Genomic DNA, 144,179 nt, shown 5'->3' on the forward strand with positions numbered 1-144,179 from the left:
GATTCTATTGGACAATTTCAATTGTGAATTAGGATCACTTATTACCAGCGGAATTTTTTTTTCGTATGTTAATACGAGCCAAAACTTAACGTTTGCGGTGACAGCTATAAGTAGTATCAATGAGAAAGCTTAGAAATTTAGCTAAGAAACTGAAATGACTGCCGATGGTACATTTAAATTGTTCTATATTTTTCCTCTTCGAACAGGTCAATCAAAAGCAAATAAAAAAGGCAACAATTCGACAATCCTTAAAAAATAAATTGTCGGTTGAGGAGGCACGTTGAATTTCTAACTTTTTTTGGAAAAAAAAGGTTATAGTTTTTTTCCGAGGTTTCGATTTTCCAAGTTTTCTCGCAACAAAGTCATTGTTAAATCTACAATTAGAGGTTTTTGAGTTAAATTGTTTAAAAAAATGTTTCATCATTTCCATGAAAAACTCTTAAAATTTTTTTGGCAAGCGTGTTTGATAATCAAAATCTATTTATCAGCTATTGATTCAATCCGAAAACCCAGAATACCAAACTCAAAATGGCAACATAATTTTTCATAACAATGAAAAATTTTTTGGAGGCAATTTTTAAATCTTCGAAACAAGGCAAATATGTCCAAGAAACCAGGGTAAACATTTATACATTTTCGTTACATGGTGACATGAAAAAAAAATAATTGAAGATGTATGAGTTGCTTTTATTAAAAAAATTATTAAGTTAAAATATATTAAACTTTCTTAATTTCTTCTAAAAATATAACTTTTTCTTCGATCAAGCAAAACTGTCTACCAGTTTATGACGCATAAAAAGAAAAAAAGTGCGATTGACATTTGATTCTTATATTTTTTCAAGTCCTGAAATAAAGTTGTCGCTGAAACGTTAATTTGCTCGTACTTTTTTTCAAATTGATTGGGAATATTTGAGAGGAACAAGATATATATGTGGTTTTATTGAGAGAGTTAGGGCTACAGTCAATGTCTTGGCTATGAGATTAAAAGAACACCATTGATTTAGTAATGTTGTTTGGAAATTCAAAATAAAACCAAATGCGAAATTATTTTTTCAAGTTTACCCCAAAATGGAAAAGTACTTGTTTGAAACAAAAATTTTTTTCAATGTTTTTCGCATAAAAAACGGATGATCTCTTTTTCTTAAAAACTTTCTCCTTAGCATAGAAGTCTATTTTAATTTTGCATTTTTTCTCTAAACATTATATTTGTTTACTAATGACAGAGTAAGCAAGTTTTTAATTGATTTTGTTTTTTTTCTCCCTGTACTGAGTCATAATTTTTGAGATTAAATAATTGTTTAACATTGCTAAGGTTTCTGAAACCAATTGATAGCCCTTAAATTATCCCAAGTGATTAAAATAAAGTCAGAAGTTGTGTCCTATTTACTTCCGTTATTCAAAAAATATTGATCTTGCAGAGAGCAACCCCATGAGTTAGATTAAAAAAAAACTCCTGAGTATTAATCTGTGGTATAGGTTCTATAATTATTTGAAAAGAAAAACATTTTACAATTATAGGCTTTTGATTCAATATATAAGGTAAATTTGGTATTTCCTAGCTTTTATAAGTTTTCTTTTGCTTTATGCATTGTAATTTTTGATTACAGAAATTTTTTAGGAGCCTGCGTCATTACATCCCGGAAACAACTAGAGACGAATGGTTCAAAAGAAAAACAATGAGAAAATATGTGTTTCACATTCTAAAAACAGAAACTTTTAAAACTGCTTTCGCATTCCAGTACGTGTTTGAGCACTTGAAACTGTTAAAGGCTCATTTTTGTGAAATTGTTTTGGTCTAAACCAATGCGCTTTCCCAGGGATAGGAAACACTTTCACTTATCTCCTTCAGTTTTTATTTGGCTAATTGAGCGCAAAAGTGGATTATAGAACTAAAGCATTCGAAAATGTACACTCTACTGACTTTTTACAACGTCCGCCCACTACCCAAAGAATTCACCAGTTATTGACATTACGTGGCCAATGTCCGAAAAATCTAGTATCTGTATGTATATATATATATATATATATATATATATGTGTGTGTGTGTGTGTGTGTTCTCTATTTTGTCGGGCTTTTCACGACCCACTTTTTATCATTAGATTTCTAAGGATCTGTGGAAACGCGTGACACTGGGTTAAATTTTCTCAAATTTCATTGAAATTTGGTTATATGTGTCACCACATTTCACAAAGCGCTATCCTGGAGACCTGGGGCAATCTTTTGTCCCTTTTTTCCACGCTATAGGTTACTAGTTTTCACACTTTAAGTTTCCACGTCATCAATTCCCTCGATCCCAATTGTAATGACCGAAATGAGTTAAATTGGTGATTAATTTCAGAGTTTTATCTCTCGATATTGTTAGTGTAAAATAGATCGCTTTACAATTATAATGCGACCCCCGCCTCCGCCTCCGAACTCCGCTTCCGCCTCCGAACTCCGCTTCCGCCTCCGACCCCCGCCTCCGCCTCCGCCTCCGAACTCCGCTTCCGCCTCCGACCCCCGCCTCCGCCTCCGACCCCCGCCTCCGCCTCCGAACTCCGCTTCCACCGCACAGATGTAAATGCACCAATATATGGTATAGTTCGAGCTAGAATAGCTTTTGAGGGTATCGCCATTTTAATAGTTTTAAGCATGATATCAGCTATTCGAAATTTTCAAAACTTGCTATGTTCGTTGTATGTACAGTCTGATGATGTGAAACGTTCTGTGCAGTGTTCACCAATAATGTAAATTAGGCTGCGAAGAAAAGGGACAGACTGGGATGTCTCTTAATCGACTCTGGGCAGACTAGCAGAAGTATATACACTTCAATTCGACTGGTTCAGTAATGGTTACAATTGAGAGTCAATGGTACAGCGCTGAAACTCACTGTGAGCAAGGTCCGGGTACCTATATAACTTTTCACGCAAACACTTAATTACTAATGAAATTTAAATTAGTTTTACACTAATTACAGTTTTAAAGTTGTAGAAATGAGTCAAACTTATACGTGACAAAATGCTCGAATACTCGTGACAAAATTCCATAGCCGTAGCCTTTTCCACGATATATCTAACTTAATTGCACGTTTTGAGTATCTATCTAAATCGTTGAAAATATATATTTGATCGTTGAAAATATATACGAGTCGTTAAAACTGAGGACATGTTATGGCCACTCAATATCAGAAAAAGTCAAATTAAAAAAACTCGGGACAAAATTCCATAGCCGTAGCCTTTTCCACGATATATCCAACTTATTTGCACGTTTTGAGTATCTATCTAAATCGTTGAAAATATATATTTGATCGTTGAAAATATATATGGGTCGTTAAAACTGAGGACATGTTATGGCCACTCAATTCCACAAAACGCTGAGTTTTTTTAAATTGGCTTTTTCTGACATTGACCAGATAATTGAAAAATAAATAGAGTGCAGAAGCGTAACTGGAATTTGTTAACAACAAACGCAACAATTTTGTTGTAATGGCTTTTTCAATCGGTAATTGTGCTGGTCAGTAACGACCTTTTCTGGCTGGGTGCCTCACTTTATTAAGGCAGTACCTAAAATTGAAGAGAACCGCCCTTTACACCTTTCAAACTTTAATAGGAGGGAATTTCTTAGGTTTCCTGTTTTTACCATGCATTTAGTAGAACATAAAAATCTCATTCTGTGATTGTGTTAAAAACCACAAGTCCATTTGTTTTTAGAAATGGCCAGGATCACTTGATTCTGTCATTCTCGTATGAGACAACTTAGGAACAATTTATTGGAAAAATGCAAAACTGCAGATATTGCTAAATAATATTGCATTAGTATCATTAGCTTCAACTTTGAGGGCAAAATGACGTTTGAGATAAAAACTGAAAAAGCGCATACAAATTGTCCACTGAGAACTGCTCCATCGAGTCTCTTAAATTAAACGGTTTTTAAGGGACAATTTGGCTAAACTTCACGTGCGTGTGCACAGACAACTTCACGACCACAAGGACCAAAAAAATTGCCATTTTATGTTCAGAAAATTATTAAAAGCCATCGGTTTTCTGTATAATAAATTTCTTGCCTTTATGCGCAGAAGTTCTCTCTAAAATACGTCATTCGACTTTTAATTAAGCAAACCAAAAAACGTCCAACAAATTACAACATGCACGCTTAGCTTTTAATAACTAAGTATATGAAAATTACCACACACTTTATGGTGTAAATCAAATTATCTGAGAGCCAAGAGATTTTTTGAAGAGCTGCAGCTGTTTCACATTTTGTTATTTTTGTTTTTTTTTCAATCAAAAAGAACGAGAAAAGTTTTCTGTGTTTTGCTCTGGTCCAATTTTGCGTTCTAAAGCTAGCAGTTTATTTTAAAAATTCGAACTTTGTACGTTAACTATTAGCTATATGAGAATAATCTTTGATCAAATTGTAATTAGAAGAGTTTTCAGCTCTGCTAACTAAGTATTCACAAAAATTGTTGTGGTCGAAGTGCATTCAAATTTATGTTTTTAAAATAAATCGTCGTTACTATATACAACTATTTTTAAGTGAATTTTATTGTTTGTGTGGGAGTTTGTTCACAATGGACGAAGACGAGAGGGAAGAGATCTTGAGCACCAAGTCCAAAGTCCTGTCTGCACTTCTACTCTTGACAGTTCTTAGTCTTGCTCAGAGTTTTACTGTCTACTCCACCAAGTCAGTAAAACTTTCGTCAAAATTAATTAATTTCATAGATTTCAATTCATAATGGCATTGTGTAAGTTGTCAGGTATCCATTCATTCTCATTGGAAGACGCATTATTGCCAAAACGGTGCTAATCATAGGCGCCATTCTCATAACATAAATGCGCAGCTGGTTAAAAGTCAAGTTCGGTTTTTTCAGTGGTTTTTTTTCCCGAAACCCTTTAAGATCATCGACATTGATCCAGACACACGCTTTGCTACACCCTGGTTGCAAGGAACACCTTTTCACTGTGGCTAGGCTAACCTTAAAATCGTAAAAGCTTTCAAGTGGAACTTAAGTTCTGTTCCTCAATCGTTCACAAGCAATCAGGGTCTAAATCGTATTACCCGTACTTACACCCATAGAGATGATCCTGGCAATTATAATCTCCCACTGGTCCTACTATCTCTGAAAAATTTCGTATAATTGTCCAGATACATTTGTGAGATGAAATTCTTTTCCAGACTGTGAAATTGGATCGAAAGATGCGCAGCTTTCCGTCTAAAAATGGTCTGCAGGTCACTCAGATCCAGAAGCACAGACCTCAACTTCGGAAGCATTAAATGGAGAAGGGTTGCAAATAAGTCACCAAAAAAGTGCAATTCTGCTCATAAAAAGATCAGTCTGAAATGTGGAGAATAATAAGAAAAATGACAGCTGAGAACAGGCCGCTGTGGCCTAATGCTGTTCCGCTGCGAATACGCAGGAACCAAAATTATTATTATTATTAAATTAGTTCGATACCAGATCAAGCCTAGCTTTATGCCAATGCTCGTAGGTGACAAAGATCACATATGAAAAAAACAGGATGTGTTACTTTGTATTAAAAAACATGCACACAACTTCTTCGACTCCGGCTCCACCGGTCAGCCAACTATTTAGGAATTATCAAGCATCTGTATTTCAGCATAGAATAAAAAAGAGGAAAATGTAAAAGATTTGAGCTGTACTGCCAGTGGTGATTACACCTTTTAGTCGGCATTATTAGAACCTAAAGGAAAAATTGATGAAAATGGTTTGGTCGCTATCAATTTTTCGAAAGGTTTCCTTCATCAACTTTTCGTCACGGAGAAGCAAATAAAAAGTCGGACTAAGCAACTGCTGAAACACAGCGAATTAGGCGTAGCAAACTAGAATCACAGATAAAAATTCAATTATTTTCAGCTTCCATACTATTTAGATGAACAGAAGCAACTTCCAGTTAGTTTTTTTCTCCTTTTTCTCGACCTCAGTCTTTGAACTGCAATAAAACTATAAACTCAGTTGTGGTTTTGTTGATTAACTTCTGGTGGGTTACACTGAGCAGTGGGTCCAGTTAATGCAGTTCTTAATTACAAATTTTCAATCAACAGTATGCTTGTACAGGAACTTTTAAGTCATACATGTACGCATAATTTTTCAAACTCTGCCCTCTGTCTGAGAAAAGGTACTAATGACCTCCAACTGCGCATGGCTCATTGCGATTGTTCACTCAGCATGAATAGACTGATTATCTTAAGCGCACACGGTACGATGTAATTAAAAATCACTTAAAATTTAACACACCCGCATTGAAACAATTGAGTTAAAAATCGTTTCTTTAAAAATCGATTTTGAAAATCGAAATCATTAATAAAATGTTATCAACAAAATCCTTTCTACGGCATCAATCGGTGACCATTATAACGATTTAGAGCCGCTTAAATCCATTTAATTATGTTGAAAAAATAAATTATGGTCGTTCAAAGAACGTTTGAAATGGATTTAAATTGAGCTACGAAAATTCCATTAAATAGTTTATTATTTTTTTTACTATTGTTTCTCCGCTCACTGAAAACCATTCTATATTTTAAATTTTAAATTAACATTTCATTTATTTTGAAAGTTCTAAATTAAAATTTCAAGTCCATCAGTTTTTCATCAGTTTCAGTCCTTCCGCTCTATTTGATACCTTCGCAACAGCAAGTCCATCGGCTCAACAGGTGCCCAGATGAAAAAACCAAAGATCTGCATCTGAAATAGAGAACAAAATGCTGTTAAACCTTGAAAAATTTCAAATAGTGTCAAATTAGCAAAATTTTTGAATAAAATAATGGATTGCACCTGCATAGAAGATGTCAAAGGTTGATTGAATGTCAAAGTCAGATTGAGGAATCCGAAGATCTGCATCTAAAATAGAGAACAAAATGCTGTAAAACCTTGAAAATTTTTCAAATAGTGTAAAATTAGCAAAATTTTTGAATAAAACAATGGACTATACCTGCATAGAAGATGTCAAAGGTAGATGGAATGTACTCATTCTTTGAAATAGGTTTTTGACTCTAAACAAGGTCTCATATTAAAAGTTGGCCAAACCAAAAAAAATTGAATTGATAATGAACTCACCGAACTGCAGAACAACTATTTAAACTCGAAAGCTCAGATCAAATGAAGAGTCATGTATCTTTCAAAATTTTTAAGGTTGACTTACTGTTGTTCAGGTGTTTTTGGAGATGGTGTGACTGAAATCAAAGGATGACTGAATTAGTTGAACTGAAACTTAAAAAATCAAATTAAACTAACCGATTTTTGGCTGCTTTCTGGTGTTATTGAATTTTAATCTGGAAAGAAAAATTTGTGCTCAAGGTGTACTTTTTTAAATTTGAATTAAAATTACAAACCTCAAATTTGAAAGAATCTGGAATGTATAAGTAATCTGGAATGAAATCTGAAACAATAAATCTCAATATGAATGCATGTGGAAAGAAAATTTTAAAGCCAAAATTTGTTGAAACGAAATTATGCAAACCTTTAAACGACAAAAATCATGCTTAATTGTGTTTTCGCAGTCAACAGTTGTGTTTTCGCACAAATTTTGCTGAATTCTGATTGGCTAAAAATCGGTGGCGAGAAAACAAGACAACTCTTATTTCTTTTTAAATTGATTTAAATACGTTTAAATGTGTGTTTTCTAAATATTCCCCACATATTGTCAAAATGTAGTCTTAACCTAAGAAAATATCTATAAAATCGATTGCTTGCTTGAGTTTTACGACCTGGGCAAGTAAATCACTTCAACTCTAAAACTTTATCGTCTTATTATTTTTATTTTCACAAGAGCAGGCTCTTTTGAGCATAAGAAAAAATATCAAGTCTATAAGCATTGAATCAAAAGAAAAAAATCACCACAAGTAAATAAATCCACGAAATCTTTATACCTTTAATTAATTGTATCCTTTAAATCAAAGATTTTTGCACAAAGATTATCAATCAATGAATAAATTCACAAAAATTTCCCCCAACCCCACCACCACCTCCACCCAAATCTCACCTCCATCTCACCTGGACCTCAAAGCCCATAGGTTAGAAGACATTTGTGAGATAAAGGATTGACGCCAAATAAATTAAAAGTCTAATATAGTCTCCATATCCTAGTTCAAGTTCTATACTGGAAGCCAATTTGTCATGTTCAGTTACAGGTCAGAAGTTGAATAGTTTCTCTCACTTTTAGTTCTAACGTTAGTCTTAGAAAACAACTTTTTTCTTATTTTTGAATGGTTCAGTACTATTTAAAATTGATAACTGATGAATCATTGCTAATATAGTCTGACACTCAGCTCCGGGCAATATATTAATCAAGAAGATTGTAAATCGTGTACCCAGAAAGTGCATGCATCCACGATTATTTTAATTGGTGGTGGTTAAAAACAGAAACATATAAAATTTTGTTTTTGAATTCCGAATATAGACAAACAGCCTATAGAATTTCGGGCAAAAAGTCTTCTGTATTTTGTTTCAAAGAAAACCTAGTCTTTTCGAAATTCTTGGACATACTTTCTTAAACAACTTTTCCTGAAAAGCAAATGCTTTATTTGTTCTAACAATTATTTATTGTGGATGTACAATTCCTATAAGGCACGCTCGGTTGAGTTCTTCAGCCAAAAAGGTCTTTTTTGTAAAAACCAACAAAGAATTCGTCAAGTATGAACCTAACAGCAACTTTTTGATTTCGTCAGTAAAGAATTCACAATGCAGCAAATCAATCACCATGGTGACATCCTTCATTTGCATTAAAAATGTTCGAATACTTTTCATAATCTGCGTAAATTTTTTGTTTAGATGTGAACTCTGTGAACTCTATATAAGCAAACAAGGCGGCTCGGTAATGTGCGATGGCACATAAAGTTCCGACCCCGCCCATCCACAATTTTGGCATAATTGTCTACCAAATGAGGAACAGATAGAAAAACACAAAAATTATTTTTTTGGGAATCACAAAAAACTCAAAAAAGCACAAGTATTTTTCAAAAAAAAAAATTGTGTATGAACGATAAGATAGCCTTCAAAGCAAATAACTCAGAGGAGCAAAAATTGATGCAATTGATTGCTGTGATATGCCAATATTAAGAAAGCGAGTCAAGTTGAACAGCAAAATCAAACAACAACAACAACAACAAACATTAATTACATCAAAAAATTTATGTCCGTTTCGAAAAAAAGAAATTTAATGAAAAAGTTAACATACCATCAGATAAAGTTAAAACTAAACAAAATAACTTATAAATCACCAGAAAATACATGGGACCAGTCCATAAAAAGTTTTGGTAACAATTAGACAAAAAAGAACAAAAACAAAAAAGCTAAAAAATTCGCTTTTTTTAAACAATTAAATTCAAATTAATAAAAAAACATTAGAAACCAAAAAAATATCCCAAAGGTTTACGATTACCAATTCTACTATAGAAGGGCATTAGGAACTGTCCTTATTCTTTTTTTTTCAGCGGCTAAAAAGAACAAAAACAAACAAAAATTCAATTGAAACTTAACAGAAAACGCTGTCCAAACCGTCAAGCCATATTTTGGCCCTCAAAAATTTTTCGATTGCGCCTTCTTCAAACAGCGACAAAGTAGTATATGGCCATTCATTAGTAAGACTAGGTAACCAGTTGACAAAAAAGCGAAACGTAAAAGTATGTAATATTTTTTTTTTTTCGATGCAAAGTTACATCCAAAGTCATGAAAAACATTAGTTACAAAAAGAACTATTTAAAAAGGGGCACTTATTCATCCACAGAAAACCATGAGACCTGCAAATATCCAGATTTTTTCTTGCGTGTACAAAAACAACGTCAAGTATGACAAAAACCAAATTAATTTACTTTTTTTGTGAAAAACCGGTGTCGAAGCCAGTAAGGTCATAACGAATACGAAAAAAACAGTTTTGGGACATCAATCTCCTTTGACATTTTCAGTTGTCACCCATAATGTCATATTTAACCTGTATTTAACTAACAAGATCAGGTAACAAAAAGAAATTTAAAAAGAACAAAATTGCGAAGTTAAAAAGTTTTTTTTTTTTAGTTTTGTTAAACAATTTTTTTAAAGTCATGGAAGCCATCAGCTACCTACTGATATCAGAAGATCTACTCATCAATGAAAAACCGATGAAACCTATCCATTTACAGAAAATTTCATTCGACCCAAACGACAAAGTAAAAATGACAGTTAAAGACAAAATTTCAATTAATTTCTTCAAGAAAGAGGTGTCGGTGCTGTCAAAACGGTAATATATGTTGTTCAGAATTTTAATAAGTGCAATTATGATATATTTTGAACGCTTATAACGTGATATGAGAACTATAATAATGTGATAAGGGGACAAAACTAGAAAACGTGAAAAACTGGCAAATATCTTAAAACAAAAAAACTGAAATCTAATAGTATCAAAGCCAGAAAAGAATAACTTCAGGCTTAAAACCACAACCGAGACTAAACTTCAAATCGGTAGAATGAAAAAGTTTTCTTTCTTTGCTGACACTAAGCTAGAAGTTGAACAAATTAAGAGAAAAATAGAGGAAAAGTTAATTAAGCCATTATTTATTTGAAAATCAATTATTTTTAAAGGTCGAAATGACCATAAACCTTCAAGTAAAAATTTAAATGGATTAGCTTGGAGCTCCTTAGAAAGCCAAATAGACCTACCACTCCTGCGCTTTGATTTGATATGTTCTGTTCCTTTTTATTTAAAAAAAACGTCTTTTTTTTAAAAAAAAAGACCGACTGATTGCATTCCGACTTCTTTTTGGATTGTAACAGTCCAAGATTGGCCCAAAACTAACCCTGCTAATGCTTATTGTCCCTTAGGAACAATTGATTTTCGAATGTTGTAGATATAGACAATTTGTTCGTTGAAAACTCAAAAATAAATTCTGCATTTCTGAAAACCAACGAGTAAAGTTAGCAAAAAACGGCGAAGTTTTAAATACAGAGCACCCTCAACGGACGCCGAAGTAGGAATAGTCCCTTTCCGAGTCTACAAAGATTGTATGAGTATTGTTTGGGGCTGTACTGCAGGCAAATTCAACCAAAGTGGACTAAAGTAGCTTATTTCGTGCCGTTTTTAGATGAAAAAGGCTGAATTTTGTAATATTTATCCAGAATTTTTTTCCCAAAAATTAAATCAAAACAATCAACAATGCTTATTTGTCTTTAAAAATAACCAACGACACTATTCTCAAAAATTTTATTAAGTTTTAGCAACATTGACGAAAATTTAGGCGAAAATTCCGGAAAAAGTGAATAAAAACAACGTGAATTCACTCTACTTTTCTCATAATTTTAAACCTCGATAACTCCCTGTAGAAAACGACAATTTAAAAAATCTTTTTAATTCCATATTCTGCGCTGGACGAGCTTTCTAATGATACCAGTCTCAACTCTCTACGATGAATATATCGATCGGCGAAAATTCACGGAACAAAAAAAACCCGTTGAGCATATAGTTCCTCCCCCCTCAAGAGGGTCGGAACAACAAGTAAAATACTGTAATATCTTAATACAGGACTAGCATAATTTAAAGCACAATTTCATTTTATGAAAACGTCAATATCTGTCTGCTTAATAAAGATAAAAGAAAACTCTTAACAGTTCCAACATAGATTTTTTCATGCTGGTCAATACAAAAATCTCCGCGTTTTCCCTAAGATTCTCACTAACGGAATATTTTTTGACAATTGATTTCTTTTTTGTGTAGACTGACGAACAATTGATTTCATATCAAAGCTGGTTTTGCTATTTTGTCTAATTTTGGACTGTTTAGTTCGAAAGTTTTGCTGACTGCTTGAAACGCCGTGAAATTGTTCATAGTTGCCATGCTGAATCATCATATATCGCAATTCTATAAGATATATCTTTGTTATATCTCGTTGTCTCCGGGACCAGATCTCTTGCCGTGTCGTACATTTTTCCAAGAAAACATACTTTAAACGATGCAATTTGTTTTCTATGTAAAATTGTTGGAGAACATCGCTACAAGTGCGATAGCACTACCTACTTTGATAAAAATCCATTGCTCAAAAAGTTTAATTTTGGATGAGTTAGATGGGCTCAAATTAAACAGCAACGTTCCCCAAAAACAACATTTTGTTTTGAACAATTTGAACAAAATTTTGTTCAAATTGTATATACAGATATCTACATCAATTTAGTATGAGATTATTAGATCTAATTTTTATGACTATAATGTAATTGTAATACTGACTATAAATGCGTGGCCCAGCAATGCATTTAAGGTCTTTTCATGGATGGAGCACGATCTTTTTATAGTCTGATAGTCTTTGTTTGATGCTTCCACATGTCAACCCACTATAATATAATTGACAAATTTCTAATATCAAACTAATCAGAAATTTCTGTTTTTATTGTGTTTTTCAGTTTGCACTGAAACTTACAAATTACAGTTCCGACTTACAACTTGCAAGTTTTTACAAGTTAGCCATTCGGTCTCGGCCCTCGAGCACTTTTTGGACGAGTCTGGTCTTCTCATAAAGCAAGGTCTTAACTGGGGGGGGGGGGGATTGTATGAGTATTGTTTGGGGCTGTACTGCAGGCAAATTTAATCAAAGTGGACTAAAGTAGCTTATTTCGTGCCGTTTTTTGATGAAAAAGGCTGAATTTTGTAATATTTATCCAGAATTTTTTTCCAAAAAATTAAATCAAAACAATCAACAATGCTTATTTATCTTTAAAAATAACCAACGACACTATTCTCAAAAATTTTATTAAGTTTTAGCAACATTGACGAAAATTTAGGCGAAAATTCCGGAAAAAGTGAATAAAAACAACGTGAATTCACTCTACTTTCCTCATAAGTTTAAACCTCGATAACTCCCTGTAGAAAACGAAAATTTAAAAAATCTTTTTAATTCCATATTCTGCGCTGGACGAGCTTTCTAATGATACCAGTCTCAACTCTCTACGATGAATATATCGATCGGCGAAAATTCACGGAACCAAAAAAAAACCAAGTTGAGCATATAGTTCCTCCCCCCTCAAGAGGGTCGGAACAACAAGTAAAATACTGTAATATCTTAATACAGGACTAGCATAATTTAAAGCACAATTTCATATTATGAAAACGTCAATATCTGTCTGCTTAATAAAGATAAAAGAAAACTATTAACAGTTCCAACATAGATTTTTTCATGCTGGTCAATACAAAAATCTCCGCGTTTTCCCTAAGATTCTCACTAACGGAATATCTTTTGACAATTGATTTCTTTTTTGTGTAGAATGACGAACAATTGATTTCATATCAAAGCTGGTTTTGCTATTTTGTCTAATTTTGGACTGTTTAGTTCGAAAGTTTTGCTGACTGCTTGAAACGCCGTGAAATTGTTCATAGTTGCCATGCTGAATCATCATATATCGCAATTCTATAAGATATATCATTGTTATATCTCGTTGTCTCCGGGACCAGATCTCTTGCCGTGTCGTACATTTTTCCAAGAAAACATACTTTAAACGATGCAATTTGTTTTCTATGTAAAATTGTTGGAGAACATCGCTACAAGTGCGATAGCACTACCTATTTTGATAAAAATCCAATGCTCAAAAATTTTAATCTTGGATGAGTTAGATGGGCCCAAATTTAACAGGAACGTTCCCCAAAAACAATGTTTTGTTCAAATTGTATATACAGATATCTACATCAATTCAATATGAGATTAGTAGATCTAATTTTTATGACTATAATGTAACTGTAATACTGACTATAAATGCTTGGCCCAGCAATGCATTTAAAGTCTTTTCATGGATGGAGCATGATCTTTTCATAGTCTGATAGTCTTTGTTTGATGCTTCCACATGTCAACCCACTTTAATATAAATGACAAATTTCTAATATCAAACTAATCAGAAATTTTCTGTTTTCATTGCGTTTTTCAGTTTGCACTGAAACTTACAAATTACAGTTTCGACTTACAACTTGCAAGTTTTTACATGTTAGCCATTCGGTCTCGGCCCTCGAGCACTTTTTGGACGAGTATGGTCTTCTCATAAGTCAAGGTCTTAACTTGGGTGGGGGTAAAATGGGAGAAACCACAAAAGTCCACAAAATTACGCTTTATTATTTCTGAACAGATTATACACGATCACGGCTAAGAAAGACGATGGACAGGGTGAGAAGGATGTGGATCTGTACAACGGAGGTCTTTTCTCAACATGCAACATCACATACTTCCAGGATCCAAGGGATGCACTCAAATCAGACGCAGGAAACCACGCTGACAAGTTTTATTGTTAGTCAGAACACAGGACAGAAAAAACACTGCAGGCACAACTAGTTTTCTATTTTCTGATTAAGAATTCGAAGACTGAATTGTGCAAATAAGGCTCTCTACAAAAAGCAATGTACAAAACTTACATAGCAACACGGTACCTTATATCGCCTGGAGCAAATAAATATGATGCCACCTTGATGTCCTCTAACTGTTGGTCTACTTTTAGTTGACAGACCAATTAAAACTTCAAATTCAATGACGCAGTTCAATGTAAGATTGTCAAGTAATCATTGACGATGGAAGTGAATCATTTCAAAAACTTTTCTTCGAAAACTGCCTAATTTTGATAGTATCTGTCTGTAGTATTTGCGCGACAACGCAGAGCAACGTTTTTGTCAAACAATGCATATTTTCTCCCAACTGTTAATTTTTATAAAGGATTATTCGGCGCCCATTGATTTTTACAACTCAGCTAAAAGTTTTCAGCCTGCAAATGTTTTTTTATGTGTCGCGCGATGTGGCGAAGAAAAACACTAATCACAAAACACATTCTCGGGAGCATAAAGTGTAAAGGTGTAAAACCACTCTTTCGTTTAGGATTCAATTCAAAACGATATAAGTATAGCAACGTCTATGCAAGCAAAGTACAATCCAATAACGTATTAACATTGGTAAGATAATAGCAACAAGTGAGAGTTTAGACGGCAAGGTTTTTTTGATGCTCTTTTACTGGTTTTTTGTCTGATGTCATTGACGTCAGAATCAGTTCATAATCGATCAACAATCGTCTAGAGAACCTAAAAATATTAAGCCTAAAACCGCCTTATTCGATACATATCATGGTATTATTTACTTAAAATTAGGTTATACGAACTTTTCCGGAACTTTTTATGTATATTAGACGCAATTCTATACGTAATTGAAATACTCGATTCTGATTGGTTAATAATCTCGCTTAGATTTATTTAGTTACTAACATCCTCCGGCCCAGAAGAAGATGCTGGGAGAATGGGTACTAATTTTACAAGCGGGCGAACGAGCGATCCGGAGGACGTGCGCAATACGGCGGAGCGTGCGACGCTGTCAGAACCGTAACGGAGTTCAGTGATCCGAGCAGTGGGGTAGTAACCCCTCGGGTTGGTCTCTTCAACTACCCAAACCAAGTCACCGGTCTTAAGGTGATGGTCGGCAGGCGTCTGCCATTTGGAACGTCGGTTCAGCGCCGGTACATATTCTTTGATCCAACGAGACCAAATAGCGTTAGCGTGGGACTGCCCGCGGGCGTAACGTTTACGGTGATCAAACTCATCTACGCCCATGATGGAAGGAAGACTACGTGCTTGGTTACCGAGGAGAAAGTGATTAGGTGTTAATGCGCCTAGGTCGGACGGGTCGGCGCTTACGGGCGTTAGCGGACGTGAATTAAGTGCATGTTCGACCAGACAAAAAGTGGTATTTAAAACCTCATCTGTGAGGCGACGTGTTCCAGGGATTGTGTAAAATACGCGCTTGAAACTACGTACCAGCCTCTCCCAGATGCCACCCTGGTGTGGCGCACTGGGCGGGTTGAACCTCCACTTGATGCCTTTGTGGGCAAGTTGCACAGCGATGTTGATGGTGTTCCACTTTTCGATGTTCTCGCGTAGTTCTTTTTCCGCGCCAACAAAGTTAGTGCCATTGTCTGACCAAATAATTGCTGGTGTACCCCGACGGGAGACGAACCGCTCCACTCCCATTACACACGAACTGGCGTCCATGGACGGAACGATTTCAACATGAACGGCACGAGTAGTTAAGCATGTGAAGAGGAAACCCCACCTCTTCTCGGTAGTCCTACGTACAGTAACGTAAAACGGGCCGAAGTAGTCGACCCCGGTGTTCGTGAAGGGAGGAGACTGGTATGCGAGTCTTTCTACTGGGAGGTCAGCCATGATGGGTTGAATAGTGGCAGCGCGGAACATCCTACATGTAAGGCAGTTAGATTTAATGGAACGTAGTGAGGAGCGTAATTTAAGGATGGTATAACGTTCTTGTACTTTTGCCCGCAGGTAATCAATACCCTGATGATGATGTTTAACGTGGGTGTGCCTGAGGAACAACTTTACAAATGCATGGCGTGCGTCCAGAACTATAGGATGTTTTACATCAAAGTCAACTTCGACCAACCGCTTGATGCGGCCTGCCGATCGGATTAGACGGTTTGGCCCAATAAAGGGAGAAAACGGGGCAATACGGCTACTACGTTTAACGGGTTTGTTTTCGAGAAGATCTTTTCTCTCTGCATTGAATGACTCCCCTTGCACAAGATACTGGAGATGACGCTCGGCTTCGTCAAGCTCCGTGGGGTCTATGATGCTACCATCGACGTTACGGTAACATTCGTGAGAAGGTAGCAAGCGGAGTGCGTACGCTGTTATCCGTAGCAACTTCTGATAAGAACTGTACTTATCGAAGGGAATTAGTTGCGGGGGCGGTTCCTTGGTTGACTTGGTTACGGATGCGGCCAATGATGTATTGGTTTCGTCAGTTTCCTTAGTTACTATACCAAGTTTGATGTTTTTAACTACTTCGATGCTTGGTTCGAACGGGAATTCCTTGGTTCTTAAGAAATCTGGACCCCTCACCCAGCTACTTGATTGCAAAACCTCAGCGGACATACCACGAGTACCGGCATCTGCTGGATTATCGCTTGAGGCAACGTGGTTCCATTCGTCAACGCTAGTGTGTTCTAAAATCTCGCATACGCGGTTTGCAACAAATATTGGCTGCTTGCTTGTGGAGTTGAGCCACTGCAAGACAGTAGTGCTGTCGGTCCACATATAAACTTTGTTGACATGCACAGTAAGGGCTCGACAGATATCTTGTTTCAACCGAGCGGACAGTAAAGCAGCTTGCAGCTCTAGCTTTGGAATTGTCATCACCTTCATAGGTGCTACACGAGCTTTACCCAGGACAAATGCAAGCTCTGTTTTTGGCCCACTAGAAGTGTCTACTTGAGCTCGGAGAAATGCAACAGCGCTGAAGACCTCTTGGGAACTATCGCCAAACATGTGTAGTTCCAGGTGTTTAAAATTTCCCGAAAAGTAGCTCCTCGGTATAGTGATTTCTGCAAGCTTGGGTAGTTCTACACTCCATTCGAGGAACCTTTCAACAGTGTCTTTTGGTAATTCTTCATCCCAGTGTTGCCCGCTGACACGCCAGATGTCCTTCAGTAACAATCGGGCACCAACAGTAAATGGTGCCACTAGGCCGATGGGATCAAACACCTTAGACACTAGGCTCAATACCAAGCGTTGTGTTAAAGACTTAGTTACGGTACTGGAGGTACCCCGACTCACAACTAGAGTATCATTGTTGTGATCCCATTTCAACCCAAGCACGTGCGAAGAATCCTCCTTAGATGAGGCAATTACTTTTGGTTCGGTAGACTGAGTTGACCCATCAATTCGATCAGCCAGATTTGGTACATTGCTTACAAACTTAGTAAGCTTGAACCCACCTAGATGGAGAAGATGTACCAACTCCTTCGATCTTTTGAGAGCCCTCTCAGGTGACTCCACCGAATCCAAGTAATCGTCCATGTAGAAGTTTTCTAGGACGGCTTTGGTTGCTTCCGGGTACTGATTAACATTGTCTCGGGCCGTGCGTTTCAGTGCATAGTTAGCGCATGTGGGCGAGTCTTTAGCCCCGAATATATGGCGCGTGTATTGATACACTACAACATTTGTTGTGGGTTCCTCCCGCCACAAAAAACGCAGTGATGGCTGGTCCCAATCAGGGACACCAACTTGGAGGAACATACCCTCGATGTCTGCGGACACGGCAAATTGATGTTGACGGAACCTAAGTAGTACATGGATTAGGTTTTGGAGCAGGTCGGGGCCAGTGAGCAAAGAATTATTCAAAGAAGTACCGTGAAATTTTGCTGCACCGTTTAATACCCTACGCACTTTCCCCGGTTTGTTCGGGTTGATTACGGGATGATGTGGTAGGTACCACTCTTTATCCGACCGCTGCTCAACCTTCTGAGCATCAGGGACTGTAACCAAGTAACCTTTTTCCAAGTCTTCACGGATGGTATTAGCATAATTTTCTTTCAATGATGTATCCCTCGAGAGCCGCTTTTCGAGAGACTTGAGCTGTACCAGTGATGAAAAGTAGTTATTCGGGAGCTGGACGTTGTCATCAGCCCATAACATACCGACATCGTATCTTTGGCCGTTATGGAAAGTTGTTATTTCAAGTATTTCCTGCGCGCGAGCATCCGCTGCGGATCGTGAGTCAACTTGCTTGAGCGCGCCGTACGATTCCATATCATACCAAGATTTAACCTGACAAGCTAATTCAAAATCCTGTTCAATATTGGCTTTGAAACACGTCGAGACTAAACTTGAACTTGACGGGAGTGGGCCACTTAAAACCCAACCTATGGGTAAGCGGACAGCGAACGGTGAGCACTTTTCGTCGGCTGAAAAATACTCTAACGGGTGGATGGCATGGTAGACATCCTGTCCAAGTATCATCTCAATTTCTCCATAGCTATATCTTACTGGATCTAGAACTGCCAAATGTGGGTAAGTTTCTTGCATGGACTTGACGTCAATGATGTCGGAGCCTACGTTTAATGTTTCCCTCACGTAGGGACGCACAGTGAATGCTTCGAAGTCTTGGTCTTTATGAGGTGTCACAATCAATTGAACCACCTTTGTGTCTATGAGTTCTTCCGTGTTTATACCCTTGACGGTCAGTTTTAATGCGGTACCCTGCAAACCGAGTCTAGCTGCGAGACTATCGGACACCCAAGAGTTACTGCAAGCGGTATCGCATAAAACCAACGCCGTAGTACTAGTGCCAGAAGAATTAGTAAGTTTCAGTTCCGTGACCTGAAGGAGGCCTTTGACATCCGTCACGGAAGACAAAGTGGTTGTTTTGCTTGGTTGCTGTTGACCAGTAGATGGCCTACTTGTACCTGCGTTCGACTTCGAAGTATCGATATTGTTGTTTTTTGAGGGTTTAGCTGGAAAAACCCTTTCAGCTCCATGAAGTAAAGTGTTATGGGAGCTGTTGAAACCATCTTTTCTACATTTACGGGGACTTGGGCATTGCCTAAACATGTGTTTATCACGCAAACAAGAGAAACAGAGCTTTGCCTCAGCCACGACCTTGGCTCTCTGCGTGGGGGTCTTTTCCTTAAAGACACGGCATTCCCACAACCAGTGGCTGCCTTTGCATACAATGCAACTAGAGATTGATGTTAACGGAGATCTCTGTTGTGGCTTAAGGTTACTTTTGTGTTGCGTATTTGCAGCAAATGCCTTCGAAGCAACTTTTGATCTTGTTACTGAATTGATGGTGTCTTCAGTCCTTGCTTTAGTTGCGGTATTCTTCATTAAATCGTGCGCTTCGGCCTTCTCTTTTAACCAATCGTTGAAATCAAGAAGAGTAGGTTTCACACAATGCTTTTTGACCGTGAAGAGTGACCATGACTCCTTCATATTGGGTGGTAGCTTCTGTACGGCAGTGTTGAGAAGCGCAGCACTCTTTAAATCCGAATCATATGACAGCGATTTAAATACCCCGACGAGACTTGAAATGCACCCCGAGTAGTTAATGATGTTATCGCTATTGTGCATCTTCAATGGTGGAAAGCTGTTGAGTTTGTCCAAATGTGCACTTACGACCGCCTGTGGTTGGCCAAATTTACCTTCTAGGGTCCTCAGTGCGTCTTTGTACATTGCGCCGCAGTAGGCGAACTCAGCTATAGCTGTTTTAGCTTTACCTGTTACGAGGGTCTTAAGGTATGTCAATTTTACATCATCAGTTAAGGACTGAGAGTCAATTGCGCTTTTAAACTGACCATACCATTCGTGCCACTGTAGAGGATCCCCATTGTATTGTGACAATTTCCATTCGGGTAGTGGGTCATTCCTCTTGCTAGATAAGGCGTCAGTGAATGCCTTAATCAAGCTTGCATTTTCAGATGCTGGCGCTGGAGGCGTGGGATGCGGTGGACCACCCCAGCACAATGGTATCGGAGCAGTATGCCCGTATGTTGGATGTATAACCGGCGTGACGAAAGGTGGCACGACGTTAGTAGTTGTACTAAAGGGGTTAACAGGGATGCTACAGTTTGCTGCGTGGTTGCTATTAGGATTTTGTAGTGCATTCAATTGCAAGATGGGATGGCTGATGGTGGGGTTAGCTGTGCTTGGGGGTAGGTTAGATTGAACGTTGCTATAGACGGTTGCATTATTTTTCGCCTGGTTTACGTTTGGGAGAATATTCTGAGGGAAACGCCACAAATTTAAATCGGGGTTACGGTTAAGGAGAAGTTTGGGTGCGGTAGGGCATGGTAACAGGCGGGCTTGAGGTGAATGGACAATGTTTTGTTGTGGAATGTTGGGGACGGGTAAGTATGCTGTTGCGCTCGCTGGAATGGGCGACGGAACCATGGGAGGCTGAGGATTATATAATTGTTGAGGCGGGAATACAGGAGGCGGGTTCACGAGTGGGTTCAGAAGTGGGGGTACATTATGCGAGGTATGGGCAATAGGGACTTGTGTTTGGTGTGGAATATTACTTTGAGGTGGATTCTGTTGTTGCGGAACATTAGGCATCGACATATGTAATTGACAAGGCACACTGGAGCTTTTTGGACCCAAGAATTGATTTACTTGTGGGTTGGTTGAAAGATCAGGCACAAAAATGGAGTTCGTTGGTGCCATAACGGGTGTTGGTGGCCGGGGAGGTTGCATAGGTGGTTGAGTTTGTGGAAGTGCAACATTTTGTACGTCGACTGATACTTGGTTCACCTTACCACTGCCTGAGGGACTATGTGCCTGCTCGACTCTTTGATCAGTGAGTGGTTGCTGCAGTTGAGCCTGGAGGTATTCCCGATACAACGCTTCTTGCTGAGCAACAGAAATCGCAACTCCTGGCCGTGTGTACTGAGAAAGCATTTCAAGGTGATTCAAGTTACCGGCAACATTATTTGTGTTTTCAGGAGGATTAGTGGCAGTATCTTGAAAAGGAGGGTCAGCGCTTGCTGAACCAGGACGAGAAAAAATTAACTCACTTGCAGCAGTCAATGAATTACCTGCTGGAAAAGAATTTACCCAATCCTGAACAAGTCTCTGACTTCTATCTGATCCCCTATCTTTAAGCAAATTCAGTTCACTTGAGTGGTGACTAAACAATGAATGGTTATCCATTAATTCAGCCTCATCTAATTTAGCTGCGGCAACACGCTGGCGGTGGTCTTCTTCTAATTCTTGAAGTGCCATCTGCTCCATTTGTATTTCAAGCTCCTTTTTCCTCATGGCAATTTCGTGTTTTTGCTTAGCGAGTCGCTTGGCAGCTTGTTCTTGTTTCTCGGCCTCTTCGCGTTTTAGTTTTGCCATTAGAAATTCATGTTTACGCTGGCTAGACATTGATGATGTTGTTCGGCGTGAACTTCTCTTGGATTGCCCTTGAGGATTAACGCCCTCACATACGGTGTCTCGGTCAGCAACTGAGTCAATAAAACTTCTAGCCGCAAGCAAGAATTTATCATTGTTCTAGGTTAAATCATCCAACCATTGCTCAAGGACAGGGTAAATTGAATCTGGGTTCTCCGCTTTACTGGCTAAGTCAAATAGTTCTTCATTCTTCTGCACTAGTTTACTGAAAACATCCTTCAACTTAGAAACCAAGCGTTCAACTTTAACTCTCCTGTCTTGACGATCTGTGGCATCTGTGATGTCCTTATGGATGTTACATAACTCAGATTCTAGATTAGATCTTGCACTAAAGAGCTTTTTCAATTTTTCTTGCTGTTCGGCCATGATATTGAAATGGCTAATTTATCAATGTAGAGTAACTTTCAACCAAACACGTGGAATGAGGGTTATACCGAACCCAAATGACGATGACTTGATAATCAAGACGTCGAAGAGCAGAAAAGAAGTTACCGAGTGATGAATTACTCGGCGAAAGTGAGTAACAAAGTGGAGAGGGCGTCTAACGTGCTTGAAAGCAACGTGAGACAAAACAGGAATACAGGCAACCGGGGAAAGAGGACTGGTTGGAAGAAGCACGAAGAAACGGGAAACGAAGCGGACGGGGCGGGAAGGACGGGCGAACAGCGCGCAACGCAACAGGGAACGGAGCGGAACTGGCGAAAACGCGGGTAGTAAACGGGCGACGCAACGGACGGGACGGAAACGCTGAACGAGCGACGCACGAAGAAACGAGACAGGCAGAACGGAGGCGTTGAGCGAGTAGCGCGCAACGAAACGGAAAAGCGGGTCGGAACGGGCGGGATACGATTACGCAGCGAGCGGGGAGGTCGAGAACCACTATGCTAGCAGACCACAGCAACAAACTCAACCAAACAAACTAGCCGTAACTCCAGAACAAACTTAAGTCACACCCTAGGGAGAAGGAGAGATGCTACTGCAAGAGACAAACTAGCACAAGTCATTATGAGGCTTAACATATGAAAATAACAAACTAAATTACGGCAAATAGTAGTATACTAAAAGGATGAAAAGAGCAAGGAAATTACTAGCCGTAACTCCAGAACAAACTTAAGTCACACGCTAGCAATAATCAAACCTAAACAACCGATCAGCATACCAACAATATTAAACAAACTACAGCAAATATTAATTAATATGCAGCGCTTTTGTGGTCTATGAAAGCTGGAAAAGTGAAGAAACAATCTAGCCGTAACTCCAGAATAAACTTAAGTCACACCCTAGAAGGCAACAAACCAAACCAACTAACAATCATACAGTTACACGCAAACATACAGCAGCAAAAACTAATATACTACAACAGGTGGGCTAGTAAATAAGTAAAGTTGAAAAAGTCCAGGACAATCCAGCTGTAACTCGAGAATAAACTTAAGTCACACCCTAGAAAGCTATAAGACCTAAACAACAAACCAGCATACTAGCATACTCAACATACTACAGCAAAAGCAACAACATACTTCATCACATATGACATACTACATCGAAAATCGGAAAAATAGCGAAGAAAACGAAAAGCGAAGTATTGGGAGAGCGACGTTATTGGAAAAAAACGGAACACGGAGAATTGGAAAGTTAAAGAACGAAAAGAACGCGGACGAAAAACGGTATATAAACGATTGACGAGAGAAATTATGGGAATTCGATAATTTTTTTTAGGCCGGAGGTTGTGAAAATTTTCACAACTTTTTCTCTGTAATAAGTTTCACTCAATTAACGAACCTTCTTGCTGGAATTTTTTTTTTTGACAAATTTGTCAAAATTTCATGCATTTGTCCAATTTTTTCAAATTTTGGTCAATTTTTTGCAAATTCTTGATTACGGAACGGTAATCCAGTAAAATGGACGGTTTTAAGCTTGAATATATGGTTTATCAATATTCGGTATTGATTTTCTTAAGTTTTTTGATTTGCATCAAAGTTGACCAAAAATTTTCAAAATTGGACATTTAAGCATCATGTTCTCCCAATTTTCTCTCTATCAGGGGTTATTTTTTGATATACAAATCGACTATATCAATTTTCTCCAACTTTCGGTAAACCTACCAAAAATTTTCAAAATCAAAGTTTTTTGACTCTTAAAATTTCAACTGTGGGGATTATTGGTGGCCGATTGCTATATTAATCCATTAACTTATATGCTATATAACTTAATTGGAAAATTCGACCTGTTTAAAGGGATGTTTTTTTTGCCGTCTAAAATTATCGATATTATTTCACTGCAAAAAGAAGACTAACAAAGAGTTTTAGTTCTGTCTTACAGTCTTTTGTGAGACCATCTGTTGGCGTGATTCCAGAAACAGGCCAAAAACGTTCAAGATCTTTCATCCTCCAAGGCAGCTGCATTTGGTTCTTGCCACAGTCAAACTGAATAGGTGATTGGAGCTGCTCGAATCCCAGACGAGGAAACAGCCGTTCGGTCTCTCCTTCAATGGAATGGAGCTATAGGGTCCCGTCTCTTCAGAGGAGCCCAGTACAACGGTACCTTCTTTTGGAACAACTCGGAGATGATGGCAAAGAGGTTGGGGCTTCGAACGTGAAATCCTTAGCCTTTAGTCTGAACTCATCATCTGCACTTGTGATTCGTCTTTTGCATCTCCATCAACTCCCAGCGCTCTATACGCATGTATTGTTTTCCCAGCACTCGTCACGTATATCGTCTTAATTAGATTGCTGGAGATGAAAGGGTGTCCCGGGTCGCGGCAACAATGTAAAGGTGTAAAACCACTCTTTCGTTTAGGATTCAATTCAAAACGATATTAGTATAGCAACGTCTATGCCAGCAAAGTACAATCCAATAACGTATTAACATTGGTACGATAATAGCAACAAGTGAGAGTTTAGACGGCAAGGTTTTTTTGATGCTCTTTTACTGGTTTTTTGTCTGATGTCATTGACGTCAGAATCAGTTCATAATCGATCAACAATCGTCTAGAGAACCTAAAAATATTAAGCCTAAAACCGCCTTATTCGATACATATCATGGTATTATTTACTTAAAATTAGGTTATACGAACTTTTCCGGAACTTTTTATGTATATTAGACGCAATTCTATACGTAATTTAAATACTCGATTCTGATTGGTCAATAATCTCGCTTAGATTTATTTAGTTACTAACATAAAGCAAGGCAAAAGGGTGATTTTGGCAAATTATGGAAAGAAGCATCCAAAGTATGAAATAAATACGCCGAGTTCCAATGCCAACGGGTTTTGGCATTTAATTACGAAAGTCCGATGAGAAAAAGTATAACAGCGTATTATTATCAAGAGAAAATATTTGTTGCTCAAAATTCGGTTTTTCCGACGAAAATTTTGAGGTGAAGCTAATTAGTGATTTTTAAGCTACCTCGGGAAATTGGTCGTGATATCGTGTCGTCAATGTACTGTGCACCTTGTTCATAAAAATGAGGTGTTAGTGCCAGTGTTACTAGAGAGAAGTTCAAATTTCAGGTTCTGATTTCAGGTTCTGATTTTCAAGTTTCTAATTTTCAAGTTAGCGCAGAGAAATAGTTGGAGCAAACCAAAAACATTTTCCTTGCCTTCAGCCCGGGGTCGCATATAACTGCTACACTGACGCAGTGATTAATACGGCCGATTAATGACCGAACATAATTTTTTCAGCAGCAATTATTGCATGCAAGACTTCAAGATTAGACCGAGGTGAAATGACAGAGCAAGCGCGCAAAAGATAGTTTATCGTTTTCTTCTCAAGACACGTTTTCTTTTGCTCTTCAAGTTGCTATTAAGCGCGGCTCGGACACAATGATTGCAGCCTCCTTTTTTAATCACTGAGTAGGTTTTTCCTTACAATAAATTTCCGTACTAGATAATTGCTTAAAATTTATCAAGCTGACGCAATCGAAGAAGCATGGTAGACTTCATTTGAGAATAATTATTTCGAATTATTTCTTTTGTGGAAATATCTTTTCCAATGTTTTTTCTTCAAGTGATCAATGTAGACCGAAAGCATGAGTTAACTACGGAGATACAATGGAATTTTTACTTTTTGAACTTGTGCGGCGCACTATTGATGCAAAACCAGTAAACATGTTCAAACTGACAAGTCGTTTTCTGTTACTTGCACGGATTTTTCTACCGCACAAAAAGCAACCTATGGTGCTTTCTTTTATCCTTGGCAGAAGAAGAAAGTTTTATCTTGCAACAGAAAACTCCCTTCAGACATGAAACACAATGCTGCATGTCGACTTTTATTTACAACAGAAATCAACAATGATGGCATTAAGGTTGTTGGCGCCACGATTAGATCGAGTGATATTAAAAATAGAATGTTCAAAAAAACTTTAAAGCGACGTAAAAAATTTTTTCAAAGTAACTGCTGCTACGTCAATAAGCGGCAAAAAGCGTTAAAAAGCGCAGTTCCAATACAAAGCTGCTAAGACAATATAGTATGAGTCGAATGCTGATGTCATTAGTTTATCAGTTTTGACAATTTTAGCCGATCGATATATTCGCCGTAGAAAAATGTGAGTGGTGTCATTAAAAAGCTCGTCCAGCGTAAAATTCGAAAGGAAAAATATTTTTTTGAATTTCGTTTTTTTTTCTTCGCTGAGTTATCGAGGATTGAAGTTTTGTGTAAACACGGGATATTTGGCAAGATTTTGTTCACTTTCAGTGTAATTTGACCTCAAATTACGATTTTTTAATGAAAACTATTAATTCAAAATTACATTTCCGCCAAAAAATGAATCAGTTTTGCGTGTCTAATAGAAGAAAGGCGATTAAAAAACTAGTTCTGGTCTCTTGGGAAGTTTCCTATAAAAAAATTGATTTCATTTGAGAGCTTTTCAGAAAACTTTTCATATTTTTTTGCTATATTTAAGTTACCTAGAAACTAGTCACTTTTAATATCGAGGTTTCGTTAATGACAAACCTTATTTACAGTCAAAGGCAAAATGAAGCCAAAGCTCATGTTTCTTTTGGCTTCGACTCTCAGTTTTCGTAATTTTAAATAAAACTTTGATTTTCTTTTTGAGGTTTCAAAAAAGTTTTGGAGTCCTATGGCCGAACCATTAGGTACATCTATCTAATGCTTTGAGTGGACATCTAATGGCTGTTAAGACTTTAAAATTGATTTTTCCACAAAAAAAAAATTAACACTAACCAATCAAAACCCTATTTTTGTGACCTGTAAGTCAGTCTCAGCAAGGACCGGACCCCCCTAATTTCTTCTGCAGCCAAAATTATTCTGGTTAGCGATTTTAATTTAAAACTATTGGATATATGACTTCAAAGCCACAAAATTTCAAAAATATAATTTGAAAATATTTGGATATTCGAATTATTGGTTCCTCTTGAAATATTATCGCACTATCCTTATATTGATAGCTTCATTGGATTAGAGAAGGCGTTCAATGAATTGTGGATAAATTAATCAGAGAAAAGCTTATGGTTTCAATGGCTTCGACACTTTCTTCTCGCAATTTTCTTGTGATTTTTTGGATTTTGCATGTATTTGTTGCTGTTTTCATAGTCAAATAATTACTAATAATCATAGTGATGTCTTATTGATTAACTATCAAAGAAAATAATTTTTCTTCTCCCATCGAGTCATAATTGAGCGTTCGTATAGACTTCCGTTGAAGGCTACTGAATTTAATGGATGTCAAGACATTAAAAATATTTTTCCAAAAAAATTTTCTGACATATACCAATCTTAAAATTATTTTCGTTCACTGTAAGTCATTCTCAGTGAAAACCGCATATCCTTCATTTCTACTTTAACCTAGATTAGTGTAGTCAGCGGTTTATCTCTTAACTATTGGTTATATGACTTCAACGCCTTAAGATTTCAAAACTTTTTAAAAATTAGGATATTTTTGTTTTATTGGCTCCCCCTAAAATCTTGTCACATTATCCTGATACTGATATTTCCGATTGGTTTTCAGAAGACCTTCAAAATACGTATGGTTTAATTGGCTTCGACGCTTTCTTTTCGCACATTTCCACTAAATTTTTGGTTTTGCCTGTATTTGCAGTTGTTTTGATTTTTTATTTGCTGTTGTCCATGATTTATTGTAATGTCTTATTGATAATTTCTTGATTTTAATGTATTTCCTTATTTTAACGTAATTGTTGATATTTGTAGAGTTTTTACGTCAAATTGTTAAAAATCAAAGAGTGTAATTGTGTCTAAAGAATTTAAATATAGAAACTTTTTATTGAAAGTATATTTTTAATGGCTTCGAAATATTTTGCTCATTTTTTTGAATGTGCAGTTCATGCCTAATGTTTTATCTCTACTCTGTCGTAAAATGCTGACCGGTCTCATACGCTGTTAACTGAAGAATGAATGAATGATGTTACACAAACAATCAGTTTATAGCAAATAGTCTTCAAGTTTATGCTATTATATATTTTCAATGATTTTTTTACTTTATGAGTTTTTGTTGTTTTTTTTCGTCAACCTTACTTATTCTCATCATCGAGAGGTCGCATTTATTTCTTTTTATTTGGAAAAATAACATTTGTTCTAATAATAGGTCGTAATTGGTGTTTTGTTTGTTGGAAAATATGTGTTTTCATTAAAAAATTTTTGTTTGTGTTGTATTTTTGTGTCTTTATGTCTTCTTGTAGCACATTCGCGTCATAAAAAATCCCAATGATTTTCAATTTTGGCCCAAATGATGTTATTTATTCATTATGTCAATCATTTTTTCAGTATAATTTTCGCTGAATTATTTCAATTAAAAATTGAAAGAAAATAGTTAATGATTTTAATGGCTTCAGTTATGTGTTTTTGCAATGTTTGTAATTTGTTGCTTGTAATTTTTATCTGCATCTTTAGTCCTTTCCGATGGCTTAGTCTAACCAAAGACAGACACTATTGGTTGCATAAAGACTTTTAAGCACATTATTGAGAATGTTTTTGTGAAAAGCTAATGATTTTTAAGACTTTTTAATTTTTTTGTTAGAAAAAGATGATTGATTGTTGAATTTCACATCATTATTTCTTGTTTATGTGGACTTGTTGCCTAATTTCATTAAAGAAACTTTCAGTCTGATGTATAATTAGGAAAAAAGTAAATTTTTGTACCAATGGTATTATCTGATCTAATTTCGACGTTGTTATTAGCTGCTTCTGAATTTGGATATTGAGTTTATGTTCTGAAATTTTTGGTTTTGCTTAATATATTGCTTGTTTTTTTTTCGTAGTGTTTTTAAAAGAAGATCTCGTGAGCGCTGTAATGAGGCATGATATTAAATAATTCAATTAGCATTTTTTTGTGTGACGATTTTTAAAAAAATTGAATTTCTTTTTTTGTTATTTCATCATTTGGTTGACAATTTAGACAAAAATGTAGATGAGCGCAGGTCGGAACATCAAGTGCGAACGCACATTAACGAGTATCCTTGTTTAAGCTAAACTACCTCCTGTTTGAAAATGTTCTTTTCCTCGGAAAATCTCCAATGTTTATCTTGACGATCAGCTTACACAATTCTGACAGAACGTTACCTGAAGGTAAGTCGACCTACAATATTTCCTGAAAAAAACTTACAAGATTAAAGTTTTGCTTGAAGAATCTTGTAAAAATTTAACAAGAGATCCGTTGGCATTACAAGACCATACAGGAGCATAACAATTGTCTGTAAAATCTTACAAGGCAGATGCCCGGTCGCTCGTTGTTACTCATGACGTTGTACTTTCAGATTCAAAATTCATTAACGCAAACAATATTGTTAGATTTAGTCAAATCACATTTTGATTTTGCGCGCCTTTGAATAAGGCAGTCCTAGTCCAGACTCCGACTTGAAAATTACACGGCTCATGCACCTATTTAAAGCCAATCATAAGTTCTTCATGGTTGTTTGGGATCTAACATCGTCTGTATGGCACCTATTAGTCAGCGGGGTCTTTCAGTAGGTCACGGCTCGGACAAGGTATTTTTTAGGTAATTAAGATCGAATATGAGTTCAAATTTGCATCGAAATTTGGTACCTATTTAATTCGATCAGCACTCAACTCCGAAAAGCGAGTGTAAACTATATCAGAGTTTCTGCAACAAAACAGAGCTATGAAGAATGCTTAAACTGACGTATGTTTAAATCAATATGATATAGTTCAAATAATTCCACACAAAAAATGCCGATGCCTAGACTTTAAATCTAAGCGTTTTTGATTTCTCAGACCGCGTAAGTTTGAACGCACAACATCCCCTGTTACTCCTTCAAGCGTCTATTTTAGTATTAGATCTCCATCTGGGAAATTATAGTCCCCATCCCCCCACGACCACTCAATATTCTTGGTTTTTGGACCTAAAAGCTGTTCTTTTTATACAGTCGTAATGAGTTGAGTGGTCTCGAAAGCCTCTAACTGATTGTTGAACGAATGAGGTTACTCAAAGCAATAGGTTTATAGCAAGTAGCCTTGAAATTTATGATATTACTTGTTTCCAAACGTTTTCAAACTTTATAGTCTATGTTGTTATATTTATAATTTTCATCATTGAGAGGACCTATCTACTTGCATGTATTTTGATTTTAAAATTGGCTATTGATATTACGTTGTAACTGATGTTTTGTTTAATGAACAAAATGCGTCTTGATAAAAAACTTTTTTGTGTTCAATATTTGTGTTCGTTTTTCTCTTCGTTAAGCACTTTCTCGTAATAACAGATCACAATAAATTTCAAATGAGGCCCAAATGAACATACTAAATCTTTCAGTACAATTTCAACTGAAATAGTTTCATTCGTATTTTAAACAAAAAACGTAATATTCAGATAACTGCAAAAGATTTTAATGGCTTCAATATTTTGTGTTTTTGCAATTTATTTGGCTTCTGTGGCTTAGTCAAAGCAAAAACAAACTCTATTGGTTTTGTGATGACATTTTTCAAAATATCATTAATTTTTTAAATAAATTTAATGGTTTTCAAGACCTTTGTAAACGTTTGGTTTAGTAAAAAAAAAATGGTTGGCTTTTGAATTTCGCCTCATTGCTTCTTTTCCTCAACTTGTTGCCTTGTCTTTTTAATATAAAGTCCCATATGCTTTGTAGTATTTTTTTTTCTTTTTTGTTGTCTGTTTTCTCCTAAATTGGTATTAATGGTTTGAGATCTCTTGAGCGCTCTAATGAGGCGTGGCTTTATGTATTTCATTTAGTAGTTTGTGTAACGATTTTTTTAAAACTCAAATATCTTTTATTGATTATCTCTTCATTGGAATGACAGTTATGTCAAAATTGTAGATGACCGCGGGTTGGAATATCTTGTGCGAACGCCCTTTAATGACCCTTTCCGTTTTTCTGACCCTTCTCGAGGGGGAGTAACTATATGCTCAAATGTGTTTTTTTGTTCAGACAATTTTGGCCGATCGATATATTCATTGTAGAGAGTTGAGACTGGTATCATTAGGAATCTTGTCCAGCGTAGAAAAGCATTAAAAAATTTTTTTTGTTTTTTTTGTAGGGAGTTACCGAGGTGGAAAATTTTGAGCAAAAAGCCTGATTTCCGTTTATTCACCTTTTAAGGAATTTTTGACTAAAATTTCGCTAATTTTGCTATAATTTGTCAAAATTTTGCAAGAAACTGTTGTTGATTTTTTTTCAAAGGTAAAAAAATATTGTCAAATAATTTTAATTTGTCTTATTGTCAAAAATTCAGACTAAATATTTCAAAATTCAGACTTTTTCTTCAAAAACAGTAAACAATAAATTTCTTTCGTCCACTTTGATTAAATTTGCAGCAAGTACACAGCCAAATACCACTGACACAATTTTTGTAGACTCAAAAATGAGCTAGTTCTACTTCAACTTCCGTTGCAAAAACTCCGTAATTAAAGCTTTGCCGTTTTTTTGCTAACTTTAAACGTTGATTACCGAAAACGCGGTACTAATTTTTGAATTTTTTTAACTAACAAAATATCTATATCTATAAAATTCAAAAAATTAAGTGTTCCTACCGGACGAACAGCATTAGCAGAGCTAGTTGTGGACCAATCTTGAACTGTTACAATCCCAAAAAAATTCGGATTGTAATCAGTTGATGTTTTTTATTAAAAAATTTGATCTTTTTTATATATTAATTAAATAACAGAACATTTCAAATCAAAGCTTAGTAGTGATAGGTCCCATTCGCTTCCTAATTAGCTCTAAACTGTTGTATCTTGTTGATTACTTCGAAAATTTCTGAGCGTTTCACCTTTTAAAATTTTTTGATTTTTAAATAAATCATGGCTTATTGAACTTTGCCTCCATTTCTCTTAATTTGGTCACTTTGTAGCTTGGTGTCAGCAATCAAAGAGTGCTCCTTCTTTCCGCTGAAATCAAATTCAGTCTTTATTGCTGTTTTACGCCTTAAGTTATGGTGTTCTGGCTTTGATACTACTAGATTTAAAATTTTTTTATTTTCAGGTATTTGCACATTTTTCACGTTTTCTAGTTTTGTCACGTTATCACGTTATTGTCAGTTCATATATCACATTATTGGCGTTCAAAATGAGGCACAACCGATAATATTAAAATCTAAAATCCTTAAGAATATAGACTCTGATTTTAACGGCTTTGACAATACTTTCTCGAAGGAACTTTTTTTAATTTTGTCTTTAACTGTCATTTTTAATTTGTCTTTTTTAACGTAAGAAATTTCCTGTACACTGACCGGTTTAGTTGTCATTTCATGGATAAATAGGCGGGCGGGCCTAGGCGGGCCGTGGATAAATATTTATCCATGAAATAGCATTTCATGGATAAATATTCTGATATTAGTAGACAGCTGATGGTTTTCATGACTTTGAAAACAATTGTTTTCCAATTTAAAAAAAAAAACTTTTCTTAGCTTCGCAATTTTGTTCCTTTTTGTTGTTTGTTTGTTACCTATCATCGTTATTTAAAGGCCAAATAAGACAACGTTGTTGTCAAGAGAAGGTGTCAAAGGAATTGGTGCCACAAAGTCTTATGTTTCTTGAGAATTCGTTGTTACTTTACTGGCTTCGACATGAGTTTTCCACAAAAAAAATAAATTAATTTTTGATTTTTGTCGTATTTATATTCTTTTTGTAGAAGTAAGATAAACCCTGGATAATTGCAGGTGGCAAGGGTTTCCTTTAGAAGAAAAAACGAACCTATTTAAATGTTTCTTTCTGTAATTAATGGCTTTCATATCTGTGGAAAGAATTTTTTTCGAAAAAAAACACTTATTACTTATATTCGCTTTTTTTTCTTTTTGTCCACCTTTTACGTGGTTTCATTAAAAAGAGGTCATGTAATACAAAATCGGTCTTCGATGAAGGTGTAATCGAACATATTTTGAGGGCCAAAGCATGGCTTTACGGCTTCAAAAGCGTTTTCTGGCAAAATTTTACTGATTTCTTGTTTGTTGTCTATTTGTTGTTCTTTTTGTAACCACATAAAAAATGGAATACCCACAGTTCTTAATTCCCATCAGTAAAAACCTATGGTTATCGTAAACCTATGGGTTATTTCAGTTGATTTCTAGTAGTTTTCGTTATTTTGAAGTTAATTGCTTAAAAAAAATGAGCGAATTTTTCAAATTTACATTTTGTTCTATTTTGTCTAATTGCTGCCAAGCCTTATTATGGACTGGTCCCATATCTTTTTTGGTGAATGACAAGTTATTTTGTTTAATTTCAGTTTTATCTGACGCTATTTCGACGTTGTTTTTAAGTTTGTTTTATAAAACGAACCTAAAATTTTTGTTGTGTTTAATGTTTGTTGTCGTTGTTTGACTTTGCTGATCGTCTTCACTCGCTTTTTTATTATTGGCATATCTCATTAATCTAGTGCATCATTTGTTTTACACCACTGAGTTATTTGTTTTGAGAGGCTATCTTTTCGTTCATGCGCCAATTTTTTTTTGAATACTTGAATTTTTGGGGTATTCTATCTGTTCCTCATTTGGCAGACATTTATGCCAAAATTGTGGATGAGCGGGGTCGGAACCTTATGTGCAATCGCACATTACCGAGCGTCCTTGTAGGTAATCTATATTCGTAAGTCAATTAATCTGAAACTTTTGTGCGCTTATTTTGCTATTTACGCAGTTTTCGTAAACAGTCCCCCACTGTAGCTGTAAATCTATTAAAACAGTCTACCGTTTTGGAATTTCAATTTCCAATATCAAGCAACATTGAAGTGTAACGTACAAAGCAACAACGTATAAGCATTGTTACGTATTAAGATTGTAACGTACATAGCAACAAGTGAGAGTTTAGACGGCAAGGTTTTTTTGATGCTCATTTACTGATTTTTTGTCTGATGTTATTGACGTCAAAATCGGTTCATAATCGATCAACAATCGTCTAGAGAACCTAAAAATATTAAGCCTAAAACCGCCTTATTCGATACATATCATAGTATTATTTACTTAAAATTAGGTTATACGAACTTTTCCGGAACTTTTTATGTATATTAGACGGAATTCTATACGCAATTTAAACACTCGATTCTGATTGGATGATTTATTTCTCGCTTACATCTATTTAGTTACTAACATCCTCCGGCCCAGAAGAAGATGTTGGGAGAATTGGTACTAATTTTACAAGCGGGCGAACGAGCGATCCGGAGGACGTGCGCAATACGGCGGAGCGTGCGACGCTGTCGGAACCGTAACGCAGTTCAGTGATCCGAGCAGTGGGGTAGTAACCCCTTGGGTTGGTCTCTTCAATTACCCAAACCAAATCACCGGTCTTAAGGTGATGCTCGGCAGGCGTCTGCCACTTGGAACGTCGGTTCAGCGCCGGTACGTATTCTTTGATCCAACGAGACCAAATAGCGTTAGCGTAAGACTGCGCGCGGGCGTAACGTTTACGGTGATCAAACTCTTCTACGCCAAGGATGGACGGGAGACTACGTGCTTGGTTACCGAGGAGAAAGTGATTAGGTGTTAATGCTCCTAAGTCGGACGGGTCGGCGCTTACGGGCGTTAGCGGACGTGAATTAAGTGCATGTTCGACCAGACAAAAAGTGGTATTTAAAACCTCATCTCTGAGGCGACGTGTTCCAAGGATTATGTAAAGTACGCGCTTGAAACTACGTACTAGCCTCTCCCAGATGCCACCCTGGTGTGGCGCACTGGGCGGGTTGAACCTCCACTTGATGCCTTTGTGGGCAAGTTCTACAGCGATGTTGATGGTGTTCCACTTTTCGATGTTCTCGGGTAGTTCTTTTTCCGTGCCAACAAAGTTAGTGCCATTGTCTGACCAAATAATGGCTGGTGTACCCCGACGGGAGACGAACCGCTCCACTCCCATTACACACGAACTGGCGTCCATGGACGGAACGATTTCAACATGAACGGCACGAGTAGTTAAGCATGTGAAGAGGAAACCCCACCTCTTCTCGGTAGTCCTACGTACAGTAACGTAAAACGGGCCGAAGTAGTCGACCCCGGTGTTCGTGAAGGGAGGAGACTGGTATGCGAGTCTTTCTACTGGGAGGTCAGCCATGATGGGTTGACTAGTGGCAGCGCGGAACATCCTGCACGTAAGGCAGTTAGATTTAATGAAACGTAGTGAGGAGCGTAATTTAAGGATGGTATAACGTTCTTGTACTTTTTCCCGCAGGTAATCAATACCCTGATGATGATGTTTAACGTGGGTGTGCCTGAGGAACAACTTTACAAATGCATGGCGTGCGTCCAGAACGATAGGATGTTTTACATCAAAGTCAACTTCGACCAACCGCTTGATGCGGCCTGCCGATCGGAATAGACGGTTTGGCCCAATAAAGGGAGAAAACGGGGCAATACGGCGACTCCGTTTAACGGGTTTGTTTTCGAGAAGATCTTTTCTCTCTGCATTGAATGACTCCCCTTGCACAAGATACTGGAGATGACGCTCGGCTTCGTCAAGCTCCGTGGGGTCTATGATGCTACCATCGACGTTACGGTAACATTCGTGAGAAGGTAACAAGCGGAGTGCGTATGCTGTTATCCGTAGCAACTTCTGATAAGAACTGTACATATCGAAGGGAATTAGTTGCGGGGGTGGTTCCTTAGTTGACTTGGTTACAGATACGGCCAATGATGTATTGGTTTCGTCAGTTTCCTTAGTTACTATACCAAGTTTGATGTTATTAACTACTTCAGTGCTTGGTTCGAACGGGAATTGCTTGGTTCTTAAGAAATCTGGACCTCCCACCCAGCTACTTGATTGCAAAATCTCAACGGACATACCACGAGTGCCGGCGTCTGCCGGATTATCGCTTGAGGCAACGTGGTTCCATTCGTCAACGCTAGTGTGTTCTAAGATTTCGCAAACACGGTTTGCAATAAATATTGGGTGCTTGGTTGCAGAGTTAAGCCATTGCAAGACAGTAGTGCTGTCGGTCCACATGAAAACCCTGTTGACTTTTACTGTGAGAGCTCGACAGATATCTTGTTTCAATCGAGCGGCCAGTAGCGCTGCCCTAATTCCAGCTTTGGAACAGTTGTGACCTTCATAGGTGCTACGCGAGCTTTACCCAGGACAAACGCAAGCTCAGTTTGGGGCCCACTCGAAGTAGTTACTCGAGCTCGGAGAAATGCAACAGCACTGAAAACTTCTTGTGAACTATCGCCAAACATGTGTAGTTCCAGGTGTTCAAAATTTCCGGAAAAGTAGCTCCTTGGTATAGTGATTGCTGCAAGCATGGGTAGTTCTACACTCCATTCGAGGAACCTTTCAGCAGTGTCCTTTGGTAATTCTTCGTCCCAGTGCTGCCCGCTGACACGCCAGATGTCCTTTAGTAACAATCGGGCACCAACGGTAAATGGTGCCACTAGGCCGATGGGATCGAATACCTTAGACACTAGGCTCAATACCAAGCGTTGTGTTAAAGACTTAGTTACTGTACTGGAGGTACCCCGACTCACAACTAGAGTATCACTGTTGTGATCCCATTTCAACCCAAGCACGTGCGAAGATTCCTCCTTAGATGAGGCAATTACTTTTGGTTCGGTGGACTGAGGTGACCCATCAATTCGATCAGCCAGATTTGGTACATTGCTTACGAACTTAGTAAGCTTGAACCCACCTAGATGGAGAAGTTGCACCAACTCCTTCGATCTTTTGAGAGCCCTCTCAGGTGACTCCACCGAATCCAAGTAATCGTCCATGTAGAAGTTTTCTAGGACGGCTTTGGTTGCTTCCGGGTACTGAATAACATTGCCTCGGGCCGTGCGTTGCAGTGCCTAGTTAGCGCATGTGGGCGAGTCTTTAGCCCCGAATATATGGCGCGTGTATTGATACACTACAACATCTGTTGTGGGGTCCTCCCGCCACAAAAAACGCAGTGATGGCTGGTCCCACTTGGAGGAACATACCCTCGATATCTTCGGACACGGCAAATTGATGTTGACGGAATCTAAGTAGTACATGGATTAGGTTTTGGAGCAGGTCGGGGCCAGTGAGCAAAGATTTATTCAAAGAAGTACCGTGGAACTTTGCTGCACCAGTTAAAACCCTACGCACTTTCCCCGGTTGGTTCGGATTGATCACGGGATGATGTGGTAGGTACCACTCTCTATCCGACCGCTGCTCTACCTTGTGAGCATCAGGGACTGTTTTCAAGTAACCTTTTTCCAAGTCTTCACGGATGGTATTAGCATAAGTTTCTTTCAATGATGTATCTCTCGAGAGCCGCTTTTCGAGAGACTTGAGCTGTACCAGTTACGAAAAGTAGTTATTCGGGAGCTGGATGTTGTCATCAGCCCATAACATACCAACATCGTATCTTTGGCCGTTATGGAAAGTTGTTGTTTCAAGTATTTCCTGCGCGCGAGCATCCGCTGCGGATCTTGGGTCAACTTGCTTGAACGCGCCGTACGATTCCATATCATACCAAGATTTAACCTGACAAGCTAATTCAAAATCCTGTTCAATATTGGCTTTGAAACACGTGGAGACTAAACTTGAGCTTGACGGGAGTGGGCCACTTAAAACCCAACCTATGGGCAAGCGGACAGCGAATGGTGAGCACTTTTCGTCGGCTGAAAAATACTCTAACAGGCGGATGGCATGGTAGACATCCTGTCCAAGTATCATCTCAATTTCTCCATAGCTGTATCTTACTGGATCTAGAACTGCCAAATGTGGGTACGTTTCTTGCATGGACTTCACGTCAATTATGTCGGAACCTACGTTTAATGTTTCCCTCACGTAGGGACTTACAGTAAATGCTTCGAAGTCTTGATCTTTGTGAGGTGTCACAGTCAATTGAACCACCTTTGTGTCTATGAGTTCTTCCGTGTTTATACCCTTGACGGTCAGTTTTAATGCGGTACCCTGCAAACCGAGTCTAGCTGCGAGACTATCCGACACCCAAGAGTTACTGCAAGCGGTATCGCATAAAACCAACGCCGTAGTACTAGTACCAGAAGAATTAGTAACTTTCAGCTCCGTGACCTGAAGGAGGCCTTTGACATCCGTCACGGAAGACAAAGTGGTTGTTTTGCTTGGTTGCTGTTGACCAGTAGATGGCCTACTTGTACCTGCGTTCGACATCGAAGTATCGATGTTGTTGTTTGTTGAGGGTTTAGCTGGAAAAACCCTTTCAGCTCCATGAAGTAAGGTGTTATGGGAGCTGTTGCAACCATCTTTCCTACACTTACGGGGACTTGGGCATTGCCTAAACATGTGTTTATCACGCAAACAAGAGAAACAGAGCTTTGCCTCAGCCACGACCTTGGCTCTCTGCGTGGGGGTCTTTTCCTTAAAGACACGGCATTCCCACAACCGGTGGCTGCCTTTGCATACAATGCAACTAAAGATTTATGTTGACGGAGATCTCTGTTGCGGCTTAGGGTTACTCTTCTGTTGCGTATTTGCAGCAAATGCCTTTGTAGCAACTTTTGATCTTGTTACTGAGTTGTTGGTATCCTCAGTCCTTGCTTTAGTTGAGGTATTCTTCATTAAATCGTGCGCTTCGGCCTTCTCTTTTAACCAATCGTTGAAATCAAGAAGAGTAGGTTTCACCCAATGCTTTTTGACCGTGAAGAGTGACCATGACTCCTTCATATTGGGTGGTAGCTTCTGTACGGCAGTGTTGAGAAGCGCAGCACTCTTTAAATCCGAATCATATGACAGCGATTTAAATACCCCGACGAGACTTGAAATGCACCCCGAGTAGTTAATGATGTTATCGCTATTGTGCATCTTCAATGGTGGAAAGCTGTTGAGTTTGTCCAAATGTGCACTTACAACCGCCTGTGGTTGGCCAAATTTACGTTCTAAGGTCCTCAGTGCGTCTTTGTACATTGCGCCGCAGTAGGCGATTTCAGCTATAGCTGTTTTAGCTTTACCTGTTACGAGGGTTTTCCTGTTAGCTTTACCTGGTACTTAAGGTATGTCAATTTTACATCATCAGTTAAGGACTGAGAGTCAATTGCGCTTTTAAATTGACCATACCATTCGTGCCACTGTAGGGGATCCCCATTGTATTGCGACAACTTCCATTCGGGTAGTGGGTCATTCCTCTTGCTAGTTAAGGCGTCAGTGAATGCCTTAATCAAGCTTGCATTTTCAGATGCTGGCGCTGGAGGCGTGGGATGCGGTGGGCCACCCCAACACAATGGTATCGGAGCAGTATGCCCGTATGTTGGATGTATAACCGGCGTGACGAAAGGTGGCGCGATGTTAGTAGTTGTACTAAAGGGGTTAACAGGGATGCTACAGTTAGCTGCGTAGTTGCTTTTTGGATTATGTTGTGCACTCATTTGCAAGATGGGATGGCTGATGGTGGGGTTAGCTGTGCTTGGGGGTAGGTTAGATTGAACGTTGTTATAGACGGTTGCATTATTTTTCGCCTGGTTCACGTTTGGGAGAATATTCTGAGGGAAACGCCACAAATTTAAATCGGGGTTACGGTTAAGGGGAAGTTTGGGTGCGGTAGGGCATGGTAACAGACGGGCTTGAGGTGAATGGACAATGTTCTGTTGTGGAATGTTGGGGACGGGTAGGTATGTTTTTGCGCTCGCTGTATTGGGCGACGGAACCACGGGAGGCTGAGGATTATATAATTGTTGAGGCGGGAATACAGGAGGCGGGTTCACGAGTGGGCTTAGAAGTGGAGGTACATTATGCGAGGGCTGGGCAGTAGGGACTTGTGTTTGGTGTGGAATATTACTTTGAGGTGGATTCTGTTGTTGCGGAACATGAGGCATCGACATATGTAATTGACAAGGCACACTGGAGCTCTTCGGACCCAAGAACTGATTTACCTGTGGGTTTTTTGAAAAATCAGGTACGAAAATGGAGTTCGTTGGTGCCATAACGGGTGTTGGTGGCCGGGGAGGTTGCATAGGTGGTTGAGGTGATGGGAAGGCGACATTTTTTACGTCGACTGGTACTTGGTACACTTGGTTCACTTTACCACTGCCTGAGGGACTATGTGCCTGCTCGACTCTTTGATCAGTGAGTGGTTGCTGCAGTTGAGCCTGGAGGTATTGCCGATACAACGCTTCTTGCTGAGCAACAGAAATTGCAACTCCTGGCCGTGTGTACTGAGAAAGCATTTCAAGATGATGTAAGTTATCGGCAACATTACTTGGGTTTTCTGGAGGATTACTAGGGGAAGTATCTTTAACAGGAGGGTCGGCGGTTGCTGAACCAGGACAAGAAAAGTTTAACTCACTTGAATTACCTGCTGGAAACAAATTTACCCAATCCTGAACAAGTCCCTGACTTCTATCTGATCCCCTATCTTTACACAAATTCAGTTCACTTGAGTGGTGACTAAACAATGAATGATTATCCATTAAATCAGCCTCATCTAATTTAGCTGCTGCCACACGCTGGCGGTGGTCTTCCTCCAATTCTTGAAGTGCCATCTGTTCCATTTGTATTTCAAGCTCCTTTTTTCTCATGGCAATTTCGTGTTTTTGCTTAGCGAGGCGCATGGCAGCTTGTTCTTGTTTCTCGGCCTCTTCGCGTTTTAGTTTTGCCATTAGAAATTCATGTTTACGCTGGCTAGACATTGATGATGTTGTCCGGCGTGAACTTCTCTTAGATTGCCCTTGAGGATTAACGCCCTCACATACGGTGTCTCGGTCAGCAACTGAGTCAATATAGCTTCTAGCCGCAAGCAAGAATTTATCATTGTTCTTGGTTACATCATCCAACCATTGCTCAAGGACAGGGTAAATTGAATCTGGGTCCTCCGCTTTACTGGCTAAGTCAAACAGTTCTTCATTCTTCTGCACTAGTTTACTGAAAACATCCTTCAACTTAGAAACCAAGTGTTCAACTTTAACCCTCCTGTCTTGACGATCTATGGCATCTGTGATGTCCTTATGGATGTTACATAACTCAGATTCTAGATTAGATCTTGCATTAAAGAGTTTTTTCAATTTTTCTTGCTGTTCGTCGGCCATGATATTGAAATGGCTAATTTATCAATGAAGAGTACTTTCAGCGAAACACGTGGAATGAGGGTTATACCGAACCCAAATGACGACGACTTGATAATCAAGACGTCGATGAGCAGAAAAGAAGTTACCGAGTAATGAATTACTCGGCGAAAGTGTGTAAGAAATTATAGAGTGCGTCTAACGTGCTTGAAAGCAACGTGAGACTAAACAGGGACACAGGCAACCGGGGAAAGAGGACCGAGTGGACGAAGCACGACGAAACGGGGAACGAGGTGGACGGCGCGGGAAGGACGGGCGAACGGCGCGCAACGCAACAGGGAACGGAACGGAACTGGCGAAAACGCGGGTAGTAAACGGGCGACGCAACGGACGGGACGGAAACGCTGAACGAGCGACGCACGAAGAAACGAGACGGGCAAATCGGAGGCGTTGAGCGAGTAGCGCGCAACGAAACGGAAAGGCGGGTCGGAACGGGCGGGAGACGATTACGCAGCGAGCGGGGAGGTCGAGAACCACTATGCTAGCAGACCACAGCAACAAACTCAACCAAACAAACTAGCCGTAACTCCAGAACAAACTTAAGTCACACCCTAGGGAGAAGGAGAGATGCTACTGCAAGAGACAAACTAGCACAAGTCATTATGAGGCTTAATATATGAAAATAAGAAACTAAATTACGGCAAATAGTAGTATACTAAAAGGATGAAAAGAGCAAGAAAATTACTAGCCGTAACTCCAGAACAAACTTAAGTCACACCCTAGCAATAATCAAACCTAAACAACCGATCAGCATACCAACAGTATTATACAAACTACAGCAAATATTAATTAATATTTAGCGCTTTTGTAGTCTATGAAAGCTGGAAAAGTGAAGAAACAATCTAGCCGTAACTCCAGAATAAACTTAAGTCACACCCTAGAAGGCAACAAACCAAAACAACTAAGAATCATACAGTTACACGCAAACATACAGCAGCAAAAACTAATATACTACAACAGGGGGGCTAGTAAATTAGTAAAGTTGAAAAAGTCCAGGACAATCCAGCCGTAACTCGAGAATAAACTTAAGTCACACCCTAGAAAGCTATAAGACCTAAACAACAAACCAGCAAACTAGCCTACTCAATATACTACAGCAAAAGCCACAACATACTTCATCACATGACATACTACATCGAAAATCGGAAAAGTATCGAAGAAAACGAAAAGCGAAGTTTTGGGAGAGCGACGTTATTGGAAAAAAACGGAACACGGAGAATTGGAAAGTTAAAGAACGAAAAGAACGCGGACGAAAAACGGTATATAAACGAGCGACGAGAAAAATTATGGGAATTCGATAATTTTTTGTAGGCCGGAGGTTGTGAAAATTTTCACAACTTTTTCTGTGTAATAAGTTTCACTCAATTAACGAACCATCGATTGAAAATAATAATTTTGACGAATTTGTCAAGATTTTATGCTTTTGTCGAACTTTTGAAATTTTTGGTCAATTTTTTTGCCAATTCTTGATTACGGAACGGTAATCCAGCAAACTGGACGGTTTTAAGCTTGAAAATACGGTTTATCAATATTCGGTAATGATTTTTCAAACTTTTTGGTTTGCCTCAAAATTGACCAAAAATTTTCAAAATTAAGCAATTCAGCATTATCTTCTCACAAATTTCTCTATATCAGACATTATTTTTCGATATACCAACCGACTATATAAATTTTCTCGAATTTTTGGTAATTTGACCAAAAATTTTCAAAATCGATGCTCTTTCGTCTCAAAAATTATGTTTATTGGGGGTTTGATGGTGACCGGTTATCTAAAACGCGGAATTTTTAAGATTTCCGCGTTGAAAATCGCGGAATTATTAATATAAGATTTCCGCGCTGAAAATCACGGAGTTCTTAATTTTTTTTTTGATCTGATACTGTTAATTTTTTGATAACCCAAAATGTTTGATTGAAAATTTAGGAAAATTTGGGGTTGGAGTTTGCCGTCTAAATCAAATATAAATATATCTCATTATGATATTCAAAAACAACATTTAGCGGTTCTGTCTTACAGTTTTGCGGATTGTTTTTCTGCCCTGTTAATGAGTAGTCTGTTTGCATCTCTTTTGATCTCAGTTTCGAGCTCTCCTGGGCCTCCTGATCGGGTTCCAGCTACAATGTTGAGCGGCTCCGAGATAACTCTTGGGTTTTCTGCAATATCTCTGGATCAGAGATGCCTCACTAAGTCCAGTAATCGTGTATGATGTTGTAGATGGTACAGGTGTTTCACACGGCGTCAATGAACAACTGTCACTGTCTGGCTGAACTATAAATCCGTGCCACACCCTGCTTGTAACTTGGAAGTAAACTCTGACACTGCTTTCGTCATACACTGCTGCTGACGTTTCGTCCCGGGTTGCGGCACCAAAATGTAGCTGTAAATCTATTAAAACAGTCTACCGTTTTGGAATTTCAATTTCCAATATCAAGCAACATTGAACTGTAACGTACAAAGCAACAACGTATAAGCATTGTTACGTATTAAGATTGTAACATACATAGCAACAAGTGAGAGTTTAGACGGCAAGGTTTTTTTGATGCTCATTTACTGGTTTTTTGTCTGATGTTATTGACGTCAGAATCGGTTCATAATCGATCAACAATCGTCTAGAGAACCTAAAAATATTAAGCCTAAAACCGCCTTATTCGATACATATCATAGTATTATTTACTTAAAATTAGGTTATACGAACTTTTCCGGAACTTTTTATGTATATTAGACGGAATTCTATACGCAATTTAAATACTCGATTCTGATTGGATGATATATTTCTCGCTTACATCTATTTAGTTACTAACACCCACGTTATCCCTCTTTCCTTAAAACATGAATCCTGCGTCCACTAAAATTTGAACGGCTTTTAGGTCCGGATTCACCAAAAATGAAGGCGGCCAGAGCATTCTACGTGATTGGAAACGTGGCAGGATTCCTGATGTTGATATGGTGGACAGTCAGCATCGCCTCCCTCCATTGTGGGTTCCTGGCCAAGTACAAGAAGGAAAAGCTATCCATCATATTTGCTCTGATATACTGTGAGTACATTATAAGACACAGAGAAAATATGCAACTTATAATTTCGATGCGAGCGCCCATAGTACGAAAATTACGGTTATCTTACAAGATTCTACATAATAAACCAGTTTATCATGATTATTGCGAGATAAACGTTATTGACAAGAATTTTGACAAGAAAAATCTTGCAAGGTGACCGTCAGGGTTGGACTATGGGCAAAACCAAGAATATTGAGTGGTCGTGGGGGGCTATAAGATCCCAGATCGAGAACTAATACTGAAATAGACGCTTGAAGGAGTAACAGGGGATGTCGTGCGTTCAAACTTACGCGGTCTGACGAATCAAAAACGCTTAGATTAAAAGTCTAGGCATCGGCAATTTTTGTGTGGAATTTTGAACTATATCGTACTGAACTAAGTTCAGCATATATCAGTTTAAGCATGTTCCAAAATTCTTCATAGCTCTGTTTTGTTACAGAAATTCTGTTATAGTTTACGCACGCTTTTCGGAGTTGAGTGCTGATGGAATTATATAGATGCCAAATTTCGATGCAAATTTGAACTCATATTCGATCTTAACTACCTAAAAAATACCCTGTCCAAGCCGTGACCTACTGAAAACCCCGCTGACTAATAGGCGCCGTACAGACGATGTTAGATCCCAAACAACCATGAAGAACTTATGATTGGCTTTAAATAGGTGCATCAGCCGTGTAATTTTCATTCAAGTCGGAGTCTGGACTAGGACTGTCTTATTCAAAGGCCGCCAAAATCAAAGTATGATTTAATTAAATCTAACGATATTGTTTGCGTTAATGAATTTTGAATCTGAAAGTACAACGTCATGAGTAACAACGGGCGACCGGGCATTTGCATTGTAAAATCTTACAGAAAATTGTTATCCTCCTGTATGGTCTTGTAAGGCAAACGGATCTCTTTTAAAATTCTTACAAAATTCTTCCAGCAAAATTTTTATCTTGTAAGTTTTCATCAGAAAATATTGTAGGTCCGACTTATCTTCAGGTAACATTCTGTCAGAATCGTGTCGAAAGATGATCGACAAGATAAACATTCGGAGATGTTCCGAGGAAAGGAATATTTTCAAACAGCTTGCAGTTTAGATAAAACAAGGAGACTCGTTAATGTGCGTTCGCACATGATGTTCCGACCCGCGCTTATCTTCATTTTTGACATAACTTTCAACCAAATGAAGAGATAATCAAAAAAAGATCTTTGAGTTTTAAAAAAACCGTTACACAAACTACAAAACAAAATACATTTAGCCATGCCTCATTACAGCGCTCAGGTGATCTCACACCCTTAATACCAATTTGGGGGAAAACAAACAACAAAGAATAAAAAAACTTTTTCTTCAACATCAAAACTTAAAAGCACCTTGGAACAACGTCAAAATACAATCAGGAAAAACCTTACCTCCACAAAATTTACTTTTTCGTTACAACAAAGCAGGTAGGACTTTATATTGAAGAGACAACAAGTTGAAAAAAATAAGCAATAAAGAGGCGAAATTAATAAATCAATTTTTTTTACTAAACCAAATATTTACAAACGTCCTGAGAACCACTAGATTTATCAAAAAAATTCTTGATATATTTACGAAAAAGTCATCACGAAACCAATAAAATCTGTTTTTGGTTAGACTGAGCCACAGAAATGGACTAAAATTGAAGAAAATAGAAAAAAAACAAATAAATTGCAAAAACACAAATTATTGAAGCCATTTAAATGCTTCGCAATTATCTGAATATAATGTTTTTTGTTTCAAATATTAATGAAACTATTTCCGTTAAAACAGTACTGAAAGATTTAAAATGTTCATTTGGGCCTCAATTGAAAGTTATTCGGATCTATCATTACGAGAAAGTGCTTAACGAAGAGAAAAAGGAACACAAATATTGAACAAAAAAAAACTTTTATCAAAACGCATATTGTTCAACAAACAAAACATCAGTTACAACGTAATATCAATAATCATTTTAAAGTTCGAAATACAGGCAAGTAGATGGGTCCTCTCTGATGAACATTAGATATAAACTGATGAACATTAATCTGATGAACATTAGATATAAACTGACAATTATAACAACATAAATTATAAAGTTTGAAAACGTTTGAGAACAAGTAATATCATAAACTCTAAGGCTATTTGCTATAAATTTACTGCGTTAAGTAACCTCATTCGTTAAACACTCAATTAGAGGTTTTCATGACCTCTCGGCTCTTTACACCTATATAAAGAATAAAAAACAGGCAAAAACCGCAAATTGAAAAAGAAATTGAGAAAAAAGGTGCCGAAGCCATTAAAAAAAGAACTAATCATTAAAAATTTTTTCATTCTCAGATATTTTTTTGACAACAAAAGAACTCTTTTTTGTAACAGTTTGACCTCAAAAAAACATCAAATACAAACATATATATCAAAAAATCACAAAATTTTTGAGAAAACCCGTACTATCAAAGCATTGAAATCAAGAGCTTTCAACGAAAATCAGTAAACACAGTTGTAATAATTATGCTTTGTTGAGAAAACAATAATTAGTATGATTCATGAATCATCTTTGATTGATCATAAAAAGACGTGTGACTGTCAAAATGACAATAAACACAGGCTAAATCAAAAAAGTCAGTAGAAAAGTCCATGAAGACAGTGCCGAAGCACTCGAATCCATACGTTTTTCTATGCACTTTTTATCTAGGATCTATTGAAAATCTTTTCTATACCAATAGGAACTTGAAATAAGAGGGCAAAGTGATAAATTTTCAAAAGGATCCAATTTTTTGAAAATGCACTAAAAAAGAAGGGTGTCGTGTCAATACTGAGATTGACTAACAGCTCACAGAAACAAGTCTAAGATCAGCTGATGTTCAAAAAAATTTATTTTTCGAAAAATTATTTTTAAAGTATTAACAGCAACTAGCGGTTTCCTCAAATCAACTCATAGGTTACCTTACTGCTCTTTGAGAAGCTTCTTGCACTTTGAGTCAACAAGTTTATGTCATAGGACTACACGTTTTTACTAAAGTCTTAAAAAAATCAAAATATCAAAAAAAAATTACGAAAACTCAGAGTCGCAGCCATAAAAAAGTGAGCGGTACCTTAAAAACGATTTTACTGTTCATTGGGCATTATTTGACTGTAAATGAGGTTCGTCATGAACAGAACCTGGATTTGACAATTGACTAGTCATTAAGTGACTTAAAAAATCAAAAAAAATTGAAATGGTTTGTAAAATATGAGCTCTCAAATAGAAATCATATTTTTATACTGTAATCTTTCATATGAGACGAATGCTTCCTTTTGTCTGGCCTTTCATTTGTTAGAAACACAAGATTTTTTAATTTGTAGCATAAAAGGTAATTTTGAATTGATATTTTTATAGAATAAATCTTAATTTGAACAAAAAAGTGAACAAAATGATGCCAAACATCACGTGTTCGCACAAAACGTTAAACCTCAATAACTCTTCGAAAAACAGGAAATTCAAAAAAAACTTTTTGATTCCAAACTCTACACTGGACGAGCTTTCTAATGATATTACTCGCATTTCTCTACGATGAATATATCGATCGGCCGAAAATGTCTGAACAAAAAACCCATTTGAGTATATAGTTCCTTCCACAACAAGTGGGGTCGGAACAATTAGTATCATAGTAGCATGAGGACACATTGCTGAACAACTATTATTTAAACCCGCAGATGAATTGTTTATAATGTAGCAGTAGAAATACTGGATGTACATCTCCAGCCTGAGAAGACACTACTCTCTTTTATATAGAGAGAACTCCACTAACTATATTCAGTCTAATAGAGTAGTTGCACGATGTGTATTTCTCTGACTCCGGTGTTAAGTCTTTTATACATCGTTATAATTGAAGTATAACTTCATTGTTTTACAGAGTCGGTTAGTCTGAGAGATATAGGTAAGCTCACTTCGCGCGCACAAATAAGTAGCCCTAGCTCATTATACTTTAAGGCTGTAAAAGGAGCCCACCTTGGGTCTGCCTTAATAAGCTATGCGCTTTTAATCGCAATGCTCATGCAAAAGTTTGCAAATTCGTATTTCTTAAAAAGGGTTTCAGAATTCCTTCACTTCCCCGAGAAGTTAAATATGCAATACAGCAGAACAGCAATCTAAGTTTTGGTCTTCTAACATGAAAATTGTCTGCTATTTTACCTGTTTTAATATTCTCTTCTTACTTCTTGTAAGTGTCCAATTTCAAAAGAGATCCAGACCTTAGAAGATAAATACAAAATCATATATGAGTACTCGAAATAGGAGACCAACTTTTTTCGTTGTTTCTTAGTTGTGTTCCTGGCAATTGCGTCCATGTGCCTGACAGTGACGATCATAGACGCCAGTCTCAAGGTCAACTGGGCATTCTTCGCTGCCTGGGCAGCTTCTGCTGAGGCATTCATTGCCGTCATTGCATCAATTGCACTACCCTCTCTTCAGGTCAGTTTGTATATCGATAATAATAAGCTTTCTACACTTTTTCCTCCCAAATTTCTCCATTTTTTTCTTTGATATTCTCTTTAAATTACTTTTCCTTCTTCAAAAAAGACAATACAGTTTGTTTATATGTAATTTCTGCTCGAATATTGTCAGGTTGACTCTTAGTGTCCATAAAAGTAACACTCGGCATCAGTATAATAAATGACGTCAGTTGATCAATTTCGAATTACAACTGAAATCAACAAATTACAACTATAATTTAACTCTAGCTTTTTAAATAAGGACATGGCATTTTTTGTAAAATCTATAAAAAGCATTGAACGCAATTAGATATATTCTTATAAGATGATGCTGGTGACGATAAGGAAGATTAAGTCAACCCAAGTCTTAATTGGACTCAACCCAAGTCTTAATTGGACGGTTATCTTGCAAGATTTTGAAAAATTCTTCTAAAATCTTGCAACGTAACCGTCTTCCAAAAAGATTGAAAAAGATTTGGAAGCCTCATGAAATATACAATGAAGTTTACTATGAAATTACAATTTTTGCGCTGTCAATTTTTAATCAGCAAAAACCGTCATGTTATCGCAGCAGAAAACGTGAGATCAATTTTTTAGCATGTGTTCTGAGCTTTTTCTTCTTTACTAGTCTAGTCCACGCTATTTAACGCACTTTCATTTAGAAACAGCGATTTCCTATTTTTTGGTCATCACTTTATTAACGGTAAATTTAACTACTCTGTGCTGTTCAACATTAGTGCAACGAGTTGATCTTATTAATTTCTTTGACTTCGGAATGTCTTCTTTTTTAATACTGCATGTTTTTCATCAAAAACAAATACGATTATCTTAAAAGATCTTGCAGAATTCTTGCAAGGTAAGCAACCGAATCTTGCAACTTGCAAGATAAGCGTTATTTGCAAGAGCCTTGCAAAATCTTGCAAGATAAACGTTAGTTGCAAGAATCTTGAAAGATCTTACAAGATAACCGTTCAGTAAATTGTTCAACCTGAAGAAACGAATGATTTGGATTGACAATGGGGATAATGGACGTGTTGAGAGAATTAAAAGGATACTTTGTAGTAAAATTCTCCTTGTCAATTTTAGTCATACCAAATTATTGCATTATTGACAAAAAAGTTTTAATAAAGCAATAATAACTCAAGCGATCAATTATTAGGTATCAAAAAACGGCTTTTTAAGATAAAAATATGAGTGAATTTTTATCTTTTTTATTCAAATTTTGACCAAAAATACTCCAGTGAATTGTTGCTCATGGGTAAGAATGGCAGTACTGATCGTAATGTAAATTAAATTAAACGACTAGCAATGACGTCTCCTGTCAGATCTTCCTCAGTTCATGGCAGCCTGCACGCCTTTCAAGTTGTGCCCCGAAATTGGTTGACACGGCGTGGCTTAAAAACATAGCTTTAAAGTTTTCTTCTTAAAAAAAATTTTAGAACCCCGAAAATTTGCAAAAACTAAATTCTTTGAGACGAGAACTATTTTTTATAATTATATGAATATTTCCGGGAATTTTAAAGGAAATGCAATCAAAAACAGTTTTGTTTCACTGGACCCTACTATACAAAAAAGAAGAAACGTTTGCAATAAGAGACATCTACTAGCAACAAATATGAGTTCCCCGAAAAGCCGGGGGCAAATTTCAACAGAGGTTCTATTTTCGAAGAAAAAGTAAATCGAAACCTCCTGACTACGATATAACAAAAAAGGCCAAACCACTTTCTATATTCGAAAAGGACATGCCGATAAATTTTGTAACCGCGGGAATTAACAATAAACAACCAAACGCCCATGTAAATTTCTTCAAGTAAATACAAAAATTAAAATTGAGCTCAAAGATTTAAAAACTCAAAAATATTTTGAAAAGTCAGACCTTTTTGCAATTTTCACATTCAGGTGATCTAAAATTCACTGAAATGTACAACAGCGAAAATAGAGAACGCCATTAGATAAATACAAAAAACGCTTTAATTATTTAGTTTTAGAAATTTTGTTTTAAAAGCACCGAGTATAAGCCAATAAATTAAGAAGAATAGACAGAATTTATTTGCGGAATCACTGTTAGATGAGAATTTTTTTATTAAAAAACAGTTTCAAATCATCCAAACCCCTTATATAGTCCATTTCTCACAAAAAAAACTTTCTGTCAACCATGTTTTTATTTAGTCTCAATAAGACAATGAAATTGAATTTCATAAAGTGAGAAAACAATCAAGCATTATCATTTTGCTTCCTTATTCTGTAATTTTCCAACAATTGTTTGCGCAGTCTACCTCAAGTAATTAACTAATCAAACGCAACATGGTTTTTTGGTCTTTGAAGCAAATGGGCGAGTTATAGACCCGCAAGCGTTTTTCTGAACAAAGAATTCAGAGCGTAACCTTAGGTCTAACCACAATTGTTTTCGGCGAGAATGGTGAGTTGTTACAAACAAAAAACTCTAAAACTTTGAGAAATTTTTCTCTGAAACGGCTTTGAAGTTTTAATGACAACCAAATGCGACACTCTATACGCGAGATTAACAGTATTTAGGTAAAAAAAAACAGTTAGAAAATTGAAAACTGCAAAGACTTTGTTGCATTTCTCTAAATAGAAAAGTTTAAAAATGAAACATACGAAAGAAGTGGCGAAAACAATTCAACGTGGACAAATGACAAGATAAACTTTCTTTTTAGTTGAGTATTTCGGAAAAATGAACATAACAATTTATTAAATGAGTCGAGACCAAGTGACATTGTTGTAAGCAAACTCAAGTGATATTGCAGCATGCGCGTTGAATGGAATAGGCCGTGAAGCAACCCTGGATGCTTCAAAGGGTTTTTTAATGATTCATACGAAATTGCAAATATTTGCAAATTTGACATTACGTTTGGACTAGGGATGTGAGTATTTCAAAGCAAAGGTAAAATATATTATATTTGAAAAAGGTTTATGCGGCCAGCAAACGAACATGCGAGCCGATCAAATTTCCAATCATGTTCTCATTTCTTTACTGATCATCACTTTTCCCATTATCCCAACCCAAGGAGGTATACAGTCAACATCAAATTGCAATTAAATTTGTTTGACAACAGCTTGAACAAAATACAACCGCTTGACGAAGAAGGCGGTATAAAACTCACTTTAGCAACTTGGAAGAGAGCAGTCGTTACATTTGGTCCAACTACCTAGACAGTGGTAGTCAAACTGATGTCTTTAAAGAAAAAAATTGTGCCACTGGCACCTACTCAACCAGAAGTCTCGAATCAAAAGAAAGTGGAACCTGAGAAAACTCTAACTGTTCAGTTCAACAAATCGAAAAAGTCAGAATGTTCACCTCCACAAAAGACCCCAAGTACAATACAAAAGCAGGATTTGAGATACAAGGCTCTTTAAAATTTCGATTAAAATTAGTTTTTGGTGAGCTCTGATCATATTTCATAACTTCAAAGTCAAAATTTACTTGAAGGCTAATACCATTGAAAGTATTTAACTTGTCAATTTGCAAAAAATATACATCCTTATTACAATTCTCATGGTTTTTATTACCGAATTTAAAGACTGGAGTTATCTGTATAGAAAAGACCACTACGTACTCCGGTAGAAAAAGGTGTAAACAAATTTAATTGATTGAAACTATATTTGTGTTTAGATCGAGGATGATGACAAGAAATGGGCCGAAATGGCGGATGACAATACCCCACAAGAGAGTGAACGACCTCAGACCAACCACACATCTATCGGGCTGTGAACAAAAAGACATGTAAAAATTAGAGAAAGAACTCGCATAATGATCAAACTTGTGAAATTATGAAAAAAAAGTAAGATACCTGTACAGAACTCAGTTATTTCGTCGCATTGATTTTCATAAGTTATGTAAATTACTTAAGTTAGCTCATTGGTTCAGAAGATCTCTGAAATGAGTACATGCAGCAGGAAAAATTTGATAAAAGCTTAAAAGTTCTTATGTTTAGTGTGGTAGATTATTATACATAAACTAGATGAAATTAACAGTTTCAATATAAATTGGTTCTATGATTTTCTCCAAAAATGCTTTCATATTTTGTGGAAATCGACACAAATTTAAAGAAAATAATTATACTACACAAAACGAAATTATTAGTCTAAGACATTAAGAAAGCGGTCTTTCCATCTTCTTTCCATCTTCAGTTTCGTTAACTTTTGAAGTTTTTCATAATGTCTCAAATTTTTTGTGAAATTCTTGTTTAAGTCGTGCCCGTTGCCTAAAATTCCTTTCCGCCAGCAGACAAAGGAGGAGTTCTTGACAAACAGACAACCCTGTCGAATTGGCTATAAAAATACGCTGAAAATTGTGAATAAAAAACGGACACAGAGGGCAAAAATCGAGCAAGGTGTGCTAGAAAAACAGAGGATACAATGTGTCCCAAAACATGGACTGGTCTACCCCGAAAATACTGGACACGGCGTGTTCAATAAAAAAAACAAAACCAAAAATGCTTACACAACAAACATTCTGCGACCAAAAAAAGAGGCACGATGTGCCCCGAAACTGGTAGACCCGGCGCGTCTCATAAACTACTTATCAGTTTTCTTCTAGGAAAAGTAACAACACCCCGAAAATTTGCAAAAACTAAATTTCTTTGAGATGATATTTGTTTTTAAAAATTATTTGAATATTTCTGGAAATTTTACTTGAATTGCAATCTCTTGAGGAATTTTTTTGAATATAGAAAGAGAAGTTTTCTTTCTCTGGACCCGATTAAACAAAAAATAGGAGACTTCTGCACTGAGAGACGTCTATTAGCAACAAATATGGGTTCCCAAAAAAACAAGGGCAAATCACAAACCAAATCATTGAGATATTTACGAAAAAAGAGGCTCTATTTTGGAGAAAAATCTCGATCGAATTCTCCTGACTACGAAATAACGAAAAAGACCAAACTACCTTTCTATAATAAAAAAGACATGCCGATAAATTTTGTAACTGCGGGAATTAACAATAAACGACCAAACCTCAAAATAACTTCAAATAAATGCAAAATTTAAAATTGAGCTCAAACATTTGAAAAATCAAAATTATTTTGAAAAATCAGACCTTTCAGCAATTTTCACATTCAGTTGATCCGCAATTCACAGAAATGTACAACCTAGTGAGAAAAGAGAAAGAAATTAAGTAAATGCAAAAAATCCTGAAAATATTAGTTTATTGAATTTTTGTTTTAAAGAAACCGAGTATAAACCAATAAAACGAAGTATAAAATGGACTGAATTTGTTGTCCGAATCACTGTTTGATGAGACAAGATTTTTAAAAACACAATTTCAAATCATCTAAACCGTATATAATCCATTTCCCAAAAAAAAAAGTTTCTATCAATCATAACACAATGAAACTGAATTAAATAAATTCAGAAACCAATCATGCAGGGCCATCCATTTTAGTTCCGTGTTCTGTGATTTTCCAACAATTCTTGTGCAACATACCTCAAATAAATATATAATCAAACGCAACTTGGTCTTCTTGGTCTAAGCCTATCGCTGTTTCAGACCTGCGAGTGTTTTCATGAGCGTATATTTCTGAGCGTAATCTTAGGGCTAACAAAAATTGTTATCTGCAAACTTGAATGGTGAGTTGGTACAAAAACTTTCCTCATTTAAAAGAAGTCAATTAGTTTCTAGGAAATTTAATATGAAAAAAAGCGCGATATGCGATATATTTTAAACAAATAAAAACCCTCGAACTTTGAGAAATGTTTCTTTGAAAGGGCTTTGAAATTTTAATAACAAAAAACTAGACATTATATACGAGAGACCACCCCTATATAGGTGAAAAACCATTTAAAAAATTGTAACCTGCAAAACCCTTGTTTCATTTCTGTAAAAAGAATATTTAAAACCAAGAAACATACAAACGAAGCAGCCAAAACAATTCAACGGAGACAAATGATAAGATAAAAATTCCTTTTTGTACAGTATTTTGGGAAATGAATATAGCAATTAATTAGAAGAGTCGAGGCCGGGTGACATGTGCTGAAAGCAATCTCAGGTGATATTGCAGCATCAGATTGGGATGGCATAAGTCGTGAAGCAGCTCTGGATGCTTCAGCGGGTTTTCTTTTTGATTCTTACAAAATTGCAAATATTTGCAATTTTTGCCTTGGTTTGTAAAAATTTACCAATTTGAACTTCAGCATTAAAAATTTGCAAATAATTTGGCATTACGTTTTGACTAGGGAGAGGAGTAATTCAAAGCAAACTGAACATATAGTGCATATGCCAAATGTTAATGCGGTAAGCATACGAACAAACGAACCAATTAAATCTCATCACCGCAACCCTTAAGTATACTTCTGCGGAAGCTTGAAAGTGATGGCAATTAAAAAAGATCTTTGCTTTTTAGGGAAACACAGGAGATATTGAGGGGAAATATAACCGGGTCGGGTTTAGAAATGTTTAAAATCAGCTTATTTGCCACAGTTTCTACGTATTCCAGCGAAGTAATTTAAGAAAAAAAGTCCGCCGTTTTTTTATTTAAAAAAATCGATTTGTTCTCATTTCTTGTACCAGTAAATCAAAAAGCTGACAGGAGCAAGAGGGGGAGGCTATGTATTGAGATATGGAAAGCAGAAATTGCCTCCTTAGGGGAACTCTGGCTAACCTCCAAAACAAATTCACATAAATTTTCCCCATAAGTTTTCCCCTAGGGGGATAAGTTCTACATTCGCCAACCGACCACAATAACTCACCAATTTTCAACTGCTGCGAATCCATCTGATTCCATTTCAGCCTGGAGTTCTTCCATTGAGGCAGATATTCTTGGCAACATCTGTTCCCTATCAACTCAGCGAAGGCTTCTGATGCTTTGTAGGTCTTCCTCATATCTGGGTAGTGCGCTGCGCTGAGTAAAAAGGAAACTTCTGGTCAACATCTACTCAAAAGGGAATGGTTCGGTGTAAGAGCTGCCAAGTCCTCTGGATAAGCACTAGCTGCTTTCAAAAGTTCAGCATTGAGCATTGTTTCAACAAAGAACATCAGTGTGTTGACGATTTCATTCGTTAGAGATCAATTAGAAAAAATGGCGAGTATTGTGGTTAAGCAACAAATTTCCAGGTAAAAATAATCTAGAGAAAATTTACCTTATTAATGCATAATATATAAAACATGAACATCAGAAAATGACATAAATATCACAAGAATTTGTTGAGGCAACTATCTTTCTCGATTTGGTAGTTCGGAGTTTGTCTGATTTAAATAGACAATGCGAACTGGTACCATAGAGGCATTTGGATAATGTTTGTGTAGAGCAACTATTCCTTCGATTATAGTTTTGTCTTTGTTTGCTGAGCGAGACCATGAAACTCTGAACTGGCTCAACATTCCCGCCTCTTTTGCTTCACGAAACACTCCTTTTAAAATATTGGCGCCAGCTTCACTGACGGTCTCTTCTAAACACCACTTTTTGTTGGTAAGATCTCACTATACCATCTGAACCGGGGTACACTTCTTCAACTCGTATCATTTTATATTGTCCACATTTAGCGGAGTCATCAACCGACCATACTTATTCACCATCTTTCAACTGCTGCGAATGCAACTGATTCTATTTCAGCCTGGAGTTCCATTGAGGCAGATATTCTTGACACCATCTGTTCCCTATCAATTCAGCGTAGGCTTCTGATGCTTTGGAGGTATTCCTCAAATATCTGGGTAGTGCTCTGCGTTGGGTAAGAAGGAAAAGTCTGGCAGACATCTCCACAGAAGGGAATGGTTCGGTGTAAGAGCTGCCAAGTCCTCTGGATCAGCACTAGCTGCTTTCAAAAGTCTAGCATTGAGCATTGTTTCAACCAGGAACATCAGTGTGTTGAGGATTTCATCCGTTAGAAATCGATTAGAAAAAATGGCGAACATTGTGGTTAAACATCGAATTTACCGGTAAGTATACTTTAGAAAAATTTTACCTTATTACTGCATAATAAATACAACATGAACATCAGAAATTGACATAATTAACACAAGAATTTGTTGAGGCAACTTGATTAAATATCTTTCTCAATTTGGTAGTTCGGAGTTTGTCTGATTTAATTAGACAATGCGATCTGATACCATAGAGGCATTTGAATAAGGTTTGTGTATAGCAACTGTACCTTCGAGTTTTGTTTTTGTCTTTGTTTGCTCAGCGAGAGCATGAAACTCTGAATGGCTAAACATTCCCGCCTGTTTTGCTTCGCGAAACACTCCTTTTAAAATATTGGCGCCAGTTTCACTGATGGTCTCTTCTAAACATCATATTTTTTTTTCGTACGATCAAGGATCTCCCTATACCATCTGATCCGGGGTAAACTTCTTGAGCTCGTGTCTTTTTGTATTGTCCACATTTAGAGGAGTCATCCACCGACCATACTAATTCACCATTTTTCAACTGTTGTGAATACATCTGATTCCATTTCAGCCTGGAGTTCCATTGAGGCAGATATTCTTGGCACCATCTGTTCTCTATGAACTCAGCGTAGGCCTCTGATGCTTTGGAGGTCTTCATCATATCTGGGTAGTGCGCTGCGCTGAGTAAAAAGGAAACTTTTGGTGAACATCTACTCAAAAGGGAATGGTTCGGTATAAGAGCTGCCAATTCCTCTGGATCAGCACTCGCTGCTTTCAAAAGTCTAGCATTGAGCATTGTTTAAACCAAGAACATCGGATTGTTAAGGATTTCATCCGTTAGAGATCGATTAGAAAAAATGACGATCTTTGTGGTTATACATAAAATTTCTAGGTAAATATACTTTAGAGAAAATTTCACCTTATTAAGGCATAATATATACAACATGAACATCAGAAATTGACATTAATATCACAAGAATTTGTTGAGGCAACTTGATCAAATATCTTTCTCGATTTGGTAGTTCGGAGTCTGTCTGATTTAAATAGACAATGCGGACTGGTACCATAGAGGCATTTGAATAATGTTTGTGTATAGCAACTATGCCTTCGAGTTTTGTTTTGTCTTTGTTCGCTGAGCGAGACCATGAAACTCTGATTTGGCTCAACATTCCCGCCTGTTTTGCTTCACCAAACACTCTTTCTAAAATATTCGTGCCAGCTTCACTGGTGGTCTCTTCTAAACACCATGTTTTTTCGGTACGATCGAAAATCTCACTATACAATCTGAACCGGGGTACCCCTTTTCAACTCGTATCATTTTATATTGTCCACATTTAGCGGAGTCGTCAACCGACCATACTTATTCACCATCTTTCAACTGCTGCGAATCCAACTGATTCTATTTCAGCCTGGAGTTCCATTGAGGCAGTTATTCTTGGCACCATCTAATCCCTATGAACTCAGCGATGGCTTCTGATGCTTTGGAGGTCTTCCTCAAATATCTGGGTAGTGCTCTGCGTTGGATAAGAAGGAAACTTCTAGCAAACATCTCCCCAGAAGGGAATGGTGCGGTGTAAGAGCTGCCAAGTCATCTGAATCAGCACTATTTGCTTTCAAAGGTCTAGCATTGAGCATTGTTTCAACCAGGAACATCAGTGTGTTGAAGATTTCATCCGTTAGAGAACGATTAGAAAAAATGACGATCATTGTGGTTAAACATCAAATTTACCGGTAAATATACCTTAGAAAAATTTTACCTTATTACTGCATAATAAATACAACATGAACATCAGAAATTGACATAAATATCAAAAGAATTTGTTGAGGCAACTTGATTAAATCTTTCTCGATTTGTTAGTTCGGAGTTTGTCTGATTTAAATAGGCAATGCGAACCGGTACTATAGAGGCATTTGAATAATGTTTGTGTATAGCAACTATGCTTTTGTGTTTCGTTTTGTCTTTGTTTTCTCAACGAGGGCATGAAACTCTGAACTGGCTCAATATTCCCGACCTGTTTTGCTTCACGAAACACTCCTTGTAAAATACTGTTGGCAGCTTCACTGATGGTCTCTTCTAAACACCATATTTTCTTCGTACGATCAAGGATCTCCCTATACCATCTGATCTGGGGTACACTTTTTGAACTCGTGTCGTTTTGGATTGTCCACATTTAGAGGAGTTAACAACCGACCATACTAATTCACCATTTCTCAACTGCTGCGAATCCATCTGATTCCATTTCTGCCTGGAGTTCCATTGAGGCAGATATTCATGGCACCATCTGTTCTCTATCAACTCAGCGTAGGCCTCTGATGCTTTGGAGGTCTTCATCATATCTGGGTATTGCGCTGCGCTGAGTAAAAAGGAAACTTTTGGTGAACATCTACTCAAAAGGGAATGGTTCGGTGTAAGAGCTGCCAAGTCCTCTGGATAAGCACTAGCTGCTTTCAAAAGTTCAGCATTGAGCATTGTTTCAACAAAGAACATCAGTGTGTTGACGATTTCATTCGTTAGAGATCAATTAGAAAAAATGGCGAGTATTGTGGTTAAGCATCAAATTTCCAGGTAAAAATAATCTAGAAAAAATTTACCTTATTAATGCATAATAAATACAACATGAACATCAGAAATTGGCATTAATATCACAAGAATTTGTTAAGGCAAGTTGATCAAATATCTTTCTCGATTTGGTAGTTCAGAGTTTGTCTGATTTAAATAGACAATGCGGACTGGTACCATAGAGGCATTTGAATAATGTTTGTGTATAGCAACTATGCCTTCGAGTTTTGTTTTCTCTTCGTTTTCTCAACGAGGGCATGAAACTCTGAACTGGCTCAATATTCCCAAACTGTTTTGCTTCACGAAACACTCCTCGTAAAATATCGGTGCCAGCTTCACTGATGGTCTCTTCTAAACACCATATTTTCTTCGTACAATCAAGGATCTCCCTATACCATCTGATCCGGGGTACACTTCTTGAACTCGTGTCTGTCTTTTTGTATTGTCCACATTTAGAGGAGTCAGCAACCGACCATTCTAATTCGTCATTTTTCAACTGCTCCGAATCCATTTGATTCCATTTCAACCTGGAGTTCCATTGAGGCAGATATTCTTGATACCATCTGTTCTCTATCAACTCAGCGTAGGCATCTGATGCTTTGGAGGTCCTCCTCATATCTGGGTAGTGCGTTGAGTAAGAAGGAAACTTCTGATGAACATCTGTCCAGAAGGGAATGGTTCGGGGTAAGAGCTGCCAAGTCCTCTGGGTCAACACTAGCGTCTTTCAAAAGTCTAGCATTGAGCATTGGTTCAAACAAGCACATCGTTTAGTTGAGGATTTCATCAGTTAGAGATCGATTAGTCAAAATGGCGATCAGTTCTGGAGAAGATAGAACTGCTCCAGCGGCGCGCAACCAAATGGATTCTGCCAACCATCAGTGACTACAAAGAGCGCTCAGTCTATCTGGAGTTGCTCCCAATTCCACTGTAGAATCAAATGCTGGACGTTCTCACATTGACTAAGATATGCAATGAAGCACACGATCTCTGTTGGGAGGACTTCATATCGCTGAAGAACGGACCCAAACGAGAAAATAGGAAAATTCCGATTAGCAGAATACCAAGATTTGACCCATCCCACTACGAATTTTTTGCTCGCACAACTCGACTATCATCATTTCTTCCATTTATTGACATTACAAGGGCTGAAACCATCGTTACTTCCAATATTCTGGCAATAATTCACTGAAAATTTTAGCGAAAACAACCTTTGTTCATGGAGAATTGCTTGCAGATGCCAAAACTGTATTGGTTGAAAACTCAAACTTTTAGTTCGGGACTAGAGACCCCTCAACATGTTGTAAAATCAAATTAATATTATTATTATTATTCTTATTTTTATTATTATTATTATTATTTTTATTATTATTATTATTATTATTATTATTACTTTCTTCTTGCAATTTCTCTCAATTCTTACCAAATCCCTTCAAAATGCGGTGTTCCAAAGGGGGATTCAGTTTCCATACGACTTGTCTCTGGTTCTAGTAGTCTTTAATGTTGTCTTTCTTCCATGAAGCAAGATATTTTTTCGTCTCTCTTAATGCTCCTACTCTTAATGTCTCTCTTAATTGGACCCAATATCGCTGATGATAAATTTTGGTTTGCCTCGTCTGGCAATGAACCTAGTAATCGCTAAAAAAATGATTAAGTGTCCAAACAGTGCCCAACTTTGATGTAAATCGCTCTCGCCTGAAGACAACACCATCTTCCAAAAGATCGTACGAGGAACTTGACTTCAAACGGGCCAAAGTAGTAGTAGTATTAGTAAAAAACTTAAATTACAGCAAGAGGAATACATTAAAGAAGGAAAAGACAGTACAAATTAACCAAGCAAAGTAGCAAATTAAGATCTGCAGTCCACACAGCGACATTTAAGAAAGTATGTACATGGCCCCAGGTAGTTAAAAGAAAGTATTTTGGCTTTAAAAAATTATCTAAATTCTTACAAAAAATATTTGAAGATGACCTAAAGTCAATGACATTGATAGAAATTAGGTAATTGGCAGCGTTGATAGTTCGACTAAGAAAACAGTTGTCAGTTTTGAACTTTTTGTTCAACGGTTGTTCAAAAAAGGTTTTGGACGATCCTCGGGAACTGAGTGTCGTACTATTGACATGTAGCTTGGTGTTACTCTCCATTGTTCCATGCCAAGTTTTCCATAGTAGAATAAGGTCAGCTCGCGCGATTTGATAGCAAATTGGATACAAATTTAGTTTTGAAAGCGTCTCGTTTTAATCCTCAGACCTTATAGCCCAGCGCAGCACTTAGAGCTGAAACTTTTCTAACACTTTCAAAATACCAGTTGTAACACCAAGCTTGGGAGCAGTAAAGTAAGACAGATAAAATCATCGTTTGGTACAACATTTTCTTGCGGAGAATAGAAACTTGAAACGGTATGCTTCTTTTCAAAAAATTAAATTTTTTATTACATTTCGCAAGTTTCGTCTTAACATGTGTTGTCCAACAGAGATCTTCAGTAACTAGCATTCCCAAATCCATAATCTCTCTAGTGAAAAAATTTCCGCTTCTCCTAGAATTGTAGTAAACCATAGAACTTAATGTATGACATGCTCATAAAATAAATAGTGAACGCACAATTCGAAATCATCACAATAAATGGGAGAACAAAAAGAGATGGCTACTAAGAGTAAACTGGATTTTAACAATATAAAGAAAGCATCATAAATAATGATGGGAATCATCACGGAATGTCATCTTGACGGGAGAAGTCAAGGAATGTGTGTTCTTGACGGGATTCGTCAGGCAGGTACACATGTTATCTGTTATTTTAACTAACAGGGACCCGTGCAGTAGAAAAAAACTTTGAGAAAATCCCAAAGAGATTAAAGAAATTGGGTAAAAATAACCTAACATTGATCAACCATTGATAGGACCGAAACCAAAGACCATATTCAAAACTAAACCTCATAAAATTGAGCTGCCTTTGTCTTATTAGTTTTACAACTTGTAATCTTTTGAAACTTATTGTGTTTATGACCAAAAAGTCTGACCCTACATTGAACAGTTTTAAAATTTACAGCTTCATAATTAATTAAAGTCTAGGACTTAGAAAATTTTCATCAGTAACCCCGAGGTTTTAAAGTGCTTTTTTCGAGAAAACACAAGATTTGGGATAACAAATCACCAGTTCCATCAATTTCCACGAAAGTTTGTGGGAGTCATTTGCAGAGGTCATAACGGAATCAGTCACAAGTGAGATTTAACTCGCGTGGGGCTAACTTTTACTCGTTGGTGAATAGAGAAAATTGCTTGTGTGGAAAGACCGCATCATACCAAGTGAGTACATATAAAGAGTTTTCTCTAGTTGTTGTTGCCACTGCGTTAGTCTTGTTAGTCTAGGAAATTTTTTTTCTTTCGATCTTAGTTGAGAAATTGACTTGTATGTAATGAGCGGCTTAGCAATCGGAAAAAAACTGCAGGATAATTGCGTTATAAAATCAGTTAAAGAAATTGCGTTGTTTTGTACTCTGAAAGTTATATATTGACTTTTTCTGAAACTACCATTAAAAAAAAGTGGTTGGTATGACAACGCAACTTACATAAACAGAAAGTCACAAATAATTCCAACGTTTTACCCAATAAAAGAATCAGTCTGCCAAAACCTATGGCAGGGACACAGAGCGCGGTTACCGGGTCTTGGAGACTTTGAATTCAATGCTCCTAAAGAAGTCCATAATGAGATGAATGTTGACAGAACCGACGCAGAGCTTGTTCAGAAGGTATCAAAAACATTCATGAAAGGCCGAGATGAAAAAGGAGTGAATTATCTCTACCCCGTGGAGTGGATCAATCCAAAGGGTGAAACACAGAAAGGTAATATCATGATAAATGCTGAAATTTTCATGGGGACTTTGTTCATTGAAGCTAGAGAAGCGAATGAAGGAACATGGTTATATTTTAAAGACCCTCTGAAACAGGAGCAGACCTTGTTATATCAATGAGACGCATTTGAAATAGATTCAGTAAGATATTTTTTCGACCAAGACAAAAAACCAAATATCTTAACGATAGTTTTGTACCAAATATCTTAATGATAGATGTTTGAAAATCTGAAACAAATAGAGTTATTAAATTGTCACATAGAAACACTGCGCAGAGCTATGATTTTAACAACACCAATTAACGGAAACTCACATCAAATTGTCCTAAATCAACAAAACTCTCTGGGTACACACGCAGAAAGAGCGGCAGAAATACTTTATGTCCATAGGTGCGCCAAAGTTATCGTACATGTTGCCGAAAACCAGTCTTGTACCAAGGAAGTACCAATTATGGTGTCTTCTAACAACAATTCAGAAGGAATTAGATACATGGACCATATTTCTAGAGTATTCTATAGAAATTTCACAATAATTAATTGCAACCCTATGTACCCGAACGCACTTGAACTGCAGAATGGGTCATGGATAACATATGGCAGACAAATACAACTGATTGATAAACCCAATGATATGCCTAATTAAAGAGTTAATGTCAATTGGTCATCCTCCGCGCCAATGGAAGGGTTCTTCAATGACAAAGACCTTGAACTCAGCAAGAGGGCCCAAAGATTAAGGCATTCGAGAAAAACGATTACAGGAAGAGAAATTTTCCTGGGACAAGGAGGTTTAGATGAGCATAAGACTCTAGAGTATTTCAACACGGACTGGAAGTACAATCGCCAGTGGCATGAATTGCTGATTTTTGAATACCTGGGTAGTGAAGTGAAACAAGTCTGGAGTGTGGCCAGTGAAATAACAATCAGTTTGATGACTATTTTTATTGGAATAAAAATCATATTTTGTTTTGTACGTGTGTTTTTTTCAATCGATATGCTACGCAGTGGCACCAATCCTGTGATTGCTCTGCAACCCATTAACCCAATGGGTGAACTAGTTTATTTTCATCATCTAAAACAACGTACTAAGGAACAAAAATTGACAAGAAAAAGAACAGTTGAACTGTGTGATGGTAAAACAGACATTGTAGTTATAAAAACAAAAAAGGCTAAATCTGTACCAGATATGACAGAAATTGAGATTGAAACCTTAGATTAATTTAAATGTATGATATGTAGGAATGGCAGAACCAAAAATCGGCGATTATTGCTACTATCTACCCGAGTTGTTCGTGGTCAGGTCGATAGTCAGGCACCAAATGTATCGGATTGTTGAAGTAACCTCAAATAAACGATACATGGTGCCATTGACACAGCTGCAACCAACCAATATAGTGGATAGAGCTGCAATTAGTGGTATGGACTTAATTGGGATGCATCAGAGAATCGAGGAACAGCAAAAGAAGATTGGCAACAGCGAAATGCTGGGAACTGCCTGGGCCCGGCTTGAAGAGGAGCTCCGGCATTTAAAACTTGAAAGCCAAAGGTTAAGCGATCAATTGTTTGAGACCAAACGACTGCTGAAGTATGCTGGGAATCAGCGGGAGTCCTGCAGGAGGCAGGTGGAAATATTGAAGAAAGAGTTGGCGGAGGTTACGAAGGTAGCCGAAACAAAGACCAGAGAATGTATCGCTCTGGTGGATGAGCGGAAGTGTTTAGCTCGTGAGTTAGAGAATGCCGAGATAGATATCAGAAAACTAAGGACCAGGGTAAGAACAGAACAGACCTCAAAGAAGGTCATCCAGAGGAGACTTGAGGCGATCAACGCGCAGAGCCCTTTCAGTCGACCTCCGATTTTTTATGAGATTCAATTCCTGCCACAGGGGGACACAACCAGTACTATCCAGAAACATTTCAATTTGTTGGCAATTCTCTGTCATCCGGACAAGGGTGGTCGGGAGGACCTGTTCAAAATTATTCTTCAGGCAAAGAAACTTATGGAAGATGAGGAGGCCCGTAATATTTATGACAAGCACGGGATTGAAAAAGCAGAGGAATATATGAACTCGAAAATGGACATTTGAAACTCTTGCTTGTGAGTGAGTGGAACACTTACATTTTCTAAGAGGGAGGCAGTGTAGTAAACCATAAAACTTAATTTATGACATGCTCATAAAAAACATAGTGAACGCACAATTCGAAATTTTCACAATAAATGGGAGAAGAAAAAGAGATGGTTACTAAGAGCAAACCGGATTTCAACAATATAAAGAAAGCATCATAAATAATGATGAGAATCATCACGGAATGTCATCTTGACGGGAGACGTCAGGGAATGTTTGTTCTTGACGGGATTCGTTAGGCAGATACACTGGTTATCTGATAGCTTAACTAACAAGGACCCGTGCGTTAAAAAAAACTTTGAGAAAATCCCAAAGAGATTAAAGAAAATGGGTAAAAATAACCTAAGATTAATCAACCATTGATAGGACCGAAACCAAAGACCATATTCAAAACTAAACCTCATATAATTGAGCTGCCTTTCTCTTTTTAGCTTTATACCTTGTAATCTTTTGAAACTTATTGTATTTTCGACCAATAAGTCTAACTCTATATTGAACAATTCTAATATTTACAGCTTCAAAATTAATTAAAGTCTTAGACTTAGAAGATTTTCATCAATAATCCCGAGGTTTTAAAGTGCTCTAGAAAAATGCCCAACCCGTAACCGTACACAGTGCACGGATATTACAGAAATAAGGGAGACTGGCTGCATTTAAAGTTCAACGCTTTACACTTTTCTGGATGAAATTACAGTTGATTTTTGCTTGACCATTCATAAATACCATTGATGTCACATTGCAGACCGACGAAACAATCAACGCATAGCAGCTTTAGGTCGTCGGCATAAAGTAAACATGGGAGTTTTGCACATAGTCAACAAGATCGTTCATGTACAAGATAAACAGAAGTGGTCCAAGGACACCTCCTTGTGGGACACCAGATGTTACAAAGGAGGGCCTAGGATAAGAAGATCCTATACCGACAATTTGGTGTCGAAGAATTTACATTGATTCAGAAACTGCCTCAGAAAGTTACATTGATCCAGAAACATTGACTCAGAAAGTTGAATGAACTTAGTCCACTCCATGAAAAAAGTTCATTCAACTTTCACTTTTCTACACTGAGCGCACTGACTTTTTAAGCTTTGCAGGCAGTTTCTGAGTCAATGTTCCAGTACTGTCGCTGCACTATGCTACGAACATAATTTGTGCCCCCTAATGAATCACTTCGGATTAACTTGGATTCTAAAGCGTCCTCCGAATTCTTGTGAAAGATTCGAATTGATGGAACTAATTGAATTCAGAAATTAAAAGCAAATTTCAACTCAAAGAAGATTTAATACAGGTTAAGTTTCATAAAAGTGTAAAGAAGGGAAGGCAGCTTTAAAAATTGCGTTAAAAGTTATTATGAGTCGTGATATCGAATTTAACCGTTTAGACCCCGGTTTTATCTATATTTGCGTTCACCAAGATAACTTGGTCCCAGAGTCCTTGCTTTGTTTGTTTTTCCCAAACGCAGTGTTTGGACCCAACGATAGCGTCGAACATCATATTTATTCTCTGACACAATCTCGGTTCAAATGTTTAAACCATAAATCCTTATGACAATTGGTTACGGATACTGTCTCATAAATAATGTGCCATAAATCAGCTTGTTTAGCTGTCATTTTCAAGTGTTTTTTGTTTGCAGTCTTTAAAATGTAATTTTCAAAAGCTTCCGCATTAAAAATTTCGTGAGCATGTTTGTAGTGTCACTACACTGCCTTCCCCTATGGAAGCATAATGCTCCACTCATTATTAATTCAAAAACTCGACAGCAAACTTCCATCCATGAGTTTCGTATATATTACGTGCACCGTCATCCATAAGCACGCATCTTATTTGATTTAATAACTGGAATCTCTCTGTTGATCCTCTTTTATCAGGGTGTATCAAAAGAGACAGATGTCTGAATCGCAGTTGGATTTCCTCAATCGTTGCGGTGGACGAAATCGAAAATAGATCGTATATTGACAATGCTCCTGTACCTGGTAACATTTTCTCAATCTCCTGTAGTCGTCGTGTAGTAAGCTCTTTGGCGTTTATCTCTGTCTCTAATTTTAACTCTAATTTTCTTACCCTTGAAGCCGTTTTTGAAGCTTTTTTCCGAGCTACTTCCAGCTCCCCCTCGTATTCAACGAGTTTTTTAAGAGATGATTTTAGCTCCCCAGACAACACTTCTGATTCAGTTCTTGCTGACACGCAGTCGAGCCGCATTTGCTGGAGTTGGCATTCCAACTCAACTAAACTAATATTAGCTTCGGTTCTAGCCCGAAAGTGCTCCCGTTGCAATTGCAAGGAAGCAACTCCCAGCTGTCCGCTGTTTTCTAACCGGACTTTCATCCGATTCCATTCCTGCGTAGTAATAGGCGGTCTCTGGGTTAGTGTTGTTGGGTAAAATTCATCCAGGGCCACGACCGTTCTAAAACGGATTTTGACCCCGCAGATTCTATAGAATCCTCGTCGGAAAACTGCTTTTTCTTCGTACAGTTGCCGCAGATAATATACATATTTTCCCACTTCTGGTTCCATTTCGTTCTCTAAACAAAACCAATATTAGATATGTTTAAGAGAATGAGCATCATTCCAGACACTCTATTGACGTTGAAAAATTGTCCAACTGAAATAGATTTGTTTTTTGTTGGCTTACAGCCCCCGACTCAAAGTCCGTTTTGTCGGTACCCAACAACTCGCTTACTTTTGTTTTAACAAACTTTTTTGAGACTTGTTTTTGTTTTAACTGTTGGTTTTTCAGAACGGTTATATAATTAAGTTCGATTAACGGGTTAATCTGCTGTAGTGCCACTCTTGGTTGAGCACCTTCCAAAAATAACGTAGTTGATAAATTTATTCTTAAACAAATTACTAGAATTTTTGCAATCAAAAATAATGTCATTAGCGTTAAGGTCAATTCCCTTACTAAATGCCAAATTTTCAAAATGTTTGTTTCTATGGGTTTAATCTAAGGAACTTCATGCCAAATCAAATCACTGGTGTATGCGTTAAAGTCTAGTAGTTGTTCATGTGTATACTTTCCATTTGGTCCCCGGAAAACTTCTCTTCCTGTTATCGTTCTTCTGCCGTGTCTATACATTTGAGCTACCCGACTTTCTTCTAGCTGCTTCTCTGTGAATAGAAATAGAAACTTCACCTTTGGGTTCCTCGAGATAAGACAATACTTGTGGTTTTTCTACTATTGTAAGGTTTTGACCAAACGCTATCCAAGAACCATTACCTAGTTGGAATAAATTAGGGAGCAATGGGTTGCACTTTATAAGCGTAAAATTTCTATAGAAAACCTATTGGGTTCATATAGCGCACGAAGCTCTGGTTATCATTTTGTGTTACAATACTCGGCACTTCCTCAGTACAGTAATTTAGAGCAGTTAATTCTACTATTATTTTTGCACAATGATGCACGTAAATTATTGCACCTGCGGACTCTGCATGCAGTCCTATGACACCCTCTTCGCCCTCTTTACCAATGAAAAGAGAATGCGAATCATCGTTCCCCATTAAAGCCAATACGTTTTGTCTATAAATTTTGTTCATTCTACATCTCAGGTTTGATATTTCGTCAACAAATGCAGGTAGACTATTAAACTCTTGGACAAATAACGCGTCTAAACCACTTCTGATGACATCTTGAGTAGTTACAGTGTATGTTGTTTGCTGAGAATTTATATCGAGGCCGAATTGTTAAAAAAAGACGTTTTGATGGTTAGTTTTATTTACTACTAGATGGTTTATTCTGATTTCCTCGCTCGAAACTTGATCGATGATTACCCACAGCAATCAACTCTGCTGTGTATTCTTCCGAGAATCCAGCTAGGTTGAATAATTTTGTTACATTTCTTTTTTGGACACTGTATTGGATATAATCAAGCTCGAATCTATCTTGATTCCAGGGATGAAATTGTTGGTTTCCAATTGGGTCTAGGAACATAATCGTTGATCCTTTTTCTGATAGCAACATTTGCGCGTTAATTTTTCCAAGTATTAGACTACACTACCGGTAATTTTTTTCGATGGGGTTTGACAAGCTACTGGATATGCAAATTTTACACCTTTGTTGTTCCCGCCTTTCATAAAGGCGATCCCTATTTTTCTTTTAATTTTAATTTCCGTTTTTGACTCTTGTAACTTTCTCAATAGTGTGGTTTTGAAGCTAAATTTTTCATATCCAAACCGCGGTAAATTTACCGATATCCCTTGTAACAATTTGCTACAAGCTTTGCTGGTAAGTGGATAGTAGGTGGGAATCAATTGCGATTTTTCTTGAATGAAAACTGCGTCGTCCCACCATGAGCTTTTCTTTAGGCCACTGACGGTGTATGCGGCTTGAAACAAGCAGTAATTTAATTGAATTATTAAACTCTCATGATATAATAAGTGTCCGGTAGATAATACAAGTTAACTTTTATAAAAGTGTAAAGTAGGGAAGGCAGCTTCAAAAATTGCGTTAAAAGTTATTATGAATCAAGATACTCGAATTTAACCGCTTAGAACCCGGTTATATCTATATTTGCGTTCACCAAGATAACTTGGTCCCAGAGTCCTTGCTCTGTTTGTTTTTCCCAAACGCAGTGTTTGGTCCCAACGATAGCGTTGAACATCATATTTATTCTCTGATACAATCTCGGTTCTAATATTTAAACCATAAATCCTTATGACAATTGATTACAGATACTGTCTCATAAATAATGAGCCATAAATCAGCTTGCTTAGCTGTCACTTTCAAGTGTTTTTTTTTGTTTGCAGCCTTTAAAATGTAATTTTCGAAAGCTTCCGCATTAAAAATTTCGTGAACATGTTTGTAGTATCACTACACCCCCACGAAAAGCTTTCGACTTCGTGAATAGGAACCTGCTGCTTACAAATCTGATCAAAATGGGGCACCATGGGAACATTCTACACACAATACAATCAGTGCTAAAATGCAACTTTCAGCAGATCCTTGATGGAGAATTCCTGTCAAACGAGATTGAACAGAAAACAGGAGTAGCACAAGGAGACAAACTCTCACCACTCTTGTTTAGTTTATTCATAGCTGATTTATATTTTTAGTTGAAATGCAAGGGTCTAGATGTTATATTTTACGCTGATGACTTAGTACTTGGGAGCCATAGCCAAGGCCAACTACAAAAAAGTTTGAATAATCTGAACACGTATTGTAGCAGGAATTATTTGAAAATTAATGTGAACAAGACAAAATGCATGAAATTTAGAAGGAGGTGGCCGTTTAGCTGTCGATGACAAATTCTATATATCGAAAAAAGAAGTTGAATTTGCTAACACCTTCTGTTATCTAGGTGTAATTTTTTCGAGCACGTTATCTCCCAGTCATCATCTAAGCCATCTAATGAACAAAGCCTATCAATCAGTAGCTTCAATAAACCAGAAACTAAATCTGCAGAAAGTCAACTTCAACTCAGCACAACAACTCTTTAATTCAATTGTTTTTGCAGCCTCAACACGGATTAGAGACGTACATCGATGAACTTTTTGAAATAGATATAAAACAACATTACCGGAAATCAGAAGCCGTTTTTTGGAAAAGTTGGTGCGGAGTAAGCAAGTACACCTCAACCACAACGCTTTTAAACAAATTGATGTTTCATGATATACACGGACTGAAGGACTGCCCGCCAAAACACAGGAGAATAATTGCAAAGTTCTATGCCAATGGACTGCACAATAATTTTTGTTGTATGGAAGGTTGTTATCAATGGGAGGAAAACTTATGTGTGTGCAGATTTTGCGAAAGAACTCTTTTATCAACAGACCATATTCTTTATTGTAGTCACTTTTTAAATTTGACACCTTTACAGAAGTTCTATAAACTCTTAAACAGTTAAATTTAATGCTCATTTCTGAATCTGTAAATAATTTGGACAATTTGTCAGTGTGATCTGATGTTTAATTCAATCTTCTTCTTCCTACACCCCCATGATTGTGCTGAAGTTGAGTGTCTTCCAAGAACAGTCTCACTCGGTGTTAGCTGATGAAAATGGGGTGCTATCAAAAAATAATGTTGAGTGCTTCAATGTTCCTCTTAGCCATGTAAATCATTCGTTGTCCTGAAAAAGAGCAAACTTCTGTCTGTGCCAGTTTGAAAATCAGCGTCTGTGCTCTTTGTAAATGTTCGAGTGTTATGCGACCTCGTTTCTTTTCCCTCAACTTTAAACAATGAGCTACTGCATTCTTGCGCTCTATAAAAGCTGAAACGACTCCATTCTATTGGCTGCTCTTTAGATGTGACAGTGAAAATATCGTTCATTTAAGCTTCCGGGTATTCTTCTACCGACAATTCCGAAGAATACCGTAGCCAATGCGGTCTTTTTAGCTGTTCGTTATTGCTAAGTTCTTCGGCCCACATGTCACGCACCAATGTCAGCTGTCTTGAGTACTCCTTTAAAATGTCTCCATTGTTCCATTGGCGATCGCTCGATCATTTTTGCGACTCGATTTTTGGCAAAGACTGGGTTGCTTTTTCTGAAAACAGTCACTCAAAATATCAATAATGAAAAATTATCGACATATTTTGAAAGTGGCAAGTCAGGTCAGGTTTTCTGGTCGACAGGCGATGCCTCTGGGACCAGTTCGAACGTGCCATTCAACATCTCAAATGATTATGTGGAGGTCAGCCCACAATCAGAGATTTTCGAAAGTTCTAAAATTCGAGGTAAACAAGTTGACCAATTCCAAGAACTCAAAAACTTTATGATAATCTTTGATATATTTTCATTTTGGCTGAAAACACTCAAAGTTGAAAACCTGACGATGCTAGTTATAGCGAAAACGTTCGTTTTTAAATTTAAAATTAGACTAATTGGCTTTCTTTTTTTTTCAGACTTATTTGCGACATAGTTGTTCATGGATTTGGAAAATTTTAATGGCTCAAAGTAACCAATGTGAAGAAGACTTAAATTCTGAAACGGTGCAGTCTTTGCGTTATAAGAAGAAAGCCCTTGTTGCAACTGTTGAAAAATTGAACAATTACAAAAAACTATGTGCTACCCAAACAAGCGATGGTTTTTCCTCAGAAACCAACAAATGGCGTGAAGTGTGTATTGAGATTCTGAATGAACTGTTTCAACATAAAAAGTCTGTGAAGCCTGACATCACCTTTAGTGATTTTATTCAGACCGCTACGTCAGAAACGGGACTGCAGCTTTTAAAATTCGATGCTGAAAGTGGTAGTTTCAGTGACTAAGTCAGATAGTTCTTAAAATTTATCTGCAAATTTTTGCAGGGGTGCTTTCACATCATAATTGAGAAAATGGAGAATGATAATTCTGCTGCGCTCGCTGTTGCCCTACGACTTAATATTGATCCAAATTTAGCCCAGCAGTGCGGGAAAGAGATCGATGCTCTCAGCGAAGCAGTCGATTTTCATATTAGAATGTGTGTTGCGGAGAGGCAAACACAAGTTCGATGTGAAAGAGAGAAAAGACTTCACATTGAGGCTCAGTTGAAGCAAGCGTTGCAAATTCTAGACAACGTTAGAGGTTTGTGTTTTTAATGTTCAGTTTTGTGATCTCGTGTGTCAGCCCGTAATTTAAGTGCCCATAAATTTTCGGGTTTTGTGTCCGGACATTTGACTTCTTGTCCTTATAAACGGGATAACAGGTAAAGCCCACAGGACATTAAGTCGTCGAGCAGTTCTCATAGAGCTTGTCTAATCTCTGCACAGCTCTCGGAATCAGTCGAAAAGAGATTTAAAAATCATGGTGAGTCATTTCACAGTTTAGAACCCGCTCACATACACCCCTACCCATTACATTACTCATCATTACACCTCTAGCCCACACGCTCAACCCCCCTCGGGACTGCCCATCCTCTCGGGTGGGCTTAAGCTAGGCTCCCTAAGCCGCAGCTAGCTACAGACGAAGCCTACCACTAGCCGGTCGTTTGAGAGCCATTCGCTGGACGTTGGTCAGCTATATGCAGTTGATAGATAGAGCCGATAGATAGCATTAAAATGGAAATTGAGGAACCAAAGATTGAGTCAACAGCTGAACCTGGGGTACTGGGGTCTGTACTGTGTGAACGTTCGAGGTTGGTATGATGCTCGACTTTGTAAGGGTTGAACAGAATGTGTTAACGGACTGTTTGAAGGATTAGTTTGGTGGCTATCCGATTTGTTGGTTAAGTCTCAGAGTCCTTTCTCAATTGACTCTTGTGTTTGTGTTAATTTGCTGAGAGCGTTAACCAAGTTATCACTAACTGTTTCATTTACTCCACTGAAGCCATCTTCCGGGTAGTCTTATTGCCACGTTTCTCGTATAACCATTTGTTGTGCGAAAGTGATAAATCATGGAATGGTCTGTTGGCTGGTTGTCCCATAATTTTTTTTATCTTAGCCGTCCAGGCATTGCTTTTGTGAAAATCCTTTTGATTTGATCGTTCTTAAAATCGTCGGCAGCTTGGAGTCGTGCATCTCTTGTATCAGTATCCCAGTCGAATCTTGTTTGTTCAGCGGCAGCCGGTGCTGGATCAAGTCCTGCTATATTTAATGGAGCTACAGCTGGTAAATTTGGCTCAGGGTGTGCCCGTAAGGCTTTCGATTGCAGATTTTCGAGAAAAATTTCAGGTGTGTCTGTCTTTGTGCGTTGACTTTCGAGCTTTAAAATTAGACTTCTTGCAAGTCTCGGTTAGCGAATTTGTGTCCTAAAGCAGTGAGACAGCCATCCAAGTTGGCTCGTGTGGTGGGTGCACAGGTTTGAAAAAAAACATGAGGGCTGCATCAAGGAGGCGCAGTTGGAGAAAATTGGGCTGTTGTGCTTTGTTTATTCCTGAAACTGCTACGAACCCTCGAAAAAGGTTTCGTTGAAGTCCTCTTGTCTCAGAGTATGGTTTTACTGTGTTTTGAGCGTGCGCCATTGCTATTGATTACAGGGCGTCCCTCACTATTAGTTTACAGCACAAGAATAGCACTAGACGAAATAGAGATAATAGCACCGGTTGTTTGACTTACGGGTTTATGTTTTAGTTCAACTTCTCAGTTCTGTTTATGAGTTCTGAATTTGGATTATCACTTCTTTCATCTATGCTAGTCTCACTCCACTGAAAGTTGCTCTCATTTGATGGTCACTTGCACATCTTCTGCCTCTGGGGGTTCTTCTCTTGGGGTTGAGGTCTGAGACCTGGACGGCGTTGTAAAGACAATAAAATTAATTATAGTTTGTAGAAGACTTAACTATTTGATAACAACATTGGATATGGATTTAGTCATATCAAAATGAGCTTCTCTCTTTATGAATTTAATCGCCGACTCTTTCCTTCTTTTTATCGACTCTTGTTATCGCCGACTTTCCTTCTTGTTATCCGAATTCCTTCTGGTTATTCTTGTTATCGAAAGAGCTAGTGGCAATTACTTCTCTTTTTGTAATAGTAAAGCCGAGGAAAATAACAAGTAGTTGTTCATTTAAAAAAAACAAAGTGAACTTCTGCTGATATCTCCGGTTTATGTGGATCACCATAACTGATAAGATCTATTGAGAAATCAATCTCTTCAATTCCGTTTGTCGAATGTAATTTTTCAATAAACTTTTCAAACACTAATGAACAAATTTTCTCAATGTTGTCTTTGGAATATAACTGTTGCCGCTCTTGTCATCATCTAATAGCCTGTTTGATGGCAAACGGAATGAATTATCCTTCTTTCAGGACAAGTGAGGATTATGAGACGGGAGTGGTCAAGGAATTTGGAGTGCTAGGGTTGACAGTTACAAAGTGAAATAAAAAGAAGATCTTTTGTTTCACTCAACTAAGAGAAAGAGGTGGTTTTATTACAGCTTGTTATTAGATCGTTTTATTGCTTTCTGGTGTTTATATATTTTCTAGCTGTTGTTTTCAGTGATCCAATAAACAAGGAATGTGTATATTAGCTTTACAACACTACCTTACAACATAAACTCCAGGTAAAAGTTTGTATAGTAAATTAACTCGATTAGTTGGCACAGGAAATAAGTTTTACTTTAAACCTTGAGATTTTGTGGTTACTAAATGTTATTGCAGCAAATATAAATCATATATAGAAGGACAAATACTTACCATATAAAGGCATTTGTACCATTGGATAATACCCAATATTATTTAGGGTATTACACCTGTGACTAAAAAAGTTAACCTTAAATATACTAGGAACCAGAGAGACTGCACTTGCTTGATCCCGCCGCAAAAACCCGTTTCTTGCAGTCTGTTCTCAACAATGTCACCAACAACATGCAAAAAGGCCTTAATCAAATGAAACCTTGCAACCGTACTCTACTAGTAGCCTTAGACCTAACCGCCGCTTTTGACACGATCACAACCTACTACGAACAGACATACTCGAGGCACCACTACCGAACAGCGCTAAAGGATGGGTCGCTTCATACAAGGCATGTTTTCTTACGTGGAATATAATGAAAAATCAAAGTGGAGAAAAGTCAAACGGTGTCCCCCAAGGTGGTGTATTATCGCCAACGCTCTTCAACATCTACATGAGCAAGCTGCCTCTACCCCCGAAAGGTTTATACATCACGTCTTACGCTGAGGATATAATTTTAACTACATCTAACCCACAGGTTTAATTAATACGTGGCATAATAACTCCATACCTAAATACCTTACACAACTGGCTAGAATCAACAAAACTTAATTTATCAGCTGAAAAATCAAATGCAACTGTGTTAACAACCTGGAGCATGGAGGCCAAGTTTCACCCACACCTCACTATCAACAATTCACCAATACCAGTAAAGTCAAAGTTCAAAGTACTGGGTGTTACCTTCGATAGTGCGCTCAATTTTGGAGAACATGTAAGAAGCACCAAAGAGAAATTACAATAGCGCAGTAACATACTGAAAAAGATTGCTGGTAGCGACTGGGGATGCACAAAAGAGACACTCTCAGTGACTTACAAAGCTATTGGTCGGAGCGTCCTGAACTACGGTGCTCCCATTTGGGCTTCCACAATTAGGAGTACAAACTGGAACCATCTGCAACCGTAAAAAACATTGCTCTTCGCACAATTACTGGCTGTGTAAAAATCTCTGACATCAATGACTTACACAATGAGGTTGAAATGCTGCCCGTCAATGCTCACACTGAATTCTTAGCAGAGCGATTCCTCGCTGGCAGTTATCAGAGCCACCGTGCTATCATGAAACAACGTCCTCAACCAGTCTTCGTCCCATGAGACCGACATGAAATGATACTTATAGGGACCGCGTGAAGCAACACACAAATAATAAAGAGCAATTAAATCGCAAAGAATACGAAATTGCGCTCAAAAGTATCCACCGACACATGTACATACTCAGTTGAACAAAGACAGCAAGCAAATAGGTACACCTCTTCCAAAGACAGCAGAAAAACAAACGTTGCCACGAATTGCACGTATCCGACTAGCGCAACTGAGAATTGGATACTGTCCCCTGCTAAACTCTTACTTGACTAGGATCTGTAACAAGGTTGATAACCGCTGTCCCAAATGTGATGTAGCACCATATGACTTAAACCACGTTTTCAACTGCAGTAAGAATACCACGGATCTGAAATTATTGACCTGTAGGAAAGACCAGTAGAGGTAGCCAAAGTGCAGGACTTAATTCCATCAGTCCTACGTTACTGCACTGCACAAAATAATCCGCGGTCCTTGCCCCTTTCCCCTGATGTTGACGATGCCCCTCCTGGTCCCCCTAACCCCGGGACTGCATGTCATTCACCACGGCGTAGATGCAGAAAGGTCGCCGCAACACAAGCAAGTTGTGGATAGGCAGTCACACACTACTACTATTATACCTATTTTTTATAATACAAATGCAATCTAGGGTACCAGTTAAAAACGGCAATAAGCGCTTGTATCCCACCGAAATTACCTGCGAATTGCAGCTCTGCGCGACAGCTACAACAACAATAACCTTAAATATACTATCCTTTAACGTACGAAGTTTACTTAACTCAAAAGACAAGCCCATTTTGCAAATTCAATTTTGAACATATAATTTGTCTCTCAGAAGCATGCAATTTTGGTGCAAAACTTACCTGAGTACATGTGACAGATTTCAACGGTATCTGTTAAATAAACTGTACCATTTTGCAGGAGAGATAGAGGCAACGAAACAAAATCACAGGGGTGTGCTTGAACGTCTGCGTGTTAAAAGAGTACAGTTGAAGAACGAAAAGGCGAGACTATCGAAAGAATTGGCCAACATGGATAACGAGGTAGCCAGATTGAAGTTGATGAGAGAACAAACATGTCAGATAGAGACAAGAATTGCACAGATGGAGGCCTATTGTAGCCAGGAACACTTTTTGAAGATCAATTTGGACCAAGACAAAGTGAAGGTTTAGTAGTTACTTTCTTTCAGTCAGTTTGGTGATTATTTGGGATGTGTTTGTCTTTCTTAGCTGACCGAGTTACCTTTCATGTGATTGGTTTACTCGCTTTAAATGCCGCAATATGTTTACTCAATATTGTGTGCCTTTTAATCCTATATATTAAATGCATGTCATTTTATAAGGCACCGTGTTCAACGAAAGGCCAAAATGCATGTTTAAGAGGCCTCTGAAGAGCATGTTTAAGAGTTATCGAAGCGCATGTTTAAGAGCTCTCGAGAAGCATTGTTAAGAGGGCAGATTGCGAGAGGTCAATGACCGAAAAAATTGCTCTCGTAAAAGGTCAATGTCCGAAAAAGGGGAGACCGCAAAAGAGTAATTGACCTAAATGCAAAAAGAGTCAATGACCAATAATCCAGCTGCCAAAATGTTTACGCGCCGCAAAAAAAACAGGGATGCAAGAAAAGTCATGCACCGAAAAAATTTCAATTAGAAATAGATCCAAAAAGAACGTATTGCTATTTTTGGCCTTTATTTGATTTCTTTTAATTCGTCGACAATATGTTGGTTGCGAACATCTGAGGTTAAATTACTCTATTTAATTGCTCTCAAACGAAGTGTGTAGCAATCATATTAGTCCTGTTGATCTTTTTTCATACGAATTTTTTGCTTGATCGATTTTTTTGTCTGACCCATGACTATTCGTCCTTAAAAACGGTATAAACAGGTAGCGCCCAGCGGGCGTTAAGTTTCATTAGAAGCCCTTAATTGCATTTAGTAGTCCTTCAAATACATAGCGTGTTGTAGTTACTGTGAAGGCCGTAGTTTAAGGGTAAAATGTCATTTAGGAGTTTTCAGCCCACAATGTTATTTTTCGTGTTTTTTCGTCATCTTTCTAATTTTTTGTTGGACCAGTCTAAAACTGAGGCTGGCTATAGTTGATTAAGGTCTTCTGTAAGGCATGAGTACTTTTTATGACCATTTTTACAGCTATCTGTTTTGGTATTTCAAACAAAATTTTCATACTAATTTTCATAATTTTCAAGTTTTGATAATGTTTGTCATTTTTTGAGTTTTTAAGCTCTAGTTGTCAACGAAACTCTTCTAGGGTTTGATAATAGATTACTGCGAGGTTTCTAGTGACAATGAATTGGTTTTCAACATTTTAACATCACGAATTCTTGCCTTTTCCTGACAAACTTGCAGTTTTGACATTGTTATCATTCAAGTTCTTCAATTTTCGTAATTTCTTGTTCAATTTTAGGTTTCTCCAGCCTCAAGAGCCAGAGAACCTCCTCTAGGGTTTAATAATAGGTTACTGCACAGTTTCTGGATTTAATGGAATGTTTTTCATGATTATAATTCTCACCAATTTTACTTCACATTTTACTCCGATTTCTACTTCTTTACACGAATTTTAGCTGTTTTTTTTTTTTACAAAACTTGCAATATTTATTTTTTTGACCTTCATTGTCATTATTCAGGTGTGTTTCAGTCTCATGGGTCAGAAAACCTCCTATAGGGTTTAATTATAAGTTGCTGAACATTTTTTGTTGGCCAGGGAATAGTTTTCATCTTTTTAATATCACAAATTTTCTCGATTTTTTAAAACTTGCTATTTTTTTCAGGTTTTGTGATTTTTTGTCATTTCTCAGGTTTCTCCAGGCTCAAGAGCTAGGGAACCTTATCTTGGTTTTGATAATAGCTTAGTGCATAGTTTCTTGATTTAATTTTTTCAAGTTTGAAAATTTTTGAATCTTTGATTTTTTCCGGGCGCAGGGACCTCCTAAGGTTTGATAATAAGCTACTGCATAGGTTCTACAAATAATGGAATGGTTATCAATACTTAAATGACTGGAGTCTTGGAAATTTTTTGATAAAATTTAAGGTTTCAAGTTTTTGGAAAATTATTATCACGTTCCAAGTTTATGGATCTTTGAGCCATAGAAATTATTTAAGGCTTGAAATGGGGATAATTGATAGTCTCATGAGACCTTGAAAAGGTGCTGAAGATTTTAATATCACGAATTGTAGAAAGATCTTGTCAAAGTTTGCATTTTTTTTCAAAAAAAAAAATTTGAATAATTTTGCCCTGTTTTGAGTTTAACGATCATTACTGGCCAACGAAACTGTCTTGCAGATGGCTTTTATGACAAAACTCAGAGACAAAAACTGGTTTTTTGAAAGTTTTTCAACTGCGAAATAAGTAATTTTTTTTCATATTTTGAACGTTTCAATTTCTATATGATTTAATTATTAATTAGGCTAGAAAACTTTATAAGTTGCGGAGTCGGATCTCATCATGAAAAATATTCCTATCTCTCTCTCTGCCGGTTGGGGTTTCTTTCCTTCTCTTTCTCGTTCACGTTTTATCTGTCACACTATCTCAAACGATGTAGCAATTATATTAATCATGTTGGTCTTTTTATGCATTTTTTTCGCTTGACCGATTTTTTGTCAGACCCATTTGACTTTTCGTTCTCAGAAACGAGATAAACAGGTAGCGCCCAGTGATTGTTATGTTCTCTTAGAGCATTTCAGCTCATTAATCTCCAAGATTTCGAATCACAGAAACTGCTTTGGAGACATACGGTATGAAGGGCGCTTCTTAGAAATTGAAGATCTGGATTTTTTCATTTTCGAAAGTGAGGTGGAATATGCACAAAGTTAAAGTTTATCGGAAGATCTGTTATTGCTTTAAGATGCTTGAAGAAGTTTTTAGCTTACCGCCTACGCAGGTTGGATTTATCCCCCTACTTCTTTTCGAGGGCGTTTCTTTGGATCTTAGTCGGGTGTTTCATTTTCATGAAAACATGACACAGAAGTTCTGGAAAATTTTTTTTAGATTGCTTTTACGGACCTGCTAGTTGCTCTTGAACGAAGTTCATAGCATTTATTGTAAACGTGTTGGTCTTTTTTATGCAAATTTTTCGCTTGACCATTTTGCGCTTTTCTTCTAGAACATTCTTTGACTTCTTAAGTGAATTTTTCACGCTTCCGTTCTTCATTTTTGAGTGATCTCTATTGCTCTCACTCCGAAGTAAAGCTTGTTGCTAATATAAATTCGGTTACAAAAATGTTAGTGATTGATGCTCTCGACAATGTTGGAGTAATTGCCCCCAAATGAGGTGTGTAGCAATCATGTTTGTCCTGTTGGTCTTTCCTTGATCTCATTTTCCGGGTGACTAATTTTTGTTGACCGTTTTTTCGTTTAACTATTTGACTTTTTGATTTCGGAAACAGAATGAACAGGTAAAAACTGGGACATTATCTCACGGTCATTGTTGTAGAGCTTTAATGGTCTTTAAGATGCGCAGAAGTAAAAAAAAAAGCTACAAAGTTACTACACTTCAGGTTGCAGGGGGCAATCTTTGAAGGCTCGAATAGCCTCCTGTGTCAAACTGTGACGTCACGCTCACCATTCATGCAATTTTTCTACTGCATTGCTTGCCTGACCTCCATTTTCACTTGGCATTCATGCGAGTGAATAATTATTTGTTTGCTCATGACTTTCTTCACTCTCAAACTGACCTGAATTGCCTTAATTTGAAGTGTCGAGTTGCAACGGTTTTCTCGGCCTGAAGATTTCTCGATGTAATTGAAGGTTATTTGAGAGCAGCTTGTACAATCAAGACTCATGTCAGAGTAAAGTTAGGCCATCACAGTTTTCTTAAATTTTTAGATTGTATTTTCGTTAGTATTTTGAGGCTACAGGTCTTTGAAGCAATCTCAGCTAGGTAATTACCTGCTTCCTGCTATATTTATTCACCCCACGTATGAAATAAGGCTAGACTCATCACGCCAATTTTTTTTAACTATTAACACTAGCCTGTCGGTTGAGAGAAAGCGATTTGTGAAGCTTGACTTTTCTTGCTCCTCGATAGTTGTTTGCTAATTTCCCCTAAATTTAAGTATGGCATGTTTCTCACATTATTCTGTAATAACAGGACTTATTATGCTACGGTTTTTAATAGCCGCCGTCAGCCTCTGAACGGCTATTATATCAGTGCTCTTTTTTCGTAAATTCGCTTTACCTTTTGATCACGTTTTTCGTTGTACATAAGTCACGATTTTCACGCTTGACATTTGACTTACCTCAATCAACTGAATGGATTTAAATTTTTTTCAGGCATTGAATTACGCAATGAGGTGAATACGATAAAAGTTAAAAGAGCAAAATCAAAAGATCAAAAGAAACAGGATAGGCATATAAAGCTTGATCATTAAGGCATAGTGCATTAGGTTATCAAAGTTCATTAGAGCGATTGCTAGCTGGCATTATTATTATGCTTAATAGCGTTCAGTGTAGAAGCTGATTAAAATGTAGTTTTAGAATCTTATTTTTTTCTTCTGTTCCCAATGTGAATCAAGTGGGTCAACGACGGCCATTATTCGGCAGTTTACCGCCTATGTTTTCCATAGCAATTTTCGGCAATTTTTGTTTTGTTTTTGTTAGCGGGATTTATGATTTTGCAGCCCAATGGTTTTAGACACAGTGGTCCTTTTTTCATCAAATACTTGGCAAAGAATTTTGATGTAAGTTTCATACGAGGTATCCAGTCCCCTTAATTTGTGGAACAATGATCTTAACCATTTTTGTTATGTCAATTCCGTTTTTTTAGATTTTATACATAACCAGTCGATAATCTTTTTTAATTGTTCTCAAATAAATTTGTTGGCTATTAATTTAGTCCTCTGGTCCTTTCACGCGATTTTTGTGCCTGAGCAAAGTTTCGTCCTCAAAAATGGTAAAACCGGTAACGCCCAGAGGTCATTAAGTTCTCTAAAAGCCTTTGGGCTTAATAGAGAGTATGCGTTTCACCCTAACTGTTTTGGATAAATTGACATTTTGGAGATTCACGGTGTGAAGTACGTTTCTTAGAGTTTGACCCCCACCACTTCACTGACCAAGCAGCCGGTCCGCTAAATGCAGTGCTGACTGTAGACACATTTCTGAGTTCGAATGATGAGTTCTTAGTTGAGGGAGACATCAGAACAAACTCACACTGCCCCGGGCGTAATCGACGCGTTACGCTACCACTTTGGCTAGCGAGAAACCCCAGAATCGAACCATGACAGTTTGCTCAGGCGACAGGATGATCGCTGTGAGAGAACAATGCGCCGCGCATTTAAGTTCTATATGCGAACCAATCATTGATCGACAAGAAGGGTAAATCGCCTACTCAAACGCGCATATAGTACATTGGGTACCACTGGGAGCAGAAACTCTAACGGAATTCACTCACAAACTGTACTCAAAACACGTCGAGCTCCACTGCCAACCACTTCGACAAAACAATTCGGAGAGAATTCTGTGAATAGAATCGAAGGGCCTTCAGCGAAAAACTTTCTGACAGGTATGACAAAATTCAGCCATGAAATATTTTTTCCTGCATGGAAGATCTTCAATTTAGAGCACAACAACTCAGATTACTTGAAATAGCAGTAGAACGGTTGCCTCATGGTTTTGGAACCACCAGAGCTGATGGATTTGAATCTATGATTGAAATAACATTTCCGCGAACCAACATAGCAATAATCGCATGAAGAAAATCTTGTCAAAAATACCCCAGTTGCAGTTCTTCGCACGCAACTGGATGATGACAATATGCAATGTGGAGCCTTTTTGTCATAGCTTACCGGGACCAATTCCACCTCTGTTATGCAAGACAAAAGTTGTCGAGATAGTTTATCTAGTGGAAATTTATTTCCCAGCGATTGGTCGCTGAACTAGTAAAGTCAGCCATGAAAAACCATACAGGTATGGAAGGACTTGCTATTGAGCCAATACATCATAGCTCATCAATTTTTCACAATTAGACGTTAGGAACGTCCTACAACGCACAAATAAGTGATAAAAACTTAAGATCTATCAATTTCCGCTGATCAAACGATAAATACTAGTACTGAACAAAGCGCACTGGACTAAGACAACTGCCTGCAATTCTACTTCAAGTATCGTACTGTACGCTGCCAGTAACTGGATCATACATTTCGACTCAAACCAATCCTTGCCAACAGATGAAAGGCTCGATCTGTACTGGAATCCACTTTATGATTCCGATAACTCAAATGCGACCCCCGCCCTCCACTTTTGCATTGTAATAACTTTCCAACGAATACCCAGGAATTCCACTCATACAACTCACTGCCGCCTCTTCAGAGAGTACCATTAACAATTAACTGGCGCGACGAAGAACAAAAATCAGATGCACCATGTGTTACCTCAGATGCGCAAAGAAATAGGCCTCGAATAGGAGCAATTCAGATTAGAAAAGAAGCAATTGGAACTGAAAAGAGAGCATCTTCTCTTCAAATCGAAAAAATGAAAAAAAGTAGGCAATGCCTAAGTACCACTTAGTGTACAGGGATAATAAAACCTCACGAATTGTAAACTTCAAAAATCTGACGAGACGTTCATTTGCCCATTAGTGCAAGTGGTCTCATCATTAACACCAATAAGTCACCCTCAATTGAGCTAAATAAGATGTATGAAGGTGTATATCGGGTGCTGATCACACCTCGAGGAATAAAATTGTCAGAACCGCGAGCAACAAAAAAAATCTGGCCAGAACAAGGTAAAAATTGCTTTCTACAAAATAAAAATATAACGCCTGCTGTGACAGCCTACCAGTTTACGATACAAATCAATTTCATACAATATTTTAGTCAAGCAAAAGCGAACTTGAGTTTCACCAGACAATACATAACATCAATTTATCCAACATAACATCAACTTAGCTAAAAATTTTCCCGGTTACAGCAAAATGGGCTCCCATTACTAATATTGAAGGAAACACTAATTTGAAGAAAGAGTTGAATTCCCGTACTTAAACTTCCCCTTTTGCTTAAAACTGACGCAAATCACTAAATAAAACCCTCCGCTGGACAAACTAAAAGAGCTAGCGAAATCAAAACTAACAAGAAAACCTGTCATGTAACAAGTCACAAATTTGTTGAACAGATTCTGGATATGACAAGTTAAATTAAAAAACAAAGAAGAAAAAAAGAGGAAACACGCAAAAACAGCTACCTATTTCGATTGGAATATATCTGATAGCAAAAGGAAAAGATACTCACCAAAAGTTGCTCAAAAGGTGCTCAAAAGTTCCATACTCTCTTGTTTCGTCAGTTCGCCATCGTTTCAGCGAACGGCTACATAATGTTTAACGTAACAAGTCTGCTCAGGAGCATCGCCACGGATTACAGAAGCATCATTACCAAAAAAATTTTCTTTCAGATCGTAACTATGCTCTATCTGTAATTGCTTTATATTCCAGAGCTTTCTCTTCCAGACCTGTATCGAAAACGTCTTCAAACAATTGCTCAACCTCTCGTACGTATTGCGTTGAAAATGCTCCTTCCATTTGTCAGTTTGCGTTTACTGAGGCAAATAAATCAATAATTCTGAAGAATGAATACTTAAGTGCCTTAAAAGTGTTCAAAAATTTAGGCATAAAATTTTAACAGAATTCTTTTAAGTTTAATAAAAGACCTAGTCAAGGACAATGACGAGAAAAAAGAGGAAACACGCAAAAACAGCTACCTATTTCGATTGGAATATATCTGATAGCAAAACGAAAAGATACTCACCAAAAGTTGCTCAAAAGGTGCTCAAAAGTTCCATACTCTCTTGTTTCGTCAATTCGCCATCGTTTCAGCGAACGGCTACATAATGTTTAACGTAACAAGTCTGCTCAGGAGCATCGCCACGGATTACAGAAGCATCATTACCAAAAAAATTTTCTTTCAGATCGTAACTATGCTCTATCTGTAATTGCTTTATATTCCAGAGCTTTCTCTTCCAGACCTGTATCGAAAACGTCTTCAAACAATTGCTCAACCTCTCGTACGTATTGCGTTGAAAATGCTCCTTCCATTTGTCAGTTTGCGTTTACTGAGGCAAATAAATCAATAATTCTGAAGAATGAATACTTAAGTGCCTTAAAAGTGTTCAAAAATTTAGGCATAAAATTTTAACAGAATTCTTTTAAGTTTAATAAAAGACCTAGTCAAGGACAATGACGAGAAAAAAGAGGAAACACGCAAAACAGCTACCTATTTTGATTGGAAAATATCTGATATCAAAAAAGGAAAAGATACTCACCTTTCAGACAGCATCGCAACATCTCTGCTCCAGTACTTTCTCAACGTGAAACTCTTGGAGATCCGCCATATCGCAGAGGGAAATTTTCTTCCTCGCAAATTGACAAATCAAGATCCGCACGACCTCTTCAAATAATTGTCTCTTCAGCTGCACATTTTCCCGGCTTTTTGAGTCCGCAATCTTCTTATTTTTCTTCAAGAATATTCCCTCAACCAACTTTTTTGAAAAAAAAAAAACTTTTCTTCAAATCGTATCCGACTAATGTTAAAGTTCGTAGATAAAACTAACAAGAAAACTTTTCATATAACAAGTAACAAATTTGTAGAACGGATTCTGGATATGACAACTTATATTAAAAACAAAAGGGAAGAAAAAAGCTGCAGAATTTCCCTGCTTCTTGAGTCCCGCAATCTTCTTATTTTTCGTCAGAACTATTCCCTCAACCAACATTTTTGAAAAAAAAACGTCCTCAAATCGTATCCGACTAATGTTAAAGTTCGTAGATGTCCAGCGACTTGACGAACACTTTGAAAGTCTAGTAGTTTTCGATTTCTGCTATTTTGTTCCCACGATTTTAAAGCATCACTGCAGTCACGCAGCTTTAACAGACATGTCGTTTTCACTTGGCCAACAACCTTATCATCCGGTCAACCGTGCGGTGCCACCTCTGCAGAACACTGCGAAAATGGCTTTCCGAGGGACACATCTGTTACACTAATACCCTCCCAACCATGCACGAAAGACCATCTCTGTTCCAGACGATTTTCACCCTCTGCAAAGGGTACTCAATACATTGTGCGAACAGAGAGGGTTGTATTATGACGTCGACGGGCTGACCAATGTGGTGAGAACATTGCTTGAAAAATGACTGTAGTGCCAGACGACCAGATCAAATCGCTTGCTTAGGAGCTCCTTCAATTCATTGACAGTTTTTTGAGTCATTAGATGTTTTTGAACGTTTCAACCACGCGTACTGACTAACATTTTGGAGCCCGACGACAAATTGGCAACTTTGTGGGCACCCCTTACCCAATTTGATCATTCGTATACAAATCACTACGACACGCTAGAAATTGCGTGTCTGCTGGCTGGATTTTCTGACTCAGCTCAAACTCAATCGCATTCTCTAGTGAGAATGGCACTGAGTCAGTGTCATCGAATCAGTGCTGACCGCCACCATACATTCGCGTCTGTTGTGCTCAAAAGTTCCATACTCTCTTGTTTCGTCAATTCGCCATCATTCCAGCGAACGGCTACATAATGTTTAAGGTATTTAATGTAACAGGTCTGCTCAGGAGCATCGCCATGGATTACAGAAGCATCATTAGCAAAAAAAAATTTCTTTCAGATCGTAACTATGCTCTATCTGTAATTGCTTTATATTCCAGAGCTTTCTATTCCAGACCTGTATCGAAAACGTCTTCAAACAATTGCTCAACCTTTCGTACGTATTGCGTTGAAAATGCTCCTTCCATTTGTCAGTTTGCGTTTACTGAGGCAAATAAATCAATAAATCTGAAGAATGAATACTTAAGTGCCTGAAAAGTGTTCAAAAATTTAGGCATAAAATTTTAACAGAATTCTTTTTATTTTAATAAAAGACCTAGTCAGTTGAGCTGTCAGGCAGGTTTTCTTTATTTAAAACAACAAACTACAACTATCTAGATTGGTATAATTTTAGACACCAATACAGAATCAACGATAGGACAAATTGACTGCAGCTCATGTTTCTATCTTAACGCACCAATAAAAGTAAATTTATAGGACAAATCAAGATCAGTGTCTTGTCTCGAAGCAACACTAATGTTTCTCGAAATAGCCCTGCGCTACCAAAAATCTCAAACTGCGAGATAAACACCTCATTTAAAAACAGCTGTTTGAAGTAGAGCTGTTTAATTCTTTTTTCCCCGATGGCATGAAAGCAGAACAAAAACCGAATTACACTGGATTCTTCTTGCCTGTTAACCTACCTATCAATTTACAACTTTTAAACCAATTGTTTACACGTAGCTCAGATTTAAATTCAAATTAACTTTTCCCTCATTTAAAAACATGAGTTAAATATCTCTTCAATATAGCAAACAACATAATTTCTTTCAAGCATCATGCTGAATAGAAAAGGCAACGTAATTTAGGCACAAAAACGACTGATTTTTGGAAATCATAGTGATCCCCTTTGCCCAAAACAAGACTAAAACTAACAAAACTTTGTGAGGCTGTTTAACTGACCCTGGTGAAGTTCACGTCTCAGAATTGCATTTTTGATCGGTAAACTCAATCAACTTACCCCCCCCCCCCCCCCCCCACGCGAAAATGAAGATCGAAAAGTGCCAACTGCCCATATCACTTTGCTCCCCTATATGTGTACTTCAATCCTGTGGAAGGGAATTTTGACAGCGCTCTGCAATCAAATGTTACGAGCTATATAAATCTTGTTGACCCTCCCCCTCTCCGCGTTAACCCCACGCTCCTTCAATTAAGCTAAAGCTAACCTCCCCAAAACCGTATCTAGCTACTGACGAATCCAACCCCTCGTCAGTAGTTTGATAGCAATTCGCTGGACGTTGGTCAGCTCTGTTACTTGAGTTCTTTTCAAAAATTATTAAATGTATGAACTGAAAGTTAAAGGGTTGTAATTTACTTTTCAAAGTCGTTCTTTGTACTAATTTCACGAACATAGACATCTGATACATTTGCTTTGGAAACTTTCGAGCCTAGCCAGTTCAACACTAGAGGGAGACCGAACATCTAAACCATATCTAAACCTTTGTTAAATCTTCTTGGTAATTGCTTTCTAATTTCTCCTCGTTTCTTGTAAGACCTGTTTACACGCCGTCGAATGGGCCAGGCAGGAAACAGGAGAGAGGGAGAAGATAGAAAAAGGAATGAATTGGACTCCCGGTAATCAAACTTATGGATCGTTGTCATTCCTCACGTCCCAAGACTTTGCTTTTCATCTTTCTGTTGTATCAGTTTTAGTATGTCAGCCTTATCTTCCAGTAGTTGTTCCATCTACAAAAAAATAAAAGAATTCAAGAAAAGAGTTTTAGCCTCACTGTTTAATAATTTTGTAAAATTTAATAAATGTGGATTTGCATTGTGTTGATATGTGGCTGTTTTTTGTACTTTATTTTGGCTGGGTAATTGTTAATGAGCTCTTCGGTGCTCGCTTACTGTCCACTTGGGATATCTTTCACTGAAGGAAATTTATTAAGATAATATTTTAACAATGTGTTCTTGCATCATCTTATTTCACCGGTGACACCAATTGAGTGACAAAGAATTGGACTGAATGATGGATTGAAAGTTTACTGATAGATGATTGTTTGATAGGTTGTTTTTTTAGGGTGCAAGGGGCAATGGTAAAGGCGGAGACGACCGAGACATTCTTGAAGAGCAGCTTACAGAAGCCAGAGCTGTGCTGCATCAACAAAAATCTAATGAACACACACTTCGAGAGCGATTCAGCCAGCAGTTAACAGGTCGAGAAGAGGTCGATGGGAACAACAACACAAACAACCAAGGTGTGTGAAGGCAAATCTATTCGAGTTTCATTTAGTCAAATAAAAAAATTATTTTGTTGCATGTCTGCTGTAAGTTTCTTTGCTGGACAATAATTATAAGTTAAATGGGCGCCTTTTCCGATTAGAAATTTGTTTGAGGAAAAATTCAAGAAATGTGTTTTAACGTTAATTCAAGAATTTTTGAACATATGACAAGACTATTAATTTTTCCGCTCGCAAGTACCTTGGAAACGAGCCATGTGGCCTAATAGCGGATATTTCTAGTGCGCTCTTTCAACAAGTTGTTGGCATTTGTAGAAATTGTTTTGATAATGGGGTCAGAAAACAATTAAGCGTTATTAGATGTCTAATTTTTTGTGATTCAGGTGCTGATGTACAGTCCATTAAACAGGATCTGATGAATGCTATTCAGTCAACTGTGAAAAACGCAGTTAACCTCAGCAACAAGTTGCCTCTAAACGACAAGAACTCGACTACACAAAAAACTAAAGCAAACAATCAAAACGGGGCTACCGAATCGAACAGGGTTTCGTTAGCTACAACTGATGAGAAAAAGAGAGAAAATAGATGTCATACTTCAGATCTTCAGAAACGAGTCGCAGCTCTGTTGTTACAAAGTGAACAGAAATCAATTTCTGAGTTGAACAATAGGATGAATAAGCATATCAACACCCTCACTGATCTTCTCAACAGTTTTCCGACCAATGACAAGAAGCCATTGCGCTCGAGTGGTTTTGAACAAACGAAGGAAAAAAATAAATATTCCTCATTTGATGATTAATAATGATAAATTCAGACGGTAATGTTAAGGAGCCACTTTGTGATAATTTGAGAATCTTGATATCGTAAGCAATGATTTGAATTATGATCTCAATTTGTGTCTAATGATGATTTTGACAGTTGGAATTTGTGTTTATCTTCAATTTTTATCATCAATTTTTAGTTGAAATTTTATTTTCTTGAATATGTTTCAAAATGTGCTAGACAGAGAACAATGAAAAACAATGCCCTTTTTCGTTATAAACTGTCAATTTGTCCAGACGAGAAGGGTAATGTAATCATGGAAATAGCTTATTTGATTGCATAAATTCGAGACGATGAAAAAATTGGACGTAGAAACGGATTACTATAATTCGTAGGTAACTAAATATTATGCTAAACAATCGTTCTGATAGTTTCAACGTTGGAATAAAATATTGGGTATATTTAGGGTATTTTGTCACATTGGGTATTTTGGCATTGGGTATTTTGTCCTGAGACCGTAAAGGTTACATGACAAAATACCCAATGCCAAAATTGTAAATTTATAAATTTGTAAAATTTATGAATTTTTTGGTTTTACATTAGATCCTGTTAAAAACAGTATTATTATACAGAGCATTTCAATTTAAGTGGGCTCTTTTTTTCAGGTTTTATTGCTTTTCCTCACATATCAGTAAATCTTTTGTGCAATCATGTACTACAAGGGTGCAGGGTATTCTTCTCAGAAGACGTCGGGTGGCAGTTTGTTCATGCAGCTGAGGTACAGAAACTACTGCCTTCAAATTACAATGCTTGTTCTTCTTGCCTGGTAAGTTTGTATTGAAATGCTAGACATGTTCTTGTGTCATTTATAGAGATCAAATGATAATTGCTTTCATACGAAATGGTATCAATTATAAAAGCAATATTTACTGCAACATTTTTGATAGCCGTTGACAATTTATTGATATGATTCCTCGGGGTTATAATACACACAGTTGGATCATTCGGTCTTTTTAAGCGATTTTTCGAAAGAAGTTTAGAGGCATTCTATGTAGTTTTATGCAATTTTTTGCGTGACGATTTTTGTCTGACACATTTGGCTTTTCGTCCTCAAAAACGAGATAACAGGTAACGCCCAGAGGCCAGTAAGTTCTCTTAGAGCCTTACGTCTGACCAGTCTCTAAGAATGCGATTCATACAACTGTTTTGACACCATGAAATGGTCTCCTCAAAACAATTTCGGTGAATCAACCGAAGCCAACCGATCGCTGTCGTTTGAGCGCAATTCGCCCGACGTTAGTCGGTTATGTTTTACCCTATTAATTTTTTCTCTGGCTTAATGTGCCTTGTAATATAAAAAAAGTTTGGTACTTTTTTCTAGTTTATTTAGTTCAAGATGTTGTTTTTCATGAATTGACTTCAACCATTTATTTTTTTTTGTTTTTTTTTGAGTCGTTTCCTGAATTCTTTCGGCTATGTTTTTTACTTTGTCAAACAAAACTGTTTCGCTATACCCATTTTGTTTGCCGCTTTTTGATGATCTGCGTGAAATCCTCTTGTCTTCTCTATGCCAGTTTTACGATCGTTATGTTCAAAGTGCAATTAATCATCAGTTCTTCAGCAAACCAATCTAAAATGAACAGGGTCAGTTTCGAAAACGAAATCAAAAATAGAAACTGGATAAACCCATAAAGCACAGTTTTAAAGGACTGATATTTAAACTTTGTTCCGATTAGTCGTAGTTATCAGGTCTAAGGATTATTGCTAATGATGCTGAGCCTTCTATTCTCTCAAGAAACAGGAGTGTGCCTAACAACAAAATCCAACCGAAATAGCGCGCATTCTTCATAAAACAAGCTATTTTTCTGTTTCAATCTCAATTGGGGCCATGTGAATCTTTTGATATTTTCCTGCAATCTGCAGAGTATGTATGCTTTTTATATTGGTTCATAATGATTGGTATTAATAATAATAAACTTTAGAAGTCATTTTCTACACAAACATTGTCTAATTACACAAACTATCATAACATTTTCTGTGGGGCCATTCTTTTTGCAATTTTTTTTCCAAAGTTAAAGTTCTCAGCTGTCATTGTTTCTGAAAAAACATTTACAAAACTTTATAATGAAAACGGTTTTTAATTTTCTTATTAAAAAATCCTCAGAAAATTTTGGTATCATTTGTTCTGTTTCTGTTAGCCGATTAGGAGGTTAGGACATTGGGCGCAAACGCAAATTACCGTGTTTTGTTGGTTATTCTCGCAAAAGTTTATTTTGAGCTTTTTCAGCGCTGATAAAACATCGCGCTCCTTTTTTCTACGAAAGGTGAATTATAACCAAGGTTACATTTAACGTAAGTGATAATATCTGCTGACAGCTGTCGTTATTTAGGAATACGCGTTGACCCAAAATTGAAGTACATTTAATTGTAGATTGACAGAAATTGGACGCCGCTATCCGCTCACTATATCTGGTAAGAAATCATATACCTTTGGAGATAACGCTGATTGTTTTCAAATCTTTAGTCCTCTCTCATCTGTCATTGGGCGTTTTTTCACAAACATTGTTGGCAAAGAATATACGGGGTACAAGTCAACAGATTAGTTGATGGTAAAAGTAGCTATATGCATCGTATGATCATTGCCGTGATATTCTTCTGAAATCACTTGTCCTACCAGCTAAATTAATTATTTCAAAGTTTAGTGTGGTGAGACTTCACACAGACTTACGTCCGTAAGGAGCGTCAGAAACTTGAATTTTTGGATGCTTATGTCAATAGTGGGACGATTTTTGTGAGCCTGCATGACTTACGCACTCAATGAGATAACTTCCCTATTCACTTATAAAATCTAAAGTGAGAATGAACTGGGTGGGTGAGAATGAACTAAAGCGAGGGATTTAGGTGTTCATGATGACATAAATTCATGATTTGAAGAGTGGTTCTTAGAATTCGTCCCCCGGTCGTTTGAGAGCAATTCGCCCGAGGTTAGCCGGTTATGTTTTTTAAATCAAGACTTTCTCTGGTTCAACCGAAAACTATTCGTCGTTTAATTCCTTCAATAAAGATGGAGCGGAAATGTGCGACAATAAAGAGAAATGAGGCGTTTTTAAATATTGCTCAGTTGGGATGATGTTTTAAATGAATTATGCGGTTGCCTCATTTCAGTCTGGTGGCTGTTTATTTCCTGTTGGGTTCTTTGGCGGATCCACAATCCAAGGCTGAAGGAACGGTGGAGCCAGATGCACTGGACAAGTATTTGAATCAGCAGATTCAATTTTTGGGCGCTGGCGGACAAAAGGTAGCATATCTGTATAATTACTCTCAAATGAAGTTTGTAGCAATTATATTAGTCCTGTCGGTCTTTTTTAATGCAATTTTTCGCTTGGCCCATTTGACTTTTCGTCCTCAAAAACGAACTAAACAGGTAGCGCCCAGCGGGCGTTTAGTGCTCTTAGAGCCTTTCAGCTCACTTGTCTCCAAGTATGCGATTCACAGAATCTGTTTTGGAGACTTATGGTGCGAAGGGTGGTTCTTAGAGACTGCCCCCCCCCCCCACTGTTGCCACCCCATCAGCCCCCCGATGCACCCCCCCCCCGCTGCGCTCACCTCACGCCCCTGCAATTAAGCCCCCCCCCCCCCCCCCGGTGAACATTAGACTGGATGAAGAAACTTTTGCACTAATAATAGTTCATATTGCTTACTAATAAATAAGTGGTTCGACTATCGATTACAATTTATATCTATTATACGGTTTATATATGCGGTTAAATTCCCAGGGTTTAAAAAATCAATTATGGATAGTCATATTTTACCTCGGGGCCATATTTGACGAGTTTCTGCCTGACGATTGTTTATATAACGGCTTTGGTATTGGTAATGGAATCGTGAACAAATTTCATTTTGATATGAGTGCATTATCGAATGATGAATTAGTGAGCTATAGTTTAGTTTTCCTATCTGCGTAGAGTAACATGATGGACCCGACAGCTAAGGAAAACGAGACGTTGTCCAAACTGACCAATCAGATGACCTACACCTCCGATCGCAAATGCCGCCTTAGCAAAGAGAGAGTCAACGAGCACGCCTGTCAGCAAGAAATTGTAATTTGTTTTACTGTATTTATTTTGATACTATGTCCAGACTTGTATTGTTGTGAGGCTCGGCATGACATAAAAAAGGCGCAGCTTTGATTTATGAGTATAATCCAAATGTTATATTTGTTCATGAGTGCATATATATTTCTTTATGACGTTCATTTAAAGATTTTTAATACGTCCATTTTTCAAAATTATATTTCTCTGCACCTTTTTTTGAAAAGCTGGTGGAAATGCTTTCTGAAATGGAAATTGTTTCAGTCAGTTCGGCAGTCTTAAGTGATAGATTGAGTTGTGCTGTTATTTTTCGTTTCCGAATATTTTTCGAGATTAGTTGCATCTCCTCAGCAACTCATTGTGTGTGCGTGTGTGTTTGTGTTGTGTGTGTGTGTGTGTGTGTGTATTTGTTTGTGTTTAATAACCGCGGGCAGCCTCTCAACGGCTATTATTTACCAGCTCTCCTTTTTTTACAATTCAGAATTTGAATTGTATTGGGGCGCTCTTTTGAGATCTGTTCACACATTTTCATGATTTTTGAAGTCAAATTGGAGTAGTGATTTTGGTCGCGCCGTCCTCTGTTTTTTAATTCACTTTACCTTTTGATCAAATTTTTCGTTATACATAAGTCACGATTTTCACGTTTGACTTTAACTTACTTCATTCACTGTTTCAGCTGAATGGATTTCAAACTATTTCACGCATTGAATTACGCAATTTGGTGAATACTGTCAAAGTCAATAGAGCAAAATCAAAAGAACGGGATAAACCGATAATGCCCCGTCATTAAGTCATTGAGAATTAGGTTATCAGAGTTCATTAGAGTGTTTGCTAGCTGACATTAGTAATAAGCTTATTAACTTTCAGTGTGGAAGCTGAATTAATTATAGTTTTAGAATCTAACTGAAATTGCACGCCAAGTTAGAACACTTTTTGATACTGAAAAAATCAGAAAAAATTCGGTCAATTTGTCGTTTTTTCTTGTTCTGTTTCAATCAGTATGTGCATCAAGCGCGTCAACGGCGGCTATTGGCTATTTTCAGGCAATCTGCTGGCTATGTTTGTGTGTGTGTGTGTGCGTGTTAGTGTGACGTATTTGTTGGGGTAAGTGGTGGGGGGAGAGAGTTGGTTGCGTCTTGAAGTACGGGATAAACAGGTATAGCCCAAAGCCAACTGCTCGCCGGTTGTTTGAGAGCTATTCGTCCGACGCTATTCGGTATGCTTAGAGTAAGGGTTTACAAATGAATCAAATTAAACAATTCAGTTTTTTGGCAAATTATAATTGAGTTTCAAGAAATTTATAGATTGCATCGGTAACTCTGTTGTCAGGGTTTTTAATTGCCCTCAAACAAAGTTTGTAGCAATTATATTAGTCCTGTTGCTCTTTTTATGCGATTTTTCGCTTGACCGATTTTTCGTCTGACCGATTTGATTTTTCATCCTCAAAAACGGGATAACCAGTTAGCGCCCAGAGGGCATTAAGTTTTTCTTAAAGCCTTTCAGCGCACTAGTCTCCAAGTATGCGATTCACAGAATCTGTTTTGGAGACTTATGGTGCGAAGGGCGGTTCTTAGAGACTGCCCCCCCCCACTGTTGCCACCCCATCAGCCCCCCGATGCACCCCCCCCCCGCTGCGCTCACCTCACGCCCCTGCAATTAAGCCCCCCCCCCCGGGTGAACATTAGACTGGATGAAGAAACTTTTGCACTAATGATAGTTCATATTGCTTACTAATAAATAAGTGGTTCGACTATCGATTACAATTTATATCTTATACGGTTTATATATACGGTTAAATTCCCAGGGTTTAAAAAATCAATTATGGATAGTCATATTTTACCTCGGGGCCATATTTGACGAGTTTCTGCCTGACGATTGTTTATATAACGGCTTTGGTATTGGTAATGGAATCGTGAACAAATTTCATTTTGATATGAGTGCATTATCGAATGATGAATTAGTGAGCTATAGTTTAGTTTTCCTATCTGCGTAGAGTAACATGATGGACCCGACAGCTAAGGAAAACGAGACGTTGTCCAAACTGACCAATCAGATGACCTACACCTCCGATCGCAAATGCCGCCTTAGCAAAGAGAGAGTCAACGAGCACGCCTGTCAGCAAGAAATTGTAATTTGTTTTACTGTATTTATTTTGATACTATGTCCAGACTTGTATTGTTGTGAGGCTCGGCATGACATAAAAAAGGCGCAGCTTTGATTTATGAGTATAATCCAAATGTTATATTTGTTCATGAGCGCATATATATTTCTTTATGACGTTCATTTAAAGATTTTTAATACGTCCATTTTTCAAAATTGTATATTTCTCTGCACCTTTTTTGAAAAGCTGGTGGAAATGCTTTCTGAAATGGAAATTGTTTCAGTCAGTTTGGCAGTCTTAAGTGATAGATTGAGTTGTGCTGTTATTTTTCGTTTCCGAATATTTTTCGAGATTAGTTGCATCTCCTCAGCAACTCATTGTGTGTGCGTGTGTGTTTGTGTTGTGTGTGTGTGTGTGTATTTGTTTGTGTTTAATAACCGCGGGCAGCCTCTCAACGGCTATTATTTACCAGCTCTCCTTTTTTTACAATTCAGAATTTGAATTGTATTGGGGCGCTCTTTTGAGATCTGTTCACACATTTTCATGATTTTTGAAGTCAAATTGGAGTAGTGATTTTGGTCGCGCCGTCCTCTGTTTTTTAATTCACTTTACCTTTTGATCAAATTTTTCGTTTTACATAAGTCACGATTTTCACGTTTGACTTTAACTTACTTCATTCACTGTTTCAGCTGAATGGATTTCAAACTATTTCACGCATTGAATTACGCAATTTGGTGAATACTGTCAAAGTCAATAGAGCAAAATCAAAAGAACGGGATAAACCGATAATGCCCCGTCATTAAGTCATTGAGAATTAGGTTATCAGAGTTCATTAGAGTGTTTGCTAGCTGACGTTAGTAATAAGCTTATTAACTTTCAGTGTGGAAGCTGAATTAATTATAGTTTTAGAATCTAACTGAAATTGCACGCCAAGTTAGAACACTTTTTGATACTGAAAAAATCAGAAAAAATTCGGTCAATTTGTCGTTTTTTCTTGTTCTGTTTCAATCAGTATGTGCATCAAGCGCGTCAACGGCGGCTATTTTCAGGCAATCTGCTGGCTATGTTTGTGTGTGTGTGTGCGTGTTAGTGTGACGTGTTTGTTGGGGTAAGTGGTTGCCACCCCATCAGCCCCCCGATGCACCCCCCCCCCGCTGCGCTCACCTCACGCCCCTGCAATTAAGCCCCCCCCCCGGTGAACATTAGACTGGATGAAGAAACTTTTGCACTAATGATAGTTCATATTGCTTACTAATAAATAAGTGGTTCGACTATCGATTACAATTTATATCTTATACGGTTTATATATACGGTTAAATTCCCAGGGTTTAAAAAATCAATTATGGATAGTCATATTTTACCTCGGGGCCATATTTGACGAGTTTCTGCCTGACGATTGTTTATATAACGGCTTTGGTATTGGTAATGGAATCGTGAACAAATTTCATTTTGATATGAGTGCATTATCGAATGATGAATTAGTGAGCTATAGTTTAGTTTTCCTATCTGCGTAGAGTAACATGATGGACCCGACAGCTAAGGAAAACGAGACGTTGTCCAAACTGACCAATCAGATGACCTACACCTCCGATCGCAAATGCCGCCTTAGCAAAGAGAGAGTCAACGAGCACGCCTGTCAGCAAGAAATTGTAATTTGTTTTACTGTATTTATTTTGATACTATGTCCAGACTTGTATTGTTGTGAGGCTCGGCATGACATAAAAAAGGCGCAGCTTTGATTTATGAGTATAATCCAAATGTTATATTTGTTCATGAGCGCATATATATTTCTTTATGACGTTCATTTAAAGATTTTTAATACGTCCATTTTTCAAAATTGTATATTTCTCTGCACCTTTTTTGAAAAGCTGGTGGAAATGCTTTCTGAAATGGAAATTGTTTCAGTCAGTTTGGCAGTCTTAAGTGATAGATTGAGTTGTGCTGTTATTTTTCGTTTCCGAATATTTTTCGAGATTAGTTGCATCTCCTCAGCAACTCATTGTGTGTGCGTGTGTGTTTGTGTTGTGTGTGTGTGTGTGTATTTGTTTGTGTTTAATAACCGCGGGCAGCCTCTCAACGGCTATTATTTACCAGCTCTCCTTTTTTTACAATTCAGAATTTGAATTGTATTGGGGCGCTCTTTTGAGATCTGTTCACACATTTTCATGATTTTTGAAGTCAAATTGGAGTAGTGATTTTGGTCGCGCCGTCCTCTGTTTTTTAATTCACTTTACCTTTTGATCAAATTTTTCGTTTTACATAAGTCACGATTTTCACGTTTGACTTTAACTTACTTCATTCACTGTTTCAGCTGAATGGATTTCAAACTATTTCACGCATTGAATTACGCAATTTGGTGAATACTGTCAAAGTCAATAGAGCAAAATCAAAAGAACGGGATAAACCGATAATGCCCCGTCATTAAGTCATTGAGAATTAGGTTATCAGAGTTCATTAGAGTGTTTGCTAGCTGACATTAGTAATAAGCTTATTAACTTTCAGTGTGGAAGCTGAATTAATTATAGTTTTAGAATCTAACTGAAATTGCACGCCAAGTTAGAACACTTTTTGATACTGAAAAAATCAGAAAAAATTCGGTCAATTTGTCGTTTTTTCTTGTTCTGTTTCAATCAGTATGTGCATCAAGCGCGTCAACGGCGGCTATTTTCAGGCAATCTGCTGGCTATGTTTGTTTGTGTGTGTGTGCGTGTTAGTGTGACGTGTTTGTTGGGGTAAGTGGTGGGGGGAGAGAGTTGGTTGCGTCTTGAAGTACGGGATAAACAGGTATAGCCCAAAGCCAACTGCTCGCCGGTTGTTTGAGAGCTATTCGTCCGACGCTATTCGGTATGCTTAGAGTAAGGGTTTACAAATGAATCAAATTAAACAATTCAGTTTTTTGGCAAATTATAATTGAGTTTCAAGAAATTTATAGATTGCATCGGTAACTCTGTTGTCAGGGTTTTTAATTGCCCTCAAACAAAGTTTGTAGCAATTATATTAGTCCTGTTGCTCTTTTTATGCGATTTTTCGCTTGACCGATCTTTCGTCTGACCGATTTGATTTTTCATCCTCAAAAACGGGATAACCAGTTAGCGCCCAGAGGGCATTAAGTTTTTCTTAAAGCCTTTCAGCGCACTAGTCTCCAAGTATGCGATTCACAGAAACTGTTTTGGAGGCGTATACTCATGATGTGAAGGGCGGTTCTTAGAGGTTGACACCCCCCATCAGCCCTCCTCTCTCTCTCTCACCCACCTCCCATTCCCAGCGCATCTATCAGGTCGTGAAGTGCCCGCGCAGCCAACTCCCTCCCCCGCTGCTCACTAAACCATAGCTAGCTCCTGACGAAGCCTACCGCTCGCCGGTCGTTTGAGAGTATTTCGCCCGATGTTAGTCGCTTATGTTTTTAATTTTTTTTCACGAGAATTTACGCCATTTACTTGTGATAAATATTCTTCCGGAATCCTCCCATTGCTTAAAATTGTTAAATGCAGTAGGAAAATATAACAGAGCCCTTCATTTTTGGGAATTTTACAATGAACCTAATCTTCAATAGTTAATAAATTAATAGCCGATGAAGCTTTTCGGCCATCTGTATGTTCTAATACTTCAACAATTAAACTGTTTTAGAGTGCTATCTTTTTGAAGATCGGTGCACACTTGTTTTTTTCAACACCCAATCTTTAAATGAAATTGTGAGTAGGTTCAAAACGTGTTTTCTATAGCTTTCTTTTAAAGGAGAACGAAGTTTCGAGAGCTTTTTGTGCAAGTGCTGCATTATTTTCTTTTCACTGTTTCAATTTTTTCTATCGCCTTTTTGGGAATGATTTTCCAGTTTGCATTTGGAAGTCATTTGGAGGTCTAGTATGTTGGTTAGGCGATGAGAATTCGGGATTTTAGTCAGCTTCTCAGCATTTTTGATGAAAATTGCTTTAAAGTTTTTAAATGCTCTCGAACTTAGCCTGTAGCAATTTTTGCAAACGTGCTCCTGTTTAATGCAATTTAATTGCTTGGTCGTTTTGTTCTAGATTTTGCTTGCGGGTGTTTGAGTGATTGGACATTCCGTGCAGCTTTTTCACACTTGACATTGCGTGATCTAAATTGCTCGGATTCAAAATTAAACTATTGACCTAATTCGCGGCAGTATATTACTAAACGTGTAATCAAAATTGCCTCGAAATTGGTTTCATGTTTGATAGTCGCCCTCATATTCTGAGCCGGATAGTATTGCGGACTTCATCAAACACAATTTTGTTTTGCTTCACAGGTTCAAAATTTTGTCTAGGCTAGTTTCTATTCGTCTCCAAGTGCTGTTAAACAGCAGTTGCTCACCAAAGCAAACTAAGGTGAACAGAGTCATTTTTGGAAAACGAAATCAAAAACTATGAACGGAATAAACCCCTAACGTATGACAGGTACTAGTGTTTGAACTTCTGCTAGTTAGACTTACTGTGTATTGGTATTGAAACAAATCCGTTCATCATCTCATTAAATTACGGGAATATGTCTAACTACAGAATCCAATCAAAATAGCGCGCACTTCAAAAAGTTTATTATGCAAGAAACAATTTTTTTCTGCTCTTTATATCTCAATCGAGATTATGGGAATCAATGTGGGCTATTTTGCAGCAGTCTGCCGAGTTTGTTTTTCTTTAATAGTCGCGAAGCGATAGCGGCTATTATTGGGGACATCGTGGTTTTTTACTATTCAAAAAGTTTAAATTTTATTGGGGCACTGTCTTTAGAATTCAGAGAATTTGAATTGTATTGGGGCGCTGTCTTTTTTTCAAGATCTGTTCACACATTTTCATGATTTTTGAAGTCAAATTGGAGTAGTGATTTTGGTCACGCCGAAACAGGAAGTGGTGCGAAAAAGCGAGTGGTTTTGCAGTGTGAATTTTTTTCACTCTAATTTTTAAGTAGATTCAGAAAACGGTGTTTGAACAAAAATTCGCTTTCTCGCTAGTGGTTTTTTGTTCACATTCGGCAATTTGACTTTGATTTTTACTTTTTTTATCGGATTTTTTTTTCTAAATGGTTTTCCCAATCCATTCATAGTCCGTTCTAGGTCTAGTTTTCTGTTTAGTCAATGAAAATTCTTTGAATTATACGTCAGGACTTGTCCTGCTAGGTTTTTTTAATTCGTCGTCTCCATCGATGATTCTTGCGACCATTGACTTTTTCAAGTTCAGTGACTTCTACTGCTTTGCAATTAAAATTTGTATACGTGACGTCATTTGTTCTGCTTTTAGGTCAATTGCGTGACTTACCTAACTAAAAAAAATGACTTCTGAACTCACTTAATGAACTTCAAATTTTATGTAGTTTACTAGTTATAGATCAAAAGTTTGCATCTAAGTAGTGCCAATCGTATATGCCCTAAATCTTGAGTTTTAGAGTCTTTGGTTTTTGATTTTTGACTTTAGTCTGTTTGTTTCCGCACTTTCAAAATGACATTTTCAGTTTAATTTGAAAAGTTAAGGTGAGCTGAGGATATCTGTCCAGTCGATATTTGAGGGCAGCTTTTAGAAATGATAGAACAGAGTAATCACACTGCTATCTGTGATCAATTTTATTTGTTTTTATGGATATTTTGAGACTGCAGATCTATGAAGGAATTGCTGCTTTTTTCGGGCAGCTATGTTTAATTTTATTAAAATGTTTTGCATCTTGGAGTTTGGCGAGCATGATTGTGTTCTGAGAGTACGGAAAGGATATATATTTTTTAAAAACGTACATCGTTAATGGGACATTTTTACTTGTATGTTTTCGTGTTGTTCCAGTACTTGAAGGATCTCGGTACTTGATGACCGGCTTCAGCTGAATATTGTTTCTGCCTGGCGCAATCTAACAACAATGTGATAAGGAATGGTTTTATTAGATGATGCGAGAATTAGGCTGTTAGGTTTTTTCAAACTCGTTTCCTTATTGTTTTTATTGTTTAGAAAGACATAACTGGGTACCAGGATATTCTGGGCATGAAAGTTTACACGAAGTTAACACAGTGTGGATCAGGAAGCAAGAGCATAGGACGACCATGGCTTCTCTTCCTGCATGGCCAGCACTACCACACTAGGACGTGGGTCGAAATTAACATGCTGCGGCTGACAACCAAACTGGGCTACAACAATCTTGCTATTGATTTGCCAGGTGGGAAGCAAACGTTTTCGGCCTCGATTATTTTCAAGTTGACGAGAATTTAATCTCGTTTTTGTATTGTATGAGCTTAGTGAAGAAACTGGTTTCTATAGCTGTGTAAGCTGAGCATAGCTATATAGTAGTGGTCTTGGTTTCTTTTACAATTCCAATAGTTTGAATTATATGGGGGGGGGGGGGGTTGTCTTTTATACGAGCCGAAGGGGAGAATAGATATCGTCAGCCTTTTTTAAAAAAAATGTTTGTTCGCGAATTTTGGGAATTATTTTTGGGTGGTGATTTTGGTCGCGCTGAAACAGGAACGAGTGCATCAAACATGTGGAGCTGAAGAGGAAGCAAAAACTTGCTCTCGAATAAAGTTTGTTGCGACATTATGGGTACTGTTCGCCTTTTTATGACCCTTTTGTGCAAACGATTTGACCTCCAGGATATTAAAAATATAATAATAATCATCTAAAACCGTTTTAATTATTGCTTTTAGTTGGAATCTGTATCCACCGTGCACTTATTATTAGTTATAGATATACTGCAACCTCAAAACCCGGTCCTATCACTTAATCAATTTCAGATGTTCAGACAACGTCACAATTTGATGTTGTGTAGATTCACCGGAAGATTTTGTACCTTGCTACTTGTTTTAGGTTTTGGTGCTTCAAATGCGAGTAAATTGTCCCCAAGTGTTACTCACGTCCAGTTTTTGGACGAAGTGTTGAAGCATATGGGCATTGGGGATGAGAAATTTGTGTTGGTATCGCCTTCAATGAGTGGAGAGTATTCCATTCCCTATATAAAAGCCAAAGCCAAGTAAGCAAACTCGTTCACAAATTGTTCCCAATTCAGCCAGTGAGCTTCCTGTTAATCTAACACCTACTTGTGTACAAAACTTCTTGCGAGCGCCGGTAGCGCAATGACGGTCTGTATACGTTATGTGACTATCACGTAGTTGCTGAAAAAATAGAGCATTTGTCGGAAACTGTGTAGCGATTGAGGTGTAGGCCGGATTTTCAAGGTGACTTCGGCAGAATCAGGTTACCTTGCTTGAAACACAAACTAAAGTTTTAAAATCTGGCCTAAATCTGGTACTCTAGAGTCTGCCACTGTTGAGATCTCGCATTTTAAAACCTGCATGTTAGTATTTCAAGCGTATGATAGCTGCCGAGTAAAAAAACTAATATGACATTCATGAACTTATCAAACATCTCGCTAAATTCTGTATATGCCATGCATTTCTTTAAATTTTTGTTTGTTTTATAAATTTTACAACACTTATTGTTTAACAACTCTATTTCACTTATTTTTTAACAACTCGAATGTGTATTGTTGTCCCCATTGTCTCATAAGGTAACCAATTTCAGTTATTGAGATTTTTTAAAACATTTCGTAATTTTGTGTACTTGCAGAGTTGCGGACAGTAAAATGGTTGGCTTCGTTGCTGCTGCTCCAGTTGCAGTTGATCAGCTAAAGGACTTCAATACTTCGACTATTAAGGCAAGTCATCTTTTCCAACCTACCGCTTTTGTGTTCAGCATACATATTACTTCTGTGATGAAAGGGGTATCTTGTGTCATTTTCTCTATCTGCTTTCAACTTTCATCATTTATATGTCCTTTATATCGGCCGTCTGATCCAATTGACTGGATATGTTGCGCTTGTTTTAGAATGTTTACGTTCAGCTACATATTTAATAGCCGCCCTCATCTTCTCAGCCGGCTATTATTGCGCTCGTATTTTTTTTTTTACTTCGTCAAACTTTTTTTCGCTTTACCATTTTGCCGCTTTTTCGACATTTTGCGTGAAATCTTTTTGACTTCTCTAGGCTAGTTTCTCTCTTCTCTCATTCTGCTAAAAGTGAATTTGAACATCAGTTGCTAAGCAAAGCAATTCAAAATGAACAGAGTCGGTATAAAAAATTGAAGTCAGAAATAGAAACGGGATAAACCCATAAAGCCCAATTTTAGATGCCCGCTATTTGAACGTCGTTCCTATCAGTCTTAGTTACCACCTCTAATGCTTATTGGTGTTGATAGTAGCCCCTGTAGCCTCTCTCTAAGAAACAGAAGTATGTTCAACTACGAAATGCCATCAAAATAAATCGGACTTAAAAATATTTTTGTACAAAACTCTTTTTTTTTTCAATATATTCTATTCGTTCAATCCCAATCATGCTTATTGGAATCAACGGCGGCTATTTTCCGGCAATCTGCCGGGTATGTTTTCAATTTGAGCAGACTCCAATGACTCTCAGCTTGACTCTCCCATTTTTTGCAACGATCTACTTTAACATCCAGTTAATTTTTATCAAGAATAAGATGATGTCAAGATTAGGACAAAGTAGCTTCTGAAGTTTATAAAAGCCAAGATAATATTTCTGAGAATGGTAATTTGATATACCTATCCTGTAGCTTCAAATGTGGATAAATAGAGCGCTATTAATGACAGATTATTCTTCAAGGCCAGAAAAAGTTTTACCGGGTAAACGTCAATCTGCCATAAAATTGGATAGAGGTTTTTGTGTTTTAGGTGCGTACTCTGGTGATCTATGGGGAGAGGGATGACAATTTGGGGGTAAAGTCAGCAGAGGTACTCTCCAAACTGCCCAATGCCACCGTGTTCAAAGTGCCCAATGCAGGACATCCAAGCTACTTGGACAACAGCGAGGTTGGTACTGGTACCACAGACAGACACTAGTGTCTAGTGGACGTCACTGTTATCTTGCATGGGGGAAGGCGTTCCAGATTTTAGACGTTAAAGATTGACCCCTTCATGCTCACAGAGACTGTAGATTTTCTACAGAGAATAAATTGAGATAGCGAGGTCTCGGTCGTTAAAAATGACGCCTTATTCCAGATCACTCCAGACAATGAACTTTGGCGTTGTACAACGAATTAAATGAAGATCTTTTAGTTAAATTGCATCCTTATGCTACAACAGGGCAGTGTTGTTGTCTACTACTCAATTATTTGAAAAATGACTCCGTATTATTGGCTGTGAATATTCTTAACTTTTATTGGTCTCCTTTTTATCATGTTGCATCCGAAAACACTTCAAATGGTCTCATGTTGTTGATAATTTTTCAGCCAATGAGTTATTAGTTGCCTTCAAACAAAGTTAATAGCAATTATTTAATTCCTGTCAGGTCCAGCATCTTTTTCGCTTGATTGATTTTTGGTCTGATCGATTCTTGATTTTTGGTCCTCAAAAACGGTATAAACTGGCAAAGCCCGAGACCCTGCTTTAAGTTTCTGCCGAGGAGGCTGAAGTTGATGGTGTTAAAGGTTGCTTTGGTTTGATTGTTTAAATCCCCCATCCCCTCCGCTCTTACGAAACGAAGTGAGGTGGTCCTCCATAAGCTTAAGTTTGCACCAACCCTCGCCTGTCGTTTGAAATCAATTCGTCCGGCGGTAGTCAGTTATAATTTAACGTGCGTGCGCGCTACAAATCTTGGATGAATCAACGTCATTATTTATCAGTACAGTTGGATTTGCCTGATGTGGGTTATAATTGAGTTATATTTAGGTGTTCATGCGAGAGATGTTCAAATTCTTGCTGTGTGATATCACTCCTCCTCCTCCAAAATAAACAACTCCCGATAGAGTACACATGCTATAATCAGGTCTTAAAACAACTCAGTCAGATGCAGAGAATAGAAGGAAAATCGAGGATTAAGGAAAAGCAAAGAAGAGAGACCGGCACCAATCAGTCATACGCAACCTTCCAAATTATATCATTCGTATTCGTAGTACCTCTCAAACTTGTAATCAAATCATTGAAATCATGGAACTGACTTTTCAGAGAACTTGGCTCATAATTGAAGTGTCGGTCTAATTCTAAAGCTGTTGTAGAGCAACCAAGTGCGTTTGATGGCGTTCAATTATTAGCTGACAAAATAGCCAAACTATTGTGGTGTATTTGTTGGAAAAATTGAGCTTATTTACTTTTACTTGTTTCGCGCAGTGGTTGTCATAACCACTGTTGCCGTTAATGAATTGTTACAAATTCACTATGGAATATTTCGAGTCACACCATTAAGTGCCAATATAAACTGCTGTAATTTAACCAGTGCTACTTGTTATATTAATTAAAATACAACCATTGTGTTAAAAACCAGCCTTTAATTTCTGTTAGTCGCAGTCTCTAATTGCTTCAAAACGCAGTCGATGCAAGTATTTGGGTAATATTTTATTCGCTGTGAAATCTGAGCTCAACTGAAAATTATGTTAAAAAATTGTTCCGATTTTTTTTTGTAAGACGCTCAATTCGGGCAGCTCATTTTAAACATGGGTATTGAAATATACAATCAATCATCAATTGAAGCAATTGCTCAGAAATTAATGGGCTTTTTGTAAATTTTCACAGCTCATTTTTTACTAAAACTTAAGTGATTTTAATTCATGTTTTAGCTAGCTGTAGAAATTGTCTTCATTTAATAAGATAGATTTATTTGTGTTTCGATACTGTTCTTAAAGAGTACTTTGCATATTTTATCCGTTTTGTGAATAGAATATAAATAAATGTCCTTTAATTGCTTTTGAAATGTTTCTGTTGGGTTATGGGTTTTCGCAAGTGGAATAAAAAGCGTTTTTAACTAAGTAGAAAAATTAACTTCTCAAAATGAGAGAATGACAAAAATGATATTTTACTGAGATCTGATTATTAGATCAAGACGGTGATTTGATTTCGGGGATGAAAAAAGGCTCAAAAATCAGCTGTATATATACCCATTATCAGTGCGAGGAAGTCAAGATACAAAACTAATCTTAGCACCAAGATTTACAGTGGCGGTCGCAAGGGTTACCCAATATGGTTTGCTTCTGCAAATTTCCTCGAAAACAGTCGCAGGGGATACCATAGATGGTGTGCATTTACACGTTTCAAAGAATTCGTTCACATTTCAGGTGGTGGTATCAATCATTCAATACATGCTGGGAAGGTTTTACATCAAATAATCTCACTCTAAGAATAGTTATCTAGATTCACCAATTTGAACCGAATATTGATTCTAAGCACCATTTCTTGACGATTCGTTTAAACTTTGTGATTAAAATCAATTTTCCCCTGTCTTGGTAATCTGGTAAGTTAAACTTTCGTTCTATTAATTCCCACTAAGTTCATGACTATAGTTTGATCGATATTCTAACACCCCCATTCAGACTTGAGCTGATTGCGTAGAGTCTGTTCCCATCAAAAAAATTTCTGAATGGTTCCACCCTCGATACGGTTAAAGATTTCGTGAAGATGTTGGCTGCCATTTTGTCAGTAGGAACGTAATGATTTGAAATAGTCCCATCTTCCGTCTTGTCACGAATGAAGTGAAATTTTGTTTCAATGTTTTTGCTCCTCTTGTGCATAACTGGGTTTTGGCACAATTTGATACAACTCTGGTTGTCCTCTGCAATTGCTATTGGATGCCGAAATCTTCCAGAAGAAGTTTCAGACACAATGTTTCTTGAACTGCGGCTGCCATGCCTAGATTTTCTGCTTTTTATGAAGAAAGAGCAGCTGTGGCCTGCTTCTTGACACCCCAGCTGAGTGCTGAGCCACGTCCGTTACGCTTGAAGTAATAGCCCGTCGTTGACTTTCTGTCGCTCACATCACCAGACCAGTTTGCATCACTTTCCCCTACTAAATCATAATTATCTTCTTTTGTGTAAGTAAGTTTTAAACCTTTTGAACGTTGAAGATATCCCAGAAGTCGTTTTCCGCATAGCCAGTGTGCATTGGTAGGTGCATTCGTGTGTCTGGACAGAGTGTTGACTATGAACATGATGTCTCGCCTCGTCTGTTTGGCCAGATACAGAAGTGTCCAACCAAGCTTCTCGAGATCCTTTTGTCCACTTCTTCGTCTCCGTTTTGTGCTGTCTGAAGTTTCAAAATCAAATCAATTGGAGTTCTTGAGGGTTTGCCTCTGTCTCTGCTCTCGCGAACAAGCAGTGGTCATTCCTGCTTCTGGTGAACCCCTGTCACAGTAGTAACTTTGCCAGTTTCTTGTACCAGTTGTTAGCAGCCTCTTTCAAACCATAAATTGATTTATTCAGTCGACATACTAGCTTCTCTCAATCTGTTCCTTGTTTTGCAAACTCCTGTGGATGTTCCAGATACACTTCCTCCCCTATTGGTGAGTGCAGAAAAGCCGTATTGCATCACATGGCCCTGCTTCGCTGATAGTTGATGTAGAATCCTGAATGGTAGGCTCAAAAGTCTCAAAGTAGTCCAGTCCTTCCACCTGTTTCGAGAATTTCGCCACATAGCTGGCTTTTCGTTTGTCCACTTGACCACTGATACCCAATTTTACTTTGTAGACCCCTTTGCCCGGTATGACGTCCCTGTCTATGAATGTTCTCACCAGGTTTCAAGTCTTGCTGTCTTGGAGTTCCTTGACCTCGTCCTTCACTGCCTGCTGCCACTGGTCCCAATCGTTACCCTGGCTGGCTTCAAAGACTGTTTTGGGCTCCACATAATCACCCTCAGTCACAGCAAGATGGGTCCTGACTTCTCCAAAAAGTTGCGGAACATTCCTTGCTCGTGTCCCTCGTCTGGGCTCTGCCCTGTCCGCCTGCTGCAGTGCCTCTTCAAAGAATCCAACTGTCTCTGATTTTTCGAAGTCCCCTGTGTCACTGTCTTCCAGTGACTCCGCGACTCTGAGACTCCCTCTTGTTTCAGTAGATTCGTTATATAGTGATGCTTCCTCAGCATCCGAGGCATCTCGTCTGAGTGTGGTTTCTTGAGTGTTCACGCTCTCTGCGTCATGCTACTCCTGCTATTTTGCAGTAGATGTGACCTGCTCCTCTTTGTTGCCATCGTCTCGAAGACCATCATCTGGTTGCCAGATCCCAGTTGCGGTAACACCTCATCTAGTAGGTCGGGCGTGTCTTTGTTGTCAGGGATTGAGCTCTCTTTGGAAACCTTGATGATCACATCTCGAACTGCCACCACCTTGCGTTATTGGGTACATGCACCAGGTATCCTTTGTCTCCTTCAGTGTCACCCACAAACTTTCATTTCAGTGCCTTGGGTTCAAGTTTGCTGAACTCTCTGTCCCTCTTCCTCATGAAGACTGTGCAAAGCAAAATAGATAATTTACTAATTGAAAGCTGAGGTTTTATAACTCGCATCGGCTCTGCTGGGCATTTTTCTTTCTCGTCTCACAACCAAGTTCCTGATCCTTATTGCGTGAAAAATTGCTGCTCCCCACATCTTGGTGGAACCTGAGTCAATGAGCAAGGGTCTTATCATCTCCAGCAGTGTTCTGTTGCACCTCTCAGCTGACCCTTTCTGTTGTGGCGTCTACGGAATGGTCTTTTGTAGAATGCCTGCATCTGAACAGTACATCTTGAACTACTCTGAGAGAAACTCCTTCGCATTTTCTTGTCTTAGTTTCTTGGGCGTCCCCACACTGAGAACAAACTTCTTCAGGCTGGCCAGTGCTGCACTCTTTGCCTTAAGCAAGTCCACAAACACAAACGTGTACTGGTCTGCAAACACAATGCAGAACCGTAACCCTGACACTGACTCTACTCTGAAAAAACTCATCACGTCTGTGAACACCCTCTCCATCTTCTCTTCTGCTTGGGTCTCTGCCACTCTTGGTACTGGAGTCTTTGTGATCTGGGACAATGCACGCACATTGTATACATCATTGAGTTTCCCCAACTGTTTCCGCTGCATTCCTGACCACATCCGCTTGATTCAAATGACCCAATTGTCTTTGCTATTCCCTTGCACTGTCAAATTTCACGCTGTTGGAACTCAGCTTGAATTCTAGAACGCTGCAGGGTAAAACAAGTTATCTTCTTGATTTAGTTTTACCCGAGTTCCCTTCAGGAGTTTCATGCAGCTCTATCTTTTCTCGAAAGCAAAGCTATGTCCCCACTCCGTGCATCGTGAGACTGATCAGAGGTTTGAAGAATAGTCAGGCAAACACAAAACATTTATGAGCATTGGATTTCCCCTTTGTTTGAGGGTATGTTGATCCTCAGAAAGCCTCTGTCCACAACTCTAGAAGCATCTCCGTTGGGATTTCTGACCACTGATTGAATGGGCACAAAGTCCAAGAAAGCGTCGATGTTTGTCACTATGTGATCTGTACAACCACTGTCCACTACTATGCCTGCTGTCTACCACTGGGTACGAGCTGCCCAGTGTTCCTCGTCTCTGAAGCCAATGTTGGACCCATTACCACTGATTCAAGTTTGCTTCCATCTCTTTGTCTCTTGCATGCCCTGTCTGTCTAGTTGACCTTTCTCACTACACTTGCTCTATTGTGCTGTCTCTTTCCCCCTTCAGTCCTTGGCAAACTGTCCAGGGATCCCACACACAAAACAGTTTCCTTTCTTGAGGCCCTTCTTGATGTCGCGCTTCACTGACAGTGCCACTGAACCACTTTGTGCCTCTGTGCTGTGCTCTCTTGGAAGTTCTGAGGGTTGTTCCCTCTAGAGTCAGTGCCAGATGGCAACGCAAATTGTTCCGTTTCTCCTTGTGCAACTTCCTTCTCTTATGCATCCTTCAGCACCTTGTGTTTGTTCTCAACAATGCTCGCCCCATTGTCTAGTGGTGCAGGCTCTTTGTGTTGCTCCTCTGTCTCAAGTAGTAAGTTGTAGAGTTCCTTCGTCTGCATCATTGCAACAAATCTTGTGCTCCAGATTTGAAAGTCCTGTGCCTTTCCTGTGTAGGTCAGCAGCTTCACTGTCGTAATTTAAGCAGGTAAAACAGTTGTGAAAAGAAAAGGTACTAAGCAGAAAACGATTGACTGTTAACGACAAATAAGTTGTTTTAGAAATTAGTTTTATGACTTAGAAAATTGCTGGGCCCATAACCTGTTGGCTTATGGGTTTTCGCAAGAAGAATAAAAAGCGGTTTTAACTAAGTAGAAAAATTGATTTCTCAAAATGAGAGAATAACAAGAATGATATTTTACAATAGAATTAAGGTTTTCCAGAGAGATCTGATTATTAGATCAAGATGGTGATTTGATTTTGGGGATCAAAAAGCTCAAAAAATAGCTGTATATATACCCATTATCAGTGCGAGAAAGTCAAGATGCAAAACTGATTTTAGCACAATGATTTACAGTGGAGGTTGCAGGGGATACCCAATAAGGTTTGCTCTTGCAAATTTCCTAGAAAACAGTCGCAGGGGATACCATAGATGGTATGCATTTACACTTTTCTAAGAATTTGTTCGTTTCCGATGGTATCATAATCATTCAACGCATGCTGGGAAGATTTTACATCAAATAATCTAACTCTAAGATTAGTTATCTAGATTCACCATTTTGAACCGAATATTGATTCTAAGCACTATTTCTTGACGATTCATTTGTGATTCAAATCAATTTCCTCCTGTTTTGTTAATCTGATAACTTGAACTTTCGTTCTATTAATTCTCACTAAGTTCATGAATATAGTTTGATGGATTTTCTAACAGTTGCTTTGATAAAGTTTGTCGGATTTTTTTCACCTCGTTTGAAAACGGTCCAATTTTCTCTGCTCCACTGTCGTTTTTCTTACAGTTTTTTTTAGTGATTTCTAATGGATTTGTTTACCAGATTGTTCAATTTTTTCGGCGGTTTTTTCTGGCCGCACTAACCCGTGATTCCAATTTTACTAGGTAAAAAGTTTCGTGCCCTTTGAGGTAATGGAGTGTCATTGTTAACTCGAAAGATTGCAAGCGAATAGATTAGGACAAATGATGTAACACATGTGCAAGGCCTGTGTTTGGAAAAAAAATTACGGTTCTATGACTAAGGCTTGCTTACCAAGACAAGTTCTATTGAACCTTTTGTTTTATGATTTTACCAAATTCTCCCGGTAGGACAGCAAAACTTGATTAGGGTTTGAACGATTCGTACTGGCTTTCAAATTTCAATGCTATTACAATAGCGCTACGTTTTTAGTGTATTAATAAATTTTCATAGATCACAGCAAATTAAGATTTAAAATTTTGATTGAACCAAATGTTTTTTACAGATTCTCGATTTTCAAACAACGTACGCCCACGCCAACATAATAAAACCACTTTCTGATGTTATCAGAACCAATAATGTAAAAGTTAAACCCTGGAAACGTTGCAATTCGGCAAACGAAGAAAAAAACCCATGATTGGGTTCTGGAGGGTTGCGGAATTCGTTTGTAGAAATGGTAATACTTTCCAGGTACTCAAAGAGCAAAATGCCCACGAAGGGTCAACAGTCGGAACCAATTGGGATGAAAATTTCGGACTTGCAGTTTTTGTGAGTTTCAGCAAAAATTGTGATAAAAAACCTGAGCTGTGAGAAAGCTGGGCCTAGTATATAAATGCTCAAATGCTTTGAATTTTTAATTATTTGGCCAGAGCAGGAGCATGTAAAAATGATCTTAGACTCATTTTACGGGATGTACAATGAGTTATGTCCCGATCCGATAAGTTTGTTTCTTTTCAGGTTATCAAAAAATACCTCTGGCATCGGTAGCAGGTCACATCTCCACTACTGTAAACATTGAGCCACAAAAATCGCGTTGAAAACATTTGGTTATGTCCACCGAATTATGTTTTGAAGTTTTTTGTGGTATTGTACGTTTTTTGCCTCGAGAAAATGTGTTGTTGGGGGAGTTAATGTCAGCAGCAGACATTTTTGGCTTTGCTGAAGGAGGAAAATTGTTGTGATAAGCTCTACAGGAACAATCAGCCTTCTTCATGCGTGCTGCTGTGCCAAACTTCAAAGACAACAAAAATTGTTAGCTTAAACTGAAAAATTTATGCTCTCTAGCGCTGATCAGCGAAGAAATAATAATAGTTTTTTAGTTGATATATTTATATTGATGACTTGAAATAAATTCATAACTTTTGCTGAGTTCGTGAAATGTGTCTGCAAGTGTCATCTAAATATCCCATATTTGTTAGAGCTCTTTGGAATGAAATTTGGGGACCAATTAACAGTAAGCTACAGACGGTTTGAGCTGGCGGCAGAAGTAAAAAAATAAAAACGCCTGAATAATCAGCAACTTTTGCATTTTGCCGGAACTCAAATGCTCGACACATTTTTTGTAATTTTGTTTGAACTCATTCAGCAAGTGAATTTCGTTGATAAGCCGACTTAATGGTTCGTTTTCTTGTACAACACAGTATCTAAAGTTTGCATTCTTCTTTTCATTACGCCGCTTGCTATTCGTTTGTAGAAATGGTACTACTTTCCAGGTACTCAAAGAGCAAAATGCCCACGAAGGGGCAACAGTCGGAACCAATTGGGATGAAAATTTCGGACTTGCAGTTTTTGTGAGTTTCAGCAAAAATTGTGATAAAAAACCTGAGCTGTGAGAAAGCTGGGCCTAGTATATAAATGCTCAAATGCTTTGAATTTTTAATTATTTGGCCAGAGCAGGAGCATGTAAAAATGATCTTAAACTCATTTTACGGGATTTACAATGAGTTATGAGTAGTATAGTAAGTTGCCTAGTGCTTGTAGGGGGGGGGGGGGGTCCGGACCCCCCCTACAAGAAATTTTTTCTCTGAAAAAGTGAAATCTTGTAATTTTTTCGGAGTGTGAGGCAAATTACTATACTTTTCAGCTGTTTCCATTTCATTTTGATGGTTCATTTAAATTGAAACTTGGGAATTGGGTTTTGGTGGTTTTGAATTCATGTTTCGTGCGCGATTGAGAAAATTTTCAAAAATTTTTTCAAAAATTTTTCAAAGTTTTTCAAAGTCCTAAAATTGTCTGAAATGGATTTTGCGCTATGAAAGAGCACTCAAAAGTGATTTTTTGTTGACTTCACTTTTTTTCACCTATGAAGTAGGGGGGTCAAAACATAAAATTTTGAATTTTTTGAAAAAAATTTTCAAAATTTTTAAAAGTCCTAAAATGGTCTGAAATGGATTTTGCGCTATAAAAGAGCACTCAAAAGTGATTTTTTGTTGACTTCACTTTTTTCACCTAAGTAGTATAGGGATCGAAACATAAAAATTTCGAATTTTTTGAAAAAAGAATTTCAAAATTTTTTGGAGTCCTAAAATGGTCTGAAATGGATTTTGCGCTATGAAAGGGCACTCAAAAATGGTTTTTTGTTGACTTTTATTTTCTGTGAAATAGTCTACATAAAAATAGAAGTCAAAAACTTTCTAAAAAAACAATTTTGTTAACTTGATTTTTTCTTATAAGAAAAAGCAACGAACTTAAGTTCATTATTTCATTTTATCATTTGCAAATCAGCATGACAACAATTGCAACGGTAGATTTGAAAAATATTCATGAAATTTATGATCAAATAAAACTAGACTATCCGGAATACAGTGAGCGGTTTGTATATTTTTTGGCAGCATGTCTTTATTTGGACCCAGACATCAACCTTGAAATTGTTCTCAAGTTGAGACCATATGGTGGTCTTATAGGTATAGACAACTCTTCACTAGACAAATACCTTAAGTCATATAAATTCCTTCGATTACATGCAATACTTCATGACGCCTCGGGTTTTATTGCAGAGCACAGTCAGAAAGGTCCTGGTTATTCTTACGTTTTACCGTGTCCAATCACAAACGCCTACATTGGTCACATGACTGGATTAATGTTTTGCCTCTTCGTGAAAACATTTAAACGAAACCTATTTAGTTTGCTGGAATGTTAAAGCCAGAAGTTGTTGTCTTAGATTTTGAAGGTTTTCGTCATAAGAAATCGGGTTTTATAATTAAGGAGTTATCGATTTGCTCAAACAACTACACAGACACAATCTTGTTCCTTCCACCAGTTTCTTACAACTCACTATCCGCTAGTGAGAGAAAATCTCATCAGTGGGTTAGTAGGTTCTTACACGGTTTGTCGTGGAATAGTGGCAATTATCCTTACTGGTTTATATCTCAAATTTTTATTGCAATTAAACTTCGATTTCCTTCAGGAAAGTTTTATGCTAAAGGGAAAGAGAAAACTGAATAACTGCAAACACTTTTACAGAAAGAAGTGATAGATTTGGATACCCTTTCATGCCCTAAAGTTGAGGAAATTGTTACCCCAATTAAACATTTTACTTGTACTCTACACTCTCTTTACTTGCCTGAGAAACAAAAAAAAGACATTGCGCTAAAAGAAAAGCACAGTTGTATTTCTATTGGCTAACATTCCCCGCCAATGAGCCGTCGAGTGGAGAAGGTAGCTCCTTCAGTTCTTCAAGTGAATTTATCTCCAAGTTTGACAGTATGCAGTTGCATAACGAATGATAATCAAATAAATCTATCTTTGGTCAGAGAAGATAAAGTAGAATCACGTGGGCAATCCATTCTGAGGAAACAACAGATTATTTGCAACTTATCGGAGATTGAGACACTGAAGAAATATCTTTCATTGCTTGAATACTTTCAAATGTACCATGTCTTTACAAGAGAAAATGAAAAGACTGAAACTAACCCCTTTACCTATGCACAAGTCGCCAACCCCAGTTCAAGTGAGCCTGGACGACGAAAGTCTCCCTGATGAAATCAAACAGGTAGTCAGCAAAGGAAACGTGGAGTCAATTGTCTTCTACGCAATTGATTGTGGCATGCAATCGAACTACAAAGTGACTTACAAGAAAGAAGACAAAGACTCTAGATATACTACATATGAATTTTTTATGGTTGAGAGAGTTACTAACAAAATAATGAGCTAACACAAAAAAACTGATGTTTTAATTCATTTTTGATCAAAACGTCTTTTAAAATGAGTGATAAAGAAGATCAGATAGATTCCCCTGCTGGAATAGGTTTGAATGATTTAGTTTTCAATGAAGAAAATCAAGAGAGACGCTCATGGAAATTTTGTAACTCTAGACTACCACGATCAGAAATAGTGTATTTTACTCAAATCGTAATAATACTGTTTCTTATTGGTGTGCCCTTGATCAAACTTGTGTTTTTCCATCTTGATTGTGAAGAGTCAACATTTTGGTTTCCATTGCATTCATGCACAGTTGGCTACGCGCTTCCTAATCCGAAGCTATGAACAAGATAATTTCAACAAGCGATAGATTATTCATGGCTGTTTGTGGGCCATCATGCTGTGGTAAAACTGAGCTTATATTCCAAATGGTACTGAGAAAAACTTTTTACCCAAAATTTAAATCTATTTACTACTTCTATCAACATGAGCAACCAAAGTTCAGCTCTATAGAGCGTAACTTGAACATTTTTTTCACAAAGTTTTCTGGATTTGAGTTTATTTCACAGCTGGAAAACTGTCTGCTTGTTTTTGACGATTCTTGCGAGGAAATTTTCAATGACAAAGAGGTTTCTAAACTCGCAACTGCTGGACGTCATAGAAATATTAGCGTCATTTACGTTAAACATAACTTATTCCAACAGAGTAAATGGTCAAGAACAATTGATCTCAACACAACCCACATCATTTTGTTCAAATCACCTAGAGACATACAGCAGATCACCTATATTGGCAAACAGTTAAACAACACAAGTTTTTTAAAAGAAAGCTACGAGTTAGCAACAAAATTACCCTTTGGACACTTACTCATCGACTTGGATCCAAAAACTTCAGACTCCTTGCGTTATTGTTCAAATATTGTACAACCAGGTCCAACCATTTTTATCTACCTTCCTCCAAAGCGGTCATAACTGATTTAACAGATGAGAGAGAAAGAGTTATGTATGCTAAAGCAAATGCTCGAGCTGTCTGATAGTAATTTCAGAAAGTTCCTCAAAGAAGCACCAAATAGTTTTATAAATTTTCTGTGCGAGTGTTTGCTCAATGTAATCAATGGCAATGTTCCAGTCAACAAACAGTTACTAAAAAATCAAGAGGACTCATTTCAGCAGTTATTATCAAAGGAAACAAGTCTGAAGAGAAAGCTATTTATTTTGAAGAAAAAATCACAACTTATCAAGGCAATAGCATTCTCGTGCTATCTTTACTTAAAAGTCAAATGATGCATACAGAAGAATTTGTTTTGATCCCCAAGAGGATGTTCATATCAAAAAATCCAACCAAGGAAGAAATTTTTGATAATCCAATATATCAACAAAAAGCCACTCAGTTATCGCTACTACAAAGATCTAATCCAAATTTTGAGAAGAGCAGTGGAAAAAAAGATGCTGACACAAGCACTGATAGACGTATCACAAGAACAAGGAGTACCGGTGACGGAACAAGTGATCCAGTTGACGTAAAATCAGGATTATTTGTGAGTGATGACAGTGAAATCGAACCTGTAGTGAAAAAACGGAAGGATTCAGCGTTTGACTCAATAATGCTAGAACTAAAATTAATGGATGAAAATAAAACAAAAAAAGCTGCTATTATCCTGAAAAAAATTTTTGATTCCAATACTGTTTCTATTAGTGAAGAGAATAATGTTCTCCAGATTGAAGATGAACCTCAAGGAGTGAAGGTGACAAATTTCTTGTACAATTTACAACAACCTACCAAAAAAATTGACGTGCAAAAGTATTCCAAAATATTGAGTGAACTTGATATAGCAGCTCACTTGGTTTACAATACACATGCAAAAAAAGTCTCGATGAGTTTTACAGCGAAGAAGAGGAAGAACAACCGACTCGAAAACAAAAGAAACAGCAACAAAAACAACCAAGAGGAAGATCTGAGACAAAAGAAAAAAGTGCAAAGCCAAAAGTCGATGAGAGCAAAAAGAAGACAGACGAAGACACGAGTAGAAAAGACTGGGCTTTCTATAGATGATGTGAAGAAACTTGATAACCTTTATTTAAAAGGACCTGCGTCATTTGGAAACGCAAAACGACTGCAAAATTTGAGTAAATTATCAATGAAAAAAGTAAAAATGTATCTGGAAACGAAACCATCCTTCACCAAATATCGTTCACGTCGCCTCAGATTTCCAAGGCTTAAAGTAAATGTTAACGACCTAAATGAGATCTGGTCCGTAGATCTAGCATTTGTTGATAAACTTGCAAAGTACAACAGTGGTGTAAAATACCTTGTTGCAGTTGACTGTCTGTCAATATATCTCAGAGTTGAACCACTAAAAACAAAATATGCTACAGAAACTGCAGAGGCTTTCAAAAAGATGATCAAACATAAGCAACCTAAAAAAGTTTGGGTCGATGATGGTACAGAGTTCCTCGGTGCTTTCAAAGCCCTCTGCAATAAACGCGGAATTCATTTATACAGTACGTTCAGTGAGAAAAAGTCTGCTTTTGCTGAAAGAAATATACCTTCCCTCAAAAATATAATATACAGATACTTAAAAGAAAAGTGGACCTATTCATATATAGATAAACTGGATTTATTTGTTAAAACTATCAATTCTAGAGTTAATCGAACAATCAATCTTGCTCCAAACAAGGTCACGAAAAAAGACGTTCCGCGACTGGTATCGTTGATTGCGAATACAACATATTCTCAAAAACCAAAATTCTTTGTCGGTGATCTTGTACGAATACTGAAAAAAGAGGAGACGTTTGGAAAGGGCTACAAACAGTCATTTACAGACGAGGTTTTTGAAATTTCGTCTATCCCAACATTGAACCCTCCAACGTATTCTCTTATCGATACCGATAAGGAAATTATTCAGGGAAAATTCTATCAACCCGAACTCGAATTAGTGCGAGAGTCGCCTGTGCAAAATGGCAAGTAAACGTTTTGAAGACGAATTTACGGTACATGTAATCTCCTCCGCTTCGATGGAGATCTTCGATCAAAACACATTGGCTTGATTCAGAAATTTTTTCAATGACGAAATACAACTGTCGGGAGACTGGAGAGTAGCTTTGAGTGAAATTATTTTTCCAACAAAAATAGAGCACATCACAAACGGAGTCCTAATTTCTTACAGTTTAAGTGGTTTAGAAGATCACCAACGGAATAGCTCTGGAGCTAATGTCATATCACGTCCATACAACGGTGAGCGATTAGTTTTCATGCCAGGAACTTTTGATACTGTGCCACAGTTGCTAGCTACCATTAAAAGAACTGTTGGTTTACCAAATTTTGCTTTCAGAGAAATTAAAAGTTCCGGTAAATTTGAAATTGTCTTTGGAAAATACGAGGGAATTACGTTTCCAAGCGATAAAATTCCTAGCATTATTGGTTTCAAGGGCACTCCTGATGGATGAGGAACACACATTGGTTATAAAATGGACAGAATTGCAAATAAACTGATGAAAAAAGATGATACTAAGGCTTTTATGGGTGACTTTCCAGCTGATCTGTGCGCCGGGAAACATTTGATATTCATTTATACAAACATTATTGAGTATCAATACGTGGGCGATGCGAAAGCACCTTTATTACGAGTCATTGATTCAAAACAACAATTGAAAAACGGTAGCGTCTGCGAGCTTGAACCAACACACAGAATAGTTTTTTCGAATTTGGACTACAAAAAACTTCTTTCAAATACAATTCAGTCAATTTCTATAGAACTACGCACCGAAACAGGTCAATTAGTCACTTTTTCAGGGACCGGAAAAGTCATTTTGACGTTACAGTTTAAAAAATTTGGTGAGTAAAAGCAATGGATTCATACTACACCAATCAAGCATCTGCATTGCCTTATTTTTCTGGGCACTATAGGCAAAGAGGTAGCGGCTTTGGAGCTTTAGCAAGTGGTATCGGAAGAATCGCTCTACCTATTGCCAGAAAATTTATTTTACCAGCAGCAAAACGAGTTTGAAAAGAGTTTCTGTTACAGAGCGTACCAGAGTTAAGGACGTTTTCAGTAAAAAGAAATCACCAAAACAAGCGCTGAAAAACACGATATCAAATACAGTCAAAAAGCAAACAGGAGGCTCATTGGCACTGCGAATGAGACAAAGACGAATGAATCGTAGACGATCTAAACGTTCAGGTTCAAAAGCGAGAAAAGGTAGCAAAAAAAGAAAGGTAGTCATTTCAAAATACAAACAGCCAAAGAGAAGTCGGTCGGATTTCTTTGCCAAAGTTTAAGATGGTCGGTAATATGTTACCAACAGAGGCAACACATAGTTCCTTGGATTTATTCGAAAAACCAGCGCTTCTTGTAACTTTTGATGGGAACTTTTGTCAAAAAGTAGGACCAGTTTACAGTCCTAACGGACCCATGCTTGAGTTTGAGGTTGCCGGAGACAGAAATAATTTTATTGATCTGCAAAAAATTTTCCTGGAAATCAAATGCAAGATAGTTCAGGCTTCTGAAGCTGATTTAAAATATGATGCTGGAGCTGCAGCAGATGTAACCAAAACAGACGCTCCTTACTATTGCAATAATGTTTTACATTCACTCTTTTCTGACTGTACAGTATCTGCCAACGGACTAAAAATTTCAAATGCAAATGGAAATTATGCTCACAAAAGTTTCATTGAGACCGAATTTTCTCACAACAAAGACGCAAAGGCTACTTGGTTGGCTTGCCAAGGTTATTCGTACGAGGATAATCCTGGAGCGATAGCAACAGCTGAAGTTAACAGGCGAAAAGCTTTGGTTAGACAATCTGCTGAATGTACTTTTTATGGAAAAGTGGCAGTAGATTTTTTTACATGTGATCGACATCTTTTGAGTGGAGTCACATTGCGAATTTCCTTTCGAAGATCTATAGATGATTTTGTTGTAATATCTGACGATGCCGGAAAATCATACAAAGTGAAAATTATAGAAGCTAATTTGTATGTGAGAAAAATGACATTGAACGACGACGTCGTTTCTGCCATTGAAAAAACTTTACTAACAAGCCCAGCGTCCTATCCTTACCTGGAAACTGTAACAAAAACATTTCTGGCTTCTACTGGTTTGCAAAGTTGGAAACAGGAAGATGTTTTTAGCAGGGAGCCTATTCGACGTCTTGCCATTTGTCTTAACACAAATGAAGCTTTCTTAGGAAGCAAACAACTCAATCCATTTCACTTTCGTAAATTTAATCTGGAGCAGATATGTATTTATCGAAATGGACTCCCCGTTGCAGACAGCCCCATAAATACAGCTGACGTAAAACGTTTGTACTTCAACACAATGTCAGATTTAGCCTATATTGACAATGGACATGGAATAAGTTTGTCTGAAAACCCTAACCATTTTATTATGGTGTTTGATCTCACCAGCACTCAGCAGGCGTCACATGATTTCATTCACCCTGCACTTACCAATTGTTCAATTTCAATTGAACTTAAGTTTTCAGCTGCGTTGCCCAGTAATATTGAAATTTTCATAATTGGGGAAAAAGCAAGTACAATTTTTATCGACTCTGCACGAAGAGTTTCGAAAAATCATATTCTTACAAATTGATGGATGAAGATGAAATAAACAACCTCGTTCAAGGATGTAAACGTTTGAAGTACAAATTTCATGGTGTGTTTGCAGCTGACAATTTTCCGCTGCACTTATCTCAGAACAGTTTCATTATTGTGAATGTGTCAACTTCTCAATCAATTGGAACACATTGGATACTTATTTGTCGAAGGAACGGAGATTATATTTTTGCGGATCCCTTGGGACAAAATCTAAATTCATATAAACATTTGCACAACAGACTTGTTTCCTCTGCTGGTAATATACAAACTGTATATGAATTGCTAAGAAACCAGCCAATTCAAAAACCAAACTCAATATTGTGTGGCTTATTTTGTATTTATATTGCTCATTATCTTTTTGGTGGAAAAGAAATTGTAAAAATGAGTGATGTTGAATTGATACGTTTTGCGCTTCATATGATGCTCTAACACTACTAACATGATTTGATGAAACAAATTTTTTTTTCAAAACTTTATTTTTTCTTCAAAAACTAAGCGTACACACAAAACATCATTGTCAATATCTAACTTTCCATAGCCACTCACAAAAATATCCATTAATTGACAAAAAGCACCAGAATGAGGACCATACAAAATGTTTTCAAATCTCTTTAGAGTTTCAGTTGATATCCGGTCAGTTTGTAATTGCTGATTCAATGTTTTCTCAGCATTTTCCAGAGATTTGTAACCAACTATTCCACTTGGGCGGTAATTTTTGCTCAAGGCACTGCTCAAATTTGGTAAGCGCTTCTAAATGCTGGCTGCTTCTCCTTTTGTCGGCGGCGCTGAACCATTGTAATCCACAGCTAGTTTGAGTTTTTCGAAAATCTCTCCAGTTGTCTCCACTGTGGCTCCGTTTGAAAAAAAAGTTTTGAAGGTTGTGTACAAGCAAGGAACTGCATAAAGCTTATTTCGTTTTAATATTTCCGTAGAAACGTCAGACACATCAAACAACACATGATAATGGTTAGAGGGTAACAATTCACAATAGCCGTTTTCAAAATGCATGCAAACAGCGTAATTCCGGGCAAACAGTGAAGATGGTTTTTCTTCTGAAACGAAAAACCTGAAGTTTTTTTGAAATTGTTTAAAGTAAGCAGGTGAGCGCTCGTACATAGCTTCCACCATTTTCTTTACAATTTACTCCTGATCAGATAATTCGTGTTCGTCGTCGTTTTGCTTTAACTTTGGTCGTTTTGCCGGGGTTGGTTTAGTTGTTGAATCAATGTCATTTGAGTTTTGAGCAGCCGCTTGAATTTTTGCAGTTTTCTTTGAAAACTTTTCAAACTCTTCCAAAGTCAGGGTTATTCTTTGTTGAAATTCATAGTCATGTTCACCCTTTTTGAATAATTTTAGAAAGATATAAGTTCCTGTTCTTTCATATGTTTTGAGCGTGACTCGAATCAAGCGTTTTTCATTCTTAGAAACGTCAAAATGAGCGTCTTCAAACTCGGCGTCTTTTTCAGCTGTAAATGGCATTCTGATTTTGTTGAAATTTGAAATTTGTTCAACTGTTCTTCTTCAAGAAATAGTGTATAATGTCTCCCCTGGTGAAAGTAAAACTCAACAATTTTTACATGGTGCTAAAAATAGAATGGTTCAACTGATAAGAGTTTTGTAAAGAGCGAATATTAAGGAGAATAATTTTTTCATGGTACTGATTAGCGTTTTAGAACCACATGTGCTCTTTCACACACATTGTACGTAGAGCAGTCCGCTTAAAGTCATAAAACAGAGTCAGACGGATTACATGTAAGTTCATTTCACCATTCAGCGCTAATGTTTAATGAAAGACACTTGTAACCTTAGGTTTTGAACAGTAAACCATGGAGCAAAACTCTTATTTCATAGCTCTAACTAAAATAATTTCATGTGTTTACTTTATTATCAGTCATAAAACCCATGCCAAGACCACCACGACTATGACAAATAAAACTTCTGTAGTTTTATGCTTTTTCAGTTTAACTACTAAGTTAATCACATGAGTACAAACTTCCAACTCTTTAAGTTGTGAACCGAATTCGGGTAACCCACTCATTCACTTTTTTACTTGCGATTGAATAACAGCAAACCAACTGCTCCATTTATTTCTTGAATTCTTTGAACTGTTGTTTCAATTTCTGATTTTGCCAAAAATACAAAATTCACCAAAACTGAAATATCTAGAAATGTCTTATTATATTCTGTGTGAAAGCGAAGGCTCCTGGGAACGGACAATTGCGTATCAAACTTTTTATGAAAATTTTATTGTCCTCATACAACAGAAGAAATTCAATGAGAAGGATGTTTGGAATACCCAACAACAGGGGTATTCAACTTCCTGATAAACCGTCATCAGATTCGATCGAAGGATCGTACATCACGTCAGGTGGTATTATTCCTCCCTCGAAACTGGAGGATCCTCTTGTGGCTTACGATATAGTTAATTTACCTGCTCCAGTCAAGAAAATTTTGTACAAATACGACTGTGATACAGTTCCATTCTTTGAGAACCAACTAGGTGTTACCCAAGCTTGCGATGATCTTGCTGACTTATGGGGGCTACCCCGATCACCTGAGTCGCCCTCAGCACCAACACCAGCAGTTACTCCAGCGACTGATCCGAGTCCTGGTGTATCCCCAGCAACCAGCCCATCTCTCTTTAAAAATATGAAAAGTTGCATTAGCAGCTCTCAAGAAAATTTCAGTGGTCTCTGGAGCAACCTGTCAGGTACTAACTTTGAACCTCCAATAAAAACTCAGCACAACCAAGAAAATCAGGATACAGCCAGCACTATTGAAATTACACCGGTGAACACAGAGAACCCGGAGACCTTCATTGCTCCAAAGAAAAGAAAATCATCGACCCGTGTGAGAGAGCTGTTTGAAAACTCAGACTAACAGAAAACTTTCTTAAAACTGGAACAATTTCAGTTAACACAGTTATCTCCTACTCTTTGGCAAAAACATTAGAAAGTTATGTACAACACTGTATGCACGACTGGATTTTGTGGGTCAAAAAAATTTGATTTTTATACAAAGTGAAAATCAATAATTCCACATGTGAGCGGGTAATTGTTTTTAATATTGGAAGTATTTCTTAAAGAATTTGTCAATATATTGAAACTAAAAGGTTCACTAATTTCCAAATCTAATGTGTGTTGTGTTGAAGTTTCCCAAAACTGATTTACTTGATCTCAGATAAATTTAAATTTCTTGTTTTTGGTTTTATAACAACAGAGTTTTAACCAAATTTGGCTGAATGCAAAAAATCCTTAAATCTTCAAAACAGAAAACTTAAACGTACAGGTTATGGAATATAGTAGAATTGTTTATAACTAGAGTCAATCGGGTCACTGTGAGCGAGGTTCAAACAAACCTTTTTAATATAAAAAATTTTGAAGAAAGAAGAATGAACAGCAATAAATTTTCATTATTTTGGAAAAAAAAATATCAAAAACCACAGAAAATATGTAAGTCATTCCATTTTTGAAATACCAATTAATCCTCGCTTAAAGCCCTCTACTAAAACACTTTGATTTCAATCAAATGACTCACTACAGACCAACTAATATTATAATAATTTTTGGGGAAAATTTAGTATTTTCGAACATTTTTTTTGTGAAAAAAAGTCAATTTTTTGCATATTTATGGGAAAATCTCAAAAACTTGATTAACGATTTTGGAAATTTTCTCTGAGCGCTCATGACATTGTGTTGAAAGTTGATTGGAAGCAATTATTTGTTCCTAAGAAAAAATTTTTTCATAACAGACCATCAGCTGATTGTAGATTTTTTATGAAAAAATCAATTTTTTTGGCAAATTTTTGGTAAAATCTCAAAAACTTGATTAAGGATTTTGGAAATTTTCTCTGAGCGCTCATGACATTGTGTTGGGAGTCGATTGGAAGCAATTATTTGTTCCTTAGAAAAAATTTTTTCATAACAGATCATCAGCTGAAAATTGTTTTAACTTTTTTTCGTTGTATACAATTCATTGAAGACAATTCAACTTATTTGGAAACTTTGTTGACCATTTCGGTTCTCCCTAATAAGATACCGTTCATATTTTGTTCTTGATCACACCTTCTTTAATACTTGGGCAAATTTTGATAATCTTGTCAAGTAGCGCAGAGTTTTATTCAATATTTGGGATATAAAGCATTATCAAATCTGGGAAATAAACAATTTGTTCATTTGTAAATTGGGCGTTGGAGAGGTCAGGCACAATTTCAATTGTATACTTGATCAATAGGAGTGTTCAAAATGTTTGGTAATTATACATAGGTTGAATATTCAATGAAACATGCAGAAATTCAACTTTGGTAAAATGCTTAGGGAAACTAAACTATAAAATTGCTTAAGTTTATCATGTTTTGAGCCAACCCATACTTATAACTGAACCAGATAAGATATATAAGAATCTGATTTCAATGTTTGATACCGAAATGCAATAAAACGAAATTCACTGGTACATTTTTGAGCTAATGTATTAGTAATTTCACTATTATTGACCTTTCAACGGAAGATAATGTTTGACATTTGATCTGTTTAGGCGTTACTGGGAGCAGCGTGTAAATTTGTATTTCTCTAACTTTCACTTTGCTCCGTTGACTGTCTCTGATCGTGTGTGCGAACACTTTCTCAAAATACTTATCAAATTCTTGCAAAATAAAACTCAAACTACGAGTCTTGAATACATTGGATCTTTGACAATTCCTTTTGCTTCTGAAACAATCTTTCTCTAAACATTTTCTTTATCAAATTCAAACCAACTTTTTTAAAACAATTTTCTATCATTATTTCAACTTTTATAAAGCAGTTTCTAGTTTAATTACCATTTCTTACAATCTTGATCAATTAGCTTTATAAAACAACATAATCCCAAAATATAATCAATTCTGTCAGAATGCCTCTGCAATGCACAAACTGTCCGGCTCAGTTGTCTGATAGACGAGCACTGAACAAGCATTTGCTAAGGAAGCATGACATTCATCCAAACGTGCCCACGTTCAGCTGTTTCAGTTGTTCAGAACAAGTGAAAAGTTTGCCCTCCCTACGCAAATATTCACAGGTTTCTCATCACCAACCTATTCTGAAAATGTGTTATGCATGTCGTATGGGCTTTCAGTCAAAGTTTGACTTTGCCCGTCACATAAACAACGAACATGGTCTTCCAGTCTACGAAATGGATCCAGTTGAATCGAGCCCCGCAACGCCAGTTGTCAGCTCAATCAAGGGGGGCATCAACTACTATGAACTTCATCCTACCAGTAACGATCTAGACATCATGGAATATTTGTTCAGAAAACGAAACGAGATTGAAGAAATCATCAGAAAACACACCAATCAGTACCCTCAAAAATTGCAACTGATGGTTGAGATGACCCTTCAAAAAACTGGAGAAGAAGAACCAGAAAAAGTCAGCGTCTACTTCAACACGAATACAACAACGGTATACTACACAGGTATAACTGATACCGTTTTTGAGGAACTAGTGGACAACATAGTTTCGAAGCTGGTTTCTTTTTCAAGCTATGGAAGCGGATGGCAGCTGCAGACAATTGACAAAATCACGGTCAAACTGGTGCGTTATATTCCAGTGAGGGGGAGCAGCTTCATACCTTTTCCGGATAACCATCCATTGAGGAGAGACTCCAATCTCCTGAACATAAACAACGCAAATGATGACATGTGCTTTCTGTACTGTTTCACTGCTGGGTATCATCTTGTCTACTTGAAAGAGAAGTTGGAACCACCTAGACCCTGCTTCAGACCCAGGACAAATATTTTGACATATAGCAGCGAGAACCCTTCAGCAAAGAAACCGTTGGTGAATTTGATATGCCGATGAGCCTGTTGGACATTTCGAAGTTCGAGGATTTAAACGAAGTCCAGGTCAACGTTTTCAGGTAACCCCACTTCTTTGCAATAGTTATCCAAAAATCCACACAAAAAACTTTCTTAAAAAAAGAACCAGCTAATGAAATTAATTGATGTAAAAAAAAATAAAAAACCGTGTTCACTAACTAAAGCTCTCCAAAAAAAATGGTTTTTAGGTATGAGTCAAAACAACTGCTGCCTTTGAGACTCTCCGCTGGAAAAAATTATCCGATCCTTCCTGACTTACTTCTACTCAGCAATGGAGAAACTTACCATTATGTTTTGATAGTAAACTTACACAAAATCATCTCGAAAATTAGTGGAAAAGAATATCGTGAAAGAAGTTATCTGTGTCGAAACTGTTTCCACATTTGTTCTTCCATTGAATACTTCAACACACATCAGCAAAAATGTCTCGAACAAGATTCGCTACAAATAACTATGCCTAGTTTAACGAAAAACAAAGTGACATTCAAAAATTTTGCTGCGAGGTGGTTTTCACCCTTTGTGATTTACTTGGACCTTGAATCATTGATAGTTCCAGTAGCAACAGTGAAAAATCATCCAAATGTCTCCAGTACTCATGCTTTAGAGAAACATCTACCATGCAGTTATTGCTTAATGGTCATAGAGCGAGGAAACCCTGAACCCATACACTTTGACATCTATACAGGTCCTGACTGCATGGAGAGATTTTTTTCCAAGATCGAGAAGCTAGCAAAATTCTTTTATCATCAGAAGAGGAAGTATCCCGTCTTCATTGGAAAACCACCTTCAAAAACATTTCATACATGTTGTTGGATTTGCGATGTTCCCTTTGAAACTGATGATGAAAAAGTTCTGGATCATTGCCACTTTCGGGGACAATTTCTGGGTTATGCTCACAATGAGTGTAACTTGAAGCGCAGAACACTTGATTATACGCCAGTTATTGCTCATAATATGATGAACTATGATCTTCATCACATTGTTAAAACCCTGCACTCCGCAACAGCAAATGTAAAGATTGAAGTGATACCCACGAACGATGAAAAGTTCATTGCTTTGAACTATGGCGTATACATTGAGACTAGAAGGCGAAAACGAGACGAGGTTGCTATCTATGAGAACTTACGATTCATTGACAGTTTCAAATTCATGCCCAGCAGCCTGAGTAAATTAGTACAGACTCTGCCACATGACAAATTCACAATCTTGGATAACTTTTATCGTGGATATAGTCATGAACAACGTGAGCTGCTAAAACTCAAGGGAAACTTTCCCTACTCTTATGTAGATAGTTTTTACAAACTAAACGACCTCGAACTTCCTGGTATACGACACTGGAAAAACAGCCTGAAGGATAACAGCATCGACATAACGTATGCGGAACTTGATCAGCTGAAAAAAGTTTTCAGAGAATTCAATTGTGAGAACCTAAAGCAATTTCTAGAGCTGTACCTCACTGGAGACGTTCTGCAACTGGCATGTTGGTTTGAGGAGTTGAGGTCTGTGTGCTATAAAACATACTCGCTTGACTGCGCGCAATTTTACACCGCCTCAAATCTCTCAGGCAGCGCATGTCTTAAAGTGTGCCAACCACAACTTGAGCTTTTGACTGACCGCGAGCTGCTTGATATGACTGAAAGAATGATCCGTGGTGGGGTGGCATCAGTATTCAGCTCAAGGCTAGAAAGGGCTAACAGTCCTTCACTGCCCCACTATGATGAGTCAAAAGAACTGGCGTCGATCATTTATATCGATGCAAATAATCTTTATGGCGGGGTTATGTTCAACTATCCACTACCTGAGAAAGCGTTCGAGTTGGTAACCGAAATAACTCTTGAGGAAATTCTCTAAACGGACGATAATGGAGAGATTGGGTTTGTTGTTGAAGTGGACCTGGAATATCCGGATGCGATTTATGAGAAGCATTCGGATTTCCCAATCATTTCTGACAAACAACCAATTGACCCGTTGGAGCTCAGTGAGTACCAGACCCAAATGAAAAACGCACTGAAGGTTTCAGCAACAAAAAGAACAAATAAACTCAGACAAACATTCCATCCTAAGTCGCATTACGTTACCCATTTCAGAAACCTGAAATTCTTTGTTGAACAAGGAATTATAGTAACAAAGACTCATAAAGCTATCAAGTTCCAACAATCAAAGTGGTTATCAAAATATGTTGAATTAAATACCCAAAGGCCACAAGAAGCAACATCAAAACTTGACCAGGATTTCTTCAAGCTAATGACGAATTCGACATTTGGTAAACTTTGTGAAAGTTTAAGGAATCGAGTTACTGTAACTTTTGTCCGCACTGAAGACGAACTTTTAAAGGCTACATCTGAAGGTGTCATTAGGACTATAAAAGTTATTGACGAAAATCTGTCGCTCATTACCGAATCGAAACAGAACATAATGTGGAGCAAGCCTACCATAGTGGGCGCATGTAATTTGGAACTGTCCAAACTTTTCATTATGGACTTCCATTATAATGTGATGAAAAAAGAAACTTCATGCCATCTTTTATACTCTGACACGGACAGTTTTATCTACAAAGTACAAACGGGTAACTTTTACGATGATCTATCAAAGAACCCAAACCTATTTGCACACTTTGATCTCTCTAATCTCCAAAAAAACCACCCCCTATATGATCGGTCTAATGAAAAAGTGGTGTTAAAGTTTAAAGATGAATTAGCTGGAGCACCAATTGAAGAGTTCTGCGCACTCAAACCAAAACTTTATTCTTTAACTGCGGGCGGTTTCGAAAAAATGTCTGCTAAGGGCACCAAGAAATTTGCCCAGTCAAAACTCCACCATGAGCTGTTCAAAAAAACCCTCGAAACCGGTGAACTTGTCAGACTCGAAAATGTAAAGATTGCTTCGACAAAACATCAACTGGAAACTGTATGTGTGAACAAAATTGCCTTGAGTGCGTACGACGATAAGAGATACATAAATGCTGACCGGAAAACAACATTGCCTTTTGGACATTTCTCTCTTCGAGATGAGTACATTTCAATGAAAATATGTGATGAGCCCGATTGGGGAATCGAATCAGAAGAGGATATTAACGTCTTTAATTTACCCGAGGGTGGGGAAGCGTTTGGATGGGGGACCCCTGATCCCGGTTTCAATCAGCGCACTTATTCAAAAGAGGAATTTGAAGACGTTGTTGACTTAACTAACCTCTCTGAAATGAGCGATGAGTCTGACCATGAGACTCCCCATAACCCCTTTATTTTGACAGAAGCTGAAGAAAGCGAGAGAGCTGACACCATTCCCTCTACCAGCGACGATTACACGCCTTTGTCAGTAATCAAACAGAGAAAAAGGAAAATCAAAAGAAGAGAGGAGAGCAAAAATAATTTACCCAGCACTAGTCGACCACAAATAATTGAGGAAGAAGAAGTTCAAAGTAATAGAGACTCCCCAGTTATTTCTACTAAACGCCAACGTATTGTTATTTATGATTCTGACTCAGTTTAAATAATACTGCTGCTTTGTATAGTTTAATTAGTACATCTTTAAAAGAAAGGAAAAATAAAAATATGCAAAGTAAAGTGTTAAGAAACTGTTTTCTTCAATTCAAAAGTTAAAAAAGGAAACGTACTTTAGAATCTCTGTCCCGTTTTCCTCCTGAAGAGGCTTCGCACCTTGTCACCCCTGCACTTGTTTTTTAAATGGTGCTCTTCCAATTCAAGTTTATAATAAAAGACCTCCTTACAAAAGGGACAAGTTTGATCGGGAACTTTACCAGTTGTAAGAGAACGATAGTCGTATAAAGGGTTGGGCTGGAGGTATGACTTGTGTTTTAAATGGGCTTTCAGTTCTGGGAGGAAAAAAACAGATTTGCAACATGAAGTACAAAATTTTATGTATATATCAGGGTGATGATGGGAAAAATGGGCGTTTTTTTCATGATTTTCGTCAAAATAAATGTCACAAATTTTGCAAATATGCATTTCACTGAAGCATTGAGCAAATTGTATAGATTGAGCTCGTAGCGCTTTAAGTAGAGACTTTAAAATGGAGATTGAATATTTATAATTTCCAAACTTCAAGTTTCAAACCCTCATTTCTTTACTGTAGGCAAATAGGAATAGTTCCAGACATTCCATAACAAAATATTCCATACCACACTGACTCAGACAAGTTAATTCGGTCCCCAAATAGCCCCCTTGAAGTCTTCCATTCACCGACACAATTTGTCTTTAATCGTAATTTGAACATTTTCCCTCACTACCGCAATATAATTTCAAAGCCCCCTAAAAACATTCAGATTTGATTTTGTTTAACCATTAAATTAAATTTCCACAAATTTAATTCCCTTTGATTCCGTTCCTCGTAAATTCCACACCATAAACAAATCTTTGACAAGTCCAAACATTTCACCGCTCTCCAAACTAAATAAAATCCCAGTTTAAAGTTTTACCCTCAATCGCGCACAAAACATGAATTCAAAACCACCAAAACCCAATTCCCAAGTTTCAATTTACATGAACCATCAAAATGAAATGGAAATAGCTGAAAAGTATAGTAATTTGCCTTACACTCCGAAAAAATTACAAGATTTCACTTTTTCCGAGAAAAAATTTCTTGTAGGGGGGGGGGGGTCCGGACCCCCCCCTACAAGCACTAGGCAACTTACTATACTACTGTTATGTCCCGATCCGATAAGTTTGTTTCTTTTCAGGTTATCAAAAAAATACCTCTGGCATCGGTAGCAGGTCACATCTCCACTACTGTAAACATTGAGCCACAAAAATCGCGTCGAAAACATTTGGTTATGTCCACCGAATTATGTTTTGAAGTTTTTTGTGGTATTGTACGTTTTTTGCCTCAAGAAAATGTGTTGTTGGGGGAGTTAATGTCAGCAGCAGACATTTTTGGCTTTGCTGAAGGAGGAAGATTGTTGTGATAAGCTCTACAGGAACTATCAGCCTTCTTCATGCGTGCTGCTGTGCTAAACTTCAAAGACAACAAAAATTATTAGCTTAAACTGAAAAATTTATGTTCTCTAGTGCTGATCAGCAAAGAAATAATAACAATAGTTATTTAGTTGATATATTTATATTGATGACTTGAAATAAATTCATAACTTTTGCTGAGTTCGTGAAATGTGTCTGCAAGTGTCATCTAAATATCCCATATTTGTTAGAGCTCTTTGGAATGAAATTTGGGGACCAATTAACAGTAAGCTACAGACGGTTTGAGCTGGCGGCAGAAGTAAAAAAATAAAAACGCCTGAATAATCGATGAAGTTCAGGAAAATGAGCAGCAGCAACTTTTGCATTTTTGCCGGAACTCAAATGCTCGACCCATTTTTTGTAATTTTGTTTGAACTCATTCAGCAAGTGAATTTCGTTGATAAGCCGACTTAATGGTTCGTTTTCTTGTACAACACAGTATCTAAAGTTTGCATTCTTCTTTTCATTACGCTGCTTGCTATTCGTTTTGTTTCATCGTTTCGAAGCAGATTACTTTTTGCTTCATCTCATTTAGCTGATAATTAGAAAGACAAATTATATTTAATTGCTCTCAAACGAATTTTGTAGCTATTGTGTTGCTCCTGTTGGTCTTTTTATGCGATTTTTCGCTTGACCGATTTTTTGTGTGACACATTTAACTTTTCTTTAAAAACGGGATGAACAGGTAGCGCTCAGTGGGCGTCAAGTTTCATTAGAGGCCGATAGCCGAGTTTAGTAGTCCCTCAAGTGCTTAGTGTGGTGAAGCTACTGGGAATTCCCTAGTTTAAGGTTAATGGGTAATTTTAATGGGCTTGTTAGAGTTGATATGTTTTTTGTAAGACATAAGTTTTTTTTCTGACCATTTTAAGCGCTATATGTTTTGGTAATGCGAACAAAAATGCAAACTTATTTTAATTTTCACAATTTTTTTAATTTTTTTAAGATCTGTGCCATTCTTTAGGTTTCTCCAGAATCGAGAACTGAGCAGTCTCCGAAAGTTTGAAAAGAGGCTACTGCATGATTTCTAGATTTTTAATTTGACACATTTTAATATCAAGAATTTTATCATTTTTTAATAAAACTCAAGTAACTGAAAAATGTTTTTGGCCATGGGATAGCTTTCAACTTTTTAATATTACAAATTTCATGCAATTTTAATAAAATTTGCAATTTTTTGAAAATTTTTGTCTTTTTGAGGTTTTTTCAGTTGCAAGAACCGAGGAATCTCCGAGGGTTTGAAACCAGGCTACTGCATTGTTTCTAGATGCAATGGAAATTTTTTCAAGGTTTTAATACCACAAATTTATGCAACTTTAAAAGATAAGCTTTTTGTTTTGTCCGGCACCACTTGCCCAGAGACTTCCTCCAAGGCTTGATCAGAAACTGCTTCATAGTCTTTAGGGCTAATGGAATGGTTATCAATCTTACTTACTCGAGTTCTATTAATTTTTTCGTCATCAGTTTTCTCATTATTTTTTTTAACGTATTTCGAGTTCATGGATCTCTGTGAGCCAATGAAACTACGTAAGTCTTGAAATAGGAATAAATAGTAGTCTCTTGAGACAATAAAATGCTTCTGAGGATAACGATAATGATAATGTTTCAGAAATTCATTATTTTAATAAAATTTGCAGTTGATTTTAATTGTTTTGAATAATTTTGTACTTCTCTGAGTTTAACGATATGTACTAGCCGACAAAAGTCTTGCAGATAAGCTACATAACAGAGCTCGAGAGATTAAAAAAATGGAGCTCGAGAGATAAAAGTGAGCTTTTTTTACTGCGACATCTGAAAAACTAATAGATTTTGCACTTTTCAATTTTTTCTTGTATGATTTAGTTACTAACAAGGCTAGAAAACTGGAGGATGCAGAATTGAATCTCATCATTAAACTTACCCCTAGCTTGCTCTCTCTTTATCAGTTGTGTTTTTCTCTTCTATTTCTCGTTTTCGTTTTACCTCTCACATTATCACTCGCTCTCTCTCTCTCTCTCTCTCTCTCTCTCTCTCTCTCTCTCTCTCTCTCTCTCTCTTTCCTTAACTCCTCTGTTGATGCCTTACTTCAGCGGTTGTTATGTGGCGTGATATCATCATCTGTTACCCTCATTAATGTTGAATTATAGTACAAACGTTTTATCATAATTGACTTAACGAGCGCTTTTTCAGAAATCCTTGTTAACTACTCTCAAACAAATTTTGTAGCAATTTTATGAATCCTAGCAAATGTTTTTTGCAAGTTCTTGTCATTTTTTAAGTTTTTCAAGAGCCAAGAATCCTCCTCTAAGTTTCTTTAATCAGTTATTGCATAGTTTTCGAGACTAGTGGAATGGTTTTCAACGTTTTACCATCACGAATTTTAGCACTTTTTTAATAATGTTTTATTCAATTTTTGATATTTGTTGTCATTCTTCAAGTTTTGCCCGCCTCAGTGGTCAGAAATGCTCCTTATGGTTTTAATAAAAGTTAATGAAGAAATTATTTTGATCATGGAATAGCTGTCAACTTTTTTATATCACTAACTTTATCATTTTTGATAAAAATTGCATTTTTTTCAAGTTTTTTGAAAATGTTTTTTTCATTTTTTAGTTTTCTTCTCCAGACACAAAAACTGAGAAGTCTCCGAGAGCTCGAAAAAAGCTACTGCAAGGTATCTAGATTGTTTAATATGACACATTTTAAGATCAATAATTTTAGCATTTTTTTTTGTAAAACTCAAAATTTTTTTCACTTTTATCTCAATATTTTGATATTTATTGTCCTTCTTCAAAATTTGCTAGCCCTAGGGGTCACGAAACCTCGTTTACTGTTTTATCAAGTAACTGAAAATTTTTTTTGGTCTTGGAATAGCTTCGAATTTTTTATGATTACAAATTTTAAGCAATTTTAAAAAAACTTGCATTATTTTTCAAGGCTTTGTTGAAATTTTTTGACTTTTTCAAGCTTTTCCTATTTTCAAGAGCCGAGGAAATTGCATGGGTTTAAAAGTAGGCTACTGCATGGTTTGTATATGCAATGGAACGTTTTTCAAAATTTTAACACGACTGATTACAGCATTTTTGAAAAAAACGTATTTTTTGTAAGTTTTTTTGCTATTCATTGTCATTTTTCAGGTTTTTCCAGCCTCAGGCTTCAGAAAACCTCCTTTAGTGATCAATAAAAATTTACTGAAATATTTTTATTAGCGATGAAAGAGTTTTCAAGTTTTTAATATGACCAATTTTGCAATTTTTCGATAAACCCTGCAACTTTTTCAAGTTTTTCTTTTGAATTCTTTGTCGATTTTCAGTTTTGTCAAGAGCCAAGAAGCCTCCTCTAAGTTTTTATGATAGGTACAGCATAGTTTTCGAGGCCAATGGAATTCTTTCCAACTTTTTAACATTACGAATTTAAGCATTGATTTTGGTAATAGGTTACTGCATAATTTTCAGGGCTAATTGAATGGTTTTCAACATTTTAACATCACAAATTTTAGCATATTTGGTCAAAACTTTCAATTTTTTTCAATGTTTGAAGATTTTTTGTCATTCTTTAAGTGTTGCCAGCTCCAGGGTTCAGAAAACCTTGTTTAGTTTTAAAAAAATTTACTGAACAAATTTTTTTGGTCATTGTATAGCTTTCAAATTTTTGATATCACAAATTTTAACTAATTTTGCTAAAATTTTCAAATCTTTTCTAGTGCCGAGGAATATCCGAGGGTTTGAAAATAGGCCGCTGCATAGTTTTTAGATGCAATGGATTTTTCTCTCGATTTTAACATCATAAGATTTAGCATTTTTGAAGAAAACGTTCTTTTTTTTCAGTTTTTCTATTTTTGCCATTTTTCAAGTTTTTCAGCCTCAGGGGTCAGGCAATCTTCTCTAGTGTTCAATAATAAGTTACTCTAAAATTTTTTTTTGGCGATGGAAGAGTTCGACTTAATAAGTTTTTGCAATCTTTCGATAAAACTTGCAATTTAAAGTTTTTTCGAGCATTTGTCCTTTTTAGGTAGATTTTTAAATCCCCAAGTTGCACAAAAACTCCTCTAGTGTTTGATAATGGCATACTACATAGTTTCTAGATGTAATGGAATAGTTTTCAAGCTTTTAATATCACGAATTGAGGCATTTTTTGAAAAAAATGCAATTTTTTCAAGATTTTTAATTTTTTTGATATTTTTTTCTTCCGGCACCATGGGCCTAAAAACCTCCTCCAAGGTTTGATAACAAGTTTATTGATAAATTTTGGAGTTGACGGAATGGCTATCAATCTTTTGAATAATCTCGTTTTCGCGATTTTTTGATAAAATTTAAAATTTTTTCTTTCAGTTTTTTAAATCTTTTTTTTTCCAGGTTTACGGATCTTTATGAGCCACTGAAACTACTCGAAATAATGATAGTCTCTTGAGACAATGAAATGTTTCCGAAGATAATATTATCATGAATTCTAGCAAAATTATGTTAAAATTTGCAATTGTTTTCAATTTTTTAAATATTTTTATACTTTTCTGAGTTTAGCGATAATTACTGGCCAACCAAAAGTTTGTTTTGCAGATGAGATGCATGACAGAAGTCCAGGGGTAAAAAAAATTGGTTTCAAAACTTTTTTCACTGCGAAATCCGCAAACTAGTAAAATTTGCTATTTTCATTTTTTTTCTGTATGATTTAATTACTAACAAGTCTAGAAAACTAGAAGTTGCAGTGTCGAATCTCATCATTGAAAATTTTCCTAGCTCTATCTATCTCTCTCTGTCTCTCTCTTTGTCGGTTGGGCTGTCTCTTTTTCTCTTTCTCGTTCCAGCTTTACATCTCTCACACTATTGCTCTCTCTCTCTCTCTTTTTCTCTCTCTTTCCTTAATTCTTTTGTTGATGCCGCAGTTCAACTACTGTTATGTGGCGTGATGTCACCATCTATTATCCTCATTAATGATGAATTATAGTATGAATGTTTTATCATAAAGTATCTAACGAGCATTTTTTAGGAAATCATTGTCAACTGATCTCAAACGAATTTTGTAGCAATTATATTTATCCTGTTGGTCTTTTTTATGCAATTTTCTGCGTGACCGATTGTTCGTCGGACTTTTTATACTTTTTGTCCTCACAAACAGGATAAAAAATTAGTACTCAGTGGGCATTAAATTCTCTTAGAGCCTTTCAGCTCACTAGTCTGCAAGTATGCAGTTCACAGAGATTGTTTTGGAGACTTTTTACTTATGGTGTGAAGGGCGGTTCTGAGAAATTGATCCCCCACCCCACCCTCACCCCCGTCCTCGCATCAGCCGCGCACCAATACCCACCGCTGGACGTTGTTCAGGCCGTAGGGGCCTCGTGCAGTCAAAGATCCCCCTCCCACTATCGCCTTCCAATGTTGCCAATGGGCGAGTGTCTGTGAAGCTTGTAATCTTACTATGTTTGTTTGTTTAGTCTCGTAGAAGTTTCACTTAATAAGTGAAGCAACTGCTTTGGTCAACAAGGGGCCTAAGATTGATTTTGTGTCAATAATACTAGAAGAAAGCCACTATAATGCTCTAGCTGCAATTACAATAAATTTTCAAAAATTGTACGTGCCTGAACTTAGTGAGAGGTTGATTAATCGCTGCTTCTGATCGCAAAATGTGCTCGTTCATTACTCTGGAATTGTCTTTAGTCCATGAGTTTTAGTGCGGCATTTAGATTTTTGAGAAACAATCAAGTCAAGCGCATGAAAACTTGACTCAAGTCCTTGAACAAGTTGGAAACGGTTAGCCGCAAATATGTAATCATCAAAAAAACTGTAACAAAAACCTCATTATAATCTTTTGACTAGAGAACTTGTTCCCATATATATATATATATATATATATATATATATATATATATATATATATATATAGAACAAGTAATTGGTGACCCTTTCCGGACAGAAGCTTCCTTTACGGCCCTAAATGTCGGACTTGAGTCTCCCCACAGTTCTACAATCTGTGCTTGGCACAACACAAAGGCATCACCTAACAACTGTCGCAGCAAGAATATGAGGCCCAGAGACTGTGCGACACTCGAAATACAGAACAGAAAAGACCAAAAGACTAAAGACAAAGGCCCTTAAGAAAAAGACACTTTTTGAGCCAAATTTTTGGGTTACAGACGTTCCCCAGTAGGAAGATTTTTTTTTTTTTTTTGGGGGGGGGGGGGGGGGGGGAGTCTCAGACGTTACCCCTGGAGGATTTTTTCCACTACGGTTTCAGGCGTCACCGTCGCTGATCGCCCGATGTTTTAGACGTCACCTCCAGAAGTCCTGTTCCCCGGTGAGATCAATCCAAAAATCAGTATTTTTTACAGGTCAAAAAAGAGAAAAAAAGACAAAACCTGAAATTTTTTATCATAATTTCACTGCTTTTTTAGGCAAATTTCTTTGACGCATACTTGTCGAAATTGATTTAACGCAATGACAACTTCTTAGTGCAAGAAATTATTCTTAAAAACGAAATTTGTCGAAAAAAAACGTTTTTGAAAACAGAAATTCAAAAAACGTTCATCAAATTCTTAGCCTGATATTCTCATAGAATCTACTTTTAATAGTTCGACCTCACTATTGAACTTATGGTTAATGAACCAGAAAGGTCATTAATTGTATAATATCATTTAGCTATTCAGAAACGAAAATTGTCAAGAAAAACGTTTTTGAAAACAGAAATTCAAAAAACGTTCATCAAATTCTTAGCCTGACATTCTCATAGAATCTACTTTTAATAGTTCAACCCCACTTTTGAACTCATTGTTAATGAACCAGAAAGGTCATTAATTGTATAATATCAATTAGCTATTCAGAAACGAAAATTGTCAAGAAAAACGTTTTTGAAAACAGAAATTCAAAAAACGTTCATCAAATTCTTAGCCTGACATTCTCATAGAATCTACTTTTAATAGTTCAACCCCACTTTTGAACTCATTGTTAATGAACCAGAAAGGTCATTAATTGTATAATATCAATTAGCTATTCAGAAACGAAAATTGTCGAGAAAAACGTTTTTAAAAACAGAATTTCAAAAAACGTTCATCAAATTCTTAGCCTGATGTTCTCATAAAACCAATTTTTAATAGTTCAAGCTCACTATTGAACTTATTGTTAATGAGCCAGAAAGGTCATTAATTGGATCAATTCAATTAGCTATTCAGAAACGGAACTTGACAAAAAATTCGTTTGTGACACCAGAAATCCAAAAAACGTTCTTTAAATTCTTGGCCTGATAATCTTATACAATCTTTATTCCATAGTTCAAACTCAGTTTTGAGCTAGTTGTCACAGAACCAAGAAGGTTATTACTTGGATAACATCCTTCAGTTTTACAAAAACGAAAATTGAGGAAAAAAACGTATTCGGCCAGATAGAATCAAAAAGCGTTTTTTTTTAATCTAACCGCTTCATTTTATTATGTAAAAAAACTTATCATAATCCAACAACTGTCCCTTAATTTCTCCTGTGAGTTTTTTTTCAACAGAACTTAGCAAAAAAAACTTTATTTGTCAAAAATAACTGAAAAAGTCTTGCCACACCCACCAAAGAACAGGAAAGAGCAAAAATTGTTTTTTGAAAAAAACCCTATTTTTTGCAGAAGTACTCTGCCTCAGACGTTGCGTCTGCGAAGTCCTTAAGACCTATGGTTTCAGACGTTACAATACTGAGAAGGAGAAAATAAAGGTTTCAGAAGTTACCGATCTTTGATTTTTTTTCCAACATCAAAACCGATTCCTTTTCACAAAGAGATTCTCAGACGTCATTTCAATCAATTCTTTGAAAATATAGCCATAAAATAAAAGTTGGTCTAAAGTCATGATTTTGGAGGGCACTAGAAACCACAAGATCGCTCAGACTAACAAAGAGTTGGAGAAAAAAAAGTTTTCAGAAAAGAAGAAAGTTACAATTTCTACAAAGTTTTCAAGCTTCTTGAGGTTTATTAAAGTTCTTCCGCTATTTGTGTTCTTCTCGTACCACTTGTTGCCTAAACGCATCGCATTTAAATTAAGTTCTCAGGTTTCAACCCACAAAAAAAAGAAGTCCTGAAAAAGAAAACAAAAAGAAATTTGTTTCTTATAAATTTACGGAAAGGTTATCAGATTTTAATCGCTAAGGTTTTACGGTTAGTGTCAGGGAAATGAGAGAAATTTTCTGGTAGTTTTTAGGTCTGGTGGTAGATCATTAGCTCTTTGTTGAGAACTCTTATCAGGACTAAAAATTTTACAAGAAAAATTATTTTAATGTAACAATTATTCGGGTTCTGGTCTAATATCGTTTCAACTGCATAAAAGTAGCAAAGCACAAGTTTCCTGTCAATCAAAGTAGCCAAGCACATTAGTTGAAACAGTCAGAGCCAGCCGTTTAAGCAAAACATGTGTTTTTTTCAACAAAAAACAAGCAATTATTTGGGTCTGTTGAACAAAAGTCGGCTAAAGCGCGTGCACGTTCGGAAAAGATTTCAAATTTGTTTTTAGTGCTAAAAAGCTAGATTTAGCAAACAAAACACATCCTAGGACGTCCGTTTTTGAGAAAAGTTGCGTCGCTGGTTTTTTGAACAAAAAACTAGGATCATTAGCATTCAAACCTTAGACAACTTTTACATCTAAATTTGCGTCCCTCCGGTTCTTTAAGCCGTTTTTTACCTTCAATAAAGAATTTCAACGTCACGTCTACAACAGCAACAAACGGTCAACAGAACACAACAAGCAGCAAGATTTCTAAGCATATCACTGCTGAATGCCAATTTGCCATCAACATGTTTAAAGCGACAGAAATGGCCATGAAAAGTCAGCTCGACCTTTTGGAGAAAACCATTCAGCAAAGAAAGAAGAGTTTTCGATCTTTGTATCTGCTGATTGAACGAACCAGAACAAACAAAAAGGAGCTCAAGGAGATGTCGCAGAACGTGATGGAGCAGCAGCCTCATCAGAATACAGCAACATCATTTCTGAGCAGACAAACCAAACTGATCAACCGTCTTAACGAACTACAGTTGCAAGATGATCTTTTGGACGATGATGGTCAACTGAGCCAGTCCTCCCAACGGATCAGAGATGATGTCAGCATGATTTCAAGCAGAGGAAACCGATCGCACCAATCAACACCCTTCTCAAAAGACATCAATGAAGACAACCAGCTCCGATGTAACCTGAAAAGCAGCACAGCCAACCCAATTCAGCCTCCTGCTATCCCGCCTCGACCAGGAAGACCAACGTTTTTTCTTTAACCGTCAACTGCTCCACTAATAAACTTCGAACGTGTTCTTGGCGCTCACCAAAGACCAACAGAAATGCAAAACTTGGAAATTAGTCAGCAAAAACATAATCTTGCAGGAACTGATAACCACGTTCACAATCCTTTGACACAAGCCCATGATATACTTGTCTTTAACAGTGCAACTGATGACACTCAATAAGCCACTATCAACCCTGATAACTATACAAGCTTGCCACCCTACATTCTCCACACAGCCCCGTTCACTCTCGACAACAGTGAAGCAAACGAAAACCATTTGCATTTCAAGCGACAGTATTACAGCTAAATCAGAATATTGTGCTCCAAATTTCCCTAGGGTCAGCATTACTGAGCATTTTTTCTCAAAAACAGTGACTGAAAATAGATTCATATTTCAAAAACCAAATCAAGCTTGTCATGATAGCCAAAAGGAACAAATTGCTAGATACAACAACGGCAAATAAAATCCTGTTATTCAACAGAAATCATTGCAAGCTTTTGCTCAAGAAACTGATTGCAGCCCAAGCAAGAAGTTCAACTCAGGAAGTCAGAAGCCCACTCAATTTCCAACAAATAAGAATAGTTGCCCGCAGCCAACAAGAAATCAGTCAAGTATTGTTGCGGAAAACATTCATTTACAAAATCCACAGTACATATATGCAACGAATGCTGACCAAGTAACCGAACAAAAAATTGTTGTTCTCCCTTCTGAACATCAGAATCCTGAACTGTTTCAGCAGCTTAATAACAGTCTGTTTCCACAATACCACAATCATCTTCCTAATAAAACTACTTTGCAATTTTCATCACTTCCTACTCAGAGTTACACTCAGAGACAAACGAACGAACAACCTGTAGCTCAACTTCGCTCACAAACAACAGTTTTGCCTAAAAATCTGCAAAATTATCAAAGTCAAACTGCCCCTGACTTTCCAGCATCTTCAATGCCCTTCGGTGCAAATGTACCAAATTTCGTTGACTCACAGACACAAAGCAACGCAAAACAAAACCAATTTTATCACCCAAACAAGGAGCCAAGCAATTTAATTGCGAACAACTCACACGCCAGTGCATCAATTGCTAATTTCAACCCTTTGACGCTATTGACAAAACTTGAATATAAACATTCTATTAAATTACCTCCACTAAAAATACAAAATTTGAATGAAGATCCTCTCCACTTCCATGAATGCATTAACAATCTCTACAGTATGATCCACCATAACACATCAATCACAGATACACACCGAATAACCTATCTTCAGAATTCTGTTAGGGAAAGCCAAAGACTTGATACACGCGTATTCTTGCGACCCATCGTATTACCAGACAGCCCTAAACGAGCTGATAAATCACTTCGGTGAAAGAACCATCGTGGTTAATGCCTTTATCAACCAACTAGAAAATTGGCATTTCAATCATCAGAACCAGCAAAATTTTATTGCTTTTTCTTCTTTTTTGAAAAGACTTGTTCAGGCATTCCAATACCTTGGTTTTATAGCAGACCTAGCGCTATTGAAAAAGCCAAAGAAAAGGTTCTGCACAAGCTCGTCCTTAAGTGGACCAAGCACTGTCTCACTGAGTTCGGCTCAGACCCATCACTTGCAGAATTCCAACAGTGGTTAGAGCTTCAAGCTCAAGTTTATGATAAAGTTAACCGGCAAAACCCTATGAGAAACACATTCCCCAATTCGAAAAAGTTTTGAGGCTCAAACTTCAACGCTAGTACAGCTTACAGAAACTATACATCACAACCTTTAAACTCTCTAGTTGTTAATCAGGACAGGAACCAAAAGCATAAATTGCAACAGGGTCTGCAGCCGCAGTCAACCAATTTGTCCTCCTAGTGAGAAATGCAGCATTGTTAGCAAAAACAGTTTGTGTACGAATTGTCTTAGCAATAAACACCACAAACAGACATATCCGTCAAATAAACGATGCCAAGAATGCAGTTGTTTCCATCATACAACATTGCATGAACCAGCAAAACAAATCAAACGTCCAACAGCAGCTTTTTCAACAGAAAACGCACAAAAACGTCAGCCTACTGCTTCGTCAAACGACAAGACAGCGGTTGAAAATACGATCAACAATTCTCAGACAAAAGGCCTGCAGAATAAGAATTCAAACAACCGCTACGGGCAATCCCTCAACAGTCAAAACTAAACCAACCCTCGAAGACTAAACTTAAATGGAAGCAGTACCAATCAGTCTTTAAGCATCAACCGGAGTACCGATGAACCAAAAAAACTGGTATGAGCAGCTTCAACCCATCCCTGTTTCATTTCTGAAAGGATATAAAGCCTTCGATACATATGCCTTAATTGATCCTAGTAGTCAATGTAGTTTTGTTCTGGTTGCCATTTCGGAATATCTTGAGCTTCCTTGCGAATCTCAACAATCAGTTCCTCTTCAGTTCCTTAACACTGAAAATAACATGACTCTCTCTAAAATAAACGAACCAGTCAACATTACTCCTTACAAATCATCAGGGATTTCCTTTGAATTCTCTCGAGCATACAGCACACCATCTTTAAATGTCAGTGCCGCAAATGCTTTCCAATTGAATCAAATTTGCGATGCATTTAACAACCTACGCCATATTCACTTTCCTTATACTGCCGATGGTAAAATCGGCGCCCTCCTTGTTGTTAACGCCTTTGCTTTCACCTATCCCACTCATGTCATTCAATGAAATCAACATCAACCGTTTGGTGTAAAAACTTAATTAGATTGGACACTAGCCGGTGAATGCGAAAATTGTTTCACAAACAACCATCCTAAATCCTCTAATCTGCCAAACAAAGCCTTCGTCTTTCAAGTTTCAAGGAGTCGAATGGACGAACCCGAGCTAGACGAACCAGTTCAGCAGTTCTGGAGAATTGAATGCGAAGAATTCAACCAGACAGCAAGCCTTCTTCTCCTCTTGATCAAAACTTTATCCAGATTATGAAAGACTCAATTAAT

General features: G+C 37.3%; 3 protein-coding genes across 3 annotated transcripts; all 3 read left to right on the forward strand.

Annotated features, from left to right (window-relative positions):
• The first annotated feature begins 4,382 nt into the window (after window positions 1–4,382).
• LOC142344047 (uncharacterized) lies at window positions 4,383–52,603 on the forward strand. The gene is made up of 5 exons (XM_075395518.1): window positions 4,383–4,663; window positions 14,070–14,227; window positions 43,953–44,120; window positions 48,427–48,575; window positions 52,230–52,603. Exons 1-5 carry the CDS (start codon window positions 4,551–4,553, stop codon window positions 52,326–52,328), a joined length of 687 nt encoding a protein of 228 aa, XP_075251633.1. The 5' UTR covers window positions 4,383–4,550; the 3' UTR covers window positions 52,329–52,603.
• Window positions 52,604–71,794: 19,191 nt separating this feature from the next.
• LOC142344647 (uncharacterized) lies at window positions 71,795–89,864 on the forward strand. Its single transcript, XM_075396462.1, has 4 exons — window positions 71,795–72,450; window positions 77,034–77,278; window positions 88,723–88,900; window positions 89,266–89,864. The coding sequence occupies exons 1-4, from the start codon at window positions 72,222–72,224 to the stop codon at window positions 89,679–89,681; spliced, it is 1,068 nt and encodes a 355-aa protein (XP_075252577.1). The 5' UTR covers window positions 71,795–72,221; the 3' UTR covers window positions 89,682–89,864.
• A 418-nt stretch (window positions 89,865–90,282) lies between these two features.
• LOC142345008 (uncharacterized) lies at window positions 90,283–106,178 on the forward strand. Its single transcript, XM_075397091.1, has 10 exons — window positions 90,283–90,470; window positions 92,810–92,942; window positions 93,610–93,831; window positions 95,729–95,863; window positions 97,351–97,485; window positions 101,779–101,983; window positions 102,631–102,793; window positions 103,390–103,477; window positions 104,510–104,647; window positions 105,506–106,178. The coding sequence occupies exons 1-10, from the start codon at window positions 90,355–90,357 to the stop codon at window positions 105,566–105,568; spliced, it is 1,398 nt and encodes a 465-aa protein (XP_075253206.1). The 5' UTR covers window positions 90,283–90,354; the 3' UTR covers window positions 105,569–106,178.
• Window positions 106,179–144,179: the final 38,001 nt, after the last annotated feature.

This window comes from Convolutriloba macropyga, chromosome 8, assembly GCF_964194025.1.
Source record: "Convolutriloba macropyga chromosome 8, txConMacr16.3, whole genome shotgun sequence".
NCBI lineage: Eukaryota > Metazoa > Xenacoelomorpha > Acoela > Convolutidae > Convolutriloba > Convolutriloba macropyga.

Coding starts and splice junctions, on each gene's coding strand:
- LOC142344047 (XM_075395518.1), top strand. CDS start 4,551: ATGGACGAAGACGAGAGGGAAGAGATCTTGAGCACCAAGTCCAAAGTC. Junction 4,664..14,069: donor TTTACTGTCTACTCCACCAA/GTCAGTAAAACT, acceptor ATTTCTGAACAG/ATTATACACGATCACGGCTA. Junction 14,228..43,952: donor CCACGCTGACAAGTTTTATT/GTTAGTCAGAAC, acceptor AACGGCTTTTAG/GTCCGGATTCACCAAAAATG.
- LOC142345008 (XM_075397091.1), top strand. CDS start 90,355: ATGTACTACAAGGGTGCAGGGTATTCTTCTCAGAAGACGTCGGGTGGC. Junction 101,984..102,630: donor TCTTGCTATTGATTTGCCAG/GTGGGAAGCAAA, acceptor TACTTGTTTTAG/GTTTTGGTGCTTCAAATGCG. Junction 102,794..103,389: donor TATATAAAAGCCAAAGCCAA/GTAAGCAAACTC, acceptor GTGTACTTGCAG/AGTTGCGGACAGTAAAATGG.
- LOC142344647 (XM_075396462.1), top strand. CDS start 72,222: ATGGAGAATGATAATTCTGCTGCGCTCGCTGTTGCCCTACGACTTAAT. Junction 72,451..77,033: donor AATTCTAGACAACGTTAGAG/GTTTGTGTTTTT, acceptor ACCATTTTGCAG/GAGAGATAGAGGCAACGAAA. Junction 77,279..88,722: donor TGGACCAAGACAAAGTGAAG/GTTTAGTAGTTA, acceptor TTGTTTTTTTAG/GGTGCAAGGGGCAATGGTAA.